The sequence below is a fragment of the Fundulus heteroclitus genome, chromosome 15, assembly GCF_011125445.2.
Source record: "Fundulus heteroclitus isolate FHET01 chromosome 15, MU-UCD_Fhet_4.1, whole genome shotgun sequence".
Taxonomy (NCBI): Eukaryota; Metazoa; Chordata; class Actinopteri; order Cyprinodontiformes; family Fundulidae; genus Fundulus; species Fundulus heteroclitus.
Genome location: NC_046375.1, coordinates 1,548,168 through 1,692,346, shown reverse-complemented (window position 1 = coordinate 1,692,346; position 144,179 = coordinate 1,548,168). Strand labels below are relative to the sequence as shown.

General features: G+C 39.1%; 3 protein-coding genes across 7 annotated transcripts in view; all 3 read left to right on the top strand.

Moving 5' to 3' along the window:
* fam184a (family with sequence similarity 184 member A) overlaps positions 1-53,338 on the top strand; it is a 210,500-nt gene extending 157,162 nt beyond the window's left edge. The window contains exons 15-22 of one of the 2 annotated variants that reach the window (XM_036147195.1): positions 9,044-9,197; positions 12,065-12,192; positions 22,081-22,265; positions 27,425-27,571; positions 35,466-35,583; positions 38,621-38,725; positions 41,744-42,000; positions 52,389-53,338. In XM_036147195.1, the coding sequence (XP_036003088.1) occupies positions 9,044-9,197; positions 12,065-12,192; positions 22,081-22,265; positions 27,425-27,571; positions 35,466-35,583; positions 38,621-38,725; positions 41,744-42,000; positions 52,389-52,470 (1,176 nt within the window). In that variant the 3' untranslated portion in view covers positions 52,471-53,338. The remainder of the gene's footprint in view (positions 1-9,043; positions 9,198-12,064; positions 12,193-22,080; positions 22,266-27,424; positions 27,572-35,465; positions 35,584-38,620; positions 38,726-41,743; positions 42,001-52,388) is intronic. The other variant, XM_036147196.1, reaches the window with a different exon arrangement.
* Positions 53,339-55,083: 1,745 nt separating this feature from the next.
* ptrhd1 (peptidyl-tRNA hydrolase domain containing 1) lies at positions 55,084-55,726 on the top strand. The gene is made up of 2 exons (XM_012877386.3): positions 55,084-55,329; positions 55,440-55,726. The coding sequence occupies exons 1-2, from the start codon at positions 55,120-55,122 to the stop codon at positions 55,608-55,610; spliced, it is 381 nt and encodes a 126-aa protein (XP_012732840.1). The 5' UTR covers positions 55,084-55,119; the 3' UTR covers positions 55,611-55,726.
* A 13,355-nt stretch (positions 55,727-69,081) lies between these two features.
* ncoa1 (nuclear receptor coactivator 1) lies at positions 69,082-139,445 on the top strand. 4 transcript variants are annotated; one of them, XM_036147194.1, is made up of 22 exons: positions 69,082-69,740; positions 89,976-90,185; positions 100,914-101,022; positions 109,977-110,143; positions 110,544-110,650; positions 110,734-110,911; positions 113,446-113,625; positions 114,272-114,349; positions 115,878-116,018; positions 117,876-118,023; positions 119,660-120,596; positions 120,672-120,857; positions 123,935-124,283; positions 126,414-126,590; positions 126,704-126,818; positions 129,459-129,627; positions 129,795-130,100; positions 130,527-130,628; positions 132,422-132,824; positions 134,617-134,779; positions 134,851-135,040; positions 137,086-139,445. In XM_036147194.1, the coding sequence occupies exons 3-22, from the start codon at positions 100,931-100,933 to the stop codon at positions 137,263-137,265; spliced, it is 4,368 nt and encodes a 1,455-aa protein (XP_036003087.1). In that variant the 5' UTR covers positions 69,082-69,740; positions 89,976-90,185; positions 100,914-100,930; the 3' UTR covers positions 137,266-139,445. The 4 variants fall into 4 exon arrangements, with proteins under 4 accessions (XP_036003087.1, XP_036003086.1, XP_036003085.1 ...); XM_036147193.1 differs by having other exon boundaries at positions 132,419-132,824; XM_036147192.1 differs by having other exon boundaries at positions 129,780-130,100.
* The last annotated feature ends 4,734 nt before the right edge of the window (positions 139,446-144,179 follow it).

Here is a 144,179-nt window from a genome sequence, read left to right as displayed (position 1 = left end):
TTGAATCTTCAACACTGGGTCACGTTACAACCACAAACCTCGGTGTAAGATTGTTTTAGTTTCTCACTACTAGTAATCTGAAAAGTGTGGCGTGCATTTAAGTTCTGAGTATAAATGGAGCTGATCGGTGGAGGCCTCAGAGGTTTGTTGGAGAACGTTGGAGAACAAACAGCATCATGAAGACCAAGGAACGCAGCGGAGAGAGAAAGTAGATCCAGAAACAAGTAGATCCTGACAAATAAAGCTGTCTAAAGTCTAAACAACGTCCCGGGGTTTGAACCTCCCACAGAGAAAGAGTCCAACACAACCTACCCAGGTCCGGACATCAGCTTAAACTGACAGGCCAGGCAAGGCGAGGAAGCAGTGAGGCACAAAATAGGCCCATGGTAACTCGGGAGGAGCTGCAGAGGTCAGCAGCTCATGTGGGACAATATGGCAAGTTAAAGAAAAGAGCCTTGAATGAAAGAAAGTCACAAGGGGCTTTGTTTGGAATTGGCTACAAATGGCGTAGGAACACCGCAAACATGTTTGGTTGCATCTCACCCAACCTGCTCTTGACCTACATGCACCATAAATCACCCTGAGCGGGCAATCCCCACACTGCAAAAAGGGAACTAAAAATAAGTAAAGACTTCTTGAAATGAGTATATTTTTCCTTGATTTGAGCAGGTAGATAAGACTATTTGCCAATAAAATGAGATTTTTGCACTTAAAACAGGAACAATTCATCTCTAAAATAACATAATTAGACATCCTGCACTTGAAATAAGATGATGGAGATGAATTGTTCCTATTTTAAGTGGAAAAATCTTATTCTATTGGCAAATAGTCTTATTTACCTGCTCTAATCAAGGACATTTACAATGATTTCAAGAAAATTTCACTTACTTTTAGTTCTGTTTTTGCAGTGCATGGGGATGCAATGTGGAGGCAGCAACTTTATTTGTCATTTTGTATGCACAGAGTGCGTACAGAACGAAAATTCGTTTGCATACAGCTTGAAAAATTACAGTAAATTGCAGTAAATTACAGGATAAGGTGCAGCTGTGATTTATGTAAACAATTGAAATGTAAACTATGCAGGGAAAATAGACAGTGTGCGATTCACAGTGCACAGGTGAGTATTATTAAAACCGTGTAATATACGAATGTGGTACAGAGTCCATTTGTGGGGGGATGATTGCCTTTAGCGTGGAAGCCGCCCAGAGCTGTTCAGGAGATGGAGCTAAACTCAGGAGAAAACCTGTGACCGGCTGCTGACATGAGTCCGGGGCTTCATCCTCCAGCAGGACACTCGCTCTAAAATTACATAAAATACATTTGATTTGGCAGAAAATGAATTGTCCTTTTGCTTTTTTATCACAATTCTGCACCGCTCCTAAGGGTATGAATACTTTATCAAGACGGCGTAAAGAGAGCAGTCAAAAGAACACTAGATGTAATCTTGACCCATGTGCTTGGCAAATGTTTGAAATTCTCTTACATGCAAATCTTTTCAAAACCACTGAGGCTACAGGAAGTTTGGTTTCTGTCTGGGTTTTTTATTTTTCTCTCTCTCTGGCAGTGAAGTAAGCTCTTCAGAGGAAGCCCTCCTTGACATTTTAATTCAATGAGGACTTGTCAGAGTCAAGGTTAGACTGGCACTGACGCATCGCCTCTGCCTGACAGCCTCCGTGCCGAGCAGCGACGGTGACAGCTCTGCCTCTCCTCTGCCTCCTGCGACAATAAGCGAGCACAAAAAAAAAACACACACAAAAATAAAAAAAATAAAAAACGCCGCTCTTCAATGTGTCGAACGAACCGTCTCCTCGCCGTTAATCCCTCCGTCTGTACCGGCTTTCGGTCCCCTTCTCGTCCCGGATGCTGTAATTGGCTGAACGCCTTGGGGAGAACGGGGGTCAGAGAGCAGCGTCCTCATGATCTGCTGCTGCCAGGTACTTCATAAATCTGAGGAGCGCTTGAGTCATGCAGCTCTGTCTAATAAACTCACAAACATCCTGCTTCTCCTTCTTCTTCTTCTGCGTCTCCTCCCGCACTTTCTTCTTCTGTCATGGCGCACACTCTCCTCGTGATGACAAAAATCATCTGGAGCGTTCTTTCTTCCACCCCAGTCTTAGTTAATAAGCAGTGAAACGGAGTGTTAAAAGCTTTACGGGGCCCATTTTTATGGCGAAGGGGGTGTTTATATTTCTGTGCGCAGCGCCGGGGAGAGAAAACTCAATTATCCTGAGTGGAGCCATTTGAAGGATGATTTGTGTATGTGTGTTTTTATGCCTGTTAGGGCGGATGGCGGCGCCTCGTTCATATTGCCTGGTGTTATCTCTTCACAGTTCACAGGAAGTTCTATCCAGGGAGTAATAAAGTAGCTCCAAATCCCTGCAACACAAGCACGCACACATTCACCTTAACCAGATTTTGGTTCCCGCACGGGCTGATACCAAACGCTACAAATAGAAGCAGCGAGAGCGGCTGACAGTTTATCTTCTTTTGTTTCCACTTCATTTTGCCTGCGCGTTGTATAAGGAGGGATTGTTTAACGGCGATAAGTCTACATTTCAGAGGGCAGGTTGATCTTATTACAAGCTAATATAGAAAGTTTCCGAATGAAAAATTGCGTCAGGCTTGGAAACTTTCCGGATGACATAAAGTACAATGTGCACTGGAGTTTTACCCCTTTGTTAGAACTGACTTTAGCTGTTGTAGAAATGTACATGCAGGACTTTAAAAAAATATTATTTTATCTGGTTGTTAAACATAATTTAACAACACATATTTGGCCGTTTTATTTAGCGACCTATGTTTAGATACAGAACACAAACACTGGACTCAAACTCAACCCTTTATTCAATCAACGTTTTACCAAAACTACAAGTTTTAAAAAAGAAAAAAAGAACGCGTGCTCTCTGAACTCTCTGAAGGGGGCGGAGATTGGTTCCTGGGTCTGCGTTGTGATTGGTTGGGAGGATGTAACGACTGTAGTATTAACCTACATAATTGGCTAGAATGCATAAAGAACTGTTCTTCTATTGAACTTTTTATTGAACCCCTTTTTTTCTATCATGGATATACGTCTATCAATCAATATATATTGTTATTGAATTATCGTCCAGCCCTAGGATCACCGTATTCTGGCAAAATACAGAATACGTTACCGTAATAAAGAGTAAATATACTCAATGTTTCAAACTGTATTTTGATCTCCGAATGTCTAAATGCTGATAGAAGTACAAAGTAGAATAGCAGATGTGGCCATTTTATACACATGAATATGTTTGAAATATCTTCTGTGTCATTTAATCCAGGGGTGTCAAACTCATTTTGATTAAGGGGACGCATACAGCTTAATCTGATCTCAAGAGGGCCACACGAGTAAACTCATTGCAAGATTAAATAGAACTAATAAATGTGGACTTGTTGTTGATTTTTATATTAAATTATTTTCACTTTTACACAATATATTATGAATAACCTCCTCATCATTTCAACAATACTTTTACTCAGTTAAACATTTACTTGTGCATTATGCATAAGAACTGACCACAGTGATTATACAGTGTTGAAAAACATTTATTCACATTTTTTGGAACTTAAAAACACTGTCCTGCATGACAAAATACATCAAACAGATAAAAATTAAGAAATTATTTAAATTTTTCCACACCTGAAGCTTAATCTGCTAATTAAAACACAGCGCCCCTCGTGGACAATATAGGAACTGCAGATTTTCAATTAAACAAAGTACATGTTTTTTTCAATAATTGTTTTATCATTCTCTTCCTTTTATCTCCTCTTTCTTTCACCTTTTCCCTTTTTCTTCTTGTTCTTCCTTTCCTCTCCTACTTTCCCATTGTAGTGTCCATATCATTTGAGATATTCCCTGCATGAATCATAATAAAACAATTCACATTCAAAATCAAGCGGAGCACTATGGCAAAAGCAGTACTGCTCCACTTGTGAAAGTCAAATCTGATGAGCTCTTTTTGGCATTAAGACAACAATTCTTATTGCCACATTGCCAGATAGGACACTGGGGGGAAAAAATCATTATTTTTTTTGTAACGATAATGCATTTATCCAAAGGGCCGCACTAAATTGTTTGGCGGGCCGGATCCGGCCCGCGGGCCGTATGTTTGACACCCCTGATTTAATCCCTCTGATGATCAGATCTCAGTCCAACAGTGAATAAAACGTTCCTTGTGTCGTTTGTTGATTTTTTATTTTTTTTGGCAGTCAGATCACATTAAAAAATAATAAGCCTTTATCTTCATGCGGTGCTCCACGTGTAATGTTCTCTGTTCCAGTTTCAGTTTGGACGAGGTGAAAATTATCACGCATACGCAGCTTGAGGGCAGACTAAGGCCTACAGAAGGGAGCTTGTTACACCTGCTTGTCCTTGTTTTGCCTTCAGCTTAGTTCAGGCATGAAGATCCGGCTTTCCGTCCGGCCCCTGGAAGCTATCGCACCGTCTCGCCTCAGTTCCTTCAGCTCTGCTGCAAAGTTGTCCCGGGGTCAGGATTAAGACCTGTGGTAAATCAGCTGCATCAGCCTGCCAGAGGACTCGCCGCTCATCTCTCTCTCTGTTTCTCTCACACTTGTTGATGAGCTGCTCCCCCCTCTGAGTTTAATATTCTCGGCCAACACACCACTAATAGACGAGAGATGAAAGAAGCAAGCAGCCCAACTCTCAGAGCAGAGCCGAGCAGAGGAGGAGGTGAATGTACCAACCTTCTAGTCAGATAGTAATTATGGGATTCACTGCGTTTAGTAGAGATTAATGCGCTCCCTTTAATTAAAGGAATAAAGCGGTGTGGTTTTTACTGGCCCGCACTCCAAAAGCACCAGTGATCTGTGGCAATGTGTAAGAGAGATTAGTGGCTTCTAAAAGTCGCTGCCTTGTGCCGCGGCGCTCCACAGCTGGTTGGTTTAGGACAATGAGGATTAGCGGGGAAAATGAAAGGTCCTCTCAGCCCCGACACGCGCGACGGTGGCACTTTAAAAGTCCAAAGGGACCTATAAAACATTTGTTACATGACGCTTTGCAACACGACACAGGAAGGTTTAGAATAAATCAAGAATAATCCTTACAGACACAAACGCACGCTCACAAACACCTACAGGTGCTTGGATCCCGCTACACTGCAAAAAGGGAACTAAAATTAAGTAAAATCTTCTCAGAAGTTAGTCTATTTTTCATTGATTTGAGCAGGTAAATAAGACTATTTGCCAATGGGATTAGTAGTTCTACCCTAAAATAAGATAATTAGATATTATGCACTTAAAAAATGATGATGGAGATGAGTTGTTCCTACTTTAAGTGCAAAAATCTTATGCCATTTGCAAATAATCTTATTTACCTGCTCAAATCAAGAAAAAATGCACTCATTTCGAGAAAAATTTACTTAATTTTAGTTCCCTTTTTGCAGTGTACTTACATATTCATCAGTTTTTATCTTCTGCTACCACTTTATACATTTCGTGTTGATAAATACTGTATATACTTCAGGGATGGTATCAAGGTGTTGCTGTATCGTATCTGTAATTCTATTGGTTGTGCTCTTCTTTTTACGTCTCTCTTTGCAGGTGATGAAGCAGACTGATGAAGTTTTGTCAATCTCTCTCTACTGTCTCCTCTTTCTTTCACCTTTTCTCCCTTTCTTTTTTTTCCTTCTCATTTCTCTCTCCTCTTCTGCTTTATTAATGTAGTGTCCACATAAACCTGAATTATTCCCTACATAATAAAACTATTTACATATATAAATCAAGCAGAGCACTATGGCGAAAGCGATAAGGCTCCACTTGCGAGAATAAAATCTGTTGGGCTCTTTCTGGCATTAAGACAAGAATTGTTATTGCGTCATTGCCAGACAGGACACACAAAAAAAATAAAATAAAAGTGCAAAGGGACCTATAAATTATTTGTTACATGACACTTTACAACATGACACAGGAAGGTTTAGAATAAATCTGCACCTAAGGCCAAGTTAATTAATAATGTATTAAATGTCAGTGAGGGTAGCCTCGGACAAATCGGTGTTAAAGCTCAAGTTTTAATACCCGACTTAAAATCAGTGGTGTACCAATACCAGCGTCAAGTACTCATACTCGTACTTGTAAAAGCAACCGGATACTCTGCACCGATACCAACGTTGAGCTTGATTTTCCTCCTGGGCAGCACTTCACTGCAACTCAACAGATCGTTTCGCTGATCCTCCAAAAAAGGGAAGAAGACATAAATTAGATAGAGGGATGGTGCTAAAATGTCCGTGGTTTGGAGATATTTCAAGTTAAACACAGAGGATACTAAAAAAGCAGACAGTGTGCTGTGAAGAGGGCCATTTTTTTTTTTAGATAAAGCATTTAAAGACTAAACGTGACGACCAAGTTTGCAGCAAGTACTCCAGGAACGGCAACAGGAGAGGCTGAAGCTCTGAAAATCAAAGTCCTGTTAACTGATCAACCAGAAGTTGCGACACATATATCGACATATATACGTCCATCACTGCTGCTGCATGTCTTCATCCATCTTAGACTCATTGATAAACTTTATTCCACCATCTAAATGTTGGGGATCACGCGTATCTGACAACTTTTATCCATTTTTCCCCGTGTTTTTTTTTTTTTTAACAAAATTCCTCTGTTGTCAGAGGTAAAGTGTCTACATCTCCTTTACACTGCAAAAACGGATCTAAAAATAAGTAAAATGTTCTTAAAGTTAGTGTATTTATCCTTGATTTGAGCAGGTAAATAATATTATCTGCCAATGGAATGAGTATTTTGACCCCTAAAATAAGATATTTAGACATCCTGCACTTGAAATAAGGTGATGAAGATGAATTGTTCCTATTTTAAGTGCAAACATCTTATTCTATTGGCAAATCATCTTATTTACCTGCTCAAATCAATGACAAATACATTCATTTTAAAGAATATTTTACTTATTTCTAGGTCCGTTTTTGCAGTGTAGGTAAAGGATCGCTACACTTTGGGACAAATTGTGATCGCTGATTGGTCCGTTGCTGATGAGCCTCCATGACTCATGTTTTTGGCGCCCTCTTCTTTACATGACTGTAAAAAGACAGAAGAACTAATTGTCGCTCAGATTAAAACTGATATTCAGAAAGCATTTTGTCAACAGCAGTAACATCCTGCTTCCTAAGCCCCCCTAATTGAAGCAGTGATTGAAATATTCTACTGGGAACCGGGACACCTGGTTTATGTTTTAATGCTTGTGATCGAAGTGCAAAATCTTACCAAACTGAATTCTACAGTGATTTTACTTTCATTTTCCTTTTTTTTTTTTTTTTTTTTTTTGCTTCTTCAGAAGAATTAAAAACGATATCAAACAAAAACAATTAAGATTAATCCAAAGCATGTTTTATAGTGGTTGTAAAATATTTTTATTTAAACATTACGCTGGCTCTTTTGCTGTTCCTTCTCGTCCTCATTAACAGTAATTAACAGTCGCACCAGACGTATTATACAGGAACACTTAAAAGTGGACATCATGGGGGTTATTGTGGCCTTAAAAATGTGTCAAACAACTAAATATTCACCTCTGTGACTTTATTCACTCCATTTACCCTTAAAAAAATATCCCAACCACCGCCTACAACCATACTGTAGGTGATGCTGTCGTTGTGAATTCATTTGTGAGATAATATACTGCTAACTTTAATCGTTCTGAACGTCTGTGTTTATATGTTAAAAAGCTGTGTATAGCCTGCTGGTCGCTGCCCAGTGCAGAAAAGGATGAAATCAGAATTTCAAGCAATTTTAGCCATGTCTAATCTTCTAAATGAAATGTAATTCCAGAAATATGTTGAAGTAAAGTCTGAAAGGTGTTGAATGTGACAAAACATATAAGTATATGCAACATTAATCTTGTTATACTTTTAAGCGTCAAGTTGTTTTTCTCCAAAAGTGAGCTGCAGTTGCTGCCTTCAAGGTCTTAGAAAAAAAAAACATTCTTTTGCTGTATTTTGTAATAAGTCTGGTTTAAAAAGCATTTCTTTTTTCTTTCTTAGCCGTTTATCTTTACACTGCAAAAAACAGAACTAAAAATAAGTAAAAATTTTCTTGAAATTAGTGCATTTGTCCCTGATTTGAGCAGGTATATAAGATTATCTGTCAATGAAAAGAGTATTTTTACCCCTAAAACAAGATAATTAGATATAATGCACTTGAAATAAGTTGATGGAGGTGACTTGTTCCTATTTTAAGTGCAAAAAGCTTATTCCATTGGCAAATGATCTTATTTACCTGCTCAAATAAAGTACAAATATACTAATTTCAAGAAAAGATTACTTATTTTTAGTTCTGTTTTTGCAGTGTAGGGATTTCATTTTAAACGTCGAGCTGAAACCTTTCCCTGGTTTATTAAACTAGTTGTCGTATCATTAAATTGGATTTACCTGCCTTGGTTTTTACCCAAACTCAATGAAAGCCTGATTATTGTGAAGTTTATCAGCTACTTGCTTGCTGTGCAGAGAGAACAGCTGTTTCTGGTCACAAGTTCCTGAAATGACGGCGACTGAATGTTTCCGAGGGAAACTTTGACGGATCAGATCTGATGACTGCTGACCTCTTTCAAAACAACCCTTTCAAGATGCATTCTGCTGTTTCTTTTGACACATTTCTTTCTTTTGACACACCGAAACGTTCAAACAAACAAGAGTGCAAATTCTGCAACGTCTTTCCTGACTTTCCTCTCATGTTCTCCCTGTGCACTGCAAAAATGGATCTAAAAATAAGTAAAATGTTCTTAAAGTTAGTGTATTTGTCCTTGATTTGAGCAGGTAAAAAAGATGATTTGCCAATGGAATGAGATTTTTGCACTTAAAATAGGAACAACTCATCTCTATCAGCTTATTTCAAGTGCAGGATGTCTAATTATCTTATTTTAGGGGTTAAAATACTCATTCCATTGGCAGATAATCTTATTTACCTGCTCAAATCTAGGACAAATACACCAACTTTAAGAACATTTTACTTATTTTAAGATCAGTTTTTGCAGTGTGGTTTTCCTCCTTCTCGCCTCCATCAGGAGCTGGAGGAGCGTCTGCGCCATCATCACCACGCAGAGCTGCAGTCTCTCAGAGAGGCGCACCGGCAGAGCATCGAGACGCTGAAGCAGCAGTCGGAGCAGGAGCTGCAGACTCTGCGCTTTGAGCTGGAGGACGAGGGCAAAGCCATGCTGGGTGAGAGCTGTGGAGTGAAGAAGATTACCCAGCCTATGAACTCTTTTAAGGTTATTTCCCTTCACACTGCAAAAAGGGAACTAAAAAGCAAGTAAAATTTCCTTGAAATTTGTGTATTTTTCCTTGATTTGAGCAGCTAGATAAGACTATTTGCCAATGGAATTATCATTTTTACCTCTGAAATAAGATAATTAGGAATTCTGCTCTTGAAATAAGATGATGGTGATGAATTATTCCTATTTTAAGAGGAAAAGTCTTATTGCGTTGGCAAATAGTCTAATTTAGCTGCTCAAATCAAGAAAAAATATACTAATTTCAAGACATTTTTGCTTATTTTTTGTTCGCTTTTTGCAGTGCAGTTATTTTAACCTGCCACACAGGTCCAAGAATATTTAATTAAGATAAGATAAGATAGTCTTTATTGATCTCACATTGGAGAAATTCACTTGTCACATCGGCTCAATAGTCAGTCAATAGTCAGGAGTAGGAAAGGGTGCATCAGTTATACACAGTGTATCTTCCTATATACAGTGGATCAAAAAGAAAATGAGAAAAAAAATAAGAATTAAAAAAATACAAAAGAAATCGGAGTAGGCAGATGATGTCATGTGTACTTCCCGGTTATATACACATATACACATATATACATATATATATGTATGTATGTATGTATGTATGCATATATGTATGTATGTATGTATGTATGTATGTATGTATGTATATATATATGTATGTATGTATGTATGTATGTGTATGTATATATATATATATATATATATATATATATATATATATATATATATATATATATATATATATATATATGCATTACAATTACAGGCGGAAATAGATTTCAGCGATAAGTGTTTTACCGTAAAGATTAACTTTAAACGCTTTCATGCTTGGTGGGAATGTGTGGAGTAGTAAGGAGCAGTCAGTGTCTTACTCATATTAAGCAGCAGTCAGCTGCATCTCAGATTGGAGGAAATCTACAAGCCAACTTGACACTTGTGTAAAACACTTTTTCCTATAGCAAAGATGGTCACTAATGGTTAAAATAGAAATTGAAAAGAAAAATAGAATAGAAATTATCAAATGAAAAACATCTAGGTATCTACCGCTGTAGGATTAGGAATCCAAGCCTGTACTGTTTGTCGTTAGACCTAAATTACATAAACAATTAACTCGTTAAGGCCTTTGGGCCCGCTCTCAGAATTGTGTCATAATTTATGGGTTTTCTCTTCATTTCATTGATTTAAGCTGTGCACAATGGGAAATGTTAATAAAACTCAACGTAAATCTTATCACTAAAGCTGCTGTCATGTGCAGAAGGAGTCCTACAGTGGAAATCAGCACTTTTATTTCACCTGCTTCCCTTTTTTATGGTGAAAAACACATCTGGCACAGTTTTTGGCATATTTGTATAAAGGTCCGCCTGACTGTCACACTGTCCACTAAATCCTTTGTGAAACAAATATGCTTCACCTGATTCAGTCCAGGTTTGCTGCAGCTATAGTCAAGACGTGGATCTATAAAGTCTGATGCTTCTCCTGTATTTTCAAAAGGGTTTTCATGTAGTTCTTCAGTGTTTATTTTAAAAATACATTCAGGTGAGGCTCAGAAAATTTGATTTTTCCTTGGTTTAATCAGACATAGTGACATATGCAATAGTGGTTATACTAAAACAATAATCTTTCAACACCTTAGTGTGACTAAAAGTTACATTTACACTTCATAACTTTGGAGCTGTACTTGATTTATCGCAGATATTTAATTTCAGGTGGAAATTGCTCCTGAAACCCTCTGGGCTTAAGGGGTTAATAATAGGCTGATATATTTGTTCTTTCTTTAACAAACGGCTCAAGCTGATTGATGCTGGATAGAGAAAATCCATTTTCACGTCTTGCCACAGATCCTTAATTTTAGGCCTGTTCTGACGAATTAAAATGGTTTGATTTAAAACAGCAAACAGGCTTAAATCAAACTCAGTTTTTCTGAAAACGCAAGGCAAGCTCACCATAAGGCTGTCAAATAATCTGGCACCGACCGACTGAATAACCGGAGTATATAAGGGCAGGTGAGCAGGTGAATGAAATCACCAGGATGACAGGTGCAGCAGATCGCACCAATTAGGAGAGGCAGTGAGTTAAACCACGGCTTTCCTCCTGATATTCCTCCATTCAGGTCAGATTTGCAGATTTCAGGAGTAACAGGTTTTCCTATCTGAGCTGAGCACCTCTGCAGCTCCTCCAGAGTTACCCCACGCCTCCTGGCTGCTTGTCTCATTAAGGCTGGCTTCTCGGTTTAGGCGTTCTCTAACGAAGGCGGTAAAGTTTTCTAAATAAAACAGGTTGGGCTCAGTGTTCAAATATTTCCAAGCTTAAAGGATAAATTAGATAAAAGTCAGAGGAGTTCGAGTTAGACTAAATATATCTAAGAGGCATTAATATCTGGGGACGGTTGAGTTTGTAGCGTGCCAGAATGTAATAAATGGTCCTCCATTAACCTTCATGTCGTGGTCCTGACACTGCAGAGCTGCTTCCATCCGTCTCCCTCTTCCTGCTTCGTGACACCCTTTTATTACTTTCCTTTTCTCATTATCACTTCCTCGACCAAATTTAATACTCTTCCCCAAATCACGTGTTTCAACTGTTATACAGTATAGAGAAAAAAACTTGCCATTCCCGGCTCTACGTCTTTATTCTGTTGTAAACTTTTGCACTGTTTGTAATGAAAGGATAGATTTTTTTTTTTTTGGGTGGACAGCCACAGGAAGCAGGTGCACAGAGTGAAACGGCGATGTTCAGCGTCCCTGAATGTGAAATCATGAGAGGTAACGCCTCTTCCATCACGTTTCGTTCCTTCAGCCTCCCTGCGGTCCGAGCTGAACCACATCCACGCGTCGGCCATCGAACACCTGCGGCAGACCCACCACCAGGAGTCGGCAGCTGCCAAGGCCGAGCTGGAGAAAGCCCTGGAGAACAACCGGACGCAGGTAGAGCTTCATTCATCATCCGTCTGCATCCATAATTGTTCTTAGTCACGCTTTCATTATCATATAATCATAAATCCCGGGCTTGACAGCTGCGGACTGAACTGTGTTTTAGCATTTAATTGTAATGATCAGTGTGACGTTAATGACTTTTTGCTGGAGCTGCGTGATGAATGGCTCTCCCGTCACGTCTGAATCCTCCCAAACACTCGAGCCTTTTTCCGTCTCGCCCATGGTTGTCGGGAAGATTGCGTGATTAAAGTGAGTCGGGACCGTGCGCACGTCTCAGGAAGCCTTCAGAAGAGCCGTCTGACACTATTAAACACCCAGTCACCGTCTGAAGAGAGAAAAGAAGAGGTCCAGGCATTGATTTAAGTTTCAAAGCTTCCGCATAGCTTCTAAAAGATCTGTTTACAAGTGAATCAAATTCATGAGAAGATGAATGAAATAAATGTTTTTCAATTAAATTTTATTTATATAGCGCCAATTCACAACACACGTCATCTCAAGGCACTTTATAAAGTCAAATTAAATCAGATTATTCAGGTCAGAAAGTTTCCTCTCTAAGGAAACCCAGCAGGTTGCATCAAGTGTCTCCAAGCAGCATTCACTCCTCCTGAAAGAGCGTAGAGCCACAGTGGACAGTCGTCTGCATTGTTGATGGCTTTGCAGCAATCCCTCATACTGAGCATGCATGAAGCGACAGTGGAGAGGAAAACTCCCCTTTAACAGGGAGGAGAACCTCCAGCAGAACCAGAACCAGGCTCAGTGTGAACGCTCATCTGCCTCCACCCACTGGGGCTTAGAGAAGACAGAGCAGAGACACAGAAAGCACAGAAGCTCACATTGATCCTAGGAGTACTTTCTATGTGAGAGAAAAGTAACAAGTTAATGGCAGTAACTGCTCCATAGATGGCTCATAATCTGGGTTTATTAGAACAACAAAAAATTAAAATAACAAATGTTTTGATGCCACTGAAGTACATCAGTAACCCCAGTAACAGGACCAGGGTCTCAGATAGACTTTTACTGACTGTCCAGGTCATTTCTGATTCCTTAGTTTAGTTCCTAATTTACTAATGATCTTATTTTGTATTAAAATCACACAGGACATTTATGGGTTGCTCTTTAACACGGGAACTTTACTCCACTGCTTCTTTTTTCCATCTTTTCTGGTTACAGCTGTAACTATAAACTAATCACAGTAAGTTTCTTGATTATGTACTGAACTATGGTTATTGTCTATTACTTCTCTGACTGCTTTTTAGTGAGATCAGGATTAAAGTATTAAAAACTTTTCTTCCAGTCTTCTAATTACACAGATTGACAGATATCCCCTGCACCTATGCTTGTAATGTAAGCATACATAAGTCCTAATATGCAATTAAACCAGGTTTTAGTGAATGCTTTAAGGTACTTTCCGCACAATCATTTAATAATAATTCAACCTGTCAGGTGTTTAACTCAGTTCCTAAGCAACAAAATATTTATAGTTTTCTTTTTTAATCATGGAAAACGAATGTCAGCTACATTAGCGAATTTCAGCTGAAATGCCAACGCATTATTTAGCTTAATTGATCTCTGTTTTACAAGATTAGGTATTCACAGAAAAACAAGTAATTAAAGTGAATAAAACATTTACTCAGTCCAGGAAATAAAGTTTCCCTCCATCATGTATTACTCACATTTATACTTTAAAATTCACTGCTTACCAGCATTTTTCTCTCATCTGAAGTCCCAGAAATGTGAGCGAGTGTAGAGAAATTATTAAATGATGAAGTGAGAGTGCACGCTGTAGGCTCACACACACACACACACACACACACACACACACACACACACACACACACACACACACACACACACACACACACCCTCCCCGCCCTGCAGGCAACCTTCCCACCGTTGCTTGTAAATCATCCTAATTACCCCCATACACCATGGCTTCCTCTTTCGTCACCTTGTGATTCAGATGTTCTACCAAAGATGCACAGCTGGTTGTCTTTAATTCCCCCCCCCCCCCACCCCCCAGCTTTAGCTGCTAAGGCGATGTGAAGTCAGTAAAGGTTAATATCCATGTGCTAGAGTCTGAACTGAACTGTCAGTCACACCATAAATCAGAGACAAACGCGCCGATAACCTGATTCTGACGCCACGCTTTAACATCCTCCATCCTTTTAAAGTAAATAAGGCCGGAGCTGCAGCTTTTTTATTTTTGCTGTAATGACGACTGCGGCTGGATGGAGCGCTTCAGGAGACAAATGAAGGGTAAAAACTAATTGAAAATGTCAATTTCACACATTCTCCTGCGGACATTATTGCGTCTGTTGACAGTTATGTCTGACACACCTCATAAACATTGGTTTATTAAATCTCAGCGAGCTCATAAAGCAGCTGTCATGCTGTCTCCTCAGAACAGCAACATGCTAACGCTCTGCAAACAATAACTAAACAGCAGTTTTTTTTATGTTTTATTTTCTTCTTTTTGCTGCAGCTGAAATACATATACCCTCAGAAGTGTGTAGAAACGAGGATTTTCTGCTCCGGCAGCTCAATACTCCATTTTCTTCAGGTTACTCTCCAGTAGATAAGCTTCATTGGTTTTTAGGGAGGTATATTAAACACGACTGAATGGATCTGGAAGGACAAATATAACTTTTTCTACCTTTATTTCTTTATATTTCATATTTTATTCTAATTTGCTTTCATGTTCAGTAATGAGATACATATCAACTGTGAAATATAACACTATATTTATTTATTTTTCATTCTTCAAATGTCTTCCTGAACTTGAATTTTTACAATAAGACAAAAATTGCCTTATATTGTCTTGGCTATTTGAGCCTTTCTTCACATTTCACGTTAGCTTCACGTTTTGTCACATTAGGCCATTTTCCATTACATGTGAAAGCCTGGACTTTAAAGGTATATAGCCACGTTTTATGCTTATAAAAAAAAAGACCAAAAACTGTTTGAACGTCATAAAATAAGGTTATCCATCCCAATATTGTGTTGATGTTGTGGATAAATATAGCCCCAGCACCGGGCGCGATGACCAGATATAAACAGACCTAACGCCATCTACTGGAAGCATCGCAGAACTATCATAATGCCGGTTTGCTTAATTTATAAATCAAAATTAAATATTAAATATGTCAGACTGACCCTCGCAGTAAAGCGGCAGCTCGGCATTATTGAAGACCAACTGTCATTAATTAAGTAAATTGATCTACAGCAACTTTAAGAGCCTCATATCAGAACATTTACATCTGAGCCTCAGCAGGTTTAGCGTCTGCGTAAGTGAGCACCAACGTTCAGACAGTATTCCCAGTGACGTTCCAGGCTTTTCCCTTCTGGGATCTTTTTTTTTTTATTATTCTTTGCGCAGGGTTTTTACTGGATATTGGAACGTTCTTCATTGTTTCGCTGGGAGATGCTAATAGTCGTTAGTCACTTCCTTGTTTTATCCCCTGCTGCACATGCTCAGTACATACTTCCTCTGCTATTAAAAATAAACACAAAAGGCTTTATTTACTAACAAACTCAGCAAAAACAAAGCGTAAAACGTCAAAATAACAACTAATATGCCAGCAGGTTGTGATTAATATAAATTTAATAAAACTTTGTATGCAACAAGGGTGAGCTACTGACGTATAAAAAAACATGGCTATGCACCTTTAACAAGCCTTGGGCTTTGTAGGTGGGGTTGTGTGCAGCAAGGCAAAACATCTGCCTTTGTGTGTTTGGCCTATGATGTCTTCTTGCTGCCACCTGCTGGCCTGGAGGAGTACTGCAGTTTTCACTACTTCCCTGTAGGTCATTGGGCTGATTTACATAAATGGTCTGTAGCAAATGGAAACGCATCAAACTTAAAAGCCCCAGGATTTGGTTTACCCTGGAAAAATTAAGCCTGGGGCTTTAAATCTTGGGAGTTGCAATAGAAAAGGCGCTATTATTACAATCACAAACTCCAATGTGCTTTACTGGGATTTTACGTGACAGCCCAACACAAAGTTGGAAGAAGATACGTGTTTTTTTTCTACTTTAAAAAGGGGAGTTAATTCTGCTGTCTTTATTCTGACACCCCTAAATAAAATCCATTGTAACCAACTAGCTTCAGAAATCCACCTGTGTGTAAATTGTTTCTAAGTTTAATTACAGCTGTTAAACTGTACAGCTAAAGGTCTCCAAGGTTTATTAGAGAACGTTAAAAATCCTGGGGGATCCTTTTCGTTAGCAGGCACACAGAAGCTGCTAAAAACAAGGTACATTACATTTTTCAGATATTTTAAAAGCTTGTAAACTATCAGTAGTAGTCCACTTCACAATAATGCACTGCTTTACGTTAGCATTTGACATCGAATCCAAATCAAACACCCTGAAAGTTGTAGCTATAATGAGGGAAAAGTTCCCTTATCATTCTGCCCTTTAATACACAGATCTAATGTGACAGGACTTGTTTCTTGAGTCTGGAAATGTTCCTCAGAGGAAACATTTTCTGGCTCCAGAGGAGATTGGGAATAAAAAAGTGTCGTCTGTGTTATGGGATGTCACACAGCAAGCAGTTCTGTTATCTCTCTGGAGCCAGAAGTCGCTCTTTGGTTGCCCCGGATTAAAACCTGCTCCATCCTTTCTGTCTCTCCACCTCCTGCTATTTTCAGTTCATCACTCTGTCGTGGAAATAAATGAAATCATTTTCCGGCGCAGAGTGCAACTCGCCAAGCTTTTATAAACAAGTTTTCTGAATGTCTAGCGCGTCGCATTAAACATGGGGTTTTTATATTTGCAGTACGGAAGCACAAATAAACTCCACTTCATGGTTGTCTGTGTACACATGGTCATGTTTTATTTTTATTTGTTCTGATCTGATATTTTATTTTCTATATGCTTTAATGTCTATCATATAATCTGTTTTATTTCTATCGTTTTCAGTGTTTAAGAGAACATTTTCTCTCCACTGCAAGAGCTGCTGTCTTCTTTCCTTCTCACTATCAAACTCATTCTGTCCTTGTTCTCATTGATTCATTAGTTTTAATTTATCGTAGTGATAAAAAGAAGGGACTCGCTTATTTTCAGCGTCAGAGATTTTTCTATCTGGACACAGTCAAAAAGATTTGGCCTGTGGAAAAGGAAAAGTGTGATAAAACCCTAATATTGAATCACCTTCAGCAGAAACAGCTGATTATCGTAGTTCATTTGGATCTGCAGGGTGTTGATGCTCAGCCCTCTTAAACTCCCACTACAGCGTATCCGTCAGATTGAGCTCTGGACTTTGGCTGTTTTGGTTCACTGTCCGGTTGATGACCCAGTTTGGACCAAGCTGCAGCCGTCGGCCAGATGGACTCACATTTTATTCCTGGACACTTTGACATATAGAAGAGTTCATGCACCCTCGGAGACAGTCAACTCCAGTCCTCGAGTGCCACTGTCCTGCTTCTTTTGGATGCATCTCTGCTCCAATACACCTGAATCAAAGTAGCGGTTAATGACCAGGCCTTTGCAAAACCTATAGACATCCCAAGGAGGTAATTCAGTATTTTTATACATGGTGTGTTAGGGATGCATCCAAAAGTTGTAGGACAGAGATGCTTGAGATGCATCCTGGCTCCAACAAACCTGAACAAAATGGCTGAAGCCTCTAACCACTGATTTCTATTTATATACTGAAGTGTGCATTGGCCGTATATAATGAACGTCACTGTAAAGCCACCAGCCGCCATGTTGGTACTCCCTATTTTCCTCCAGTAACGATGATTTTCTCATGTTCAGGGGGGGCTTAAGACTTTTAAAATGTCAAATGGCTTATACTTTTATGTTACGTGCTAAAACTATCAAGTACTAAGAAAGACATGTGGCGAAATATTTTCCAGTTTTATAATAGATACTATCTATACTATATAATATATATAGATATATATATATATATATATATATATTATAGATATATGTATATGTGTATATATATATATTATATATATATATATATATATCTATATATATATATGTATTACTTTATATATATATTTTGCATGTTATTTATATTATATATATATATATATATTTTGCTGTTATTTATATTATACTATATATAATATCTATATATATATATCATATTATATAATATATATATGTGTGTGTGTGTGTGTGTATATATGGTGTGTATATATATGTATATATTATGTGTGTGTGTGTGGTATTGTATATATATGTATAATATATAGTGTATATATATTATATATATGTATATATATATATATAATGTGTGTATAATATGTATAATGTAATATTTGTGTATACCTATATATATGTATATATATTAGTATAGTATATAATATTTATATATATATTCTATTTCCTAGTACTTAATAGTGTTAGTACATCCACTGACTGTAAAATTACCTGTGAAATATTTTCCCACAGCCAGAAAACTGCTTGTCGTTGCAACCAAATCTTATGGGGTTCTGTGAGAGTAGGGAGGAGCAAGATGGCGGCCAGTGACTTCAGTTTTTCTGGCAAATCAGCAATCCAGTGAATAAATAGAGATCAGTGCCTCTAACCAGCAGGTCATTCAGCTCTGCAGAGGCCCTGTAACGAGCCGTTTATGGGACTCAGCTGAGTTTCATGTAAAAGTTGCAGGATAGTACCTCTCCAGGACTGGATCACCCATGTTCTACGAGAAATAAAGACTTTTAAATCTTGATCTTTGCCATCTTTCCACAGTGTCTTTGTGCTGCAGGGATCATTAACATTAGATTAAGTTAGAAAGAGTTTAGTTTTTTTAAAGAGGAGTTGGATTGATAAAATTGTTTGTGAAACAATATTATGGCTTTTAGACAGTGAAACCAAATCTGTATAGATCTTCATAAATTCAAATTAAACTAAGTGTTTTCTTCTAAAGTGAGAGAGAATCATCAGTGGACAGTAACAATACTGAATCTAATTCTAATGATGTTAAGTGCTTCTCCTGATGCAAGTCATCAGATTAGATGTTCGCTCTTATTGAAGTCTCTAATTACGAAGACCAATTTGGCACGCAAGCCCCAGTTTGTCTCTAGCAGCAAACCTGGCAACGTCTGTGGGTTTTAGGTTTAAATGTTAGCTACATTTCTTTCTCAGTATATTACAAAACCAGAACAAAATAAACAACTTTTTAACTGCTGAAAAAAAGCAGTATATTTAAAGATAAGGTCATTTTAGTCCTAAATAAACCCTGACCGATAAAGTTTTTCCATCTACAATGACAATATAACATAAATATTTAAATTACTGCTTCTTTGTTCTGGGGGGGGGGAAAACGTTTTATCGTGATGAATAAACTACAATTAATTGTAAAAACAATTTTTTTTATTAAATTACCAGACTTCATTGATATCAAAAATAAATCACAAAATAAACACAATTTAGTTATTGTTGTTTTATTTCAGTTGTGTATTTTAAGGTGGAAATTACTTCTGAAACCCTCTGGGTTTAACAGGATATATAATACATCTACAGGTGGGCTTTTAGTTAAAGGAGCTATGAGTAATACTGACACCTTGTGGCTCAAATTGGTACAACAGCTTGCCAACCACAACAATCTAATATGTCATTTTTAAACGGTGTGTTGCTGTTGTAATTTTTACTTCCTCAGGACATGAATATGATGTTGTATTCTGATGTATTTCTGATTTGCTTCTCTCACTGGCTTCCATGTTTGCAGGCTGCTGCTCTTTATCCAATATAAATGAACAAATGCTGCGCTCTGTTTTGGGAACCCTGGGAACTCTCATGTGATTGGCTCAGGAACCAGGAAGTAAACACAGTCTGAAACGAAGTAGTTCTGGACCGTACCTCTAGGTTTGAAAGGATAAAAAAGTGACTAAGATGTTGTTGATGGAGAGAACTGATTGTTTATAGGGAATGAGAATGATTTAGGTTGATTTTACATTAAATATCTTACTTATAGCTCCTTTACCTAAGATGTTATAACTTAACCTATTAAAGGCACAGTAGTCTTAATTAACCTCTGACTGAAATAATTAAAAAAAATCTCATTATTCAATTACCACAGAAATATTTTGGTATTCTGAAACAGTTTAGTCAGATTTGACCTCAAGCGATAAAGAAAAAAAAACATGTATGTTTTAAATCTGGGGTCAACTGTATGTATCTTTAACAGCAGTAAACTAAACTCAGAGCCACATTAAAGACCAGAGGCGTTCTCACATGCAGATCTCCCAGTAAATGAAGTTTTGGATCCAGAATGCCTCCTTTTAAAAACAAAGTGGAAAACATGTTGAGGTTTCAAACGCCATGCGTCACTCGTTAAAGTGACGGCCCGATAATGGACTCATTGTGTCGCCTTCACGTGGGCGCATCGTTGAACCCACGCGCCGTTCGCTGCCTCCTCCACCAGCTGGGACAAATCGCTGCTCATACTCTCCGTTTCACGCCACAACAGAAACGTCTCGGGTCCCCGAGGAGCCGAGAAGTGGGAAAAAAAAAAAAAAAGGCGCTCAGCAGGCGACCATGAGTAATTTCACTCGCTGGTCATGTTTACATGGAGTCATCAGGCGGTTTGGAGCGCTGTTGTTCAGACGGAGCCAAAACTGTTTCGTGAAATCTTATTGTTGTATTTGTAAGTTGGGGGAATCTTATTTAACTGGATCTAACAAGCTTTGGAGAGTTGGGATTTTTTTTTCACAACCCAGAACCATGTTTCTCATTCGAATATACCATATTTTACGGACTATAAGTCGCTCCGGAGTACAAGTCGCACCAGCCATAAATTGCATAATAAAGAAGGAAAAAAACATATATAAGTCGCACTGGTGTATAAGTCGCAATTTTGGGGGAAATTTATTTGATAATATACAACATCAAGAACAGACGTGTCATCTTGAAAGGTAATTTTAAATAAAAATAAAACGGAGGCAACAACAGGCTGAATAATTGTACGGTTAGCTTACGCTACATGACACAACTGAGAACGTGCCTGGTATGTTAACGTAACATATTAAAAGCTATTCAGATAACTATAGCATAAATAACATGCAAAGAAGTTAACCAAAGCGCCCATGTCACTCCAAATAACTAAAATCCAGTGAAATCTTCATCCTCTGTGTCACTTTCAAATAACTCCGTTAACTCCGGAGGTAGAAGATGCGGCACTTCTGCTTCTACGTCGCTTACGTCTGATTCAACACAGGCCTAGAGCGCCCTCTTGCGGTTTGGTGTGAAAATAACAGGTGTAATGATATACCGGTAAAAATGTGTAATAATTTCACACATAAGTCGCTCCAGAGTATAAGTCGCACCCACGGCCAAACTATGAAACAAACTGCGACTTATATTCCGGAAAATACGGTAGTTGAGAGCTTTCGTGTTGAGATACATCAGGAGTCTAAGTACCACTGCCCGACTGGTGATGGAGCCCCTGGCGTGTCTCTCGCCTCCTTCCTGGGTTCTTCTTCTCCTCCATCGGTTTAGCCGAAAAAAACGGTTAATCCGGTACTCCAGCTCTCCCTTTGGGTTCAGCTCTGGATAAATCGTTGCGTTGAGTACGTTTTGTATTCAGCCTCCCTGCGGGAACACTGTAGGCCGACCCTTGCTGTGTTTTACGGTTCTGGGTTTTTTGGGGATGTCTCTACTAGCTTTTAGTTGCAGTTTTTGCCCATTCTTCTTTGCAAAATAGCTCAAGCTGGATCCGATTGGCTGGAGAGCATTCATATTCAGGTCTTGTCAGAGACTCTGAGTAGGATTTAAGTCAGAACTTTGACTGGGCCATTCTAAAACGGGAATATACTAATACCTAGCAGCGCCTGATTGCATAATTTCAGCCACTTTATTCAGGTGCGTTGAGGCAGGGACGAGTTGAAAACCCCTGACTCTTCCCCCTGTCCTGTCTCCCAGGAGCGGGAACTGCTCAGCCGGATCTCTGAGCTGCAGGAGGAGGTTTCCAGGCGGAAGAGCCACATCGCCCAGCTGGACCACCAGATCCACACGCTCAACGAGAACATCAGCACCCTGACGAAAGAGCTGGAGCTGAAGGGCAAGGAGGTGCTTAAGATCCGCAGCGAAGCCAACCAGCAGATCCGGTAAGAGTCCGACCTGCAAGACCATTTCAAGAGTTTAAAAGGTGTAGATTTTTAGTTTCACGTGCAATTTGTTGTCCAAAGAGGCCAAATTCACCGCCAGATCCTCTTTCATTTTGAGATACCTTGCTTTTAAGTTTGTAAATCAGGAAATATACGGTGTTTATATGATTTTAATCTTGTCAAAGGTTCAATGAGTTATAGCATCAGCTAAGAAAAGCTAGCCACTGTTTAATAAAGCCTAGAATAAAACTTAAATGAAATTATAAGACAGTAAATCTTGTTGAGAGGAAAGATTTTAAAGGACAGTGAGACTTTTGCCAGCCTGAGCGTATTTTCTGTTAAAATAGTCGGACTTTCCTGTTTCTTTGGTTCTGGGTGTTTGGACTTCCTCTTAACTCCTCCTGTCCCTGTGATTCTCTATAGCAACGTATTGGTTGAACATATGAAGCTTTTAAATGCCAAACTCACTGTTAATATACATTTTGCACAAAATTATTCACTAAGTGATTATCAAAAATCAAAATGAAACTCTTTTCCCAGTGTGTCTATGGGATTTGAACAGTTGAAGATGTTACATATAAATATAAACTGACCAATCAAAAGCGTGCAATCCCTGCAGAGATCTTCGCTCTTTTTAGTTGCAATTATAACAATCCTGCATCTGTTCTGCAGCATTTCAGCTCCATCAGTCCCAGGTTTGATTCTTAATGACTTCCCCTCCTCTCTGCCCTCTTCCCATCGGTTAACTGTGGAAAAAAAAAAAGAGCCCATGATGCCAGAAAACAAAAACCTTTACCAGCTGCTATAACCTGACAGCCCATCTTCAGATCTCTGGACTGAGGGATGACTGAACAAGGTGGCTGTTAGTTTTTAAACGAAAATTACGTTTTTCAACCTTTTTCTCAAAAATGAATCATAAATAAGCAACTATTTTTGTATTGCAATCTAATTCTAATCCTGCAGAGGGTTATATTGGGTTTTTCTACCTTTTATTTTAATGACCATCAATCGCCACAGCTTTACTAATATTCCCTTTACGTCCACTGACAGAACCACAATCATACATTTAAGCGAACTTCATCATGTTGAAAGCGGTTTCTCTTTAATAACCATAATTAAAAAGTATTTAAAACATATTTTATAGCCTTCCTGCCCTGATTAGTCATTATTTTTAGGATCAGAGGGGACATCAGACAGTATTTGTTAGAGCGTTTAACCTTTTTCTCCTTATCACACTGCAAAAACAGAACTAAAATAAGTTAAAATATTCCTGAAATTAGTGTATTTGTCCTTTATTTGAGTAGGTAAATAAGATAATCTGCCAATGGAATAAGATTTTTGCACTTAAAATAGGAAGAAGTCATCTCCATCAACTTATTTCAAGTGCATTATATCTAATTATCTTATTTTTGGGGTAAAATTACTCTTTCCATTGGCAGATAATTTTATTTACCTGCTCAAATCAAGGACAAATACACTAATTTCAAGAAAATTTTACTTATTTTTAGTTCTGTTTTTGCAGTGCATAATGTCATGTCCAGCTGCATAATAGAACGTGGTTGAAAGATCTGAAGGATTAAACAGAACCTTCTCCTGGTAGACCTTCAGACGAGGCTGGATTCGGCTATGGGGTATTTTGCTGACCAATTATCCGACTCGACAAAAGATCCTCGCACCGGGTACGGAGGGGTCGTCCTCTGGCAGAGGGAAAAACTGAAAAATAAGGCAGGAGCTAAATTGAAACACTGAAGAAGCTAATTTCTTCTGGGCAGAACCCATATCTCATCACCGCTGGTGAGAATCGGGACGTCGACAGACAATTATAGAGGTTCCAGTTGGAGGGATGGATCAGTCGGGTTTTTATTTCCTTTAAAAACCTCCCTGCGTCCTTTCTGCTTCCTCTGACTCCATCCTTAAACCGCTCACCGGGAAGTGGCTAATTCTGAGTAGTTTAGTAGTAAAGTCTGGTCAGTCTGAGGACTGGTAGGAAAAAGATTGGATCAAGCTCTGTTTTGGGTCACCGTCTGATTTCAAAAAAGAGTGGAGCAAAGACTCAATAAAGACAGTTCAGGATTTATTTTTTAACATCTCCCATCACCTCACACTGCAAAAACGGATGAAAAATAAGTAAAATGTTCTTAAAGTTAGTGTATTTATCGTTGATTTGAGTAGGTAAATAAGACAGCTTTTCAGTACTCTGCCTCCACAGCATGGAACAATCTTTAGAAAGACTGGAAGTTGAAGGATTTGACATTTTAAACGATTGCTCAAAAGTTTGGAAATGAGATCTATGGTTTGTAACTGTTTTATGAAATTGTAATTTAGATAGATGTTATTGTGAACTGTAATGTATTTTGTAATGTAATTTTTTGCCGCTATCTTGGCCAGGACTCCCTTGAAAAAGAGATTGTTAATCTCAATGGGACTTTTCCTGGTTAAATAAAGGAATAATAATAATTATCTGCCAATGGAATGAGTATTTTGACCCCTAAAATAAGATATTTAGACAACCTGCACTTGAAATAAGATTATGGAGACGAGTTGTTACTATTTTAAGTGGAAAAAATCTCATTCCATTGGTTAATCATCTTATTTACCTGCTCAAATCAGGGACAAATACCCTAATTTTAAGAACATTTTACGTATTTCTAGCTCCGTTTTTGCAGCGCAAAGCCTTCTGTAATCTACACAACTCATCTGTTGGTTTAGAATCAGAATCAGAATCAGAAATACTTTAATAATCCCAGAGGAAAATTGATGTTTCAGTAGCTGGTGTAAAAGATGAAGCTGAAACGGGACCCAGGAACCCAAACGGCGTAGCAGCGGTGGATCTGCCACCAACATGCGGAGCTAAATTTGGACTCCTCTGATTATATTTGGATGACGCTCGTTTCTGGTGTCTGTCTCCGATGGAAATAAACCAAATGAAAGCGCCGGAAAACAGACAAATCACTGCCTCTCTCCCACTCCCTCTCCCCGCTGATGTCAGGAGCTCATTGATTCGGAAATGTGAGAGTCATCTTTGGGTAAAAAGCAAAAAAAAAACGGGAGTTGCTCGTTAAAACGGCTCCGCCCACGTTTTAGGCGCCCAGAGGTTTTCGCTTGTTTCCCAGCCGGCCTCCTGTTGCTCCATCATCCGTGGTTAATTCGCCGTGGTGTCCGCCCCGCTCACAGGCCTCTCCTCCTGTTACGTAACTCCTCGTCTGGATTCTGGTCACGGAGATAAAAATAAACTGATAAATAAAGAAAGAGGAAGCAGCGAGAGATAAGATGTGCGCCCCTCGGGGAGAGTCGGCCTAGTCGGAGTGAGAGGCAGACAGACATCCTCACCTCCCCTCCATTATCCCTTCTCTCCCTCCGCTCGCTTTCATCATCAGCCTGCTTCTTCTCCTCGTTTCACCATCGTCGTCCTCTGTTCCCATTTTCCAGCATCCGAACGCGTCTCTCCATCTTCATCAGTTTTCAGCATAATTCATTTGGTGTAATAAATGATTTAAAACGTCACCGCTCACGTCTTAACCACGTTTACTCTTAATTTGGTGCAGTTTTTTTTTTTTTTTTTTCATTTTCCGTTCCTGGTATTCTCTCCGTCTTAATTACAGTCCTCGTTTGTTTGCGTGCAGTTTTGTTTTCTGAATTAATCCGGCGCTCTCCAATCTCACTCCCGCTTCCTCCGCAGAGCAATCAATTATGTTTTTGCCTCTCCTCGGAGAGACGTTCGCCGTCTGCGTGTCCTGATTAAGCCTTCAGGCAAAACATTGGCCATTTACAGATTAAAATGAAATCTGTTTTTTTTTTTTTTTTTTCCTGAGCCACTGCGAGCGTCACTGTGATTTAGAGCTGGACTTCCATGAAAAGGAAGATTTTTTTTCCCCTTCCTGCTTCGCCTGATGTGCCGTAAAATGATGCAACTCGACAGGATTTGTTTGATTCTTTTAATAAAATCCAGCCTTTGACGTGCCGAAGGCTTTTCCTTTGTACATTTGTTTTGTTTTATTATTACGTCTTATTTTAGTTCATTGAAGAATAAAAAAAAAGACCTATTTGGGGGATGGTGACCTGCACAAATATTAACACAAACTGATGTTAATCGTCCATCCAACGTCTTCTGCTTACCTTAGATTGGGTCGCGGGGGCAACAGGTCCAGGATTTTGCAGAAATACAAAATCATATTTAGCTAAATGGTTATCATTTATTTATCATAATTAAACTTGATTGCATGCAGAGCTGCTTTTACACGTCAATGCCTCTTCTAAACATGTCTGTAGGATTTGAACAGTTAAAGAGGTTATAATAAAGGAGAAAAACCCAGGGGTTTTCTCAGCATAGATGAAAGCTAAATAAGACTATTTGCACTTAAAATAAGAACAATTCATCTTATTTCAAGCGCAGGATTCCTAAATATCTTATTTTAGGGGTCAAAATACTCATTGCATTGGCCAATAGTCTTATTTAGCTGCTCAAATCAAGGACAAATACACAAATTTCAAGAAAATTTTTCTTACTTTTAGTTCCCCTTTTGCAGTGCACAAGTCCTTTGGTACACTGCAAAAACGGATCTAAAAATAAGTAAAATGTTCTTAAAGTTAGTGTATTTATCCTTGATTTGAGCAGGTAAATAAGATTATCTGCCAATGGAATGAGTATTTTGACCCCTAAAATAAGATATTTAGACATCCTGCACTTGAAATAAGGTGATGAAGATGAATTGTTCCTATTTTAAGTGCAAACATCTTATTCCATTGGCAAATCATCTTATTTACCTGCTCAAATCAAGGACAAATACATTAATTTTAAAGAATATTTTACTTATTTCTAGGTCCGTTTTTGCAGTGTAGTTTCACTGTCTAGTTTTGACACTTTGAGCAAATGTTTAGCATTTCATTTAACAGGAAACAGATATTTAATGATGAATTATTCCCCTATTTTTTTGCTAAATAAAATAAATACTTGTGATCATAACTGTGTGTATTTCTATTAAGTCTGAACGGAAGCTGTGTTCTGATGGTAATTTCTTTCCAAACCGGGTCGATTTTAACCAACCAGAGTTCTGCGTCTGAGGCTGTGAGCTACTCGCTGATCCGTGCCTGCCGCGGTTCTCGGATCGGCTGCATCGATCCTCTGAGACGCTCAGCTCTGCGCTCCTCTGTCTCCTCAGGGCCCACGAGCAGGAGCTGACGAAGAGGCACGAGAGGGAGCTGACCGAGCTGAGCGCGGCCCACAGCAGGGAGACCCAGAACATGCTGTCGGACTTCAACAAAGCCCAGGAGCTGCTCAAAGACAAGATCTCCGCCCTTCAGATTCTGTACGTATTGACGGCTGTTTGACAGTCCATGCCTGTGGGATGCTGCAGGTCTGGGAGCAGAAAGCAGCTTTTTATCGCCGTTTACTTACAGACCTTAAGCTGCTTCAAGGAAAGATGCGGAGAAACTGTTCAGTAATTTTCAGCTCGAGTTTAAAGCGTCTTTTCTCACTCTGAGGTGTCCCTGGTTGTCATGAAAGCTGCTGTTGCTCTGGTTTAAAAAAGAGAAAAGATGGTAGAAAATGATGGTGAATAAAACTTAAGCTTCCAGATTTCCTCAATGGTCTGGATGAGTCTGGAAAAGTGTTTGTTGAATATTCCCTCCATCCATCTATCTATCTCGTCATCTTTCTATTCTTCTGTCCAGCTTTTCTTCATTCCAGTCTGTAGTTTTTGCAAATTTACATATTTAAAACCTGACCTCTTTTGAAATGCATCATAAATTAACTTTTATATTTTTACTTACTCTAGAACAGGGGTGTCAAACATACGGCCCGCGGGCCGGATCCGGCCCGCCGAACAATTTAGTCCGGCCCTGTGGCTAAATACATTATCATTATATAAAAAAAAAAAATGAGAGGCAATAAGATGCCACAAAGAGCTCATCAGATTTGACTTTCATAAGTGGACAAGATAAAAGGAAGAGAATGATAAAACAATTATTGAAAAAAACATGTACTTCATTTAATTGAAAATATGCAGTTCCTATATTGTCTACAAGGGGCGCTGTGTTTTAATTAACAGATTAAGCTTCAGGTGTGGAAAAATTCAAATCATTTCTTAATTTTTATCTGTTTAATGTATTTTATCATGCAGGACAGTGTTTTTAAGTTCCAAAAAATGTGAATAAATGTTTTTTAACATTGTACAATCACTGTGATCAGTTCTTATGCATAATGCACAAGTAAATGTTTAACTGAGTAAAAGTATTGTTGAAATTGCACATACTTTTCTTAAAAACGCTGAGGATTATTCATAATATATTGTGTAAAAGTGAAATTAACTTAATATAAAAATCAACAAGTCCACTTTTATTAGTTCTATTTAATCTTGCAATGAGTTAACTCGTGTGGCCCTCTTGAGATCAGATTAAGCTGTATGCGGCCCCTAAACCAAAATGAGTTTGACACCCCTGCTCTAGAAGTTTCTACTGTGGTAAATATTTTGGCGCAGACCAGTTGGAATGAACGTCCACAGCTGAATGTCAAGCAGGGATGGAAACTAATGTGCAGATTTACATCAAATGTAAATCTTAGAGATTTTGTTGTAAAGTTTATATATATATATATATATATATATATATATATATATATATATATATATATATATATTCTTGATTATGCAAACGCTTACGGATACGCATTGGTTCCAGTAAGGAGACGTGTGTGAAGGTGAGGTCAGTCATTAGCCGAAGCCGGTTTTCTGCAGAAGATAAAAAGCTACAGGAGTGAAAACGATGGATGCTGAAAGACAAAAGGAGAGGAAGTGGAAGGTTGTCTGTTGCTGGTGGGAGGCGGCGATGTCAAAGCGTGAGGCGAACAGACCGAACCAAATTCATAAAGAGAGTCAGAGTGAAAGTCAGAGGGAAGATGGATGAAAACGGCAGAGTGAAATACAGAGAAGTCACAGAAACACAATGTGGTGTGCTCACAGGCAATCAACCTCCTCATCCCAGCTGACCTCCTTTTCAGTCTTTTTCTAGTGACAGCACAGCGCCACCTGCTGGTGTCCTGAAAAACCGGATTGTCTGCAATATATCGCCCTCCTAAAGAAAATATCCCATCTCACAGATTTACTCTTAAATTTTCTTGTTGTTTTCCCAGCTGTTTAATTTCTTCCTAATTTATTCTGATTTAGGGTTAAAGGCTCCAACTTTTCTTGAACGAAAGTATTTACAACATAGAAAAACTTACTAACAGAAACAGCTTGTTTTAATGATCTGCTGTTTTTATTCTTGATCTTTCTGACTTTAATTTAACTCTTAAAGATGCTTTTCTGTGTTTGTTTGCTTGTTTGGTTTTACTAATGTATTTAAGCACAGCAAAGATCTATCTTAATGGATTTAGTCCCTTCCTATCTGATCACTGTAATGACTTCAGCTCCTCCTTCTCTCCTCATTTCTCCTGACAAACGACCACTGAAGCTGCTGCACTGATCAGATTTCATGCATATTGGGATATTTTATCTTTCCTCTGGGTCCATTAAATGGATCCTGTGGGAGTTTGGCAAAATACCTGCAGGCTTCACTTTAGGTTGACCGTTAATCAACCCAAAAACACACTTTTAAGCATTTCTAGATAATCAAAGTTTGTCTGTTAAAAGACTGGTCTACATTTCCTAAATGCTGGAATCCAAGAATTGTTTGTATTTTTTATATTTTCAAGCTTCAAAATGATAAAAAATGTAAGGCAAAAGTGAGCCTGAGGCAACAGTTTGCAAGCCAAGCATCACTGCTTGTAAACATCTTGAAGCATCTGAGAATTAAGTTTCTTTATGCTCTTTGTTTAAGAAAACGGTTCTCCAGCCTTGGATCATCCTAAATGCACGTCTTTAATCTTCTCCACACAGATCTTGAGGATCTCTTGAAGATGTCCAGTTTTTTACAGAAGTCTTGCAGTTTTCTCCTGATTAATGAAAGCATCTTGAAAATGGTCTCTCGCGTCAAAACGGGTCCTCTTCTGAAGTCTTTTTTATCTTGTTAATTATTATTTTATGAAACATTGAGTACTTGGAAATTCAGCCACAACACAGGAGAAGCATTTAAAGAGAATAGGCGTACTGAACAGAGGTCTGGTCCAGGAACATCACTCGTAGCTCTGCAGAGAGAAAACAAAGGTTAGTAATCACATAATGGGAAGAGAGGGAACCAGTAAGGTCCATTAACCTGCTGATGATGAAAGCCACGGTAGAGTCAAAGAACTCACAAAACACCTAATCAGGAAAACAAAACAAAATTTTCCAATTTCAGCAAATAAAGGCCTCAATCTTCATTAGCGCAGACCAACATCTGCATGGAGTACCATGAGATTAAATCACAACAGAAACGTCTCCCCCCAGATGTAGCACTTCTTCATCTATACTCAAATTAACACTTAAGTTCTAAAATTTGACTTGTTCACAAAACAAAAAAAGAACCACAAAGTAAAATGCCAGGTTTGTAATTTAACACCATTATTTATTCTCCTTCATTAATATCTGCTGCATTCAGTTTCTTTACTAATTCCTTTTCAAATGTTGTCAGTTCCCCTTTCATAAATCATGTAACCTTTTCTAGAGGTAGAGATTAGAGAATTTGTTTCACCCAATGTATCCAGTTGTGCATGTTGGTCTTTTTCCAAAATATATAGCAATTATTTTTTTCAGCTTGCAGGAGAACCATAGACAAAATTGCTTATTTGTTATTTCGTTTGTACTGTATTAGTATTAGTTTTAGTTTATTAGTATTAGTTTATACTGTATGAACCTAAATTAGTTATTAGTTGATTTTGAATGAATTCTGGTACAGGCTGGTTCTCAGTCCTCTTATGACATGTTTGCTGTTAGATCCTCGTTCCACACATTAAGTTTTCAGGCGAGTTAGACAGTGACTGATGTTGCACCTTAACTTTGACTATTTCAGGAAACTGTTTCCTCAAATTTAGCTATTTCAGGTTTGGTTAGAGTATTATTCTGACTGGTTTTAAAGAAGCTTTTAAGCTTAAGGATAGTTTTTTTTATCTTTATCGTGTTTTCATATAATTTCCACCAAATACATCTAATGTCATCTTTAATCCTTTTGATTACAGATAATGACACAAATAATTTTCAGAGAAAATTTGAATATTACAGAAATCCAATTGAAAATATTTTGATACAAAAATGTGGGCTGGCTGAAAAGTGTGTCCATGTACTGTTACATGAATTACGGGATTTTTTTGGCATAGTATGGAGGCGATCAGCCTGTCAATCTGCAGAGGTGGTATGGAAGCCCAGGCTCCTTTAAAAGTGTCTTGTGTCTCCCATCTTCCTCTTGACAATACTCCATAAAGTCATGTAATCTTATAAAAAGTTAACCTATTTTCGGTCAAATACTGCATGCATACAGCAAAAGTTAAGTTATTACAACACAAGACCAGAAAGTTAAAAAGATAAAACACATCTTTCCTCTATAAATGATTCATTGGTTACAGTACCTTTAGGCTTTCAGCAGGTTCCAACACCTCAAATTAAATGTCACCTCGTTAAACGGCACACTTTCACAAAAAAGTGAACAACTTTCAGAAACCCCTCTTCAGCACCTTTCTTGGCTTCTTTGCTGAGTCGTTTTTGGGCAGGATTCCTTATCAGCGGACCCTTGCAGTGGGATTTCAGCCTGCAGGACGTGTTGAAGAATAGCAGGTTGATGGTCTGCATATATACCAAAGCTGAGACTAGAAAAAGTAGTAAATCCCACAGATTAAGCAGACTTCCTGCCCTTTTGTGACCGAGGCTCCCACTGGCTCCTCGGGCTCAGGAAGGTTTGCTTACATTATATCATTCATGTGCAAAATTGCTCCAGATTTGGCCTCAGTTTCATTTTGCCCATAGCAAATTCAGATGAAGTTCAAGCTGCTAGTAAAAACACATAAGCCTGAGTTCACTAAGATGTGCTTTCAGCAGTTTTCTCCCCATCACTCTTTGCTCTATCTCTGCACTCTATTCACACAGCAGATAGCTCTAATTACCTGCTGGTGTACACATCCCCGTCAAGTACTGCAGAGGTGAGCAATGTGTACTCTTTTCCTATCAAGCAAAAAAAAGTCATCCTTCCTTTTGAATCTAAGTATGACAGAGACTCCCAGGTTCTGACAATATTGAGGAAAAACAGCCTCTGTGTCAGAGAAGTGACATTCACACAGTGACCCGCAACAACATGATTTTAGAAACACTTCAGGCAATTTAGCTGCAGAACACAGTCATCCCTTCTGTGACTCTCCAGTCCTGTTTTTCTCTAGACATAAAGATTGGACATACTGTAGCAATGACTCCATTATATTACTCAATCTCTTGCCACTCTATGCAGATTTCTGTCTGCGCCGATGAAGATTGAGGCCCTTATTTGGTGAAATTGGAAAAGTTTAGTTGCATTTTTACTGTAGGTCTGGACCAAAACATTTTCTCTGAAAACGAGTTCTAGCATGGAATATTTCCGTTGTTGTGTAGACAAAAACAGAATCCGCCTGTATAGGGAAGCCCTAGCATATGTTGTAGAGCGACTGAGTGGTGGTGCCTTTTTAAGCAGGGAGTGTTTGTATGTATGTTTAAAAGAACATTCTGCTTACTAGTGAAATGGCAGGGTCATAACACCATTTTATTGCTTTTACTAGTCGTTTACACAGAAATCACAATTAAAATATAGTCTAGATGTGTTATCAGAAATGGAAAAACAGTCCCGTTTTTAAAGGAGGGTTGTGTTCTGCAAAGGCTCACCTCAGAATGCTGAATGCTTGAAGTTGTGTTAAGTTGGACCCGTTTCGGATTATTTCAACTAAGGAGATTCTAGTCTAACCTCATTTGTCAATCTGTCTATCTCCACAGTAAACAAAAAGGGGCTCAGAGCTGCATCCTTGATGCAGTTCCACTTCCCACTTGTCACACCTACAGCACACCTCGCCGCTGTCTTACTGCTCTCATACATGTCCTGCACCCCTCTAAAATACTCTGCTACTCCAGACTTCCTCATACAAACCAAAGCTCCTTTTTCAGCACCCTGCTTTCCCCAGGTCTGCAAAAACACAATGCAGCTCCCTCCCCATCAACATCCTCAGAGTAAATATAGCATCTGTGGTAAATTTTCTTGGCATGACCCAACACTGCTGCTGCTGCTGCTGCTGCTATGGCTGTAATTTACATAATTATGGGCATATTCTTCTGGAAGTGCAAACATAAAACCCGATTTAAATGGTGAAACTGCTTCAGGTCAGAGTAACACTGATGGTTTGCAGCATAATTTCAGGAGCAGGTTTTTAGTGAGGCCTGAGATAAAAATAAAAGATAATTAAATTTGTGGGCTTGCTGATATACTGTATACACAGAACATCACATTTTATAACAAATAAAGGGAAATCCAGGACGACCCACAGGTCTAAGTGGAAAGTGTCTGTTTTGGAGAACCGCTCCATGTGAAAAAACAACAGAAGAAGAAAATTTGTGTTTCATCTGATGGGTCAAAATTAATCTCTGATCAATCCTGGGCCATATAGGTCCTTTAAATGATAAAAAATAGGTTTTAATGTAGGTGATATTTGGTTCATTATGCTGAAACCTCTTCACAGACAATATCTCACCTTTATTGGTGTTGTTGATATTGTTGCTTCATGTCTTTTGAACGTGTTAAAGCCGACGTGTTTGCTTCTTTTTTCCAGCGTCAAAACGCACCGAAATGTTAACACTCTAAATTACCTGTGAAAGTCTGGGAATTTCTAGCACGCTACTGAATAAAAACAGGAACATTTTGGTGTCTTTTCAGACAATCGTCTGCCTTCATTGTACATTTGTTGTTGGGTTTTTTTTTTGTATATATTTTAACTTTTTATTTATTTCTCTTGATTTTAGGCGTATCGTATTTATATCTATTTAATATCTTTCCTAATTAATATTAGTCCTTTTGAATTTTTTTATCCTAACCTGGACGTCTGTTTCATTTATGTTGTGGGTTTGCTTGCTCAGCACTTTTATAACAATAATAATCTTTATTTCGTCATTGGAACATGCATCCAGTGAAATGTGTCCTCTGGATTTAACCCATAACTCAGGCTAAGTGGGGATTCGAACCAGGGATTTGTGCCCTGGTCTAACCACTAGACCACTACTTATGTTTGTAAGAAAACTGCATTAAACTGAAATGAAATACGATTATCCCACTGAATTAATTCTTAAAGACTTTAATTGATCCGTAAACATAAAATGTGCGTTTTATGTCTAGTAACTGAGCAGCGAGCCAATATCCTAACAGCTGTCATCTTTTAAATGCAGAAATAAAGCGTTGTTGTCATCCTTTATTGCATATTTGTAGCTGATGCACCAGAGTTATTAAATCTGACTGGTTGCAAGTGGGCTAGTTTGGGCGCGGCATCGATCCGAGAACCAGAGTTTGGACGTTTACAGCAAGCAGAGGGAGATTTGTTCTGGTTCTGAGCATCAAGGGCTGCTGGTCTGCATCAGCGGTTGAAATGGGTCGACAAACACGATAAAACGGAGATCCAGTCGAGCTCATAAGGAGTTTTGGGTTAAATGGAGCAGCAGATCAGTGTGTGTCTGGATCATTGGACTCCAGCGGAGTTCATCAGGACAGAAAAGCCTTCTTACTGCTCAGCATTTTCACGCTGTGGCATAAATGTCACAACCGTGCTTTTCGCTTTGTGGCTCATGTTGGATGCGATGCACTGTTGAAGTTTCTCTGACAGTTATGTTTAATGCTGCGAACCGGGTCAATCAAACCCCAGCGGTGGCTATGCTGGAATTACTCCTGTGCTGCAGATAAAGTAAGACAGATAAAGCCACCTTTTTTCCATGTTTACCGGAAGGTACATCTGGATGTTTGTTTGAAGAGGAAATGTCTCGCCTAATGTCAGCTTTTATCAAAGTGCTGCATCCAAAATGTCACCAAGCCGTATATGACGGATTTAATGTAATAGAAGACTTCTACAGAAATTCCGTTCCAACGTTATGTTGATTATGACCTGTAGAGTAATCGCCTAAAGGTGCTTTTGATGTGAAAATGCTGCCTTTTGATGTTTTTTTGTGATGAGGAGAGGAGAGAGATGGGAGAGAAAGAAATACCAGTTTTATTCATCAAAGGCTCTGGAAAGAGAAAGAAAATAACTCGTAGCATTACTTATTAGTTATTAGTGTTTTTATTTGTTTTGTTCTCTTGCAGTTTGGAAGGAACAGAGGAGAAGTTCAGAAACAGAGAGAGTCGACCTGAAGACCTGCAGGTCATCGCTGAGCTGAAGGAGATGGTCACAGAGAGAGAATCTCTGGTCAAAAAGCTGGTGGTAAGAAACCGATGAGCAGGTTAACGAAATGAAAACCGTCTCATATTTATTATTATTATTATTATTATTATTATTATTATTATTATCATTATTATTATTATTATGTTTATTCTTATTATTCTTATTATTATTATTATTATTATTGTTATTGTTATTATTATTATGAGCTCACTGTTTGGTTTCCAGGTTTATCGTTCAAACTTTACGGATTTATAGGTTTGATCAGTAAAGCTGGAAACTGATCAATGAACTTCAGATTTGCAATGTTTGCAAACCTGAAGTCCTGCTTACTGGAAGATGTACAGAGTGTCTCCGTTTTCTTGATATTTGTTTGAGCTCGATTAAAGCATAAGAATAAATCATTCTTCTTTAACATTGGGCCGGTACAAAGCGCTGCAAAACGTTTGTTCGCCTGATTCGCTGAAGACTAATAGAAAAAGAGTATATATATATATATATATATATATATATATATATATATATATATATATATATATATATATATATATATATATAGCTCAAAAAAATAAAGGGAACACTACAATAACAACATCCTAGATCAGAATGAATGAAACATTCTTATTAAATACTTTCTTCTTTACATTTTTGAAAGTGCTGACAACAAAATCACACAAAAATGATCAATAGAAATCAAATCTATTAACCCATGGAGGTCTGGATTTGGAGCCACACTCAAAATTAAAGTGTAAAAACAGACTACAGGATCCAGCTTTGACGTGATGTCCTTAAAACGAGTCAAAATGAGGCTCAGTAGCGTGTGTGGCCTCCATGTGTCTGTATGCATAACCCCCACCTGTGGACATGGGGCCTTCATACCTCCCTCCCTTTGTTTATTTAAGCAGTGTATATTCAAATGGTGCAAATCAAAATCAAACTGGACGAAAAAGAAACATTCAAATACCAAAATACCTGTTAAGATCTCTTGGAACAGATTTTGAAAGTTAGTTTTTCTTTATAAAAGGAACATTTTTACCATTTTTGAACAATACTGAAAGTATGCCAAAGTTTGGTGGCAAAATATGCAAATGTTACTATTTTACATTCTCCATGTTTCCTCTCTACGTCGTATGCTATAAATGCCGATCCGCCTTAATAATCCACAGAAACTCTTACAGTTTAAGTTTCATAACGGACTCCCAGAGATGTTAAAGTGTCATCTCTACAAAGCTGCTTAAATGTTTCCTTATTGGCTTTATTAAAAATTATCTGTTCTTTGAGATCTTAGCAACTAGGAGAACAAAACGGCTGCTGATGATCCAAGGTTAGGTTTTTAACACTAATTCTTGTCATGAATTACAAGTTAAATGTGGCTTCTGTACCGGAGCTTTTTTTAATGTATTGTGGCTTAAATCTGCTATGGTTCTTTCTGCTGTGTCCCTGCACCTTATTTACAAAGCAAATGGCTCTAATTATTTAACGATGCAAAAACACTATCAAGTCCAGCAGATCAGACAAATATTTTACTCCTTTTGTTTTAAAGTTAAAGGATTAAAGTATACATTTATTTTTTGTGAAGTAATATTTGCTAACCTTCGACAGAAGGAAAAAGAAACTCTTGTCCTTTCTTGGTAATCATTAGATCTGGTTATTTTGTCTTAATAAAAGGAAAGATTACCTGCAGGTTGTACGTTATCTTAACACATGGAAGGTCCGGTCCGTGCTCACTTCCATTTTACAAACTGTGGGAGCAATTTGTTTTTAAAATATAACAGAAATGTCTGGCACTCGTCACCAGAAAAAGGAATAAATTATACATTTTGTAAAATTGCATACAACACATTGTTTAACTTGTATTTCTGAATCAACACCTGCTTCCAGGAAACAGTAAATAATTCACAGTCTGCATGTTAAACACACCGCTGCTACTTACATAAATGTCTCATATTTATGTGGTGATTGTCTTTTAAATACGTGTATATTACCTCATTTAAGTGGACCAAACAGCTTTGGATTGAGACACGATTATTTTAGGAGCAGATCTTTCTTTTATGAGACATTGTGGATTAAATTAACCTTCAAAAACCTTTTAATTTGGGCAAAATGCCTGTGTGTGTTTTTCTAAAGCAACTTTGGTTGCGTGGTTTCTGACCTGAGCCCTAATGATGGTTCAGAGGGCGTCACATTTATTTCTGCCTGAAAGTCCCGCAAAGCCTGAAGTTCACTTTTTTAAGCAGTTTACACACAGCAATTTCAACTTTTTCCAGTAGTTACAAAAGTAATCAAATCACAAAGAGATTAAAGTTTCAAAAACAGGAAACTCTGCTAAATTCTATAACTTATGGCGCCCTTTCATGACACTCTTTCATTCTCTTCAGTCCCCTCTCCTAGATTAGGTGATGCACCCTAACCCACACCCACCCTGAATTTTAATTTTGTTTATTTACTTATTTTTATGCTATTTATTTATTTTACTTTATATTATTTCTTTCCACCCCCCCCCCCCTTTTTTTGTTTCTTTATTAAGTTTTGTACACATTGTATCCTGTTCAGTTTTGTAACGAAGGAAAAAAACCCACAGGAGCTAAGTTAAATTGTATGCCTTTTACTATTTTACTATTCATATATATGTATGTTCGATATGGCATTCCGTGTCAATTACAGTTTAAATTATGTTTGTAATCTCTCTCTTCCTCCTAATAAAAATATTAACACAAAAAAGAAAAAACAGGAAAGCGAAGTGCAGGTGGAATAAAAATGTAAGGTTTGTTACTAACTAGATGTCCTCGTTCCTCACAACTCTGTTCATTATTTACAGTCTGCGGTGCTGCTGCACACTTTTGTATCCGTTGCATTGTGCCGAAGCTCCAGAATGTGCAAAAGGTGAAAAGTTTAGACTGAAAGCGGCCGTTTGACGAGTCTGCAGATTTTTTTTACGAATGCAGGAAAAACTGCCGAGCCAAGTTTGAGTCTTACTTCTAAAACTCTGCCTTACACCAGTCGCTAATGTCTGCTCAGCCTCCTATGAGTCCTCTGCAGCGCAGTCGTCTGTCAGCTAACGGTCGTCTCTCTCTTCCAGGACGATAAGAAGTTCTACCAGCTGGAACTCGTCAACAGGGAGACCAACTTCAACAAAGTGTTCAACGCCAGTCCTAACGTAGGAGTCATCAACCCACTCATCAAGGTAGGCCCTGTCATCCTGTAAAACCGAACCAATTAGCCTGTCAGTCTCTGCCTGCAAACTAAAGAGGATTTATGTGCAGGTCAGGGAGCACATTCAGTGCCAGGGGGGGGGGGTTTATATTCAGCTTTCTTTTGCAATTCTCTGTTGCTTGACTTTTTCCACGTTTTTTTTTTTAATTATTATTCACATCACAGCCACAAATTTCAGTGCTTTTATTTTAAAAACGCTGTGGCATGCATTTGGATTCAGCATTTTTACTTTGCTGCATCTGTGTGGCCCTTTCGGAAGCAGTCAGGGTTGATCGTGAGCTTGATGGAGGTTAAAACGGGGCAACACATGTTGGCGGCTGCAGAAAAAAATTGAGACTGGAGTGGAGGTTCACCTTCCAGCAGGACAAAGACCCTAAAGATGCTGCAATGAAATGGGTTAGATCAATACACTAGGCCATGTGTTTTGATCCAAACACATGGCTTAGTGGTTTGGATCAAAACAGCATGCAGACTGCCACTGTTGGTCCCTGAGCAAGACCTTTAACCCCAGATTGCTCCCCAGGTGCTGTGATAGCTGCCTAAGCAATGGGTTAAATGAAGAAGCCAAATTTAATTGTAATGTACTATTGCAATGACAAATAAAGACTTCTTCTTCTTAAAATGGCCCAGTTAAAGTTCAGACCTGAATCCAATCGATCTTCTACTCGAGCTGATTAACTTCAAGCTACGTACTTTGCAAAGAAGAGTGGAAAAAAATGTTTCAGGGTTTACAAAGCCAGCAGATACCGATCCCAAAGGACCTGCAGCAGTAAACGCAACAAGATGTAGTTCTAGTATTGAATCAGGGGGGCTGAATAGAAATACACTTTACACCTTTTCGATTTTTTTCTCAAGAAAATTTACAACATGTTTATGAAAATGACATCAAAACCTTTTTTGTTATAGTAACTAAAGTTTTCATGATGAGCACATGCAGCAAAATCAGTTTTTACCTTTTTGTTTTTGCTACGTGAGGCAATTGTCCTCTACCTTTCAATAGACGTGTGACAAAAAAACGTCAAAAACATGTCAGAAAACAATATTTCTTCCATTTTGAATTATTTATTTTCATTTTCTTGTTGTCAAGAGAGAAAATCAAGAGAGCGTACATGGTTAGGTATGGCAAAATGTTCAACAATGGTTCTGTCTAGCACAAGCGATGCAGCTACACACAGAAGCAATGTGTCAGGAGTGCTTTCTATGGAAGTAAATGCAAATAGAGTAAACATGGTTATGGAGGCAACTGCTCCGTCAGCTGAACACAGAACCCCTGGACAAGGAGTACCGTCTGTGGTAGTGGTGTCCAAAGTCAGTTCTCAAGGGCCAGTGTCCTGAATGTTTACCATGTTCCCCTGCTTCAGGCCAGAATCCAGTGAATGGGTCGTTAAGTTAAATCAGCTGCGTTAGAACAGGAGCACTTTTTAAACGGCCGCGACACTGAGCTTTCAAGACTGGAGTCGGACACCCATGTTTTTTGAGGAAAAAACAAAGAGAATACAGAGAGATAATGGCAGACACACAACTAAGCACAGCAGCATGAGCCAGGAGTACTTTCTATGGAAAGCAAAAATAAGACAAAGATACAGCTAGACATAAAAGAACTGAGACAAGTATACTTTCTATTGACATTAAAAACAGAGTACTCTTGTTTGATGGTTGCAATTGATCTATTAGGGGTGTTGTTAAATAAATAAACAGCTAAACATAAAAGAACTGAGCCAGGTATACTTTCTATTGACATTAAAAACAGAGTACACATGTTTGATGGTTGCAATTGTTCCATTAGGGGTGTTGTTAAAGAAAGATGCAGCTAAACATAAAATAATTGAGCCAGGTATACTTTCTATTGACCTTAAAAAACAGAGTACTAGTGTTTAATGGTTGCAACTGATCCATTAGGGGTGTTGTTAAAGAAAGATACAGCTAAACATAAAAGAATTGAGCCAGGTATACTTTCTATTGACATTAAAAACAGAGTACTCGTGTTTGATGGTTGAAATTGATCCATTAGGGGTGTTGTTAAAGAAAGATACAGCTAAACATAAAATAACTGAGCCAGGTATACTTTCTATTGACATTAAAAACAGAGTACTCGTGTTTGATGGTTGCAATTGATCTATTAGGGGTGTTGTTAAAGAAAGAAACAGCTAAACATAAAATAACTGAGCCAGGTATACTTTCTATTGACATTAAAAACAGAGTACTCTTGTTTGATGGTTGCAATTGATCCATTAGGGGTGTTGTTAAAGAAAGATACAGCTAAACATAAAATAACTGAGCCAGGTATACTTTCTATTGACATAAAAAAACAGAGTACTCGTGTTTGATGGTTGCAATTGATCCATTAGGGGTGTTGTTAAAGAAAGATACAGCTAAATACAGAAGGTCTGAGCTAAAGAAAGAGAAAGTGGCCTGGGTACTCACCTGGGTAACTCTGTGTTTAAAAACTCCCACCTTCACTTTCAGACGCCAACAGCAGCACAAGTTTTATAACTTCCAGTGTTTGTTTTTGTTGTTGCGTGTATTTTCTCTACACATTGCTATACGTGTTTCGTCTCTTTTTGTTGGTTTTGTTCCGTTTCTCTGTGTGCGTGAATCCTCCACCCAGTCTCGATTGGTCCTCCTAACCTTTTTATTCCAGCTTTCCTTTGCTTTCCAAGCCATTTTGTGGGAGTGAGATGTTTCCTGCTTTGACACGTCCTGACTGTCATTCTGCTCAGAGCGACTGCTGCTTTTAACACTGTCAGTCTCCAAGACTGATCCATTCTATCTGCTTCAATCAGTATTTATTAGGCTCAAGTTAGCCCGCTGCTCTTTCCTGTCACTCATCGGCTGGATTTCTACCACCTCTAGAGCTCTCCCTGTGCTCCATTTGCCCTCCTACCCTCCCCCCTCCTCTTCATTTTACTATTATTTTTGCTTTAAAGTTCCCTTTTGCTCCCTTTTTGACCCCAGTGCCCCTCCTTTTTCTTGTTTTGTTTCTGTGTAGCAAAAGAAAAAGAATGAGAAAGCAGCAGCCAGCAGATTCAGCAGCTCTCCTAATCTCAGGGCTCTGGAGGCAGCAGGTATGGGTTTGGGTGTGGTGGGCATGGGGACTGGGCAGCCGCCGCAGACCCCGCCCCCTCCCCCAGCCCCGCCCAGCCGCCTAGATCCCATCCCCAACTCCCCCCTCCACCACCTAGAGCTCAACTCCAACAAACCTCTTGCCCCGCCGACCCCTCCCACCGAACCCAAGAAGTTCATGAGGTGAGACCGTTTCTGCTGACAGGCAGCAGCTCGTCAACCATAACTCATCCAACAGCAACTTTTGGTGCCGGTTAAAGCACGTTTTGAGCTGAAGCTCAGTTAAACCTTGAATGTTTAATTCAACTCTTGGTTCCTGGTTTTGAAATAAAGTATTTTGAATATTTTTAAACTTTGTGCACTCACGTGGAGCTCTTTTTAAAGTTACCTTAACTAAGAGCCTAAATGTTGCTGTTTTTAAAGTTTGCTGGTCTCCTTGTTTGAAGCTATATTTTTCATCCTTTTTTGGTGGATTTTACAGCAATTTTGACAGATTTGCAGACTTAATGTTCCTTATTTAATCTTCTTCTGTAGTTCTGTAAGACAATAAAAGAGAAACTGTCTCATTTTCATATTTTGTTAACTTAATAGACACGTTTCTAACAGAGTTTGTTGGGCATTGTTAGCCCCCCAATATAATTAACATTATTGGCTAAAACACCTTTTTATTATCCAGAACTGGTCTGCTGGGTTTCATAAAGCCTTCTTGTGGCACCGTTTGCTACATAAATACATTTAACAGCTTATTAAATGTCCCTAATTAGTATAACACCACAGGAGTAATTCTCTACTTATTAAAAGGTGGTTAAAGATAAAATGGTTTAGCTTTGTTCAGACAGATGCACTGCGCTGGAGATACTGTTCTTTAAATAATCTGTCATGTTTTACCCAGAATTCACTGGTTCCTTTTATTTTATTGTTACTTTGAACTTTGCTTTTCCAGTCATTATTTTGATAAAAAATAATAATAATAAATAAATAAATAATAATAAATAAAATAAATAAAATAAACTGGTTAGAGTATGAGGTTTAACACAAAAAACAGGATTGCTTTGAAACATTCATATTTATTCTTGCAATTTCATTAAATTACTGATACACTTGCAAGAAAAAGAGAAAGCTCCAGTTTTTACCATAATCATTAAGTCATAATAAAACACAATCTTTTATTCTGAATGTACAGCTACGTCCACTTTCTCCCTCAACTTCTATCACTTTATTCTCCTGAGATATTTTTTAATGTTATATAAAAGATAGTACTTTTTTATTTCCCAAATGTTTGCGGATTGCTCCGTGATCCTGTAACTTTATCAGCTGAATGTGTTTAAATTTTGTTTTGATAGATAAATAAATTAAATGACTAGTCATCGCAGTTTTGCCATTCAACAAGCTTAATTACTACAACTTAATGATTAATTTTTAAAAATTATGTTACATAAAAATGTTTAATGTTTTAATACATTACTCTTACATTATTGAAACAAAAAGTTACAGATTATTTACAGAAAATATGATTTTATTACTGCTTAACTCAACAGCCACAAGGGTTTGTTTGCCTTTTGTCTGACGTAGCTTAGTAGCATTCAGCACAGGCTAACAAATACTAAATTAGTGCACAATACAAATAACACTGTTGATTTCATTTTACATATGATAACCCTCTACTGTTAGAGAGTACACATTACTCTTCTTCTTAAAAATAACCTTGAATATACAATATGCGTGCCCTCATGCTAATACTTGCGTGCTAATGAACTTTATTAAGTTTGATTTAGCGCTGTAGCATGCAGAACAGGCTAACACATATACAAATACCAAACTAGTGCAGAACATGAGCACGGCTGTTGATTTGTTGTATTTATTCATTTACATAAGTTAGTGCCACTAGCTAGTAGACCTTTTTAACTGCTCTTGGCCTTAAAAAAATAACCTCACGTTATGTTAGCCCTGCTTTGCTAATATTAGCATGTTGATGCTGATATTTTAGCATCATATCGGTCAACCACAGTAAAATGTATCTGTTTTTTATCAGTGTTTTTATCAGTTTAATATTTATATTGCTTGTGTTAATAATACAAACTTAATTAGCATTTAAAAAAAACAGTTATTGCAAATATGTTGCTCTGCACCCACAAGTTTTGGCTTATTGTTTGATGTAGCTCAAGAGAATGAAACACAGACAAGCTAACACAGGTACAAAGACTGAAGCTGTGTCAAATATCCAGAAGGCTTTGGTTTTTCTACATTTGTTAACACAAGGAAACTAGTGTAGCTTTATACTGCCTTTGGCTTTAAAATGAACCCTAGGGTTACTAATCTTAGCCTACCATGCTAATACTAACATGCTAATGCATGCATACTGGACTTCCCTGAACATCAAAAACAAGAAAACTTTTTTCATATATTTTAATATATGATTGCTGCCAATTCTAATTACACAAACCTAAGTTTAATTGAGTCATACAATTTGATAATTATTTTGCTGGACGGCCACTAGTGTTAGGTTTTTGTCTGGTGTGTCACATTAGCATGAAGAACAGACTAGCACATTTTTTAGCCTTAAAAAATGCTAATGCATTTGATTCTAGCATTTTATGTAACCCTACCTAACACATATTTGTGTTGTTATGTTTTAGCAGTAAAATGGACAAAAACAACAAAATGCCATTCATATCTATCTATCTATCTATCGATCTATCTATCGATCGATCGATAGCTAGATAAATAAACTCCTATCCAAAATTTCATAAGCTGATGCCGTTATTTATGTGTGTTTAACTTGATTTTAGGATTTTTGTTTAGCATGGCAAATATTGGCTTTTTGGCTGTATTGTCCTCCATAACAGGTGTTGATTTCATTATATACCAAAGTCTAGAAGAAAACCAGAAATTCATTAATAAAGTTAACTACAAATCATCATTTACAACATATCAGGAGTAGCACATAAAAGTTTAGTGATTGCAAAACAGGAATATATTTAAGAAGAAAAACTGTGATGTCTTACATTTGAATGGTTGGTGCTTATTGTTTTGTATAATATCTTAAACATTTTGTTTGTTTTTACCATCCTGTAAAAATCTTTCAAAAAGCAAATTTGTTTTTTTAAAACAAATACAAAGTAATAGCATCTCAATGCTAAACATTTAAAAAAAACATGTATATTTTGGGACAGTATAATGGAACAAATATGGTACCGGTAATATATTAACAGTTTAATATTTAATTTATACAAAAGTATATTATTATTTAAATGTAATAATGAAATAACTATACTTTGGTTCATTGTAAATATGACATGAGACCCGCATGGTTGTATAAAGTTAATTTAGTTGTAGTTTATTTACAGTGGGCAAAATCCACATCTTTGAAACGAAGGATTTGGGTTCGATTCCCAGTTGCATCAGGAAGGCCATCCTGTGTAAAAACTTCTATCAAGTTAATGACTCTGCAGCAACCTCTGACACAGGGAGCAGCCAAATGGACTCACTCACATTTTATTCAGAGCTGGTTTGACCACTTATCCTCTGTGTTTGACACGGTTTGAACTCTTCAGCAAGGAGGTTCAGCAAACAATCAATGGGAAACAAAACTGGAGATTATTTTCTGCCTCCTAACGAGGCCTGAACAGCTGATCCACCGATGACTGCTTTCTGCTGCAGCACATTTGAACTTGCATCGTCGCTCCTTAAATAGACTAAAGATATTTAAGGAGCAAAAATACAAGCTGGACATGAACACGAGTCCCACGTGTGACTGAGGCGTCAAAGAATGGCATTGGAATGCAAAAGGGGCATGTTGTTTTTCCCTTCCTTTAAGTCTTTTTTCCTCAGTCGTGTCCATCAGCGTGTAAATGTGCGCATGCTAGTTGTTTTTTCTTTTTCTCTGCAGGAAGTTATAACACTTGTCGGCACTCGTTGTGGTTTTTATGTTGTTGCATTGTGTCTTTTTGTGATCCTTCATCCTCACCCAATGCTCAGCATGTCACTCTTTCCTCCCCGGCTCCAAAACACGTTGACCGCTCTCATAAACGACGTTTTATTTTGTTGAGTTACGATGAAGCAGATGCTGCGCTGTGCAGTTATGGACTGTTGCCTCTGTGACCTCTGATCTAGAAACGGCTCAACTCCGCAGTCCGACAAACGGCTCCTTTGTGTCATGACATCTAGGTGATAAATTATGCAACGAGCTTCACACACGAACACATGTAGTGTATCTTTTTTGCATGGCAGGTGGTGTACTCTGATGGAAGTGTTTAGGTGTGTAGCATGTGTGCTGCATGCTGTCCTGCAGTTCGAAACAAGATGGCTGCATTGCAAAAGCTTGGAACAATCCTTTCACACGCACTCAATTCAATTCAATTCAATTTTATTTATATAACGCCAAATTATGAAACATGTCATCTCAAGGCACTTTACAAAGTCAAGTTTAATCAGATTATACAGATTGGGTCAGATTATACAGATTGGTCAAAAATGTCCTATATAAGGAAACCCGTTGATTGCATCAAAGTCCCGACAAGCAGCATTCACTCCTGGAGAAGCGTAGCGCCACAGGAAGAGTCGTCTGCATTGTACATGGCTTTGCTGCAATCCCTCATACTGAGCAAGCAGGAAGCGACAGTGGGAAGAAAAACTCCCCATTAACGGGAAGGAAAACCTCCGGCAGAACCAGGCTCAGTATGAACGGTCATCTGCCTCGACCGACTGGGGGTTAGAGAAGACAGAACAGAGACACAACAAGACAGACAAAAAAGCACAGAAGCACACATTGATCCAGTAATCTGTTCTACATTAGATGGTAGTAGCGGGTGAGCCGTCTTCTCTGGATGATGTCACAGTTAACAGAACGCCAGACCAGGTGTACCTACTATGAAGAAAAAAGAGAGAGAACAGAAAGTTAAAGCAGAAATGACAACACATAATGCATAATTGAAGAACAGTAGAACTCTATAGAGTGAGGAAATTAAATCCTGATATCCTCCAGTAGCCTAAGCCTATAGCAGTAAAACTATAAAGGTAGCTCAGAGTAACATGAGCCACTCTAGTTATAAGTACACACACACAAATGATTTCAACTGGAAAAGAAAACAGGTTGGATGGACCCTACCAGCAATACAGCAACACATTCACACTCTGCAGCCTTAACTAGTGACTGTCTGAGGGCTTGTAGCTTAGATATCAACAGATATGTTTACATTTTCAGCGGTTATCATGCCGATATGTCGCTAAAGAGGCTTTTACTGGACCCAGTAAGTTGTTGAAAGGTGTCTCTCCTCTTTGTGCTTTAGTCAAAATATAATTAATCAAGCTTAACTCAGCTATATTGTTAGGCTAATGATGTTGCAAACCTTTACATTTGCAGTGCAATAAACCAAAGATCTACATCTGCTCTGTATTAATGCAACAAAAACATACATTTAAGTATTGTGACTAATTCTCCTTCTCCCCAGGCCAAGAGTGCACCACAATATTAAGAGTCCTCCCAAACACGGATGGTTTTTGTAGGGTCTTGAAGCCGTCCTCTGGGTTGCGTCTACGTTACAGCAATGCTCCTCTTTACGTGTGATGGAGCAGGACTGTTTTAGCGTGCACCAAACCTTAGGTTCACAGGTAGTAGGGATTTATTATCAGAGTGGCATGGTATCGGGTCCTGGGTGGGGTGAGGAGAAGCCTGGTACCAGCAGTGGCAGCATATCCCTGAGGTGTGACCCCGCATACATTTGTCATAAATAGCAGGACACACTGTAAAAAGGGAACTAAAAGTAGGTAAAATCCTCTTGAAATTAGTGTATTTTTCATTGATTTGAGCTGGTAAACCAGACTATTTGCCAATTGAATAAGATTTTTGTACTTAAAATAGGAACAACTCATCTTCATCATCTTATTTCAAGTGCAGGATATCCAATTATCTTATTTTATGGGTAGAAATTCTCATTCCATTGACAAATAGTTTTATTTAGGTGCTCAAATCAAGGAAAAGTAAACAAATATTAAGGGAATTTTGCTTACTTTTAGTTCCCTTTTTGCAGTGCAGGTCCACATGGAGGAGCTACAAACTTAGACTCCTCTGCTGAAGAACAAAAATCTAAGTTAATTTAAAGTTTGGTAATCATTTGGACAAGCAAATAAAATACTATGAGAGTATAGTCTTGCAGTCAATTGTCAGATGAGTCCAAAATGTATCTATTGAATGTCACTACACACACCATGATTGTAGGACAAATGGCATTGCATTAATATTTAGATCTGAGAATACACTGCAAAAAGGGAACTAAAAGTAAGTAACATTTTCTTGAAAGTAATGTATTTTTCCTTGTTTTGAGCAGGTAAATAAGACTATTTGCCAATGGAATAAGATTTTGCACTTAAAATAGGAAAAATTGATCTCCACCATCTTATTTCAAGTGCAGTTTATCTAATTATCTTATTTTAGGCATCAAAATACTCATTCCATTGGCAAATAATCTTATTTACCTGCCCAAATCAAGGACAAATACACTAATTTCAAGAAACTTTTACTTACTTTTAGTTCCACTTTTGCAGTGTATATTGTTGTGGGATTATCTTTCAGCATATTATACAGTCAAATTTAATTTAATTTATGAGTAATTTAAAACATAAAGGAAGAAATATTTTTTTCAGGAAAAGAAAATTATCCCAAGCAGTTGGGTTCAGAAACAGACTGGCTTACGGTAAATTTTTCCCCTGTTGTTGGCTCTCCCATCCTGCCTCTTACTGCTACAGGTACAACCACAAGGAACTCAGAAAGCATCTGAAAGAAACAATCAGTATCTTCTCTCTAAGAAATACGTGTCATCCTCAGACCCCTTATACATAGTGATGGGTATGCTCCTAGCTGAGGAGTAACACACACACCTCCAAATTGTGCATACGGGCCAGTTCCTGGATGACCAAGAAACTAGTACTTGTTTCTCTCTGACTGCATTTGTCGATGTATGAGAACAGAGTAAAAAGATTTTACGCCCAGCAGCGTGCAGTGATTCCTAAACTAAACCCATCCTCTTCCAATCTCCCATGGTACTTATAAGCAAGCCTGAAACTGATGGTTGTGGTGCAGAAACCTCCTTCATAGACCCGGGGAATTTCCCCACATGTGAAGCGATATTCAAGGGCCGATGTAATGCCTGTGGCAGTAGCGTTATGGTGCGGATTCTCAGGACAGAACCAGTTTGGCAAATTTTTGATTACAGGAACGTCAATTGTGCCTTAAAACTGAAATGAGGTTTACCTCATTAGCCACAATCCAGCAACGTGGAGGTCCTAAAGACCAGAGGGCAGTCGTAATCTGGTGAAAAATTATGCAAGTGTATGTTTACTGAACATTTAAACGTTTTTGCACATTAATTCACCTGATTTAAAACCATAGAAAGAGTTGTAGGTTCTGGATAACATTTGTACTCCTGAAGACTGAAGCAACGTATTTCATCTTGTTCTCAGCTCTCATTAGCTATGTTTCTATGGACAAAAGTAATCGGAATAAAGGGCCGATCGGAATAAAAATGTGTCATATAAACACGCCAATCGGAATATTGTGATCAGATTAAACTCAATTGGAATGAAATTGTAATCCGAATGAGGGAGGGGGGTTAATGCCAATTGATAATCCAGTTGACATGCATGTAAACGTTTGTCGGGATCAAGATGTTCCAAACGTGACAAACAGACCCGAGTGCGCATGTGCGCCCGACGTAAACTTGACATATTTCCGCGTTGTTGAGTGGAAGAAATACTGTTGGGGCTCCTGATGCAACCTTTGTATTTGAAACATTAAAAGAGACCAAAATTGGTATTTATTCTGTAACGACTCAAGCATAATTATAACCTGGTTCAAGTCCAACCTGGACGGCTGGGAGACAAACAAACTCGTACAATCCTGCTTTGTTTGCTATTTTTCATTGTTCAGCATAGACGGAAGTAATTCTTCTTCTGTGGTTTAATTTATGGAAATTTGATAACTGCGCACGTCGAAGTGATTATAGTCTGAATAAAGCCAGGTGCATATAAACGCGCATTATGATTAATTCACTGTATTCCGATATAAACGATACAATCAGATTTTTATTTTTATTTTTTTCGTTTTTTAATCTGAATACCTTTGCTTTAACAGTATCCATTCCTTGGTAATCTTTTCATATTTCCGATTTTGAGTTTTTAGCTAAAAGTAATAAAATGTTGTAATGCTGCCTGGTGTGCAATCAAAACTACAGATGAACACCAGGGACATTGTGACGTTTGCAGCGTCCGTCGATGCAGATGGCTGCAGACTTTAAGGGATATTTCATTCAAGCTCGTTGTAACTGAGTTCATCCCAACTGAGCCACGGAGGAAGATTTGTGTTTCTCGCTCTTCTGAGGTGGGATGAAGCTCATTTCCGGGATTAATGGCATCAATTATGTTTGCATTGTTCGAAACTTAACGAACCGCGAGTTTCCAAAGAAAGCGAAAGGTTTGGGGCTCTTCATTTAAAACTCAAGCCAGGGTTGCATTAGATAAGATTTGGGATAACAGGAATTTCTGCAGTATTTCTGGCAGCAGTTGATCTAAAAAAAGGTCACCTTGTCATCTCTGTAAGACTTCTGACTCTCTCTTCTCTTCCAGCTTCATTTATCATCTCGTCCTCTAATATCTTTTTCGTGCCTTTTCCATCTTACTCCCCCTGTTCCTCCTCCTCTCCTTTCCTTTTTATCACACTTCTGCTCTCCAAACCTAGCCTTTGTTGTCTTGCTAACAGGAATCTGCGATACTAATTTATTGTAATGCTATGTGTGCGGTTTAAATTAATGTTTTCTTGATAAGTGACCCTCTAGAGTTTCAGATTGATTCGTTATGCTGAAGTCAGCGGGGAAGAAATCGACTTCTCTGAACATGAAAAATAGCAAAAAACCTTTATGTCACTAAGGGGTTCTGGGAGTGTTTGTTTTAGAAGTAGCCAATTAGGGAAGCAGGAACGCCTAAAGTAGGTGTTTGTTTTTAGCACTTAGCCTAATTAGATCCAACCTTGGGGAACATGTTTTCACCCCAAAGACACGAGGCAGATTGGAACTGCAGCTTCTTGCCGCCATATAGATAAAAACAGCATCGAGCGTCACCATTTTTTCTGTTAGAAAACATGTCCTGAATAAAGAAAGATGAAGGAAAATACATGTATTTCTAATGCTGAGAAGATTTGGTGATACTACAGTACTGACAGTTACAGACCATGGACAATGCTGGGAAATAGTATTTACCCCTTTAGAGATTTCTTTTGTTTTTGCTTTGTGACAAAGGTATAACAGGATTTAAGATAAAAATCAGTTTTTAAATGATTTCAAGCCCTCAACCATGACTAAACGACTACATCACCCGCTGGTGTAAACCCAACAAAGCATTTCCTGCAGTCAAACACGGTGGTGGTAGTGTAATGATCTGGGGCTGCTGTGCTGATGGAGCCATGAATCCTGCTCTCTAACCAAAAACCCTGAAGAAAAAACATCCAACCATCAGTCTGAGACTTTAGGCTCAGGCACCCTTGGGTTACGAAGCTAGACGTTGGACCCAAAGCGCTCCACAAAGTCAACATTAAAAACTGAACGGACAGTAAAAGAACAAACAAAGTTAGGGTGGTGACCTAAGCCAACCTTGCATTGTTAAACCCAGTTAGGATGACCTTAAAGTGGCCATTTGTGTGTGAAAAGCCTCCAATATGGCTGAATCAATTCTGCAAAGAAGAGTGGGTCAAATATTAAAGTTAGCTTGATGCTAAGTGTGACAAAGAAAGCACAAACAGAATAAAACGGTGATGATTTCACAGATATAACACCTCTTTATTGTCTCTACCTGCTTATATGGCTGCGGGGGGGGGGTTATGGTGTGCCTTTGTCCAGCGGTCATTTGGTGAGACACGGGGTCCACCGGGGACGGGTCGTCAGTCCAAACACAGCGAGACACTGGACAGACAACCACGCACACACTCACACCAATTAAGAGAGACCAATTAATCCAACAGGACTGTGGGAGGAAGCTGGAGTACCCGGAGAGAACCCACGCATGCACAGGGAGAACATGCAAACTCCATACTGGGATTTGAACTACAGCCCATGGACAACATAAATGCAGTCATGCTTCCCCCTTGTGGATTTAGTTGTGCACTACACCGTCTTCAGCCTGTCAGCTGGTTAATGCGTCTCTGTGCTGAAACACGTCCTGAACCTCACAGCTTTGTCCAGGAAACAATGTTCTGTGTAGCTGCATATAATCCAGGTGGACAGAAACACATAAAATTAATAATAACATGTCAGAACATTCCTGGATTAATATCCCTACAGAAACCTCCTAGATTAGAAGTATTTATAACAGTAGTTTGTTGTTATTATAAACCAGACCTGCTTGGGATCTCTCCAAGTGTTCTTGATCAGTCGTTCTCCAGACTTCATTAAAGGTTTTTCACATTTTTTTTTTGCTGTTGTCAGAAGCAGAAGAACTTTGTTGAACTTTCCCTGGCTGACTGTAATTTAACCCTGACTTCCTCTCTAACCCTCACCCTGTCGGCGCCCCCCCTCCTCCTCCTCAAGCCCTCCTGAGACGAAGGACTCTGCCATCGACCAGGCCGACGCCCAGCGCCAGGAGTGGTTCGCCCAGTACTTTTCCTTTTGATTGACCAGAACTTCTAAAAGGATTCAGCATGTCGACCAAACTTAAAGAAAAAAAAATAAAGCATCAGAAGAAAAAAAAAAAATCTGGGGAAGAAAAAAAAAATGGAAAAAAATGTTGAAACTATTTGTTATTTATTGTCATTTTACGGTCGTGGGGGTCAGTTCACTCCAGATCCGGTCAGCCGCCGTCTGAGAACGGACTCTCATCGACCCGTCGGTGAACAACAGAACCTGATGTCACTAACTAACACCTTGGACTGAGACGTGGAGACGACCGGGCGGAAAGTGAGCTGAACCCGACCGGACGTCATCACTCTGATCTGATTTGATTGTTTCACTGTGGACGAGTTTCTCTCTTAGTACAGTGGCAATAATCATCCGTATGTTCGATGTTTATTTGATTTCATTTCTTTCCGACTTCTGTTGCAGTTTCTTTGAGCTAGGAAACACCAAGTGGTGCGTTATCATGCTGCTAAATGCCATAGTTGGACTACAGTGAGAATTAAATATATATAAAGAAATAAATGGTAGATTATTGTGCTTTCTCTCTCTCTGTATGTGGGTCTACTGCACACAGCATCTTAGGCTAGGAGGGCTGATCCAAGACCAGTTTCCCCTCCTCCTTTCTGGTGACATTCACCTGATCCCAGATCAGTTACGCGTCTCCATGAATACGGGCTCGGACTTTAGGACGGTTTGTTACAGCTGCGTAGACGTTTCAGCGGATTTTGTTAGAATATTAAAACCTGTTTGTATGGTTGTCTGTCTCAACACAGATATAATGATGTCTCACCGATTTTAAAAACAAAAATAGCATTTTATATTTATAATATAACGTGTATGCTTAATAAAGATTATTGTGACATTTAGCTGGACTGGTCTGCTCTTTTATGAGATTTGGATGAAATGGCAGTTTTTAAATTAGTTTTAATTATATACTTTTGACAAAAGGATCTCCATTTAAAGCGACATTATTAACAAGAAATGGCAAAAACATTTTCAATGCAACAAACCTTGTTAATTAAGCTGACACAATACAAAGATATAATCTTCTGCTTCCTTTTCCTGATCATCTTTATACTTTAATGAAGGCATAAGTAACAGATCAGGCTAATTCCTCAGTATAATAGACAATAAAACATCAATATTTTTATGGGCTTTTTTGTGCATGAGCAATTATTTTATTATAAAATTCTTTATATTTCTCAATATAACAATATAAGTAGCAATTATTAATATTTTAGAATATTGTGATTAATTATTTATCTGGACAGGCAAAAGTGTCATTTACACGAGCTTCCAAATTTTGGAAGCTCGTCTTAAATATTAAGGTTTTAAATTCTCCAATATAACAGATGTGAGAAATAAAATGTTTTATATTATTAGTATTAGTACAGAAGAAAAATGTGATTTGAGATTGCAAAACTCAAATAGTTATTTTTTTATGTATTTAATCAACATTTTTATTAGACTTAGACAACTTTATTTGTCATTGTGTATGCACAGAGTGCGTTCAGAACGAAATTTCGTTGCATACAGCTTGTTAATTGCAGTAAAAAAAATCTAATTACAGCATAAGGTGCAGCAGTGATTTAAAAGTAAACAATTTAAATGTAGACAATGCAGGAGAAGTCAAAGTGTACAGGTGAGTATTCAGGCTATAGTGAATAAATATTAAACAATAATATTTAAAAAAATCTATTTGATATGGAAAGCTTACTTTGCAAGGTTCTAAATTACTCAGTATGACAAACAATAAAACAATATTATCCATTATTATTTTAATGTAGTTTTTAACAGTGTTGTATAGTAACAAAGTATAAACACTTCACTACTGTACTTAAGTATATTTTAGAGTACTTTATACTTTCCTTGAGTATAATTTTTTTTTGATAACTTTCACTTTTACTTCACTATATTTTCGAACTTAATTGCATACTTTTACGCCAATACATTTTCAATGTTTGGTTTAGTTACTCGTTACTACAAAAAAAAGAAAAAAAAAGAGAAAGAGAGAGAGAGAGAGAGAGAGAGAGAGAGAGAGAGAGAGAGAGAGAGAGAGAGAGAGAGAGAGAGAGAGAGAGAGAGAGAGAGAGAGAGAGAGAGAAAATTTGTATAGCACTGACCTTACTTGAAGAAGAAAAACTGAAATCTTACAAAAAGGTTGTATTTTCTGTCTAAACTTGGTCTAAATGTCTCCTGCACTTGGTTTATATTATTTTAAGTGAATTTGACCTTCAAAGTTTACCAAAATGTAAAAAATGTCATTCAAACTGCATTTGCTTTGTTTTACTTTTTACTTATACTTTTCATTACATTACTTGAGTACATCTATTTTTACAGTAATTTTCATACTTAAGTACAGGACATTTCAGATACTTTAAGACTTTAACTCAAGTAACATTTCAGTCAGTGACTTGGACTTTTACCAAAGTCGTATTTTGGAGAGGTACCTATACTTTTACTTGACTCTGAGATTTCAGTACTTTATACAACACTGGTTTTTAATTCCTCAGCTGTAAAGGAGGAAAGTGCATCTTTCTGACCGCAGCTGTATAAAACCCAACCACCAGGGGCGCTGTTGCGGTTTGCTTTTTTTTCTGCTTTGGACCCGGAACATAAACAAACCGGAATCCGGTCCAGCTTGAAGATGGCAGCACCCGGTGCCGGCGCTCCTGGCCGGCTGGTCCAGTACGTGGTGGTCCGCTCGGATCTGGTCCACCAGCTTTCGTGGCCCCTGGGGGCCGTGATCACCCAGGCCTGCCACGCCGCCACCGCCGCGATCCACCTGCACTACGGGGACCCGGACACGCAGCGGTACCTGGAGGAGCTGGACTCCATGCACAAAGTGGTGCTGGGGGTGAGCATGCGCATGCGCAGTGGTCAGTCGGTCGCTTCAGATGTGAAGCTGGAAACGGATGCGGGCTGGAAGCTGAAGGCCGGTGTGTTGTTGTGTTTTCTGCCCCGCAGGCTCCGGATGAGGCCGCTCTCTCCGGGCTCTCCGACACCCTGACCCAGGCGGGAGTCTCCCACAAACTGTGGATCGAGCAGCCGGAGAACATCCCCACCTGTCTGGCTCTGAAGCCTTACCCCAAAGACGCCGTGCAGCCGCTGATGAAAAAGTTCAAGCTGTTTAAGTGACTCTTCGTTGAAGTGGCAACAAGCGTCCACTGGGGGGCGCCAGAAACAAGCTGTAAATAATCTCAGCTGGTTCAATGTTTACGTGAATAAATTCTGGTTCAAGAGGAACATGTCAGACTAAACTAAGAGTGCTGTGATTTCTTTCTTTTTATAGGCTGTTTTACATATTTTTGATGTATGTGTCATACTTTTTCTTAAACTTAACAACATTTGAAATGTGCCTTTTCTCTAATCTAATTTCCTCTGCTTGTTCTGCTGAACAGCGGCAGAAATATCAAACTCACTAGGCAAGGCAAGTTTATTCATGTAGCACATTTCAGTAACAAGATGACTTAAAGTGTTGTATGTGAATATAAAAACATTACAGAGTAAAATATTGCATAGGAAAAGAAAAACAAAACATTAGCAGAGGAATAAATTAAGTAAGACCTTGACTAGACTTCTTTAGTTTCACTGGGGCAAGCTTCATCATTAACATTCAAAGCTTAATTGTTTTTATTCATAAATTGACAAACATACAGCAAGCATCAAATCATTTACTACTTAAATGTTTCTAATAAGAAGAAATAAAATAGGTAAATACTTGGGTGTTTCTGATCTAAAGTAATTTTATCCGATTTCATTCACCACAGCAGTATTTTATTTTCATCTCAAACGTGGAGGCTTGTGTTTTTGAATCAGAAATACTTTATTGCCATGTACAGTAAAAAAAAAAAAAAAAAAAGGAAAATATTTTACCGGTACAGGACATTTCTGTGGGGAACACTACAAAAGCACAAAGAAGTGGTAGTTTTATTTATTTATTTATATATAGACTTAGACTTAGACAACTTTATTTGCCATTTTGTATGTACAGAGTGCGTACAGAACAAAATTTTGTTTGCATACATACATACATATATATATATATATATATATATATATATATATATATATATATATATATATATATATATATATATATATATATATATATAGATAGATATAGATATATAGATATAGATATATATATATATATATATATATATATATATATGTACACAAATAGATAAGTTATGGGGTGATGGAGTCAGGGTGTGAGCTGGGGAAGGGTGTTTAGCGTTTTGTGTAATTATTACAGCACAATTTAATTAAGTCCCATGACCAATTTTCTTCTTTTTTGTAAATAATATTACGTTATATTTAAAAGCGCCTTTCGTCACACTGAAGGATACCGTACAAGAAAAGTTAGAGCCACAAACAAAAGACAATAAAGCAACAGCAGCAGCAGCTTAACCTACATGAAACACATCACAGAGAATATGCAGATTTACAAAAGGTGAGTTTTCAGAATCAGAAATAGTTTAATAATCCCAGAGGAAAAATTATTTTCGTTACATGCTCCAGATATACAAACAACATAATTATATATATATACAACATTCACCACAAAAGAAATATAGATAAAGAGCATTGTGTTTGTGTCCAACAGGTTCTGGGTTCAACTCCTGCAGACGGCTGCTCTGGGTCCCTGGGCAAGACCCTTAACCCCATTGAAATGTAAAAGGAAAACAGTGAAGGACTGTTAATTTTATTAACACATTGTAAATGACTTTCCATTTAACCTATGATGTAACTTAGAAGAAAAAAATTAAACATTCTGGTCCTTTAAAGCAAAAATCACAGTTGATGCTTAAATAATGTTATCTTTAAGGAACCTTTATATCAAAACTCTTTGAAAATGACCAATAGGTCCTGAAAAGGCGTTGATGTGGAAGGAGGCGCAGACTTTGTTCTACCTGTTCAGGTGGGCTGCGTCACATTTTGGCATCGCACCTCAGCTTTAATCCTTTCATGTGTTGCAACTTTAGGATAAATTGATCAGATGAAGTAAACGTTTTTAAAGAAAGTGAGTTTTTCTGCAGCTTCTCTGGGAAAAAAACTGTTTGTAACAATGCGGGGGGGATTTATTAAAAGATGTGACCAGCTGCTCTTCCTCAGACATTTATCTCACGCTAAGAGATGAAGCGTTTCTTTGCTGACCTGGTTTTGTCGGCTAAACGTCTGCTCTGAACCAGCAGCCAGGCCATGAACCTGTATGGTTGTCACCTCCATGAATCCTTGTGATCTTGTTAAAAAAAAATAAAAAGATCAGAGGAAATTTATCTGAATATTCCTCAGTTTTTTTAAAGTTTCTGTCTGGTCAAAGGAAAAAAAAAAACAGCAGAGATGAACCACTCGCCTGCCTTGACCTCTCTGATAATGGGGTTGCGTGTTAAATGTAAAAGTGTCCCTGTAACAGCTCGGCTGTTTCTGCAGCTCCGGCTTTACGGTACAAACAAAGTTCAGGATTCACTCTGAAAAGCAGTTTAGTGCAGGAGCAACAACAAAAACAACATTGCTTGACTTATAATCGGCTACAGCTGTAGGATATTTACAGGATAAATACAGAAAGCCCCTATTATTATCTTCAGCTGCCACTTTATACATGTCGTATTAATTAATACTGTATATTCTTCAGTGATGGTATCAAGGCGTCACTTTATTGTAGCTTTAATACTTTATCCATTGGTTATGCTGTTCTTTTTACATCTCTCTTCAGAATCAGAATCAGACATACTTTAATAATTGTATATATATTTACAACATTCCACACAAGGTAAGATGATATATACATATATATGTCAGCAGTGTGTATATATATATATATATATATATATATATATATATATATATATATATATATATATATATATATATATATATACATACCTATAAATCCAGGTAAAGTGAATAGGGACTTGTGCAAGAACAGTACTTCTTCACTCCTTGCAGGTGAAGAGGCAGACTGGTGTTGTTTTATCTTTCTCTCCCTTTTATCTCCTCTTTCTTTTGCCTTTTCTTCTTTTTTTTCTCTTCTACTTTCTTATTGTAGTATTCATATAACATGAAATATTCCCTGCATAAATTACAATAAAGTTGTTTACATGTATAAATCAAGCGGAGCACTATGGTGAAAGCAGTAAGGCTCCACTTGTGAAAGTAAAATCTGTGGGGCTGTTTTTGGCATTAAGACAATAATTCTTAATGCTACATTACCAGACAGGATACTATAAAAAAAAAAAGGATGCCTAAAAGGTGCAGTAAAAAGACTGAAACAGTGGAGAAGGAGTTTTATTGGAAACATTGAAGTAATGGAATGATTTGATACTGATTAGTATTCCCTGCACTTTTTTTATTAGAGTTCTTATTAAAAATATGACTTTATTCTCGTAATTTTATAACTTTATTCTAACAATTTCCGGAAAAAATAGAAGGAACCCCTTATCAAAAGTGGGTCACCAGTTACTGGTGCTTTTATTTTGGGTCAGAGGCTGAAAAGTTTGGGAACTCCTGCTCTAGAGCAGCGGCCCTCAAACTGGGGTCCCCTGTCCACCGGGGGTCCACGAACCACGGGTTTGGGGTCCGTGAAACGCCTGAGGAGGCATTGCTGAGGATGGTCGGTGTTGAACTAAATAACACAACGGACAAATATTTAACTCCGTCCACGTCATCAAGTTAGGTAAAAGCCAAACTAGCTAAAATTAAGAAGTATGACAACGGTTACATTGAGTTTGGTTTTATCGAGAATGACGATCTAATCTCCACTAAATCTTTAATATTAGGTGTGTGTGTATGTATGTATATATATATATATATATATATATATATATATATATATATATATATATATATATATATATATATATATATATATATATATATATTTTTTTTTATTATAATTCCTAATACATTTACCAGTACAAAAGGCTGTTTAAAAATATTGCCAGCATGAGGAATCTTGGGCTGCACAGTGGAGCAGTGGGTAGTGCTGTTGCGTTGCAAAAACCTTTCTGCTTCAAAGAGCATCGTATAGAAAAGAGACAAATGCTAAATTTCTCTTAATATTATATTATTATTATTATTGATTCATTTATTCCATAATTTCATATTTACTTAATACATTTTTAAATGCTGTAAGTGACCTTGTTTCTTTAATTTCTTTGTTGAAGTAATTCCATAACTGTATAACTGTAACGCTCCGTTCTTTTACAGTGGTTCTAAATCTAGACTTCTGTTCCTTTCAAGTTATAGTTAAACTATAAAAAATACTATAAAAAAAACTGTAAAACTACTTGCTCTCTTTTCAAACATATAATATTTTTGTTTACTTGATACATTATTTGTAGCATTTTTTTTAAATCAACTAATTGGAAGGATCTCTAAAATGACTGTTGCTAACAATTTTTAGAGCTATGATGATAAATGACACATGAATGGCAAAATAGCTTGAATCTTACTCTGCAAAACTAAATTACAGATATGTTGAATAAGAGCTTTTGACCAGGAAAAATAACGTTGCAGTTATCAGTAATTAATATCAAGCATTGTGATTAAATGTTAATGGTATTGCCATAGCACTGACATCGTGGAGGACAGCGTTCGGCCGCTCATAGAGGAGAAGTCGGATCACACTGGTTGCAAATTTTCATCTCCTTTATCTCAGGTCAGAAGAACTTTAATAATCCCCTAAAAAGGCAATTTGTTCACAGCCACCAGGTCCAGGTACGGCCTGCTGGGGGACGGACATCCATAAACACTTCTTACACGTCTCACATCCTCCACTCAACAATATATTTTCCTATAAGCCTGCAGAGGGAAATAAACAGGTTTTTACAAAGAATTATTTATATATAAAAAAAAAACAGCATTTTTACAATAAAGGAAAAATGCACCAGACTCCACTTGCTGTACTTTTCATTGTAAGTTTAATTTACCTAAAATCAAAGCCACAGAGGGTGCTCCATGATCAGCTCTCCCTGTTTCTGCTTCTGGTTGCGTGTTTTCGTTTAAGCCAGGGGTGTCAAACATAGGGCCCGTGGGCCGGTTCCAGCCCGCCGAACAATTTAGTCCGGCCCGGTAGCTAAATGCATTATCATTATTCAAAAAAAATAAAATAAAAATGTATATATATATATATATAATTTTTTTTTCAGTGTCCTTTCTGGCAATGTGGCAATAAGAATTGTTGTCCTAATTCCAAAAAGAGCTCATCAGATTTGACTTTCACAAGTGGAGCAGTACTGCTTTTGCCACAGTGCTCCGCTTGATTTATAAATGTGAATAGTTTTATTATGATTCATGCGGGGAATATCTCAAATGATATGGACACTACAATGGGAAAGTAGGAGAGGAAAGGAAGAACAAGAAGAAAAAGGGAAAAGGTGAAATAAAGAGGAGATAAAAGGAAGAGAATGATAATACAATTATTGAAAAAAACATGTACTTCGTTTAATTGAAAACCTGCAGTTCCTATATTGTCCACGAGGGGCGCTGTGTTTTAATCAGCAGATTAAGCTTCAGGTGTGGAAAATTGATTTTAAATCATTTCTTAATTTTTATCTGTTTGATGTATTTTGTAATGCAGGACAGTGTTTTTAAGATCCAAAAAATATGAATAAATGTTTTTCAACATTGTACAATCACTGTGATCAGTTCTTATGCATAATGCACAAGTAAATGTTTAACAGAGTAAAAGTATTGTTGAAATTGAAAATTGAAAATACTTTTCTTAAAAACGCTGAGGTTATTCATAATATATTGTGTAAAAGTGAAATTCATTTAATATAAAAATCAACAACAAGTCCACATTTATTAGTTCTATTTAATCTTGCAATGAGTTTACTCATGTGGCCCTCTTGAGATCAGATTAAGCTGAATGCCGCCCCTAAACCAAAATGAGTTTGACACCCCTGCTTTAAGCCGTCCACGCGTCTCTCCTTTCGCTTTTAGAAGACAGCTCGCCGACTCTTTCCAGCTCTGGGAGGTTTTGTGTGTCTCTGACCTGCTCAAACAGTCCGCAGTCACTGACTGATGGGTTTTCCCTTCGTATTTCTACGCAGAGTTGGAAAATTATTGTAACCCGAGCAACGTTTACTGGAGTGTGCAGAAATATCGACTTGAAAGGAGGAGCTTTTCAGGGGGAAAATGGTTAATTTCTGCTGTTAGCGCGTCTTCAGAGCTCAGCTTTTAACAGCGGATGCAGAAGCGCCCTCAGCAATCTCCCTGTGACCTCTGCCGTTGCTTCAACAGGACCAGATCTTTGGTTCTGCGTGTTTTAAACATCTGACAGGTGGAGAATAAAACAGGATAAATGCAGCCGTCGCCTCCTTGACTCGCTGTTCCTGAGTTTTATCAGGAAAATGAGGGCAAAGCCAATTTTAAAAAGTGTGTAAAGTGTGTGTCTGCTTAAAAAAGAGACACAAAGCGCTCGCCTGCCTTGACCCACCAGATAATTGTGTCCTCATCCACGTTATTAAATCCAGCAGCATGCAGGGTTTTTTTATTTTCTGGTTGATGTGTTCCTGGGGAAAAAAAAAAAGCTCTTCTGGTTGTCATCAAGTCGCCATTTTTCTCTGTTAAAGGCATTTAGATGTAGAAGCGAGCTTCTCTAATCGGCTGTTAAGTTTCACGTAATGAAGAGCGAAATTTAAGAGAAGTATGTCAAATTGCTTGTTTTTATCCACCTCAAAGCCGTAGATAATTTGTTAATTGTTTGAAAACAGTAAGAAATTTTATTATAATGGGACTACTTTAGCTATTTTCATTCTATCTGGGAAAATTCCTGTTGACAAAGACAGATTACAAATATAAGCGAATGGCTCAATAATAGATTCTATTATACTTTTTACAGTCATCATGTCTAAATCTTCATAGCCTGTTGAGCTTTTGTTTACACATTTATTTACAATATTTTTTATTTCCTCTGTTTCTACTCTGTCAAGGAAAATATATTTGACCGTATTTACTAGTGTATTCAGTTTATCCTCTATTATTGGTTTATTCCCTACCAGACTTAACCCCACGTTTAAAAAAAATTGCAACTTCCTTTATGTCATATATGTCTTTATTTTTCTTGACAAAATAATAAGGAAAAGTTGATTTTACTCCCTCACTTTTAATCACATTATTTGATATTCCCCATGTTGCTTTAGTATTATCTTTACATTTATTTAATTGTTTATTAAATAAATAAATGACTGTAGTAATTTTATCCTGGTTGTGTGGTTATTTCCTCCTTTTTAAACACACAGGGTTTCAGGAAGGTTTCAGCCGCAGCGTACGTCAGGCATAGAGTGTGTCGGTATTTTAAAAAGCAGCTTATTAATTGGACTTTCAGGTTTTTGTTATAGCTTCAGATGAACGGTGTCTTGCTGTGTGTTTTGAGTTGTTTTTGTTGCCCACCTTCCTGAGTGACTCCAGCCACAAACCCTTATTATATATATAAATATATTATCATACTATACTATATTATCTCTTGCTGTCGTTCACATGTGAAGTTATTCAGGATTTTGCTGGGTCATCTGACGTGCGTCGCTCTGATTGTTGCGTTGCTGTGGTTAATCACTCAGATTTCTCCCTTTCAGGGCATCGTGGAGCACATGAACAGCGCTGGCTGGAATAACCAGGGCTTTAAGTGTGTGTGTGATATTATATAATTGATTCTATCATTAATTAATCTATTTTTCCTGAGAAAGGTGTTTGATAAATAAACTTACTTTCATGCATCAGTGCATTTGCTGGATCGAGCGACTTGACTTGTTGAACTTGCTTGAAAACCTAATTAAGTGTTTTGTTTTTCAAAAAGTAACTTTTGCTCGTTTAATGAGTGATAAGTAAAAAGCTGAGGCCTGATTTGTTTAGCGTCCATTGCTTTTCTCCCACAAATTAAGTAATTAAAATAAGTCTCGCTCTTTCCACCAGCTAGTCTAGAATCTGCTCTACTAGTTAAACATGTCTGCAGGGAAGTTAAAACAAAAAGCTGTGTTGGATACCGTGAATAGTACACTGTCTATTTCCCATTCATTGTTTTACAGTTCAATTGTTTACATAAATCACTGCTGCATCTTTATCCTGAAAATTTGCGCAATCTACTGTGATTTTTCAAGCTGTATGCAAACGAAATTCTCATTCTGTACGCACTTTGTGCACACAAAATGACAATAAAGCTATCTATCTATCTATCTATCTATCTATCTATCTATCTATCTATCTATCTATCTATCTATCTATCTATCTATCTATCTATCTATCTATCTATCTATATGTGTGAAGAGCTTTACATATAGTTTACATATAGTAGATATAACAACATGCCTGTTTTCTTTTGGTTTTGAGGTTTCAGGCAACAATGTATCATAAAAATCACAACTTCCGTGCTAAATATGCTTCTATTTATATAGATTTAACTGCAATCATCTAAAGCTGTTTACTTTATTTAAATCAATACTTTGTGACATGAAACACCCTGATGATTGCGCAGCTGTGATTTTATAGTTCTAGTTCAGAAACAAGTTGAAAAGTTGACATTTTCTTGCAAACCACAACCTTAAAATGCGACACCGCCGCCTCATGCACCAAAGTGGACCTTTTGTGGTTCTGAAATTTCACGTTAATAATTCAGTCTCTTTCTCTGACTGCATGAATTAGGGAGGAATTTCTTGGGCGATCCTACGAACACATCAGAACGTCACCGTGTTCTTTCACCTCGAACGTGATGAAGATGGATGTTTTAAAAAACATGTCCACATTCAGGAATCGCCACGTACGCAAAAATGTTAAAACCCGGACAAACCGGTACTTTAGCAGAACAGCTCAGGTGTAGTTTTTATGAGGGATACCTGAGCAAAACAGCCCCTGCAGCAAAGACTGGCTGGAAATATGTCTCAAAGAATGGAAACACAAAGTCAGAAAGCATGTGCAGCCGTTCGGTCTGACATGTTCAAATACAGAGTTATTTCTGCACCAAGCTCATTCTGCAGGATCTGTGGACCTTTAGGGTTTTAATTTATACCAGGTACGCAAATATTAAAAACTCCAGTCTTATAAATGTTAACAGTGCAATGAAAAAGGTTTTGCTTTCACAGGTTTCTTCTAGTTTTGCAGTTTCAGATCAAAAACCTTTGAATATCAATAATAAACTGAGTTAATAAAGCTGTTTTTTTAACCCAAACAAACTTGGCTCCATGTTATTAGTTATTGTAATAGTAATTATGTAATTATTGATAGATCAATATTTGTTTTTGTTTTTTGTTTTTTTTTTAGGGGGGGGGGGCTGATTATTGCCTGACTTGTGAAATCAGTTCAACAGAACCTGACTGACAACATGAAGCAGGCCAAAAGGAGCACGTCATGCTGCGGTCTAAAGGAACTCAAGAACAGATCAAAAGTTTACATCTATCAGTCTGGAGATGTTTACAAAAACATTTCTAGAGTTACTGGACTCCAGAGAACCACATGTAGAACCAATATCCACCTACAAACAGAGAAAACATGCGGAGAACTTTCCCAGGAGTGACCAAAGTTACTCCAAGGCACTGACTGCTCATCCAGAAGGTAATGCTTGAGGTCAGCTGTCATGGTTCAATAATAATAATAATAATAATAATAATAATGACTCTTTACTAGCAGACTTTACATCTTATTCGGCTGGTTTCACCCTGTTAAGTTGGAGTTTTTTCTCTCCACTGTCACTACATGCATGCTAGGTATGAGGGATTGCTGCAAAGTCAAGTCTTCATTCATAAACTGAACTTGACAGCATTGTTTAAAAACATAAATCTCAAAGTATGATAGTGTTGAATTTACGTTATTATCATTATTTTGTTTTTTGTAAAATGCTTTGAGACATTTGTTGTGAATTTACTATATAAACGGGAATCTGTAAGCAACCGGTTCTGCCGGAGGTTTCTCCCTGTTAAGTTGGAGTTTTTCCTCTCCACTGTCGCTACATGCATGCTGGGTATGAGAGATTGCTCCAAAGTCAACTGTCCAGGAGCGAATGCTGCAAGTCAATGATTGGATGCAATCTGCTGGGCTTCCTTGGATGGAAAACGTTTTCAATCATAAACTGAACTTGACTGCATTGTAAAAAAAATGAATCTGAAAGCATGATAGGGTTGAATTTACGTTATTATTAAAATTTTATTTTTGTAAAATGCTTCGAGAGATTTGTTGTGAATTTACTAATTAAACGTGAATCTGTAAGCACCTGGTTCTGCCGGAGGTGTCCCCCTGTTAAGTTGGAGTTTTTCCTCTCCACTGTCACTACATGCATGCTGGGTATGAGGGATTGCTGCAAAGTCAACTCTTCAGTCAGAAACTGAACTTGACGGCATTATTTGAAAACCTGAATCTTACAGTATGATAGGGTTGATTTTACGTTATTACTATTATTATTATTATTATTATATTTTTTTGTAAAATGCTTTGAGACATTTGTTGTGAATTTACTATAGAAACGTGAATCTGTAAGCACCTGGTTCTGCTGGAGGTTTCTCCCTGTTAAGTTGGAGTTTTTCTCTCCACTGTCGCTACATGCATGCTGGGTATGAGAGATTGCTGCAAAGTCAACTCTTCAGTCATAAAGTGAACTTGACTGAATCTTACAGTATGATAGGGTTGATTTTACGTTATTACTATTATTGTTATATATATATTTTTGTAAAATGCTTTGAGACATTTGTTGTGAATTTACTAAATAAAAGTGAATCTGTACCTGGTTCTGCAGGAGATTTCTTCCTGTTAAGTTGGAGTTTTTCCTCTCCACTGTCGCTACATGCATGCTGGGTATGAGGGATTGCTGCAAAGTCAAGTCTTCAGTCAGAAACTGAACTTGGCGGCATTTTTAAAAAACCTGAATCTTACAGTATGATAGGGTTGATTTTACGTTATTACTATTATTATTATTATATTTTTTTTGTAAAATGCTTTGAGACATTTGTTGTGAATTTACTATATAATCGTGAATCTGTAAGCACCTGGTTCTGCCGGAGGTTTCTCCCTGTTAAGTTGGAGTTTTTCTCACCACTGTCACTGCATGCATGCTGGGTATGAGAGATTGCTGCAAAATCAAGTCTTCAGTCATAAATTGAACTTGACTGAATCTTACAGTATGATAGGGTTGATTTTACGTTATTACTATTATTATTATTATTATTATATTTTTTTGTAAAATGCTTTGAGACATTTGTTGTGAATTTACTATAGAAACGTGAATCTGTAAGCACCTGGTTCTGCTGGAGGTTTCTCCCTGTTAAGTTGGAGTTTTTCTCTCCACTGTCGCTACATGCATGCTGGGTATGAGAGATTGCTGCAAAGTCAACTCTTCAGTCATAAAGTGAACTTGACTGAATCTTACAGTATGATAGGGTTGATTTTACGTTATTACTATTATTGTTATATATATATTTTTGTAAAATGCTTTGAGACATTTGTTGTGAATTTACTAAATAAAAGTGAATCTGTACCTGGTTCTGCAGGAGATTTCTTCCTGTTAAGTTGGAGTTTTTCCTCTCCACTGTCGCTACATGCATGCTGGGTATGAGGGATTGCTGCAAAGTCAAGTCTTCAGTCAGAAACTGAACTTGGCGGCATTTTTAAAAAACCTGAATCTTACAGTATGATAGGGTTGATTTTACGTTATTACTATTATTATTATTATATTTTTTTTGTAAAATGCTTTGAGACATTTGTTGTGAATTTACTATATAATCGTGAATCTGTAAGCACCTGGTTCTGCCGGAGGTGTCTCCCTGTTAAGTTGGAGTTTTTCTCTCCACTGTCGCTACATGCATGCTGGGTATGAGAGATTGCTGCAAAGTCAAGTCTTAAGTCATAAATTGAACTTGACTGAATCTGAAAGTATGACAGGGTTGAATTTATGTTATTACTATTATTATTATTATTATTATATTTTATTTTTGTAAAATGCTTTGAGAGATTTGTTGTGAATTTACTATATAAACGTGAATCTGTAAGCACCTGGTTCTGCCGGAGGTTTCTCCCTGTTAAGTTGGAGTTTTTCTCACCACTGTCACTGCATGCATGCTGGGTATGAGAGATTGCTGCAAAATCAAGTCTTCAGTCATAAATTGAACTTGACTGAATCTGAAAATATGACAGTTTGAATTTACGTTATTACTATTATTATTATTATTATTATATTTTTGTAAAATGCTTTGAGACATTTGTTGTGAATTTACTAAATAAAAGTGAATCTGTAAGCACCTGGGTCTGCTGGAGGTTTCTCCCTGTTAGGTTGGAGTATTTCTCTCCACTGTCACTGCATGCATGCTGGGTATGAGAGATTGCTGCAAAATCAAGTCTTCAGTCATAAATTGAACTTGATTGAATCTGAAAATATGACAGTTTGAATTTACGTTATTACTATTATTATTATTATTATATTTTTGTAAAATGCTTTGAGACATTTGTTGTGAATATACTAAATAAAAGTGAATCTGTAAGCACCTGGTTCTGCTGGAGGTTTCTCCCTGTTAAGTTGGAGTTTTTTCTCTCCACTGTCACTACATGCATGCTGGGTATGAGAGATTGCTGCAAAGTCAAGTCTTAAGTCATAAATTGAACTTGACTGAATCTGAAAGTATGACAGGGTTGAATTTATGTTATTACTATTATTATTATTATTATTATATTTTATTTTTGTAAAATGCTTTGAGAGATTTGTTGTGAATTTACTATATAAACGTGAATCTGTAAGCACCTGGTTCTGCCGGAGGTTTCTCCCTGTTAAGTTGGAGTTTTTCTCACCACTGTCACTGCATGCATGCTGGGTATGAGAGATTGCTGCAAAATCAAGTCTTCAGTCATAAATTGAACTTGACTGAATCTGAAAATATGACAGTTTGAATTTACGTTATTACTATTATTATTATTATATTTTTGTAAAATGCTTTGAGACATTTGTTGTGAATTTACTAAATAAAAGTGAATCTGTAAGCACCTGGGTCTGCTGGAGGTTTCTCCCTGTTAGGTTGGAGTATTTCTCTCCACTGTCACTGCATGCATGCTGGGTATGAGAGATTGCTGCAAAATCAAGTCTTCAGTCATAAATTGAACTTGATTGAATCTGAAAATATGACAGTTTGAATTTACGTTATTACTATTATTATTATTATTATATTTTTGTAAAATGCTTTGAGACATTTGTTGTGAATATACTAAATAAAAGTGAATCTGTAAGCACCTGGTTCTGCTGGAGGTTTCTCCCTGTTAAGTTGGAGTTTTTTCTCTCCACTGTCACTACATGCATGCTGGGTATGAGGGATTGCTGCAAAGTCAACTCTTCGGTCATAAATTGAACTTGACTGAATCTGAAAGTATGACAGAGTTGAATTTACGTTATTACTATTATTATTATGATTTTTTAATGCTTTGAGACAATTGTTGTGAATTTACTATATAAACTGACAAGGCTCAGCAATTTCTTAGTGCTGCTGTATCGTATGAAATCCCAATAAGATACGCTGAACGCTGTGATTCCGCTATCTAAAAACAATCTCCGCTGGTTCACCGGTACCGAACCGGCGGGTCCATCATCAGCGCAGAACCTTCTGCCCGCTGGCCGCCTCGTGAGCGCGCCGCCCGTGCACGAGCAGCCCTGTTTGTTTGTGTTGAGAGGTTGGAAATGGCGGAGAGCAGAGAGCGCAGCGACAACTTGGCTTAGCAAAAGGCGACTGCACCGCCACCGACGCGCGGAAACCCACCGGCGCGACCCACGGAGCTCCCCGCAACGCGCTGCCACCGACCAGACGGGCGACCCACCCTCCCTCCCCACGCAGGAGGCGTGAAAACCCCGATATCGTGGAGCGACGTGTTGTTGCGAGGTTTAGCGAGCGGGCTAGCCTTGCGAGCTAGCCGCCAGCTAGCATCCTGGCTAACTTCACCACCACGCAGGCTTGTTTGTCAACAAAAGCTGACGTTAAATTGACAGCGAGCCAGCTCACACACAACTTGTGGAAAGTTTCCCGGATGACCCACGCGTGTTTATAACGTGGTGGCGACGCTTGGCCGCGGGATCATCAACGCAAAGTAGGATTTGATTTAAAAAAAAAAAAAAAAACAGAAGAAGAAGAAGAAGGAGGTGGGAAAAAAGGAAAAAGTGAGACATCTGAGTATCAAGTTAAGCTGGTTAGCGCAAGTTAGCCGAGTTGGCTCGGGTTGACCTGCTGACCGGGTTGAGCTAACCAGCGCTACGGGAGTCCCGACCGGACGGAGCTGCGGACACAAGCTGCCCGGGACGGCGGACAGGTAGGAGAGGCTGCACGCATGGGATCGATGCCCGGATGGCTCATGTTTTCAGCGGCCGCCGCAGAGCAGGCTGCGTCCTGCAGGCCTCGGCTCATTGTTGAGCCCCCCTCCTCTTCCTCCTCCTCCTCCTCCTCCTCCTCTCCCCTCCAATCATCATAACTGCTCTACGTTTTTCTCCCAGCGTCTCCTGCCGAGGCTCAGGCGTGCATGGCTCCGGAGGGGCGGTTTTGCTTCAGAGCAGGCGGTCATTATGTAACCTGGTGGGGGGGGGGGGGGTGAAGGTGTCGCAGCTCTGTAACCTGAACGCGAAAACTGAGAGAACACCTTGACCCCTTGACTCGTGGCATCTGAGTCCCTTTTTTAAAATAAACCACACTAGTAGCTCATGTTCACTGGGAAAGTGCTTCAAAAAAACATGCAGCTGGAACCGGTTAAAGGATGGCTTTAATTCAGTTAAATTTGATTTATATATAGCGCCCAATTCACCTCAAGACACTTTATATCACAGGTGTCAAACTCAAGGCCCGCGGGCCAAATCCGGCCCGTCAAGGTAGATTATCCGGCACTCAAGAGCCAAAAAAAAAGGCATATCATGTCATAAAGTAGAGGCATATATCCCTTTAAAGTGTATAAAGTGGCTAAAACGGTGCGTCCTGTAAGTGTAACTCACCCCAATATCAACTTTTTTTTTGCAGATAAACTGTATAAACTGGGCCTAAGGTTGCTACTTTCATGTTACTGTGCATGTTTTATACTTCTATGTGAACTGGAATGAAATTATGAAATGAAAAGTATCGTCTATCTACATGCAACCGGCCCTTTTAATGACTTCATGACGCCAAAGTGGAGCAATATAGAAATGAGTTTTACACCTCCGCTTTATATAGTCAAATTCTATCAGATTATACAGATTGGGTCAGAAAGTTTCCTATCTAAGGAAACCCAGCAGGTTGCATCAAGTCTCTCCAAGCAGCATTCACTCCTCCTGAAAGAGCGTAGAGCCACAGGGGACAGTCGTCTGCATTGTTGATGGCTTTGCAGCAATCCCTCATACTGAGCATGCATGAAGCGACAGTGGAGAGGAAAACCTCCAGCAGAACCAGGCTCAGTGTGAACGCTCATCTGCCTCGACCCACTGGGAGTTAGAGAATACAGGGCAGAGACAGCTACCAATAACTTGTATAATAGGGATAAATTCGCCGTATTTGACTTCATTTTGTGGGTTTCTTTGTAGATGTGTTTGTTTTTGTTTTTATCACAAACCCATTGAGATGTATCTAAATGAAAATAGGGTGATATGTTTGCAAATTATGAGCTGTACGCCAAAAAAACAATGAAATACTCTGTTAACATTAAGAAGCAAAGATGCACCGATATGAAAATTTAGGCCGATATTAATATAGTCGTAATGGCTGATTAACTGATATTCACAGATATATTTTGATGAACTTTCAGCTTGTTTGCTGTGGAGATAGACAGGTGGACAGATGAGGTTTTGGATTATGATGTTTGCAGATGATGTTGTGATCAGCGGCGAAAACGGTGGAGGAAAATCTAGAGAGAAAGACAGAATATATGTGTGAATGAGAGGGACCCGAGTGGAGCTGTGAGGTCACAGGGAGCAGAGATAAACAAGGTGCAGGATTTAAAGGCGCTAAAAGTAAGATATTTACGGTAAAATCAATCTAAATCATTCTCATTTATAACCCAGGATGAAAGTAACATTCCCTATAAACAGTCGGTCCTCTCCATCAACAATGTCTGAGTCAAGTTTTTCTCCTTTCAAACCTAGAGGTACGGTCCGGAAAAGTGTAGCCCGTGTTTACTTCCTGGTTCCTGAGCCAATCACATGAGAGTTCCCTGGGTTCCCAACACAGAGCATTTCGTATTTTATCTTGGCAAAAGAGCCGCAGCCTGGAAAACATGGACGACAGTAAGAGAAGCAGACCAAAAATATAGAGCAGAATATAACATTATATTCATGTCCTGTGTTAGTAAAAATTCACAACAGCAACACACCGTTGAAAAACGGCACATTGGATTGTGATTGGTACGCTGTTGTACCAATTTGTGCCACAAGGTGTCAGTATTACTTATATCACCTGTAAGTACTTTGGTGGTTTGGACAGAGGACGGATAGTGAGGACATTGGTAGAAAAATGTTGAGGCTGGAAATGTCCGGCAGGAGGAAGACCAGAGAGGAGATTTATGGATGGAGTTAAAGGAGGACAGGAGGAAGCTGGAGTGAGAGAAGAAGACGCAGAAGATGGAGTTAGATGGAGATGGTTGACTGGCTGTGGTGACCCCTGAAAGGGAAAAGCCAAAAGATTTCCCCCCCCTTTTGACAGTGAAAACACAAATACCACAAGACAAACCACCACCATAACATCACACAAACACACACCCAGTTTTATAAATGATACCGATATATAAAATGATATATTAAATACATCAGCTGATATCGATCTTGATGCAGATGTATCAAGTATCGTGTATATTAATCATGTCTGTTGTGATTAACCCACATTTTCTTCACGCTTCCCCATTTTTTTTTATCCCATCATGATTTCCATACAGTTTACTGTGAACATCATAATTTTATTTGTTTAAATCTATGAGTAGCTGTAAAAGTTGTCCGGTGGGCCACAGATACCACCTGCAAACCTAGAGCTATTGCATATCTCTTGAAATATTATTGCGGTCCAAATATTGCATCCAAGCAGTTCTTTATAAGTGTGAGACTGCACACATTGATGACGCAACAATCACTGCGATTCGATGTAGAAAAGTTGACACAAATTATACAAAAAAATTGCTTTTTATCTATTTTTTCCCTAGATATTGCCTTGAAACATTCAACAATTTGCATTTTAGTGCTTAGAATAAATGTCAGATGACTTTAATTATAGCCAAAAGGACACAATCTGTACACAAAATGACATTTTTTTTATAATTAAAAACAGCAAAAGCAGCTGACATTGTTTTTCATACCAAACATTTTGATAAAATCCTCAAATTAAAATCCTCAAATTAAGCTAAAAACTATTTCCAGTTTTAAATAAGATCCGTACCATCTGTTTAAATTGGTGTTTAGTTAAAAATAAGCAGATCACAGACGCATTTAATAAATCGAATATTAATAAAAAACATTTCAGTAACTCAGGTGAAACACATTATATAGATTAATTACACTCAAACTGATGTTTTCAAGCTTTATTTGTGTTTAATTATAATGATTTCCTGCTTATAGCTGAAGACATAACCTTTTAAGATAACAATGTTAAATCAGACCAATAAGGAAAAATATTTTTAATACAGAAATTGTTTATTACATGCAGGATAAAGGATCCGTTTGATTGGACCATCGAGCCTCATTGGAAAGATTTTTCTAATTTATTGAATATTACTGTATTTGGTTGGTTGTACAGAAATCGATGTTTCCTGCTGAAAAAGCGAGGGATTTTATAGCTGTATTGGCTATATTGTTAAGAGAAATGGGGGGAAAAAATGGATAACATCGTGTTTTTACGCTTTTTGCATTATTGGAAATTCTGCAACCTTGATTAACTGATTTAAACAACATTGATCCCTTTGATTAATGCATTGAAGCTCAAGACTCCCACTTTTCTTTTGGCCTGTGAATGCATCAGCAAATAACACGCATGTTCGCTGGTCTGTACTGATCTTCAGCGTTCTGCAGCTTTAGGGGCATTTTGGGACTATTTCATGCTACACCGGTTGGTTTAAACTTTGTTTTGCGTGTTGGTAAATAACTTTAATCAACTAAAAAACACATCCTGTCTGAGGCAGGTACAGAAATCAGTCACAACGTTCATTTCAGGAGCTGCTACCTGCACGTCTCTGATGTCTAACTAGACTCTTCAAAAAAAAAAAACATTCAGTTCAAGATGTTTATCTCTAGATATTTTGGTTAGTGTCACTGTGTTAACCCTCAGGCTAAGCGTCTTATAAGATTTATTGTTTCGGCAGAAAGGCAGAACGTGGTTGAACTGAATTCTGTCTTTATAACTCTTTTTCTTTCTTTTTTTTAACAAAATTAGAAGATATTAAAGATGTTTTGTAGACGCTGTACTGAAACAAGTCATTCATAGTTTCCTTACTGCTTATAATACTGTATTTTAGGGCTGCACAATATGTTATAAATGTACCGTTATCATCACTGTGTGTAAAATAGTACATTTTAATTAACTATTTCATTACCTTGCATTCAGGGTGGCATATATTTAGGGACATTTATTTAATGCGAAGTAAAATATAAAATGTTTAGAAGTTAATGAGGTCATAAGGTGTCCTGACATTAAGCTGCTATGTTTTTTTTTTTTTTTTTGTTTTGTTTTTTTTTTAAAGCAAAACTAAGCCGTCGACCTGAAGCAACTTTCTTTTTTGGAAAACTGGTGGTGTTGAGATGTAAATACTAAGTTTTTATGTTATGTTTTCCCAGTCTCTGGCTACACTACTCGTCATCTGGGCTCTATGTTCAGACACACATGAATACTTTTCAATTATTTTGTATTTATTCCATGTTTTTAATGCAACATGCAACAATTTTGCAACCCATGAAGCTTCAGCCGGGTCATTACGAGGTAGATTTTTGATGTACATCGTTTTCTGACTTTGTTTCCACTCAGAACTGGTTGAGGGTTTTCTTAGCTTCCGTAAGGTTCCCGTTCTGATTAACCTTTTGGTATCTTTGTTCAAAGTTTGTTTCAGTCTTTACTGGAGCCTAACGCTGCTACAGTTTTTAAAGGTGCATCTTAGGCAGCTTCTTCATGGCAGCTGGCAAACAATTTCATTCATAAAGCTGCTTATTCTGGGATGCACAGTACTTTATAGACCCGCCTGCAGAGTACATCAGATCACAATAATGCAATATTGCAACCAAAAAGGATTACGTTAAGCGCCACGCGTTTACTGTTGACGTTTCCGACCACACATTCGGCCGTCTGGATGAATCCTCATGGATACCGATGGCCACAGCGGTTTTATTGACCAGGATGTACCGAGGGGTGGGGACATTGCCGTGACTGAAAACTAATATTTGCATTGCAATAATTACCAAAAAAAATCTTATTTTCCTGTTTTCAAATTCTTAAATTTTCCTTAACTTCTCTAATTTTTTTTTTTTTAGAATTTTTCTAAATTCCCTGTTTTTTCCACCAAGAAAGGGGCCCATCATTTGGCTCATGTGTCGAAATTAGGGCTGGGCAACGATTAAAATATTTAATCGCAATTAATCGCATAATTTGCCTGATTAATCATGATTAGTCGCATTGTATTTACAAACTCCAAGAATGAATTCAAAAGTAGTGTAAAGAGCACTTTTATTTTAATGTTCTGCTGCCATATGAACAAAAGTGTTGTAACATTTGTAGCACTTATCAGTAACATGTTTAGTGTAAAGTTCAACTTAAACATGTAAAACAAAAAATAGCAATATTAAATTAAAGCTTATTGCCACTGACAGGGAATTCTCTTTATGGGGAAAAAAATCTACCAAAAACAGGCAATTTCTGAGGTAACAGCAGGGAGCAGCATTACCATTTTATGTTCAATACCAAAGTTTAACTTGGCAGTGGTTACAACTAACTTGTTTCTGTCATATTTGTTGCTGGAAAAACTTTAAACTGAAATGCTTGCTAACTCAATATGCTTGCATGTTTATTTGATGTTAACACGCGTTTTTTTTGTTGTTGTTGCTTTCTCACGTGCATATAGTGAATGGCAGGGAAAAACAGGCAAAAACACATGGATACTTTGAAGCGAGAAGCGACTTCACCGACGGCGTCTAAGCAGACCCCCCACACCCCTCCCCCCGCTCGGCTCCGCACAAAACTTGTTCCGGCCGCCAACTCACCGCCTCGCCTAAGCAAATTCCTGCGGGAAACACCGCCTTCCGCATGTCGGCTTTGTTTTTTTCCGGCCAGCACCTTTCTTCCTCTTTGAATCCGAGGTTTGGCTGACAGCGAGGTTATTGGCGCATTATCGCCACCTACTGTTCTGATTCAAACCCCTACACCGCAGCAACAGACCTTCACAAAATAAAAGCATGTGAGCAACATGCGTTAACGCGCGTTAAAGTAAATATCGCCGTTAAAAGTCTGAGTTAACGCGAAATTAACGCGTTAACTTGCCCAGCCCTAGTCGAAATATAAAGATTTTTTGCCAAACATTTTTAAAATAAGTAATTGGTAATGTTTCAGTTTGACCAAACTATTTTTTTGTACATTTTGGAGCTTAAAACATACCTGTTGCTAATTTTAAAATATTTTGATTACATAACAAAGCTCACATTTAGGGATGCACGGTATATCGGCCGTATTTTATTTAGTTTTTTCATTTTTTTTAAACATATCAGTAGCGGCCCGACAAGTCAATATGTTAATATTAACAACCAATGTTTATTTCCATCTAGTTCCCTTTTGTGCCTGTGCTTCAGGAGGGGGAGGGATAGGGTTGGCCATGCGGTTTGTTTGTTTTTTTTGGCCATGAGACGGTGACAGCGATGCATCATAGCCAGAAATGTGAGCTTTTTAAATGAAGCTCGTCGTTTTTCACATCAAAAGAAGACATGAAAAGCAGCGTGTAAGGCTAGACCATAACCCACATTAAAAAACTCCATTTGCATAGTTTTTAGTCAGTATTGATCATCATTTGATCATCGCAGAAACATAAATGTCTGTGTACATCAGTTAATATCGGTTATCGGACATAACCGAAATATTAATATCGGATATCGGTATCGGCCTAAATTTTTATATCAGTGCGCCCCAACCCGGTCTTTACTCTCCCGACCGCCAGGCTAAGCGTATTTTATTTATTTGAAATGCCTCGATGTTTGAGAGCGACATTAAAGTTCCCGCCTGGGACAAAACCTCCTGGTGTAAATAAGCTAACGTGCTAGCTGTTATTAGCTCGACGCTCACGCTGCGCTCCTCCTTCGGACAACGCTCCTGAAACTTCCCTGTTCCGCTGGTGTGGACATAATTTAGAGACGGGTGTCTCCTGCTTTGTAAACGTAGAGCTTTGCTCTGGGGTTTGTAATTTTGAATGATCATCTAGTCGCACTGTAGGTTGTGCTAATGCAGGGTTTTCTCAGTGTTGCCCGTGCCATGCTAATGCTACGAGCTAACGTTACAACAAAGTATAATTTTTGTAATTATTTATATTTTTTGATCTTAACCAAAATAGTTCTGTGCTTCTTAGAATTAAAATGGCGTTGAGTTAATTACTTAACTAAAATGCATTTTGACAACCCTAATAGAAACAAAATAATACAGCAATACAAAGTTTTAACTCTTTACATCAGCGCATTCCTCCTTTGCACCATTAAATGGTTTTCCTTTAACAGACACTGAATCAGAAACCTATTATTTTCCATGTTTCCTGCACCAAAACATACTGTTCATATCTAAGGTTGGCCAATATATCGAGATTTTAAAAATATCGAGATTTATTTTAAAAGACATAAGTTCAGACTGTGTTGCTATGTTTCGTTATAAATATACTTTTATGTATTCCAGTATGTTATTTTTAAGCCATTCGATTGATTGAAGCCGTTTATAGTTATTTTATGAAAAGAAAAACATATAGAGATAAATATCATATATCATCATTCAGCCTAAAAATATTGAGATATTATTTCCGGTCCATATCGGCAACCCCTAGCAGTACACCGATTTTATTGTTCTTTTGGGAATGCAGGTCAGTTTGGCGCCGCGAACAGATAGGTAACATTTTAAAAGTAATGTAAACAACAACAAAAAAAGGTATTTTAGAAAAAAATCTTAATCTAGAAACACAAAAGAAAGACCAAAGAGAAGATTGTGGTAGCAATCCATTTCATCAGCTCTTTGATTAGATTTAGGTCTTTTACAGATTTATTTTTATTTTTCACACGTGCCTCATCAAAAAGATAAATGAGGTGTAAATGTAAAGTACAGTTTTTTTTCACTTATCTTTCAAAGTTTAAACGTTAGAGTAATTTGTCATCGAAGTAATTTTTTTTCCGGCAAAGTATATTTATTGAGCTTTTTTTTAACAGAAACATGACAGCAAACGCTCAAAAACAGGAAATACCACAAGAAGGAAAACAAAATAAAACTAATTATTATCCGGGTTACAAGGCAATAACATACTCATAGTCACACAAAGCAAAATAAAAGAGAAACAGTAGTTATCCGAAAGACATTCAAGAAGAAAATAAATCAAAATGCAGAGTTGGGTTGTTCTACACGGGAGATAAATGGACGCCATGTCAAATCAAACGTAGTCGCTGATCCATTCAGTGTGCATCTAATTTTTTTAAATTAAAATAAATAAATCACACATCCATCTTCCAAACAAAGGCGGGCCGTCATTTTTCCAATTTAAAAGAATAAGGAGTGGGCCATGTCATCAAAGTAATTAATAAGACACGTCAGAACAGATTTCGATATGAAGTTAATTCGTAGGGTTTGATTGTAGCGCTTCCTTTTTACCTTCTTCTGTGTGTTTGTGTGCACTGCAAAGACGGAACTGGAAATAAGTAAAATTTACTTAAAATAAGTGTATTTGTCGTTGATTTGAGCAGGTAAAAAAGACTATTTGCCAATGGAATAAGATTTTTGCACTTAGAATAGGAACAACTCATCTCCATCATCTTATTTCAAGCGCAGGATGTCTAATTATCTTATTTTAGGGGTCAAAAAACTCAGTCCATTGGCAGATAATCTTATTTACCTGCCCAAATCAAGGATAAATACACTAACTTTAAGAACATTTTACTTATTTTAAGTTCCGTTTTTGCAGTGTGTGTGTGTACGGCTGGTAATCAGTTTGTGTAGTGTGCGTAGTATTTTGGCCCAAACGTCATCGCTGGGCCTCGCTGAGCTGAGATGAAGCCCAGATAAGCAGCAGGTTATGGAGTTCAGCTATTTGGTCCAAAGTTTGTAATAACCGGGGGCTGCTGAGCTCAAAGTGGGTTTGTAAACAGCAAAACAAAGAGTTGTAAAAAGGGTCGCCAGAGGGCTGAGGAGGGCGCAGGGCGCTCTTTATTTTTGCTTTTCTGTCATTTTATATGCAGAAAAATCAGGTAGTGTGCGTGTTATCATGAATTGAGCAGTTTCCATAGTTTTAACGATGCAGTCTGAGGAGCCTAGATGAAGGCAAATGGGAATTCTTTAATAAACCTGGAATATTTTTCTGACTACAGATGTCCCTACGTTTCTTGGCAGGTGGAATAAAACAACACGGGAGCGTATTTCTTATTTATTAAATGTAAACACGAGGTGTGAAGCACACTGGAGACAAACTGTTGGTAGTGGGAGCCTTCCTCCTCCTCCTCCTCCTGTGTCTGTGTGGAGACTGAGCAGCCATTTTAGCACTCGGCAGCGCTGCAGCCGCTCTGCCGCTCTCGCTGCTTTCTTCTGCAGGAGCTGCTTTAGGTGTTTGGGCTTTAAAGCTCCCAGGATGTCAGCAGACCCTCCTCACTTTCATTTAGGTCCAGGCCAGAACTTTATTGTGCAGGAGTTTTCATTTCTTTATATGATTTATAGTGATGAAGGTCATTGGCTGTTTTCAGTCATGCTTTTTGAAATTCTTTAAAAGATTGTTAAATAATTCTCTCCATTTCACCTATTTTATGGTCCCATCTTTCTGTATAAACATTTAAAAGAAGGTTTGTTCCCTCAAATTATTGTTGTTTCTGCACATTTCTGTAATATAAAAAAACAAACGGTGACGGACCGACATCGTTTATTATTTTTTTCTTACATAAACTGAAAAACAGAAGATAAACTGAATTTTTGCAACAAATTCAGCCATGTAAATAACAGTTTTAGCAAAAAGGCATTTTATTTCTTTAAAAAAAAACTTCCAGGAGACAATATTTTTATATAAATTTGACAAATTATCCAGTTTTCCCTAAGACGACGCCATAAATACACAGATAAAGCAAAGAATAAATGTTAGCTATTTATTTAGGTACCATGAATTTGAGGTTCTCTATATCAAAAAATAAGTTTGCCTTTGCAGCATAAAAATGTGATTAAGATAAATAGGTGTGACGGTGTCAATAATGACCAAAGCATCGCAGTTCCACTTTATATAGGCCACAGCTGATTGATTTAAATGTGAAACTTAAAAGCGTGATATATCCTTTATTATAGCTTTTGTCTGTAGTTATTCTGTTTGGATTTTGTAAATAGGTATTGCGTAATGTAAATGTAGCTTATGCATAGAGTTATTGTGTGCAGACAGTGTGGTTATTTACATTTGATGTTGTATTGATAATTTATTAAGATTATTATTATTATTATTATTATTATTATTATTATTATTAATATTAAGTCATTCATTTAGAGGATTTTTATTCCAGAGTTTTTGTATTTGCCGTTTAAGTGTTTAAATTGGATGGCATGTTATTTGTAAATGAAAAATGAGTAAAAACAATACTATTGGATTTCTTTTGTAAGTGTAAATTGATGATTTATCACACATCCTGCCCCCTTGTTTTAGCAGAAGAAAACGACGGGGCTGCAGATGTAAATGTCCGTGGGTGATGCAGACGTCACTGATGCAGTTTCCTTCTTTACTTTTACAACTTTACATGTTCTGTAAAGCTTCCGAGCTTCTTTGCAGCGTATAGCCAATGGAGACGAATAAACGTGCCCTAAAACCAGGAAACTGCTATTTATTTAGATTTTAGGTCGCTTTCCTTCCACTCAACTTTCTATGAATATGCTTGGATAGAGCGCTCTGAACAACCAGCGTCTTTAGCGATGACCGTTGGTGGTTTTTCGTCCATGGGGACGGTGTCAGTGCCTTGCTCCTGGACATCTGAACCACATTTGGTTCAGGTGCGTTGGACTCGGGACGCATCTAAAAGCTGCAGGACACCGGACCTCGAGGGCCAGAACTAAAGACCCTTGGTTTGAAATAAATGCGTGGATGTTTGAGATCGACGTAAAACGGACATTTAAGTTCTGGTCCGATACAAAACCTCCACGTCTAAATAGCTAACAGCTAACATGCTAGCTGTTATTAGCTCGCATGTTAGCCAAGTATTGCTTATTTTTGACTCTGTGTAATGAATCCTTTTGAAATAATGAACTTTTTATTGATCATTTGCACCTATATATGCTCCATTCATCTGATTTTTACTCCATATAAAAAGCGCCTTGCTGTCTACTGTTGTTTCTACAGACATATTTTTTTTTTTACGTTATTCAGTAATCTGAAAAAAGTGAAATATTTCAGTGTTTAACCTGCTGATCAGCAGTCAGGACGGATCAATACTCGCCGATTAGAGAGGCTGCATCACTGCTACGCTAAAGTATGTTAAGATAAAACTTGGTACGTACATGTAGATTATAATTATCCTCCATAAACCAGGATATAAACTTTTTTTTTTTTTTCATTGAAATAAACCTATGCATTTTTGCAAGTAAATAACATTGTTTTTCATTGATTTCTGACCACATTGCCTGACCTTAAACTTTGTCCTCGCCGGTTACTGTACACAAGCTTCACATATGCAGAACGCAAACAGTGGCTTGGCCTTTGCTCTTTATTTTCCTCCATGTTTTCAGAATATGTACTGCTCGAAAACAATTAAAGGGACACGTTGAAAATGCGTCAGACCTCACCAGGGGAGAAAAAAAAAATATCCATCCTGATATGGAATAGGTAAAATGTTAAGAACAAAAGAAGCCACATAATATGATGGAAGTCATAAACCCACAGAGGACTTAATCTGAGATCACAGAGAAAATGAAACTGATGCAGCAGGCTGGTCCGATTCATTAAAATGTCATTGCAGCAACTCTAAATGGTCCTCCATAATTTGTATGCTCATAAAGATCACCGTGATCAACAAGTTGCACTGTAAAAAGGGAACTAAAATTCTTGAAATGATGGTGATGATTTTTCCTTGATTTGAGCAGCTAAATAATGCCAATGGCATTATTGTTTTTACCATTAAACTCGGATGATTAGATATCCCACACTTGAAATAAGATGATGGAGATGAATTGTTCTTATTTTAAGTGCAAAAATCTTATTCCGTTGGCAAATAGTCTTATTCACCTGCTCAAATCCAGGTAAAATACACAAATTTCAAGAGAACTTTACTTACTTTTAGTTCCCTTTTGCAGTGTGTTAACAATTCCTGAAGAGACATAACTCTTGCTCCTTTGGTTGTTAATTTTATTACCACCAGAACAGCAGACACAGATTAACAACCCCCTCTACTGCTGATATGACTATATTGGTATGACAAACGTTTAACTGACTTGATATTAAACGTGTCCCTTCAGGTTATTATTTTTTTTTAGCAGTGTGTTGACAGATAAATGGAAATGTGTTACTGTGTCAAACATAGCGATCTGTCTCAATTAAAATCTCAATTGCTTCCCAGCAGTTGTGTAGTAGCTGCTCATAATTGTCCTCTTACATTTTTACATAAACTGCTGGATAAATAAAGTGTCTCGCTTCTCTACGTTTTTCTGTGGTGCACGTGGCGCACCTGTATGAAATGCTTCTGAATTCATGGCTTTATTGGCGGCTATTTTGTATTACAATAGAGTAAAGTTGACTGTAAATATGGAAGTCTATGTAAGTGGGATTATTTTAATACTTCGCTAAAATAAATACACATTTAAATGTTTTTCTTGATTATTTAAATACCAAAGAATCCTGGATTAAAGTTATATAGCCACATTATATGCTTAAAAAAAAGACCAAAAACAGTTTCATCATGATAAAATAATGTTATATAGACCAAGCCTCCATCCTGATGATGTTTTGATCCTTTTTGTGGATAAAAACAGCCCCTGCAACGGGCGCAATGCTGTGGCGCCATCTAGTGGCAGTATCGCAGAACTATCATGATACAGGTTTACTGATTAATAAATCAAAATTAAATAATGCCGGACCGAGCCTGACTCTCTGCAATAACTCGCAGTGAAGCGGCAGCTCGGCGTGATGAAGATCAACCGTTTTTAATGAAATAAAACGATTTACAGCAACTTTAAGAGCCTCCATATCAGAACATTCACTCAACTCTGCGTCACTTCTGAGCCTTGGCAGGTTTAGCGTCCGCCTCGGTGAACACCAACGTTCAGACTGTATTCCCAGCGACGTTCCAGGCTTTTCCCTGTTGGAATCATATTTTTATTTGCATTTTTTTCTCCACTGGATCTTGGACCATTTTGCATTGTTTCACTGGGAGATGCTAATAGCCGTTAGCCGCTTCCTTGTTTTAACCCCTGCTGCGCATACACAGTACAGACTTCCATTAAAAATAAATAAACACAAAAGGTTTTGTTTTCTAACAAACTGAGCAAAAACAAAGCATAAAACACCAAAGTAACAACTAATCCGCCAACAGGACGTGATGATCTTAAATAAAAACTTTGTATGCAACCAGAGTGAGCTACTGACATATAAATAAAAAAGTCCAATAAAGTGGCTATGCACCTTTTTTAAAATGTAAAAACCATAAAAACCAAAGCGTTCTTACAAGGATTCAGTTTCACCAACTCTCAGTGTGAAGCTTCTTGCTTGTTGACAAAATATGCAGCGTAAATGATCTTTCTGCAGTGCCTTCGTATCTGTTTCTTGTCCAGTATACAGATAAAACAAAGCGGCTGTTTGCTAAGGAGCGCTTTGGTTTGTGCAGCGCTGCAACCATTAGCCCGCTGTGTTTTTCCTTTACGTCTGGTCGATGCGCGATGTGGTTCTTTCCTCGACTCTGGAGCCCAGAGTCCGCGTCAGGCAGCGAGGCGCGCGCTCAAACGAAGATACTCGCTGACTGTCTGCAGTTTTAGAGACGGGATGCGGGACGATGCCCTCCTGCATTCTGATCGGTGGCCTACATTCTTGGCTGCAAAGAAGAAAAAAAACGTGCTTGGTTTAGTGAGATGACTGCAAAATTGTGGTGGAAATGGAGAGGGAGAAAAAAAAAAGTTAAAGGAGCAAATCACGTATACAGGAAGTAATTAGTAGTTCAAGAACAGTGGAAGAGGGTTTTGTTGCATGTTAAAACTTCTAATCTGATAATTTATTTATTTTGCAACCAGGATGTTTCAAACGATCTTTTCCCAGCCTGTCAACATGCATGGCTTGAATCTCTCCTTTCCACTCAGAGTTGACTTCAGCTCCAGCTTTGATTCTGTCCTCTTCTTCCCGCTGTTTTTGTGTCATCACATTGAGAGGTGCTGGATTTTTATTTTATTCTACCTCCAAGAAATGTTCTCTTTGATTTGCATTTGATTCGTATGGAAGCCCAACAGTGTAACGCCACGTAAAGACTAAAGATGGATTTTTATTTAAAAAAAAAAAGATATTTAGCAATCCTGAACTCAGCATTTATCAAATAGTTAATTTAATTTAGAGATCTGATAACGGCATTATACGCATGAGCTCTTCAGCACAAACATCCTTTTAGAAAATTTTTTTTAAAGTTAAAACACTAAAAGGGTGAATCTTTTTATTTTATTTTACCTTGTTCTCTTGGAGTTGCATTAGAATAGTATGGAAGCCCATTTATGCCACTCTGATTAACAAAAAAAGAGTTTTGTCATAATTATGACTTAGCTATCTAAGGAGATAGTATCTCATAGTTATGAGATACTATCTCTTTTTTTTTCATCAGAGTGGTGGAAATGGCCTTCCATAGTTTGGACTTGTATAAAAGGTTTATTGTGATTTGGAAAGAACCTGAGGGAGGGTCCCGTTCTAGCATGCTTAAATGAAATTAGCAACAGTTTAACGCCACGTAAAGAGTAAAGATGGATTTTTACAAAAAAGATATGTAGCAATCATGAAATCAGCATGTAACAAATGGTTAATTTAATTTAATAATTAAATAATACTAATAATGGGCTTTATATATATATATATATATATATATATATATATATATAATATATATATATATATATATATATATATATATATATATATAGTGTATCCATGTAAAGTGTATAGTGTATCCATGTAAAGATGGATTTTTACAACAAAGATAGGTAGCAATCCTGAAATCAGCATGTAACAAATGGTTAATTTAATTTAAAGGCCTAATAACAGTGTTATAAGGATGAGCAGTTCAGCACAAACTTACTGTAAATTAATTTAATGTAAATCACTAAAAGGGTGGATTTCTAAGATAAGTTATCTCAAATCTGTAGATTTCTGTTCTAAGGTGAAAGTATTGAGGAGTGGGGATGATTGTAGGCAGTGTGAACCATTGTCTTTTATCTTCTGAGAGAGATCTCTGTGTGAATGAAGGCACTGTTTAGATGTAGAAACAACAGCCAGACTGATCGCGTTTCACAAAGATCTCGTCAACCTAGTGAGGTCTAGACTGCCGTTTGGAGGGGAAACGAAGAAGTAATGAATTAAAATAGTTTCCGGTTCAGTTCACTGGCTTCAACCTCTAATTTTTTAATTTTTTTTTTAGTGGTTGAGAAATGCCATCGATCAGCAGTAGATAACCCACCTTTTACAAGTTTTAGGACATTTTGTGCAGTCTGGTGAAAACTGAAAGCCACATGTTGTTTGTTTGTTCGTGTAAACGGTGATCGTGATGCAGCGCATGCCTCAACAAATTCCACATGGCCGAACCCAAAAAACCAGATAAAGAAACTGTAACAAGATGGAAATAAACAGTTTGTTGATCTTGGCCCAGTTATGATGTTAAAACCGATTATATTGTGCTTCCCTAGTCTGAGCGAAACATGACAGAGGTTGCCTTCCCCAGCACGTGCCTGGGATAAGAGTCCACTGGACCTGAGTCCTCGCCTAAATCAATTATTGCCGTCATTGATCTATTCATTGTGATCTATTCACTGGAATGTGCATGACTAGATCTTATGATTATATTATGAATGGTGGTGTCATTTGCGCTGAATGCAGCTGCACAATGTTCACACTATACAGTTTTAACCAGTTTATCTCCTCGCATCTGCATAATAAAGACCTTTTTCCTCACGACAAGCACCAGCAGACAAGGCATAGAAATGTTAAAAAAAACATGGTGAAGGAGAGACGAGTTGCGTTTCCATTACGAATGTGCACAAAATCTTGTTGATTTTCATCTAACGTTGAAAAAAAAAAACAGAATTTTGCAATTGCTGTGTTTCCATTAAATAAGAAATGCAATTCAAATCACACATAAGTTTGTTCAAGTGCTAGCAAACTGCAAAAATATGGCAGCATCGGATGTAAACGGAGCAACATGTCACAATACCTCAGAAATCTGAAATTATCAAAATTACAGATGGCTCCAATAAAGTTTTTGATGGCCAGTGCTGATTTTTGGTTTTCTTTGAGGTCTGACCAGCTGATTCGGTCAGATTTCACTTTTCTCTTTAAAGACTTTTGCAAACTCTTCTGTATAACAAGTTCGGTGCAACAAACACTGACCATGAAAAGGAAAATGGGGTTCCTTCACAGGATTAGTAGTTTTGAATCCTACAAAAAGTAGAAATCTTAAGTATTATAAGATAGAGATGTATTATTGTACATATTGCTATAAGTGTTGATATTCTTTAAGGACGTATGTACTTTTGAATCTGTCATGCAGTTAATCTACTTTATTAAAATAACTAGTAGTCCTCTGTGAACAGTTTCTGTCTTTTGGGTAATTTTGCACCATATTTACTTAAGTGATCAAAAGCAGCAGCTAAAATCAAATCACTTTATTTATATAGTGGCAATTCACAACAGACGTTATCTCAAGACGCTTTAAAGAATCAATTCAATCAAATAATACAGAATGGTAAAACGTTTCCTATCTAAGAAAACCCAGCAGATTGCATCAAGTCATTGATTTGCAGCGTTCACTCCTCCAGAAAGAGCCCCGATTCAAAGCCACGTGTTCTTTTTCTGAGTTTAGACACACCCCTCAATGGGGGTGGTGTCCTCCCGTTGATATCTGCAGAATGCGTCGTTATCTGTTTTACAGCATGGGTTACTTTGACGGTGTCTTAAGCTGGCTAAGTGTCTGCACGCATCTACATCACCGGGAGAGCTTTTTCTATTAAGAACTCCACACAGCCTATATCTAATTAGACTAGCTTTAACTTTTAGCAAAGATTACACTATTTAAACAAAACATAACTAAACCTCCATCTATGGTTTCTTAATGTTTTTCTGCTCTGTGAGCTTCCATTTTGCGCCTACATTACCAGAGTTGTTATTAGTGTTCAATAGCTTTACAACAAAACAGAGAGGGAATTGTTTGTTTGATATATTTGTTAGCGGACTGAGCCTTCAGCTGATTAATTATTGTCTGCGTTGATTCGTATCATCATAAATGGAGCGTCATGTGATCTGACCAGCAGTACCCCGTTGCAGATACAACAGTTTTAATGAGCTTTTAAAGTTGCCCTTAAATTACAGTGTCGTAGCGTTAGCTTGTAGCATTAGCATTACTGCCTTAAGGCCCATTCATACCCTACGTTTGGCCTACACGTCCGTATTTCTGTCCGTACGTTCTATCCGTTGACTCCTTCATACCTCCGTCCGTTGAGGTGCGCAATAACCAATATTTCCTCTAGGTGGCAGTGCTGGGTGCCAATAATTCGTCATTGATCAAACATGGCGACGGTCCAAAACGTGATTTTGTTGCATTTGCTCCGTAAGTAAACTTACCTCGACACGACTCAACATATATGTGTGGGTAGCTGCGGACAAGCTCCGCGAGTCGTTCCTCGAATCCCGCCATTGTTTAAAGCCCAGAATTATAACCTTCTTTGTGATTTTGTTGACATTTTGTACTACAAACTCAATAGCACCCCCACCTTTTCCGGTAGTATTGCTCCGTATTGATCCGTTTCGTCCGTAATCGTAAGCTCCCAATTTTCGGGTCAAAATACGGACGAAATCGACGGTTAGAACGTATGAAACACTCCACTCGTATCCGTATCCGTCTTTTATGTGAGGTATGAATGGGCCTTTACTGGCTTTACTAAAGATGTTGGCAGAGTTTAAAACGTCCAGGATCAGATTGATGTTTTGGTCCGTAGAGCCGCTGGGTAGGGTTGGGTTCCTCTGATATTGTGACGTCGCTCCTAAAACAAGTGTAGTAATTAGCGTAAATGAGAAATTGGTCAGTTTATTTCGATGTTGAAGCAAATGAGTATGTTTGAAGAAGTTATACATTTAGCATCGATAATATCAAGGTGTCCATTTCAACAACCCAGGTTTAATAATCATGGGTGAACTGTCTGTATTTTCAGTATTTGCAGACCCAAACAGGTCAAGGAAAATGTGATCATTGCTCGACAACATTATTGCATTACTATGAAAAATAAAGACATGCACTAATGTGAGTTATATCTGGCTGTAATAGATGTGCTTAAAACCTGTTAAGTGGTGACCTGCATCATTGAAGTTGTTTAATTGCACTATGTGGCTCCTTTTCTCCAGTTAGCAGCCGTTGTTAGTAACAAAATTAATGGCTGCAGTGGGTAGACTGTGTAAACTTACTCGTGCCTCTGATTGTTGAATATCAGGCTGTGGAAGTCGAATAAATGTTTGGATCGCTCTGTTTCTGTCTGATTTTACTTGCATGTGTAACCCTCTTTTTTTGTTTTTTGTTCGTTTGACATTACGACAGATATATTCTGGCTCTCTGTGTTTATTCTAACAAGAGACAATTAAACAAGTTGGTGTGTAGCAGCTACAGCAGCTTCTGCCCCTACACATTAAATAAGATACAATAAATAACTCTAAACAAACTGCTGCAGAGTAATGGCTTCAAATGAACAGCTGACAAAAAACAGTTAACAGTTGCAACATTTTACCACGGCTGAAATGGAGATCATTAATTGCAATAACAGTTTAAAACATTAAAAAAATTAAACGTGAAACAACATGTCTAAAATATATGTTAAAAGATAATATTTGTAAAGAAAACAGAGCCGATCCTAATACATACGACAGTAACAGAAAAAGGGGGAAGAGCTGACTGTTACCGGTTGCTATGGTAACCACCAACTGACGAGAGTAGCGGAAAAAAACAAACTTGTGTGGCGATGAAAGTCAGGAAAAAGTTACTTTTTGACTGAATAGAATGAATTCAAAGAATAAATAAACCAGTTTTGACAAACTTTACATCTATATTAATGTTAAAATAAAACCCTTTTATTGATGTTGATGATCATTTTTAGACATTAGCATTGAAGTAAACCTAGCATTGAGCTAACTATTTTCAGTATGTTTAACTTAGGGCTGGACGATAATTCAATAACGATAAATATTCATCAATAGACGTATATTGATTATAGAAAAAAAGGGTCAATAACAAGTTCAATAAAATAACAGTTTTCCTTCCTTTTGCTTTCTAGCCATTTAGGTTAATATTACTGTCATCAATCCTCCCAACCAATCACAACGCAGACCCAGGAATGCTGAGTCACCAAGCTCCGCCCCCTTCAGAGAGTTCAGAGAGCACGCGTTCTTAGGGCTGGACGATATAGAAAAAAGCGTATCGATAAAATAGAAATCATATTGATCGATATCGATAATTATCAACAAATTGAATACATATATTTTAAGTGCAGCCCTGACCATTTTTTGCTGTTGCTTAGTGACCTATTTTTAGATACAGAACACACAAACACTGAATTCAAACAGAACCTTTCATTGAACCAACTTTTTACCAAAACTGCAAGTTTTAAAAAAAAAGTCAAACAAACACCTGCTCTCTGAACTCTTTGAAGGGGGCGGAGCTTGATGACAGTGCGTTCCTGGGTCTGCGTTGTGATTGGTTGGGAGGATTAATGTAATATTAACCTACATGGCTAGAATACAAAAGGAAGGAAAACTGTTCTTCTATTGAACTTTTATTGACCCTGTTTTTCTATCATCGATATATATATATTGTTATTGAATTATCGTCCAGCCCTACGCGTTCTTTTTTTTTTTTTCCTTTTTTAAAAACTTGAATTCTGAATTTGAATTCTGTGTTTGCGAGTTCTGTATGTAAAAATATGTCTCCAAGCAACAGCATAAAATAGTCAGGGCTACACTTAAAATATGTGTTTTTGAATGTGTTGATAATATCGATCATATTATTCCTATTTTATCAATATGCTTTTTTTTTTCTATATCGTCCAGCCCTATGTTTAACTGTGATTAAAGAGGTATAGAAAAGACTTCTTGAAGTTTACTGTTTGGGGAATTCGTCCCAGGTTTTCACGCCGTGTTTTCTCTGTTCTCCTGTTCTAGCCAGAGGCCAGCTGGCTTCTCCCTGCACCTGGGATGGTGCCATGTGACCGTACGGCTGCAGAGCCGTGACCTCACCATCTTGACTCTAAGCTGCTCGCCCACCAGCGACCCCGCCCGCAGCGTCCCCTCCATCCCTTTCGACTGTGGCCAGAGTCCAGGAGAAGGCCCCCAAAGCCGCCACATGACTCATTCACTGGAGCCCAAGACCAAGTAAGTGCTTTATCTCTTAACTTTTCCCCTCTTCTCTGTTGATCCTGAAATGCAGCGCTGTGCAGAAGTTTGCTTCTCCTGAAGGTCTTTAACGGTTTGTCTTTAGACTTGGGCTACTGTTAAATAATTGCTATAGTGGTGTTTCTATTGTAGACTTCTGTAGTAATGAAAAGACCGTAACTATATTTTGCCATATTTAATTAAAAAGACAGAGGGATGTTTACAGCTGCAGTACTAGTCTCTCATAAGCAATCTGTTGATCATCTTCTGGATTGATCGAGACCCATTAAACAAAGTTTGGCTGTTGTTGGCTTGTTTGCCTTAAGGTTATTGTGAAGTTCTCATTGAGCCACAATTGTTCCTACTAGATTATATCAGCTTGCCTGACGTCCAGTGGTTGTGTGAAGCAAAGTGATGAACTAAACTTACTAATGATGTTTTTTGGCAGGTAAATTCCACTATACAAGACAAATATGATTTATTTTGTTTGAACAACACAACCATTTTGCTTTTTTCTGCTTTTTGTGTGGTTTCAGTTTAATCATAATGCTTTTTTGTATATATTTTTTTCTTATTTAGAAAACACAGTTCATTGATTTTTGTTGTTTTTTTGGTGCAAAAAGCCCACAAAAAATAAATAAAACTGGATCTGGGTGATTTTCAGGGTAAATAGTGCGTCCTTTTTTCTATTATTTATTTTTAGATGTGCCCACTACTGCTGTGCTTGTTAAAGTGACGGCTGCATTTCACAGTTGTTTTGTTGGTAGGCAAGTATTTGCTAAGTAGGTCTAACCTGGTCATATTTCCATGCAATATGCAGCAGAGAAGCGCCATAATGTTGACAGGGTAACGTAAAGGCGGGGGGTTTGACTCTTCTGCGTGTTTACGTGCTGTGATGGTGGGACTTATGTTGTGTCTGTGCAGCAGTGTGTTGCCTGAGATTTGTTCTCACCGACGGTAAACATCCTGGTTCTGGCTGTACACAGATGGTTGGAAACAATGGACTAGAACTGAACGGTTGAGAAACAGGAGCTGTTTATGCTATTGATGCAGATCTTGACCTCATGGCTTTCATCAATAACCCAAAGTTACTTTTATAAGAACAAATTCCTTTAAATTAACTAAATATCAGCTCATTATGAACTGCTGTTCATAAATTCAAGCTCCATGCATAAAGACCCTGGGCTGGGACTTGAACCGAGGACCTTCTTGCTGAAAGGCAACCAACAATGCAATATTTAATTATGATAAAATATATATTTCTACTATTTCCATTGTATTAACTCCTGTAAAGGCTTTCAAATTGGACAAATAATAAAATAAATATTAGAGATATCTTTTAAACTTAGACATTTTTAACTGTTTTAAAGCCAAAATAAAACCCTGCAAATGCTGTTTTTTTCCTTCACTATATATGGTTGAACTTGAATTATCACTAGTAATATTATATAGAGTAAAACTGTATTTTTTTAATGTGCTTTTGAGGGGCGCTGCCATCTTGGCATCCTCACCGTCTCAAATCACGGGAGAATATTTGTAATTGTGAAGACATTAATTTAAAATGAATAAACTAAAGTCGCTGGGTTGTTGTTGTTACCATGTTTCACGTTAAATGTGCTTTGCTGCGAATAAAACCAGACCCTGCAGATCTGGGGACAAAAGCTGTAAGTTGGCAGCGGGTTTAAAACTCTGATAACCCTTTAACAACTCTGATGAAATACGTTTAGTGAGTGCAAAAGAGACGGGAAAGCTTATTTAGCAGAAAAATAAGCCTAACATTTTAGCCTTATTTCTGCTAAATCAATAGAAATTGACTCAACGGGAGTAGAAAGGCTTCCTGTTTGTCATGTCAGTAAATTGTTGTGCATTTCCTTTGGTGAAATGCAAAGCAAGAGTAAGTGAATTAATTTTCTCCTACATAAATAAGGTTTTTTGTGCCGTCGTTCCCTGAGAACCGATAATTAGTCATTTAACTACGTCTTTCAGGCGTAAAATCCACCTGATTGAAGAGTGAGTGAAGCCTTATGCTCTGCCTCATGTGAAAGCCACGTGCCGCTGCTCACAGCTAACACTCACTGCAGCAAACCTGCACATCAACAACAGACAGACGAAACAAGCTGCTGCTGATTTCACCTGTCCACGCCACGGACGGTCAGCTTCTGGCGGCGTGATGGACGGAGGAGTCAGAGGTCTGAGCGCGGCTGTTTACTCTCCGCTTTATGCCTCTAACGTTGAAGAGGGTGGGCCTTAGCAACAGTGACTGAGCAGCTTCTCCGGAGGCCGTACCATCTCGCTCCGGCAGAGAGGGGGGCTCACGTTTTACACAAGAGCTAGGTACTAACCTTGATTATTACAAACATAATATCATTTATTGAAATGTCACTCAAAAGTCTTCAATTAAATTGCAGAACTAACCCCCACAGCTTATGCAATTTGTCTGTTTTCTACAATTTGCTGTTTGTCTTTATGTTTAAAACTGGTAAAAGTCATTAAATACACGAATTAGGAAGTGAAGACGCTATCTGGAGGCTGCCAGGCTCTTTATGGGATAGAGATGGACGCCCTAACATCACCGGATCAATCTTTTCCTCACGCCTCACACGATGATGCGCCAAACTGGGACGATTTCTAACAGCAATAAATTTCCAGTGGCATTTCTTCCCTCCTTTTGCCTCCCTCTCCTCCCACGATTTCTCTGGTAATCCTCCATCCCTCGCTGCCCACTCTCCACCTGGTGGTCTCTCCCTCGCTCCTCGTGCAGTCCATGCGTTTGCACGCTTCTCAGTGCCTTCCCCCCGTGATGGCAGCTCGCGGGATGGGAGAACGACGGAGGGAAAAGCCTTGAGGGAGAAGACCCTGAGGGGGAGACGACGGGCTGGCGTTTGTAATGGGGAGGCTGTGGATTTTATATCTCAGGATGCTCTGCTGCTGGCGCTGCCGTTTCTTCTTCTTCTTCTTCCTCTGACGGCTCAATCCTCCTCCGTACGTCACCTACAGAGAGGTCAGAAGCTGCAGGAAGCTGACCTCCTCTACAGGTGCGTGTTTGTTGGGTGATTTAGAGCGGCAGATGTTTTGCACACTGCAAAAACAGATTTAAGAATAAGTAAAATGTTCTTAAAATTTGTGTTTTTTGTCCTAGATTTGAGCAGGTAAATAAGATTATCTGCCAATGGAATGAGTATCTTGACCCCTAAAATAAGATAATTAGATATATTGCTCTTGAAAAAAGATGACGGAGATGAATTGTTCCTATTTTAAGTGCAAAAGTCTTATTCTATTGGCAGGACCTGCTCAAATCAAGGAAAAATACACAAATTTTAAGAACATTTTTCTTATTTTTAGTTCTGTTTTTGCAGTGCATCTGTGTGTTTTTTCCGCGAAGGCTGAAATGTTGAATGGACTCACCCCGCGACTGTAACTAACGGTGGTCACTCCGGTCACATGGCTTGAAAGTTCAAACCCGGAAAAGCCCCGCTGCGTTGAGGGGCGTTTTTAAATGTTAGTCCAGTTCGTCAGGGAAGAAAAAACGGATTCCTTGTTTTGCTTTTGGAAAGCAGGAACGTTTGTTGCATGTAGTGTTTTACACTGGCAACATATCTAAAGCCAGAATGCAGTGAGCTGAGTCTAGGCCAGCCTGTTGAATTAAAATGATCTTTACTATTGTGGCAGTCCTCCGGCTGCAGCAGCAACTCGGTTTTTTCTGTTTCTGCTCAACCAAGTTGTTGCCGATGGGGTTATTTTTTAGATTTGCTGCTCTAATAAACACGTCAACAATGTAGCCATTATGACCGGGTCTTTGAGACGTCGACGTCTTGTAGAATAGCGAAGGTTCATGGGTCTAATGGTACACATGTTTGCATCGAACAAGTCTGCTGCTTTCAGCGAGGTGAAGAAAACTCTAGTCACTGGCTTTTATTACTCTAGTAGAGAAGAGGACGCACACTTGCTTTTTTTGTTGGTTTTATTAGAATTTCCAACAGAAAATAGAAGGTGTTGAATATAGTATCTAAAGGTCTTCCACACCAAAGGAGTGCAATTATCTGCAGTGTTAAAAATTATCTGCAAATGTCTTCCTGCACAACCTCAAAAAGTCTAATTAAGGACAAAAACTTAAGACTTTATTTCTTATTCCTTTAGATAAAAAGATAAAAGGTACTTTATGGAAAATAAAGACTACTTAACAAGGATTTTCCAAAATGAAAATAAATGTTTTTATTTCGCGTACAACCTTCTGAACACAAACTAGTTAAACAACAACAAAAAAAGGGCCCTTTTCACTGTATCTTATAACTCTTCCAATGGGAAATTTGCAGGAACCCGAGGAAAGCAGCTGAGAGAGATTGGTGCAAGTGTAAAAAGTCATAAGCCTAGTTATGATCTACAGCACAGGTGTCAAACTCAAGGCCCGCGGGCCAAATCCGGCCCGTCAAGGTAGATTATCCGGCCCTCAAGAGCCAAAAAAAAGGCATATCATGTCATAAAGTAGAGGCATATATCCTTTTAAAGTGTATAAAGTGGCTAAAACGGTGCCTCCTGTAAGTGTAACTCACCCCAATATCAACTTTTTTTTGCAGATAAACTGTATAAACTGGGCCTAAGGTTGCTAATTTCATGTTACTGTGCATGTTTTATACTTCTATGTGAACTGGAATGAAATTATGAAATGAAAAGTATCGTCTATACACATGCAACCTGCCCTTTTAATGACTTCATGACGCCAAAGTGGCCCCATATAGAAATGAGTTTTACACCCCTGATCTACAGTATAAATATAACACAGTGCATTTAATAACGACTAGCAGACCTCAATAAGTCTCACCCAGTGTATAAATATGTTAGTAGTCTGTCCTTTAAACACTTGTGTCACTGTTTAGTTTAATAATATTGGAAGTGAACCAGGATTTTGTCTCGGACAGGCAGGAGGTAAGGGAAGAGGGTCAGAGTAAAGAACTTGGCTCACATTAAAGATAGAGCTGGCTGTAATCCACATAACAGTGAAAATAGATGTTGAATTTCTGGAAAATTCTGCTGATAGGAAGAATGTAAATAACAAAAAGTATGGCTCCCAGGACAGAGCCTTGGGGCATGCCGATTGTGACCGGCATGGATGGGAACTGAAAGACTTAAGTTGAACGAGCTGAGACACCAGCTGAATGTTTTTTGTTCTCAACGTTTATGTTAGAAACAGAAGAACTGGGCAACCGTAAGCATTTTAGCGAGTTTACCTCTACTTTACTAAATGTAACCAATACTGTTTACGGGACTGCCCCATATACACCAAATAATAAAATCTCAGAACTACTCAGTGTTTGGACCTTTGGATCACGTCACTGGACTTACATGATTAGAGGATGGTTCTATGGAGGTCGATTGTTATTTGTTTATGTTGTACACCAGGGGTGTCAAACATACGAGCAGTAGTGCTTTTGCCATAGTGCTCCGCTTGATTTATGAATGTGAATAGTTTTATTATGATTCATGCGGGGAATATCTCAAATGATATGGACACTACAATGGGAAAGTAGGAGAGGAAAGGAAGAACAAGAAGAAAAAAACAAAAGGTGAAAGAAAGAGGAGATAAAAGGAAGAGAATGATAAAACAATTATTGAAAAAAAAACATGTACTTCGTTTAATTGAAAATATGCAGTTCCTATATTGTCCACGAGGGGCGCTGTGTTTTAATTAGCAGATTAAGCTTCAGGTGTGGAAAAATTTTAATCATTTCTTAATTTTTATCTGTTTGATATATTTTGTCATGCAGGACAGTGTTTTTAAGTTCCAAAAAATGTGAATAAATGTTTTTCAACATTGTACAATCACTGTGATCAGTTCTTATGCATAATGCACAAATAAATGTTTAACTGAGTAAAAGTATTGTTGAAATTGCACATACTTTTCTTAAAAACGCTGAGGTTATTCATAATATATTGTGTAGAAGTAAAATCAATTTAATATTAAAATCAACAACAAGTCCACATTTATTAGTTCTATTTAATCTTGCAATGAGTTTACTCGTGTGGCCCTCTTGAGATCAGATTAAGCTGAATGCGGCCCCTAAACCAAAATGAGTTTGACACCCCTGTTGTCCACCTTCAGACCGAGCATGTGTACATCCCAGTACTTCTCAAATAGTGGGGTGTGATGCCAAGGGGAACGTGTTTTTTACTTTCTATATCTTTGCCATACTAGCATAAAGTGTAATTGCACATCCACTACAGTAGGTGGCAATGCGGCGCTCTCATTGTCAGAGTGTGCGCAGGGAATATTCACTCTATGGTGTTTAGTGTATTTTTATTTTATTTTGTTTAACATGGATGAAAATGAGAGTCCCCCAAAACTTAGGACCAGGAAATATGATGTAGTGCATGTAATGATTGGCTTCACTGTGACTGCGGTGGGAAACCAGGAAAGTCCGCTAACAATCTTTAAGAACTGCTGGTTGAGAATCTCAGACAAACGTTTTGCCTTACAATTTAAAAAACAAAAACAAAGAATTTATTGCTTATGTACGTTGTGATATGACAAACTCCCTGTGTGAAGATCAACTTTTTTGTAAATATTTCAGTATGAACATATTTTCAAGCATGAAGTCAGAGGAATTTAGTTTATTTTTGTAATTTTACAAATTGCAAACACTGATACTCTAAATTTCTCTTTTAGATACTAAAAAACTATGTTAATAAAGTTATTCTTTGTTGTAAGAATTTCCATATTTTTTTCTTTTTTCGTTTTCTTTCAATTGTAATATGCAGAGATGTAGCCTACTTGCATTATAAGCATACCTAACACAATTCTTATAAGTCTTATGAGAATCTTATGGACAAATCGTACTATTTACAGTCGTAGCGGACAGGGAGGGATGGTTTGGGACGTGACAGAAAATAACTGAGAAGCACTGATATATCCCAAAGTAGGCGTGATGGATAAATTACGACACACGGAGCATTTTGCTGTGGTCAGATCTACACAAGCGTACTACAGTAGTAGTACGCTTGTGCATTGGGAAACAACATTGGGAAACAATTGGGAAACAACTGTTGTAGTCGGACACTTCAACAACCAATTTTCTACCAGTGTTTGTCTGGTGGGACACCGCCTTTGTTTATCGACCTATTTACGCCTGTGTACGCTGCACATGTGGGCTGCTGTATTCACACACCACCGGATCACCATGCGATAAATGAATATTGATCCTTTCTTTAATGTATGTGTCGGGCTTTGTGGAAAAGGTTACAATGTTTACCTTTACCTTGTTTATTATCCTGACATCATGACTGACTGAGTGTACGTTATTAATGACAAATGCAAGACAATGCTTTAGTTAACCACAAACCAATAAGCTATTGAGCGTATTTAACTGTAAAGCGTCTAATACCACGCTATTACACCTGTTGTTTTTGACAGCATCTGCATGTTCTACAGAAACCTCCTGAGTGCAGCTTTAGATTAGAGATGCACAATTTATTATCAGTTTTTAATCACAATATCAGTTCGTGTGAGAGTCTTTTTGGCTCCTCCTTTATTCAGGGGCCGCCAGAAGTGACAATTTTAACAGTTCTTTGATGAAAAGAAGAAATGTGAGCTCTGAAACTATCAAAGTCCTGCATGCCAATGCAGAAGCTTAAAAAGTAGCATCTTAATTTAGCTTTAAGTGTTTACATCTAGCTACCAGTAATAAATACTAGCAGATTACATTATTACATTGATTTTGGAGAAATCTCCTCTAACGCCTGAAACATTTCTAAAGTCAACACAAGTTTGGTCCAGTATAAAGCCTCCCACACACAAAGCTAATATCCGTGTCATGCGCTGAGGCTTCTAATGTTCCCACTTTTGTGGACGGATCGTTTTAAGCTCTGAACTGAGGAGGAAATGTGATAATTTGAGGTAAAAATAAATTAATTAACGTCACGTCAGGAAGAGTTATTTTCCTATAGGCGGCTTGGTCTCCTGTCATGCTTAATTCCTGTGTAACAGTGATGGTGTCTTATTCTCTCCCCATGGATTTAGAGAGCTGATCAAATGTTTTAGATTTATATAAAGTGATTTTATAAATATTCACACTTAAGATCGTGTTTTGAATTTAAACTAATTCCTACCTTTGTTAATTTTCTGTGCGTTGAAGCTTTTGTGGCTGTATTTTCTTTTAAACTCTGATGGGTTCTGATGATAAACATGGAGCTACATGTTTATTAGAACCTCTGCACGAATATTAAGGCTAATTTGGGATGGCAGCAAAAGCTTTTTAATTTCTAAAACAACTTTGCTTCAATAGATCCTTCAGAAACCTTGTTAACTTGTTATTTTGGAATTTTTATTGCCATGCCAACACCGTCTGATGATATGCTGTGGAAATGTTGCTGCTCAGATATTTTTTTTCAGATGAGGAAGACAACAAACGTACCGAGGAGGCTTGTTTGTCAGTTGTGTCTGTTGCGGATATGTTGTAGCCCTGAACCTGTAAAACGTGGAAACATTATGGATTTTGACGCTTTTCGCAGAATTTCTGGAAAACTTTGGAATAAGAGAGAAAAATATTTGCATCCAGACTTTACCACTCAGGTGATCAGGTTGTCCTCATTCAGGGAGAGTCAGCAGTGGGATGGAAGAATGGAAATACTTACATTTCAAAGTAAAAGCTTGCAAATTAAACCAGATAAAACACAAACATGCAACTACTACGTAAGTTTAACCCTGTGGCTTTAAAGACTGATCACTGTGGAGATGTCCGTCATAAATGCAAAGATTATTTCTGAATTAATGCTTCCAAAATGGGCTAAGGAGGACTGAGAGCTCAGGAAAGGTTTTGATAAGAAGGTTGTGTAGAAACACTGCTAACATAAACTTCATTTTAATTATAATCCAGCTGTTTGTTCGTCCCAGTGAGGCTTTAGATTAGAAACACATTGGACACTTTAACACCAAAACAGGCTAAAAAAAAACAACAACACCAAAGACATTTGCTCTGTGAATCTGGTAATGCATTATATTGTGAAAGTGTAGCTTCTCCTGCAGAGATGAAGATGACAAATGAGGAGAAACTGGGCGACATCTCCATTTAGTGTGTGATTCCTGTTGGCGGTCTTCCCCGCACTAATTGGCCGCGCAGAATAACAAATTTAATTAATCATTTCTCCCTCTTCCTTTGAGTGAGCGCCCAGATCGAGCGTGACACTTGTGGTGACAGGTTATATAAGGACGTGTTTACTTTTTCCTCCACCAGCCAATCAGAAGGCACGCTTCCACTTTAGGAATCTCTCGGTTGAAGAGTTCCCGCCTTTTTGCCTCAGCAAACGTGAAACATGGCACCGTGAAGCCGTATAAAAGGAGTCTAAACTTTTGCTGTTTTCTCTTTGTGTGTTTGTTTAATCAATGAGGATCTGCAGCAGTTGTACTGTGTCTAAAAATGTTTGTTAGCGGAGAACTTGAAGCCAAATAAATTAAGGCGTCACCTAAAGACATTACAACCCAATAACGCTGATAAGACGCTTGGGTTTTTCAGCGATAATGTGCTGAATATAGCCAACATTCATCCCACTTTGTGAATAGTACTTCAGTAAACCAGCGAGCAGTGTTGGCATCATATAAGGTGGCGTAACAAAAAAAACAAAAGAAAACACAGTAGCAGAGGAGTTGATACTGACTGCAGCGTTAAACTTGGTTTCTGTATTTCTGGATGATACCAGTGGCCCAAAGATAAAAACTCTCCCTCTGTCCAATGACATTGCTAACAATCTTCAAGAACAGCTGGTTGAGAATCTCAAAGACAATTTGAAAAAGCAGCTGACAGCAACAAAGAATCTCTTAGCTGACGACTTAGCTTCCCTTTTCCATGGTGGCTTCCCTTTTTCCCGCCTTTTGCTCAGGCAAAAGGCGGGAAAAAGGAAAGCCACCATGGAAGAATCATTGGTTGTCATTTTATTGAGAAAAATCCTTTAATATTTTTGAATGGTGACTTTTTCACGCAGTCCCACTCACTAACGCAGCTTTTATGGGAAAAGTGGATTAAAAACACCTTAATACAACTTTTTCTTGACCTGAGCGGTAACTTTATTCTGCAAAGATAAACCCTCAGCTTGTTAACTTTTTTTTGCATTTCATTGAAGCTTACTTTGTGTGTTGTCTCATTAAAGTGCATGCATATATTTTTGTTATTTTTTTGACATGTTGATTACAGATTTCACTGCTACATCTTTCCCAGTTGTATAATTACCCTGTTGTGTCAAACACAGCAGTTCTGTGCTGTATAAATAAGGTTGAACACGCCATCAGCTTCATATCAGGATTGCCTTGCCGTTAGCAGAGCGAATGGATGGACTCCATATTGTGATTTATGTCGTTTGTAATCTTAGATGGTGTATAATTAGCTCCATCTTGTAAACCTTCCTCACCTCCTTGACCCACATTTGATCAACTTTGAAGGTTGGCTTTATGTAAGATTGTGTTGTACGACTTTATTGCTTAATTGCAGCTATTGGTGGTATTTGTTGAGGAACATGTTTGTCTCGTCATTAAGAGAGTCAGTATTGCTTCTCTTGGATGTATAGGGGGGATTTAGTGGAGAGTGTGGGTGCATACGTACTGGAAACATACTTAATTAAAGCATGTTTGAAATAGGATTAAATGTATTTTACATTACACCTTCTAGCATTTGGCTTTTTTTTTTACTCAAGCCTTATAATTTTTTGAATATTAACTTCTGTCTCTGTCATTTCTCCTCCCTTTAGGCCAGTCTAAGCTGAAAATGAGCGCCGTAGGGGAAGCCCCCCTGGACCCTGCCACCACGCCGGAGTCACGCAAGCGGAAGGGCTCGCCATGCGACACATCGGGGCAAAGGTAAACATCCGGCGCTGCCAAACATTACGTCAGTGGAGCTGGAGATGGTGTAGACGGCAAACCTCACGGCGGTGCTCGAAAACACGAACCTCACCACAGGAAAACAACAGATCTTCACGCTGTAGCCTGTAGTCAGTCAGCTGACTTTGCCGACTGATGTAAGGAGCCTGAAGTTGCTCGGTGGGTTTCCACGTAGCCTTCAGGAAATTTAAAACGGGCCGAGATGCTGAGGAGAAGGCTGCTGGGAAATCATGGTTGCTCTTTTGATTGACTGTCATAAGCAGACGTGCACATCTGTTGCTCAATAATATCTAAAAAAAAAAAAGGATGGTGAACCTCCTTAGGTGGTCTACACATATTTGTCTTTAATTGAAAAGTTTCACTTTCTGGTTGTTTAGAGGCTATAAACAATATAGTTGCTCATTCCTCCGTCCGTATGTTTAGTTATTTAAAAACACATCCTGTTGTTCATACATCCATATGTACTTGGATCCGTTCCTCCATCTATTTGTCGTTTAACCCGTTCATTCATCCATCAGTCTGTCTGTCGCTCCGTTTCTCATTTCCGTATTTGAAACCTGGCCTCAGTAGAAATATCTGGCAAAACTTTATGGTGAATTTCTATTTCAAAGACAAGAACGCTTTAAGTTTCTGCCTAGATTCCGACATAGAAACGTGTCGTTCCCCTTTTTTAAATGTAAAGTTAAACTAATCTAGGGTTACACTGCAAAAACAGAACTAAAAGTAAGTGAAATTTTCTTGAAATCATTGTATTTTTCCTTGATTAGAGCAGGTAAATAAGACTATTTGCCAATGGAATAAGATTTTTGCACTTAAAATAGGAACAATTCATCTCCATCGTCTTATTTCAAGTGCAGGATGTCTAATTATCTTATTTTAGAGATGAATTGTTCCTGTTTTAGGTGCAAAAATCTCATTCTATTGACAAATAGTCTATATCTACCTGCTCTAATCAAGGAAAAATACACTAATTTCAGGACAATTTTACTTATTTTTAGTTCCCTTTTAGCAGCGTAGAAAAGGGACGGGTGGATCAGAAAAGCCTGCCTCCTTCCTCGCTCGTCAGATTTGGAGAAATCCACATTTATATACAAACATGTTTAGACTCCCTTTACATCCGTTTACTTTAGTGAGAGTTTTACTGAAAAAGCTGTGAGCCATACACATCTTGTCAGGACAAAACGTGAGATCAAATCACAGCGCAGCAGTTGTCTTTCAACATAAATTGCAATTAAACTAATTATGAAGTAATTAGTTTATCATGTCTAGCTTCATGGCTGCTGTAGTGATGCTAAACATTTCCACTTTACCAAGGAAGGCTCTATACCTGTAAATCCTCCCTTGACGCCCAGCTCTCGTTGATTTATTTTATTGCTGGGATAACAAGGACAGAGAAAGAGAGACAAAGAGAACATAAAGACAATAAAATAGCAGAACTTGACAACCAGCTGCTATGAGGCAGAGAACACCTGCAAAGAGACTAAACTACTCCAGGATGTTGTCCTCCTGAAGGAAGCCTCTGAAACGCTGAGATGGGAGCGTAAACATGGCGGTCTGGGTGAAAGCCTGATCATCTCTGAGCCGCTCCTGGTTGTTTATACTGGTGGAGTAGAAACGCCACATTATTATTAACGAGGTTCATCAATTTTACATGATTACACGTGAAAACAGAGTAGAAGAGACAGGAGGAGACGTTTTTTTTTATTCTTCCCTCCCCCAGATGAGGTAAATACGGAAGAGGATTAGGGCCGCTCAAAAAAAAAAAAAAGTCTACTAAATTCTGACTTTTTTCTCAAAATTCTGAGATTAAAGTCAGAATTCTGACTTTCTTTCTCAGAATTCTGACTTTTTTTCTCAGAATTCTAAGAAAGTCAGAATTCTGACTTTCTTTCTCAGAATTCTAAGAAAGTCAGAATTCTGACTTTCTTTCTCAGAATTCTGAGAAAAAAGTCAGAATTCTGACTTTTCTCAGAATTCTGACTTTCTTTCTCAGAATTCTGACTTTTTTCTCAGAATTCTGACTTTCTTTCTCAGAATTCTGAGAAAGTCAGAATTCTGACTTTCTTTCTCAGAATTCTAAGAAAGTCAGAATTCTGACTTTTTTCTCAGAATTCTGACTTTCTTTCTCAGAATTCTGAGAAAAAAGTCAGAATTCTGACTTTCTTTCTCAGAATTCTGACTTTTTTTCTCAGAATTCTAAGAAAGTCAGAATTCTGACTTTCTTTCTCAGAATTCTAAGAAAGTCAGAATTCTGAATTTCTTTCTCATAATTCTGACTTTTCTCAGAATTCTGACTTTTCTCAGAATTCTGACTTTCTTTCTCAGAATTCTGACTTTTTTCTCAGAATTCTGACTTTCTTTCTCAGAATTCTGAGAAAGTCAGAATTCTGACTTTCTTTCTCAGAATTCTAAGAAAGTCAGAATTCTGACTTTTTTCTCAGAATTCTGACTTTCTTTCTCAGAATTCTGAGAAAAAAGTCAGAATTCTGACTTTCTTTCTCAGAATTCTGACTTTTTTCTCAGAATTCTAAGAAAGTCAGAATTCTGACTTTCTTTCTCAGAATTCTAAGAAAGTCAGAATTCTGACTTTCTTTCTCAGAATTCTGAGAAAAAAGTCAGAATTCTGACTTTTCTCAGAATTCTGACTTTCTTTCTCAGAATTCTGACTTTTTTCTCAGAATTCTGACTCTTTCTCAGAATTCTGACTTTCTTTCTCAGAATTCTGACTTTTTTCTCAGAATTCTGAGAAAGTCAGAATTCTGACTTTCTTTCTCAGAATTCTGAGAAAAAAGTCAGAATTCTGACTTTCTTTCTCAGAATTCTGACTTTTTTCTCAGAATTCTAAGAAAAAAAGTCAGAATTGAGTAGACTTTTTTTTTTTTTTTTTTAAGTGGCCCTAATCCTCTTCCGTAGGTAAAGGTGCCTTAAGGGTGATTCACGGCGGTTAATTGACACAAAAAGGCATTACTAATATGATTTTGTTTCAGCAGAACTAAAGAAATGGATCTGATTTTGAAAATTGTAAAAACTACGCCTGCAGCTGTGCTGAGATCTGCTCAAGTAGGAGCACAGAAGCATCGGTAGTGCACAGAGCGTGAGTCTGAGAAGGCCAAAAGTTGGCAGACGCTGACGTAGCGGCCCAGTTCTCCCGCCACCGACCCGCTGTTTCCTCTCAGCGGCGTCCTCCTCCTCTTCCTCCTCCTCCTCCTCCTCCTCCGCCAGCCGTGGCCACGCCCGTGTGATCAAGCAGGCCACTGCAGTGACCCGCTCTTGTTGTTGTTGTCGTCGTTTGCACGTAGGCCGACATGCTCCCCGCATACCTCTCTGTTACTCATCAGCCTGAATGTATGTTGTTGGAACTGAAGTCCAAGAATGTGGAAAGTCTTCTGCAGGGGTTAAAGTTGAGTTTTCAGTCTAAACATATCAGCGCGGGGAGGATTTAAGCTTCCGTATTATGGAAATGTGGATGAAAAGCGTTTTTTAACGCTGGGTATTACGCGGGCTTCAAACCGCCTGCTGATTAGCAACGCAGAAATGTGCTTTTTCCACCTTAAAAAGATTGAAGTCAAACATTAGAGCTAAACTGTTTTTTTTAAAGATGGATAAAAATTATTTGATTATTTCCCAACAAAAAAGTCACATTTATCACATTTTAGCTAAACAGACAAATAATATATATTAACAAAGTGCCCTTGTATCTCCTTAAAACAATATATAAAAGTGATCCTGCCAAATAGGTGGAATCAATGATGTTTGGAATTTCTGCTTAGAAATTCCCTTTCAATTATTTCTCTTCAGACTGCTAATTGATTAATTGACTCGCCGTGTCGGTTCTGGCAAACATCCATCTTCTTCTGTCCAGTGTTTCTTCCCCCCTCAGCGGTTTGCTGTCAGTTCTCTGTGTTTCTCTCAGCAGGATGGTGAATTATTAAGGATATTCTTCTCTGAGCACATCCTCCTGCTCTCTCGCCACCTGCCCATTTTTTTTTTTTTTTGCGTTTCTTCCTCCCCGTTCCCATCGTCCGCAGACTGCGCTTTGAAAGCTTCATTATTGAGTAATTAGGGCGTGTTTTGCCTGCAGGGACAGTCAATGTTCGAAGCTGACGCCTTTTTCCCCGCTTTTAGTGTTTGAACCAACATCCAAGCAAATCATTAGAAAGAGATTAAAACTATTTAAAATCTACTCTGCTGTCGTGTTCTTGGATTTTTCCAGATATTTAATTTGATTTGGCCTTTTTCTTCCTCATGAAGCCATTAAAAAAATCAGGCTTAACGAGCTTGCAGATTGGCATACCTAACCCAAACCTTTTCCTTTTTGAATTATTTAAATTATTTCACCATGAGGAATATTATTCACAAACAGACCAGCGGTCTCCAGAGCTACATGTGGCTCTTTTAAAATAATGGTGTCCAATATCCGGTCCGGGGGCCATTTGAGGCCACTGGATTAGTTTTGTGCGGCCCCCGACCGGAGTTCAAGAATACCACAAATTTGGTCTTTTTATTTTTCATTTAGGCAACATTGTTACTAATAAAACATTATTGCCTTACAAAAGAAAATCACACTTTTATGTGTTTTCCTCAGTTTAATAAAGAATATGATCACAGTTTTCCAGTAATGGTGACTTGCAACCGTCTCTGATTATTAGTTTATGAAGCAACAATGTTTTCAAAGAAAGACTGAGCCAAACTGTGTTCTTACTGATTGGAATAGACTAAATTCATTTAATTTATCAAATGCCATTTTTCCAAAGGGTCTAATGTGTAAAACAATTTTTAAATTCTGAATATACAGTAATTTATACATCACTTTCCTGCAGAAAATCTGATATTTTTTCTTTGTTTAGTTTATCATTGATAAGGTAAAAAGAAAATAAATCACAATAATTTTTTTTTTGTCATTTTAGTTTTTGAAAAGTTTTTTTTTAACCCCCCTGAGTACTTTTGACTTTTCGCCCACGTTACATAAAGTTTGTACACCCCTGCTGTAGACCCTCCACTGTGGCTTTTAATAACTTGGGCCAAAAATGCTAAACAGTGGATTGTTTTAAAATGTAAAAGTAATTAACAGCATGCATTTAGTCATGCAATATATATTATAAATTTCCACAAAGAATGACACTAATAGTGTAAGCATTGGATTGTACTTTTTAAATGTATTTCTTTGGTCTACTGGTTGCGAACGACTTGTTCTTTCATCATTTTTACATTATTTGGTATAAAAATCCAATGTGCCTTTGAAGAATGTGTTTTTTTAACCTGAAAATAAAAGAGCTGCTCTTTCAATCAAAAATCTCAAATAAATGCCCTAGAGTAATTACTATAAAAACAAGCTATTTTATTTCGATGAGTCCTGTAACCTTTGTGGCCCTAAAAAAATGTTGTTTAGCTGGACTGAAGTAAATGTTCCTGACTTTTTCTAGAATGTATTCAAAAAAACAAAAACAAAAAAAAAACCTTCTTTCATTTCTCGACTGACATTTTGGGCTCTAATGAAAGAAAAGATCTAATTTTTACTACGTTGTTAAAATATTTAATGAAGCCAAAATGGAAAATCTCCTTTTTTTTTTTTAAACTGAGTGCTGTATTTTTCAAACTGTAAGTGGCATTTATTTAGAAATGTATTTAACGCAATGCAAGGCTAAAAACTGACATTTAATCTGGTAAGGAAAGTCTTTCATTTACACAGCAGCATCCATAATTAGCAGAATAACATGGAACATACCTGGGAGGTTGAATGGGGTAAATTAGCACAACAAGCCACCAACTCCAACCTGAAAGTTCTCATCAGCGCATTTCAGGTTAACGACCTGTTACGCTGAAAGTTGTCAAAATTACGCTGAAATTACACCGTGAGAGTAACGGTGCTACATGCTAAGCTAACAGTACGACACGGATGTTTGAGAGCAACATAAAGCTCACGTGCATCAGTGAAGTTGTAAAAACGCTCCGACAACAGAGCTGTGAGCTAGCGCTAGCTGGTATTAGCTTCACGGACAACCCAATAACGAGGTTCTGTCGCGGTCTGGGCACGTCGAGTTGCATCACGCAACGCTCCGCTGTGTGAATGCAGACTGAAACAGAGCAACAACATACAAACATGTGTTCAGTCTTTGTTGTCTAAAAAATAATGTTTCAATACATTTTTAAACGGTACAAGAGCAGCATATAGTTTTTACAACCCTAGAGCGCCCTCTTGCGGCTATAGACATTAATGTTCTTGGTTCTTATTAGTCGCACCTGACTATAAGTCGCAATATCGGCCAAACTGTGAAAAATAGAGCGACTTATAGTCCGAAAAATATGGTACATCCATGTTGCCTCAGGTGAATTTAAGTGCTAATCAATCACACTCCATTAATTAACCATCATCAGTGTGCCAGCCTCTATAAAGGAAGGAGTTTGTGCTGTTTGCTAATCTGTAGCACCAATGACCCTAGAGAAGCAACTGTTGCTCTACCCTAAAATGCGAAGGAATTTTATGGCAATCAGTTTGAATTATTTCCATTATTTCCCCATGAGAAATATTATTCATAAACAGAAAAAATTTAAGAGAGTTGCCAGCAATGCTCAAACAAATTGCTAAAAAAAAAAAAAAGAGCCAAGACGTCTGCCTCAGGCTCCTCGGGCGCTAGTTAGCATGCTACAGGTTAAAGTTAACGGCAAGAAATAGACCCCTTGCAACCACGTGACTCCGTTACCCAGAACCCCTTGCGTGGCGGCCATATTGGTTGGCACGCCATTTGACGAAATGACGAGTTCTCCAGGTATTTTTCTTCTTTAGATAACGTATCACAAGATCGTTTTAAGAGTAAGTTGATGGTTGATGGTATCAGATTGCCAGATCCACACAGCAAAAGCCTGAAGGGACGGAGCGAGTCTGTGAAATGCTGGCCAAGGGTTTCGTACCGCGACAAAGCTGCTTTATAAACACGCAGGCCAGTACGGACAAGAGAGCACGAAAGCCCCTGAAACCACTGGACGGCTGCAATTATTTTATATCAGGAAAAAGGCTCCAGCAACGCCCGCAACGCCATGAGGGATTAAGCGGTCAGAAAATGGATGGATGGATGTTCAGACATGTTTGTGCAACAGCACAAAGCAGAGAGGAAGACCCGCCCGGTAGGTTAAAAAAACATCACTCACTACGGATTATTTAGGTGTTTTTGTCTTGTTAAAATGGGTGGGGGTGTCGGCGACATTGCAGCGTAAACACAGAAGTACTAGCGCCTGTGAACGGGCGGAGGGGAGGTGGCGATCGTTACACGGGCCGGAGAGCCGCCGCTGTCTGGAGCAGCAGGAAGCGGGTGCTGCTCCAGACAGCGGCGGAGACAGCAGACAGCGGCGGCTCTCCGGCCCGTGTAACGATCGCTACACGGGCCGGAGAGCCGCCTCCGCCGCCGCGGCTGCTGTCTCCGCCGCCGGAGAGCCGCCTGTGTAGCTTCAGACAGCGGCGGCTGTCTGAAGCTACACGGGCGGCTCTCCGGCCCGTGTAGCGATCGTTACACGGGCCGGAGAGCCGCCGCTGTCTGGAGCTGCACCCGCTTCCTGCTGCTACAGACAGCGGCGGCTCTCCGGCCCGTGTAACGATCGCTACACGGGCCGGAGAGCCGCCGCTGTCTGAAGCAGCAACAGCGGCTGCTGCCTCCGCCGCCGCTGTCTCCGCCGCCGGAGAGCTGTCTGAAGCTACACGGGCGGAGATCGCTACACGGGCCGGAGAGCCGCCGCTGTCTGAAGCAGCAACAGCTACACGGGCCGGAGAAGCCGCTGTTGCTGCTTCAGACAGCGGCGGAGGGGAGGTAGCTATCGCTACACGGGCCGCTTCTCCGGCCTGTGTAGCGATCGCTACCTCCCATCCGCCGCTATTTAAGTAGAACAATGACTAGAGCCGAATTAAGTTGTATTTACCGGAGATGAAGTGTAGACTGCAAATTCTCTCGTAGTATGTTGGCTCCCCCAGTCCATTGTGAGGGTCTGCCTGCGCTCTTTTCATTGAAAATATCCAATTCTTTCTTCTTTCCTCATCCTTCGGTAAACGACAGAAACGTACATCCAACGAATTGGAATGCCTCTGTGTGCAACCGGGAGCACAACAAGTCGTAGGCACTGTTTAGATTCCAAAAATAAACTAACTAAAAGTACGCTCTAAATCACCCGTTTTGTCATGTAGTAGACGGGCTGTCAGGCTAGCCTGCCCACCAAGATGGAGGCGCGCACCCCCGATCACGTGACCGTGACGTCAGATGCAAGGGGTCTATTAGAGAACGGGCTCAGCGGGTATGGCTTGAACTTCATGACAGCTGTCAGGCATTGTGGCGGTGAATCACGGATGAGTTGGGCTGGTTTTCCTGCTTCAGTTTCTGCACATCTTGCAGTTATGGAGTTGACCATGAACTCTTCTGTGCACTGAAATGTGAGGTTGTCTGTTTTGAAAGCTAAATCTATGCCCAGACAGGTTCACCGACAGGACAATGATCTTCAATCCAATCAATCCAATCCACTTTATTTATATAGCATATTTTAACAACAGAAAAAGTTTCCAATGTGCTGTACATAACAAAAAATAAAACAAATATAATCTATTTAAATAAAATAAATAAATTAATAGGACACTTACGCGTAGTAGCAAATTAATTAACAAAAAATGGATCCAGACCTTTCAGTGGCCTTCTCAAAGTTTGGACCTCTGCCTGATTGGTGAAAGCTGTGCAAAATTTAATATCTGCATAGCTCTAATGGAGTTTTAGTCTTTTAGTTAATTATTAGGTCACAGGAAACTATCTAATGGATATTTATGTAAGTAATTGCAGCTTATCCCTGATCAAGTCAGCAGCCGGCAATGGAAAAGTCCCACTAGCGCATTGTTTGGATCACCGCACCTTTCTGAAGAATGCAAATTACTTTTTGTATATATTTTTTTTTTTTTGCCACAGTGTGGAGAAGCGGAGGCGGGAGCTGGAGTGTCGCTACATCGAGGAGCTGGCTGAGCTGGTGTCATCCAACATAGGCGACATCGCCAGTCTGAGCTCCAAACCTGACAAGTGCCACATCCTCAAGAGCACCGTGGACCAAATCCAGCAGATCAGACGGCGTGAGCAGGGTGAGGGGACGCCTACACCCATACACTGCAAAAACAGAACTTAAAATAAGTAAAATGTTCTTAAAATTAATGCATTTGTCCTTGATTTGAGCAGGTAAATAAGGTAATTTGCCAATGGAATAAGATTTTTGCACTTAAAATAGGAACAACTCATCCCCATCATCTTATTTCAAGTGCAGGATGTCTAATTATCTTATATTAGGGGTCAAAATGCTCATTCCATTGGCAAATAATCTTATTTACCTGCTCAAATCAAGTACAAATACACTAACTTTAAGAACATTTTACTTATTTTTAGATCTGTTTTTGCAGTGTACCACACACAACCAGCTGAAGAGGTTGTGTTTTTTTTTTTCTTCATCTTTTTGAGGATAAAATGTATATTTTTTCCACCCGTCAGAGAAAGCGGCTCTTCTGTCTCCTGATGACGACGTGCAGAAGAGCGACGTCTCCTCCAGCAGTCAGGGGCTGGTGGAGAAAGAGGCGCTGGGACCCATGCTGCTCGAGGTAATTCACAAACGCACACTTCCCTCAGCTGTGTGGACGTTCCCAGTTTTCTCATCCTTCTTCCATCGCTCCTGCTCGCCAAGGCCCTGGATGGATTCTTCTTTGTGGTCAACCGCGAGGGGCGCATCGTCTTCGTCTCTGAGAACGTGATGGGTTACCTTGGATACACCCAGGAAGAGCTGATAAACTCAAGTGTCTACACCATCCTCCATGTGGGAGACCACAATGAATTTGTCCGCAATCTGCTGCCTAAAAGCCTCGGTGAGTGATCTCCGCAGAAGGTTTGGAGGTTGTGATCTTTGAAACGTTGAGGCAGCAATGAATGTTTTGACTGCAGCTTTTTGGTTTCCTGGATAGGGATAATTAGTCTGCTTTAGTAACAAAAAATCATGAAGCTCTGTGGAGCTCTGAAGGCAGAAAAGCTGAGCAAAAATTAAATAAAGTTCGTTTTTTTGTGGCAAAAATTCACCAGCAATTCGTTTTGTGCTCCGCTCAGAGCTGCCAATTAAATTTTGGGAGTAAACTGTTGCAGAGGAAGAGCATGCAAGGGCGGGCGTGATGAGAAACAATACCTTCATTCAGTGCACTAAAGTTATTTCAATGTTTAGTTCTGCGGAGCAACCTTGAGAAGAGATTATAATGAAAATGGAGATAGCTGGGTGCAGCGCACGGCAAGGTCTCACAGCTTTGTTATTATTCAAATACAGCTGCAGCCATTAAAGCACTTCTTCTTTTACTTATTTCCTCTCAAAAACCCGAGATGATAAACTGTTTTTTAGGTCTTTAAGTTTGGCCCAGGGTTTTGACAGCCTTAAGAATTGTTAGAGCTTATCCTTCTACTGGTTATACCAGTTTGTCTTTGTAGATTTACCTGTAAATGTTTATTTCTGCTGAGATACAAAGCAGAAAAGGATGGATGGATGGATGACCAATGATGATGGATGGATGGATGGACCAATGATGATGGATGGATGGATGGATGAACCAATGACGATGGATGGATGGATGGATGGACCAATGATGATGGATGGATGGATGGATGAACCAATGACGATGGATGGATGGATGGATGAACCAATGATAATGGATGGATGGATAAACCAATGATGATGGATGGATGGATGAACCAATGATGATGGATGGATGGATGGATGAACAAATGACGATGGATGGATGGATGGACCAATGATGATGGATGGATGGATGGATGGATGAACCAATGATGATGGATGGATGGATGGATGAACCAATGACGATGGATGGATGGATGGATGAACCAATGATAATGGATGGATGGATAAACCAATGACGATGGATAGATGGATGGACCAATGATGATGGATGGATGGATGGATGGATGAACCAATGATGATGGATGGATGGATGGATGAACCAATGACGATGGATGGATGGATGGATGAACCAATGATGATGCATGGATGAACCAATGACGATGGATGGATGGATGGATGGATGGATGGATGGATGGATGAACCAATGATGATGGATGGATAGATGAGCCAATAATGATGGATGGATGAACCAATGATGATGGATGGATGGATGGATGAACCAATGACGATTGATGGATGGATGGATGGATGAACCAATGATGATGGATGGATGGATGGATGAACCAATGACGATGGATGGATGGATGGATGAACCAATGATAATGGATGGATGGATAAACCAATGACGATGGATGGATGGATGGACCAATGATGATGGATGGATGGATGGATGGATGAACCAATGATGATGGATGGATGGATGGATGAACCAATGACGATGGATGGATGGATGGATGAACCAATGATGATGCATGGATGAACCAATGACGATGGATGGATGGATGGATGGATGGATGGATGGATGGATGGATGAACCAATGATGATGGATGGATAGATGAGCCAATAATGATGGATGGATGGATGAACCAATGATGATGGATGGATGGATGGATGAACCAATGACGATGCATGGATGAACCAATGACAATGGATGGATAGATGGATGGATGGATGGATGGATGGATGACCAATGATAATGGATGGATGGATGAACCAATGATGATGCATGGATGGATGAACCAATGATGATGGATGGATGGATGGATGAACCAATGATGATGCATGGATGGATGGATGAACCAATGATGATGCATGGATGGATGGATGAACCAATGATGATGCATGGATGAACCAATGACGATGGATGGATGGATGGATGGATGGATGGATGGATGAACCAATGATGATGGATGGATAGATGAGCCAATAATGATGGATGGATGGATGGATGAACCAATGATGATTGATGGATGGATGGATGAACCAATGATGATGGATGGATGGATGGATGAACCAATGACGATGGATGGATGGATGGATGGATGGATGGATGGATAGATGGAACAATGATGATGGATGGATGGATGAACCAATGACGATGGATGGATGGATGGATAGATGGAACAATAATGACGATGGATGGATGAACCAATGATGATGGATGGATGGATGGATGGATGACCAATGATGATGGATGGATGGATGAACCAATGATGATGGATGGTTGGATGGATAGATGGATGACCAATGATAATGGATGGATGGATGGATAGATGGATGACCAATGATAATGGATGGATGGATGGATGGATGGATAGATGGATGACCAATGATAATGGATGAATGAATCATGACCATGGATGGATGGATGGATGGATGGAGTGATGGAGTGATGTATTTTCTGTCGTCTGTCTTCACCCCTGGGCTCGCTGTGTGCTCAGTGAACGGCGTGCCGTGGCCGCAGGAAGCCGGTCGCAGGAGCAGCCACACCTTCAGCTGCCGCATGCTGAAGAGGCCGCCGGACGAGGCGGACTCCGAGAACCAGGAGGCGCGGCAGCAGTACGAGATCATGCAGTGTTTCACCATCTCACAGCCGCGGCCCGTGCAGGAGGAAGGAGAAGGTACGTCCCTCAGCTCAGCTATGGCATCTTTTTATTTCCTGCTGTCAAACTGTTTTGTAGTTCCTGTAATGCCAAACATTTGTAGTTTTAAATCTGCCGTATGCTGGAACAGTAAGAATTTGAACACTGAATTTCCAGGAACATTCAGGACGCACATTATATAACTCTTATGTATTTTTTTTTTTTTTCTGTGTACTGATAATGTTGGCTATCTCAGGAATGAATCCAATTTAAGAAAATAATTGGTTTGGAACAAAAATGGATAAATTGTTGATGGATAAATACTTGTCCCGTAGTTTATTTTTCTCTTGGATGATAGTTTGAAATTTTTATCAAAGCTTTTTATTGTCCTGACGGATTGGGATATCAATAGATTGTCGAATATTTTACCCTCCACTGGTGCAGCGGCCTTGATAAATAGTGTTATGCGGTTTCAGCTGTGGGTCTTTACTCATTTTGATAAGAACTGGCCTTGGAGGTTGTCTAACTCTTCCTGTCTACATCTCCAGGATTATAACCCCTCACTTGGTTTCTGCGTATGTGGGGGAAAAAAATTGTTTTTAAACGTAATTAATCTCTTAGAGTGTGTTTTTAGTCCGCAGCACTAAACACACCAAACAGTCAATTATGCTCTCTGTTTGTTCAGACCTGCAAAGCTGCCTGATCTGCATTGCCTGTCGGATACCGCGCACAGAGTCTTTCATCACGAAGCAGGACCCGACAGGTAAAGCTCTGACAGCTCGTATCTACGGAGTGAAGTTTGTGCCATTGTTTACAAGTTTTGTAAAAAAAAAAATATATACATTTTATAAATGGAAATTTGGAAAAAATGCAATCAAAAAATTTAACTTTGAAAAACTTCTTAATCAAAAAACTTTTTTGAGAGTAAGTTTGGTGTTTTCTTATATTGTATTTAAAAACAAGACATTTTCACATGGAATTTTTTCAAATAAAAAATTGTTTTTACAGATTTTATATTTTCATTTTTTTTTTTTTATTTTATATTCCAGATACGAATTGCATTCTTTTTAAATTGCGTTTTACAGGTGTTTTCTTATATTGTTTTTAAAAACAAGACATTTTCACATGGAATTTTTTCAAATAAAAAATTGTTTTTACAGATTTTATATTTTCATTTTTTTTATTTTATATTCCAGATACGAATTGCATTCTTTTTAAATTGTGTTTTACAGATCAGACAATTTAAATATCAAATCATATTTTAATTTGCAGTAACTGGGGGTTTTCCTCATGCGATCATGGTTTTAGGTCCTTCCTCCAATAAACAACAAGACTACAATAATAATAAAAAAAACTTTAAATTGTGCTTAATATCGACGCAAACATTGACCAATAAAATTTTGTCGCTAACGTCCCCACAGACCAATAGAAATTATTTTCTCCTCACTCGAGAGGAAAGCCTCGCCCCCAACAGTGAAGAGAACTTGATCTGTGAAACGCAATTTTTAAGTTTTCTTTTGTTCTTTTTCAAGAGAAATAAGAATCAGCCAAAACCTGAGCGCAAAAATTGGCCACAAATTGATATTTGTTGTAGTCTCTACACAAAAGCACTCTTACCGCCCAGCACTGGGACAGAAAATATCGAATTAAACCCATTTTTACCATTAAATTATAAAAGCAATTGGTTTCTGATTGGTTGCAGGTCAGTTCCTGTATTTCTAATCAAATCTGCCAACATTTTATTTTGGCTGTATACAGAGAAGCGAGTATAACAGGCGTTGCACACAGTTTAATATGCCATGTTTTTAGTAACATCTTTTTTAAAAGGTTGTGATGACCATTAAAAAACTTTACATGCACGTGCAAAGTAGCCAAACGGACCAAAAAATGTCATCACATTTCATTAAATTAATATATTTAGATCCATCTACTCATTATCAGTTCAGTTCAGTTCTGCACATACAAATGGTTTTAAAAATACTCTTTCTCCTGCATTGTTTACATTTCAATTGTTTACTTTTAAGTCACTGCTGCATCTTATACTGAAATATACTGTAATTTACTGTAATTTACAACCTGAATGCAACGAAATTTCGTGTGCATACAAAATGACAAATAAAGTTGTCTAAGTCTAAAGCTGCTGCAAAAAAAAAAAAAAAAAAAACAAACAAACAAAGCGAGAGTGACAGACTTTTCCTTGAATTTTTCATGAGGTTGTCAGTGTGAAGCCAGCGTCTGTGGAGGCTCAAACTGATCTTTACTGTGTTTCTCTGTGTGACACTCTGATCCAGGGAAGATCATCTCAATAGAAACGAGCGCTTTGCGGGCGACTGGCCGGCCTGGCTGGGAGGACCTGGTCAGGAAGTGCATTTACGCGTTTTTTCAGCCGCAGGGCAAAGAGCCCTCCCATGCCAAGAAGCTGCTGCATGAGGGTGAGCAGCCACAACTGGACCCTACGATATCTTAACCACACTCTAACGAAAGCTTTTTCTAGGTTTGCCAACAATATATGACAAAATATTCACCTGAAATAGGTTTCCATCTGCAGATTACAACAAAAAGGTAGAAGCTGAAAAGATTTGGCTGAAATGTTTCTAGTCAGAATCTCTTCAACAGAGGATGGAAATAACAATAAACCCCTTCAACAGCCTGTAGGATGTTATTTTTTTCTTTTTTCGGTTTAATTAGCGGTAAAACAAGAAAGGAATACAGCAATAGTTCAGATTTTATTTTTTTTTTTCAGGAGCTGAAATCCTTCACATGTTGTAGATACTTGATTAGTGCCTAAATATTTATTCACAGCCTCGGCTTTCAAACAATTAGGTCAAATGAAACGTTATTATAAATGATCAAATTAATCTAATTAATCTAGTACTATAGGGTTTAGTGTTTCAGGAAGTGGCAATACTGTAGAGAAGGTTAAATTCCTAGAAAGTTGAGTGGAAGGAAAACATGTGGTAGAAAAAGTCGAAACAGATATAATTCTTAAATGGAAAAATCCATTTAAGAATTTGGGAAGCGTTAATAAGTCAGCACACAGATAAATCCTACACATGGGCTACAGATGTTGCATTCTTCCTGCCAGTTAGTTTTTTATTTATCTTTTGTGTTATTTTAATTTTCTGGCACACTACATCTTTGCTGCTATACTTTTTTCCTTCCACTCAACTTTCAATGAAAATGCTGGAACTTTACCCACAATATTCTACTTTTTCAAAGACTCCCAAATTTTGGGTTTTCATTATCTGTGAGCCATAAAAATCAAAATTACAAAAAAAAAATAGTATTGAAATGTTTCTCCATGTCTTGTGAACATAAAGAATATTAGTTGTAGTTTCTGAGAACAACTTTGTCCATGATACTCGAAGTCCTAGAGAGAGAGATTAATTATTTATGCAAGGTTCCTATGCTGTGTGAAAAGGTATAAGATTGTGTTTTAATTTTTTTCATAATTGTTTACAGTGAGTCTGCAGGGTCTGACATAAGTAAGTAAATTATTTTTAGTTTGGTCTTAAGTTTGTACATTGGTTCTTACACAGCTGCTGCCTTGGGATCTGTTTTGGCATTTGTTCGTTCACTGAGGGAGTTAGTTATTGTTACGCTTTAATAAAACCACAGAGCCTCCAGTTTGAAGGATGTCAAGGAAGGAATTTGTGTCATTGACTTTGCAGCAATCCCTCATGCCGAGCATGCATGTAGCGACAGTGGAGAGGAAAAACTCTCCTTTAACAGGAAGAAACCTTCAGCAGAATCAGGCTCAGTGTGAACGGGCGACTGTGGGTTTTACAAGACAACATAAACACAAAAAAGAGTGCAGAAGCACTGATCCAAGTGTTCTTTCTATGTTAGAGAAAGACAAAAGGGTATAAAGTAGCTCCTTTAGTGGCCTCGTTTAGGAAAGAAACACAGCTAAGCAGATAAACTCTGAGTCAGTGTTCAAGTTTACAGGATGAAAGGGAGCACAAGTCGTAGTAAAAGGAGAGAAACGGAGTCTAACACTGAAAGTCAGGGCCAGGCCAGCATCTATAGGAGAACTCCAGGACGTTAACGGCAAGCCAGATGTAGCTACTATGAAGAGGTGGAAAAAACAGAGAACATGAAGCTAAAAATTGAGATAACCGTGAATAATGCAAAACTGGAGAGTAGTAGGAGAATGTAGCAGGGTGAGGGAAGCCGGTTATTATGTCTTCCAGTAGCCTGAGCCTGTAGCAGCATAACTTCAGCATTAACCCTGCTAGCTTAACCTCTCTGTTTCCTTCTTTCCTCTCCGTTTGTGTCGTCTCCATCAGTGATGGCGCACGGCACCGCCGTCAGCCCCTTGTACCGTTTCACATTAAGCGACGGCACGCCGCTCAGCGCTCAGACACGCTGCAAGTTCTGCTGCCCACCAAAACCCGACGTACAGCCCTTCATCATGGGCATTCACACTATTGACAGGTACTGTGCCTGACAGACACACATAAATGTTACTGGGCAGGATATCTGTGATGATTTGATTTTTTTTTTTTTTTTAAAGCGTGAACTTCACTGTATTTCTTGACGTTTTGTGTAATTTTCCGATACAAGATGCATACATGTGAACCTGAAGGAGAATGACACTAGGATTTTTATTTCATTATTATTTAATTGGGCATTTGTGATCAGCCTCTTTAATCTGGTACCCTTAAATAAAACTCAATGGATTACTGAAGTAACCTAATTAGTAGATAGTGTGTAATTATGTGTCTGTATGAAAGAAGCTGTCCTGTGAAGGCAGTGGCGGTTCTTAACAGTTTTCCTTCCTTATGCATTCCAGCCATTCATTTTGGTTATTATTGCATCATTATATCCTTCCAACCAATCACAACGCAGACCCATCAAGCTCCGCCCCCTTCAGAGAGTTCATAGAGCACGCGTTCTTTTTTTTATAAAAACTTGCGGTTTTGGTAAAACGTTGGTTGAATAAAGGGTTGAGTTTGAATTCAATGTTTGTGTGTCTTTTTAAAAAAAATAGGTTGCTAAGCAACAGCATAAAATGGCCAGAGCTGCACTTATAGGTATACTATGCAACCGGGGTTGATTTTCCAGCGAGGCTACCCCCAGAGGGCGAAAGTAAAAGTGCACTGTCATAAAGATGCTCAGCTGTTCTGGTTTCTCCGTCAAGCCAGGCGCTTTGGTTGTTTTGAGCTTAGCAGACAGGCGAACGCAACGAAAAGTGGAAAAAACGGCAGTACAAACAATGACTAACACAGTGAAAGTATGAAGATCAAGCTTCCCGCAGCGCTATCTTGGCGAGGCGGCCGCCTCGCCAAACTCACGCTACCGCCTCGCCAACATTCATAAATAAATAAATAATAATAATAATTAAAAAAAAACTTGATATGCTTGCATGTTTATTTGAGGTTAACACGCCGTTCTTTGTTGCTTTTGCGCGTGCATATAGTGAATGGCAGGACAAAAACACATGGAGTTCTCGCCGACTCTCGCGGTCTTGCACGAGACTTCTGAGCCTGTGGGTGCGGGCCGAGGGCTCTTGTAATTGCAAGTGCGGTATTTCCCCCACAGACCACCAGGGCGGCCGAGAAAACCTTTGTTCGACCTGAAATTACTCATTTAATCATCCAAAACGGTATGGAACACATTAATTAACTGAAAAATGTTGCATAGTATGCCTTTAAAATATACGTTTTGAATTTGTTGATAATTATCGATATAGATCAATATGACTACTATTTTATCGATACGCCTTTTTTTATATATATATATATCTAATATATATCTGTCACATAAAATCCCAATAAATCCCCAAAAACCAAAAAAAAGTTTATTTCAACAATCGTTAAAAAAGTGTGTGAATAGTTTAGTGAGGCGCTGTAGTTCATGAAAATCTCAAACTCTTGTGTATAAAAAACCCAATTTTCCTTCAGATCCGTTCCGGATTTGAACGTTTATGAGTTCACTGTCTTGTGCTTGGCGATGTGGCGTTTTTAATTGGGGTCTAACGTCATTCTCTCTCTCTCTCTCTCTCTCTCTCTCTCTCTCTCTCTCTCTCTCTCTCTCTCTCTCTCTCTCTCTCTCTCTCTCTCTCTCTCAGGGAACACATCACTGCTAGCTCTCAGGAAAACACTAACCCCAGCCTTCCACTGACCCCCAGCAGTATTGCTCACACCCCGTCCCGCTCCCCCTCCCTCCCCCCCGGCAGCAACTCAAACCAAGGCTCTGCCCTCCTCCACGCCAACAACGGCTCCTCCCTCGGACACAACCCCCCCGCACCAACAGGCTACCTGACGCCCAACCGGACGAACTGCCCCCAGGAGGTCAGCAGCCCCTCTGCTCTCAGCAGCCCTCACACAGCCACCTCTACCTCGTTTATGTCCACCAGGATGCCACGTGCCAGTCCTGGGTCAGGGGGAAGCCCCCGGGTACCGGGGAACCCCTTCTCTCCCTCCACACCGGGCCTCCAGTCCCCCTCGGGGGCTCTGAGCAGCGGCGGCGGCCTCGGCAGGCAGCATTCTGGCGGCAATAGCAACAGCGGTGTAAACGGTGGGTCGGCAGGGCCTTTCCCCCTCCAGAGACAAGCCAGTTTGCCAACGGGCTCCTCAACCCGGCCGCCGTCGGCGAAGCCCCAAAGGGGAGGTGGGGAAGGGGGAGAGGACTCTAAAGCTCCCCATCCGTCTGCCTCTCAGCCGGGGAACCCCAGAATCAACCAGCTCCCGGACGGCAGCGTCGCCGGAGAGGAATCCAACAGCAGCAGCAGCAACTCATCACCTCATCCTCCTCCCTTCTCCCTGGCTCCTCAGTGCCCCGCTTCCCACAGCAGTCTGACGGAGCGGCACAAGATCCTGCACAGGTTGCTCCAGGACAGCAGTCCCAACGACGCCTCCGCCTCCGCCGCGGAGGAAGGAGGCAACAGAAAGGAGGTGGAGATCAAGCGGGAGCCGCCTGCCAGTCCGGCGCTGAGTGCCAAGTCCAACTCCAGAGAGCCGCAGGACCACCAGCTGCTGCGATTCCTTCTGGATACCGACGAGAAGGTGGCTGTTATTATCCCGGATTACGATTGTATTTAAACCCCTTTCACTCTAACCAAATGTTTTGTTTTTTTTAAGGACTTGGGCGACCTTCCGCCTCCATCAGCCCTGAGCCTCCAGACGGTTCGGGTGAAGGTGGAGAAGAGAGCCAGCAGCGACGGACTGGCCTGTTCGGGGACGTCCAAACCAACCGCAGTCCCCGGCGGCTCGGCCTGCGTCAGCCCCAAATCCAGTCCTCTGGGAGAGAACCGCAGAGACTCAACGGTACGCGTCGGCTTCTTTACATTTATAACACATTTATCACTCATTTATAGGTGAAGATTTCAATATTATTTTGGTCCAAATGTCAGTTTCCACATATTTTTGTCCCACCCTTTCAGCTTTTCAGCTTATAGAAAGTAGGGCTGGGTATTAGGGCTGAACAATTAATCGCATTTTCAATATAATCGCGATTTAAAAAAACGCAATTTCCAAATCGCAGAGGTCTGCAATTTTTGGCTATGTAACAATTAGGGAATTAGACACGTCCATTAGGTGTCAGTAAAATGTTTAAAGTGGGTTTGCCTCCACATGGAAGGGAAGATAGCTGCAGCAGTGAGATAATCTAACTTTATTACTTGTTTTAGAGTTTATATAATCATACAAAGCATTAAGTACAGGTCAATCACTTTAATACATAGACTTACTTGTTGGTTGGACTTTATGTTCAACAAGGATTGATGTCCAAATCAACTAAAAGCTGTTCTCTTGAACAATATTCTGATTTATAAAAACATTATACGTTCTTGTTTTAAATAGTCCTTGTTTACAAACATCTTTATCTAGAGGTCATTTGAACAGACAACAATTGTTGCCTGTGGTTAATGCAGAAAAAAAGTCAAAATTGCAATTTTGGTTAAAATATATTTTCAACCAAACGCAGAACGCAATCATTTCTGCTCCGAGTTTAGATGCTGTGGGTCTTTTAGTAACTAATCCGCACGGAGAGGAAACAAATTGATTTGTTGTTTTGTATGTTTAAAAAGACATGATAAATTAAACTGGGGGGAAAAAATCGCATTAAATAACAATATTAAGATAAAAAATCCCAATTAGATTATTTTCCAAAATCGTTCAGCCCTACGTATCATCTAGGATGAGCCGATCTGATTTGATTCGACTCCAATATCGATATTTATTACTTTCAAATTAATGCTCAAAGTCATTCAATCAACAAAACCAGCAAAATATTATATTTATATTCAGTTTATTGAACACTGACATATTAACAGGAAAATAAAACATTTGGTTCAATGCATTTAAAGTATCACAGAAACCAAAAATGTGCCCAAACGTCTGATTTTAGGGACAAAGTCGCTTCTAAAATCCCGTCGGTTCGCAAATTCGTCTCACTTGCTCTTTCTCACTGTGAACAGTACTAACGCCCCCTAGAGTTTGGGAGGTATATCGATATTGAAAGCCAGAATATCGATATTAAATCGTTTTTAAAAACATCGATATTATTCTTTGTATCAATTTTTATGCACAGCCCTGAAATAGAGATTGTCGTCCTCTTCTGGTGCAGTTCCAGTTTAATTTAATTTAACAGGCCAGAAAAGTTTGGAACTTGATTTAAATGTTTAGATTTTATCCATTTCTATGCACTTTATTTATCTATGCACCCGGTTGGGGCTCCTTTTGCTTGAGTTACTGCATCAGTGCGGCGTTGCACGGAGGAGCTCACCTGTAGTTCTGCTGAGGTGTTCAGAGAGCCCAGGTACCGTCGATGGCGGCCTCCGAGTCGTCTACATTGTTGGTTCTGGTGTGGCCCGTCTTCCTCTTGGTAATACTCCACAGATTCTCCATGGGGTTCTGGTCTGACCTGTTTGCTGGCCAATCAACCACAGTACCGCCATGGTCATTGGACTAGCTTTTAGTAAAGTTTGTCAGCAGCAGGAAAGATGAAGCGCTCTAAAATGTCCTGGTGGATGGCTGCATAAACTGTAATCGTCAGAAAACCCAGGGAACCAGAACCAGCAAATGACATAGCGCCTTAAATCATCTCACTGCACTGCAAAAAGGGACTAAAAGTAAGTAAGATGTACTTGAAATTAGTTTTTTGTCCTTAATTTCCTTGATGGAATGAGTATTTTTACCCCTAAGATTAAATAACTAGATATAATGCACTAAGCAATCTTATTCCACTGGCAAATAATCTTATTTATCTGCTCAAATCAAGGACAAATACATTTGTTTCATGTAAAATGTACTTACTTTTAGTCCTTTTTTGCAGTGTGAACTTAAAAAAAAAAGTGCATTCAATTCTTCTCCACTCTTCCGGCACACTGAAATAAAATGCAGAATTTACTTTCATCTGAAAAAGATGACTTTGGATCCAATTAAAGTCTTCCTGGCGTTGACTGGCCCTCGATGCTCTGACTCCAGCTACTCGTGTCATCCCTGTTGCTGGAGCACCTTTTCCTACCGCATGTTTTCCTTCCACTCAACTTTCTATACTATTCAAATTTTCTGAAGCACTGATTTGTGTTTTCATCACTGCAAAAACAGAACTAAAAGTAAGTGAAATTTTCTTGAAATCATTGTATTTTTCCTTGATTTGAGCAGCTAGATAAGACTATTTGCCAATAGAATGAGATTTTTGCACTTAAAATAGGAACAATTCATCTCCATCGTCTTATCTCAAGTGCAGGATATCTAATTATGTTATTTTAGAGATGAATTGTTCCTGTTTTAAGTGCAAAAATCTAATTTTATTGGCAAATAGTCTTATTTACCTGCTCAAATCAAGGAAAAATACAATGATTTCAAGACATTTTTACTTATGTTTAGTTCCCTTTTTGCAGTGTTTTAGCCACAGCCATCAAAACTACCAGAAATACAACCTGGACACGATTCACTTTATTTCAGAACAAATCTATACAAACATCAGCGTCACTTTTTTACCAAAAATATAGAACCTTTTACAATATTAATACGTTTTTTTTTTTTGCACTTTACTTGTGTATTACTGTTTATATGTCCTGTGTCCGGTGAGCGATCAGTGCGGAGCAGCAGTTTAATGGTTTTAATCAGCAGCCAGTAAAACTGAAGTGTCTGACTGGGTCTGGTTTGCTGGAACAACTTGTCGGCGTTGTGATGAGTCAGTTTAACGAGTTTACAGAAGACGGCGGCAGGCAGAAACATTTCCTTCGGGGAACGACGGTCGTAAACTAAGCTGAATGTTTATTTTCTTGGACTTTGTCTTCAGTGCCGGTTGGTCACGCAGCCAAACCTTTAAACTTACCGACCTCTTCTGCTCCCTGTTTACCACATTTTTACAGTATTGCTCTGTTCTGTCTTAGGTATCTATTGGACCTGCTGATAAGGACCCTCTTAACCAGCTCCTGCCCGGCCTCAGAGGTCCGCTCGGGGCCAAACAGGGCAGCGACGAGTCGGTAATTCCTGGAGGGGGCCCCCAACTACATTCTCCAACCACGCAGCTTCCAGCTCCGCTCCAGTCCCCAGTACCTCGCCTCCAGTCCCCCCTGTCCCAGCCTCAGTCGGTTCCCCAGCTGCAGTCCCCGTCGCCTCAGCTCCACTCCCCTTCCCACCAGCTCAAACTTCAGTCGCCCACTCATCTCCAGCCCGGCGAGGCCTGCACTCCCCGCAACGTAAATGTGAAGAGAGAACCTCCAGGGACTCCCAACAAAGGTACAATTCAGCTCTTTAAGTTGGTAAAAAATATCCTGACAACTGAATCTTGTGTTTTGGGAGTTAGCTTTAGCTTTGTGGAGTTGTGGTCTGAGCAGAGACAGGACGCCTTCCCTCCTCACGATTCGGCAGATCCAGCGCTGAAACTTTGGATAAACAGAAACTTAAAGGTTTGCACAGTCTGGAGCTCTTTCCAGTGAGTGCTGCATCCCAGATGGCCAAAGGAGCGCTTCCGCAGGTCCTTCCTCCCAGCTGCCGTTAGACGTCATAATCTCTGCCGCTCACAACAGACTCAATAAATGCTTGCACACATCTTAGCTAGTTCAGGATGCTCCTCTACTGTTGTCAATATTGCAAATAATCTTATATTGTTCTGTAAATAGGCTGGAGTTTTGTTTCCACTGCTTTTCTGCTGTTAACTTCAATATTTCTTGAATATTTCCATTGAAAGCCCCAGGATTTAAAGCTCCAGGCTTTGTATTACACCGCTAAACGAAAGTTTCCATTTATGTAAAACGGCCAAATGACGTGTGGGGGCGTAGTGATGAAAAACTGCAGTACCACCCCAGTCCAGTGGGTGGCAGCAAGGAGACAGCGGTCAAATAGACAAACGCAGAGATCCTTTCATCCAGACTCCAGAGAAACGGGAGGACGACGCGCAACAGCTGCCGTTACGTCTCCTCAGCGCCTTTTAGTCCGCCCCCCCAACCCTATTTCTCACCGCCGGGCTCCACTCTGTTCTACTCCTGCAAATAAAAAATAACGCACAGAGACTAGACTCATGTTTAGAGCTTCATGAGTGTCATTTTTCCTCAGCCATGCCTGGAACTATTGAGGGCGGTTTTTAAGTACAGTACAGTATCGCAGACTTTTGATCACAGCAAAATAATTTTTATATAGCTTAAACCAGGGGTGTCAAACTCATTTTGGTTTAGGGGCCGCATTCAGCTTAATCTGATCTCAAGAGGGCCACACGAGTAAACTCATTGCAAGATTAAATAGAACTAATAAAAGTGGACTTTTTGTTGATTTTTATATTAAATGAATTTCACTTTTACACAATATATTATGAATAACCTCAGCGTTTTTAAGAAAAGTATGTGCAATTTCAACAATACTTTTACTCAGTTAAACATTTACTTGTGCATTATGCATAAGAACTGATCACAGTGATTGTACAATGTTGAAAAACATTTATTCACATTTTTCGGAACTTATAAACACTGTCCTGCATGACAAAATACATCAAACAGATAAAAATTAAGAAATTATTTAATTTTCCACATCTGAAGCTCAGTGCTACCATCTGCTGATTAAAACACAGCGCCCCTCGTGGACAATATAGGAACTGCAGATTTTCAATTGAAAGAAGTACATGTTTTTTTCAATAGTTGTTTTATAATTCTCTTCCATTTATCTCCTCTTTCTTTCACATTTTCTTTTTTTCTTCTTGTTCTTCCTTTCCTCTCCTACTTTCCCATTGTAGTGTCCATATAATTTGAGACATTCCCCGCATGAATCATAATAAAACTATTCACATTCATAAATTAAGCGGAGCACTATGGCAAAAGCAGTACTGCTCCACTTGTGAAAGTCAAATCTGATGAGCTCTTTTTGGCATTTGGCCAAACAATTTATAATTAACTCAAACGGCAAAAACATTCCAGCCAAGAGTTACCTACCACAAGTAGTCACCAACAGTTGTAGGGCATCATCTGCACCCTAATAAGACATTATAAAACAATATTCACCTTATGAGTCCAGCCTACATGTATTCAATTCAATTTCATTTATTTCAATTTTATTTATATAGCGCCAATTCATGAAACATGTCATCTCGAGGCACTTTACAAAGTCAAGTTCAATCATATTATACAGATTGGGTCAGATTATACAGATTGGTCAAAAATTTCCTATATAATGGAACCAGTTGATTGCATCAAAGTCCCGACAAGCAGCATTCACTCCTGGGGAACCGTAGAGCCACAGGGAGAGTCGTCTGCATTGTACATGGCTTTGCTGCAATCCCTCATACTGAGCAAGCATGAAGCGACAGTGGGAAGAAAAACTCCCCATTAATTTTGTGTAATATTACAGAAATGCTGCTTTATTTTTGTTTTCCGGCTGCAGGACTTGGTGACGGCGGCCCGACTTCGGGCTCCAGCCTCCAGAAGCAGTCGTCGTTTGATTTCTGCAACCCTGCCACTCCAAGCCAGCAGCAGGGCCAGGGAGACATCCTGCAGACCCCGAAGGACAGCAGCCCTTTTCCAGAGACGGAAGTCATCAACCCTTTTGCTCCGAGCACTGGTACTCCAGATAGAGCCGCGTGAACGCTCCTACATCAGTTCAAGCTTTGTTAGCTTGAACTGATGTTCTGTTATCTGATGTCATCTGATGAAAGTTAATAAACTCTTCTGCAGGGCTCACAAAGATGGATGTGGGAGATTCCCAGTTCCAGCCTCTGGCTCTGTCTGACACTTTGTCTTTTGATGGACTTGGAACTCCTTTACAGGCCTCCTTATCGTCGCCGCAAGAGTAAGTATCGACACTGTTGATCACTGTAATTTGATTAACAGGCTCCGGGACGCGGTCCGTTTTTATCAGGTGGGGATCTAGAGTAAATTTACTCCCTGTCTGGCAGAGCTTTAAGCGTTTGAACAAAGCCAGAGTGTGTCGGATTCCAATAGTCTGCAATGTGAGGTGCCGCAGGGCTCAGTCTTGGGTCTTGACTTCTTTTTTTTTTAGATATATTTTCCCACTAAGTCAGATAATCAGTCAGTTCTCTGATGTGTTTTATCTCTTCTATGCCGATGATATTCAGCTTTACTGGTCCTTTAAGCCAACTGAATATTTAAACTTGTCCTCCTTTAAAATAATGCTTTACCAGTATCAAACTGCGGCTCCGTGACTCCTGGTGAACTCTGATGAGACAAAAACCTAATTACTGAGAGCCGATTAGCTCAAATCAAGCAACGCCTTTGTATATTAGCGCTCCTTTGTCCAATCAAATCTCAGAAATCTTTTTATCATTGTTCTTTGAGTCCGTTGAACTCATTTATTAATCAGAACGTTGTTGTTTTTTCCAGCTAAAGAAAATATTTCTGCACTTGAAACTCTAGTGTCAAAAGCTGATAACTCATTGTTTTATCTCACCTCGTCCTGATTGTTGTAACGGTCTTTTAATTTGTGTGGAATATTAAGGATCTTTACTGCCTCCAGTCAGTTCAAATGCTTCTTTAAAGCTTTTAACCAACACCACACTGCAAAAACGTATCTAAAAATAAGGTAAATGTTCTTAAAGTTAGTGTATTTGTCCTGATTTGAGCAGGTAAATAAGATTATTTGCCAATGGAATGAGTATTTTGACCCCTAAAATAAGATAATTAGACATCATCCTGCACTTGAAATAAGATGATGGAGATGAATTGTTCCTATTTTAAGTGCAAAAATCTTATTCCATTGGCAAATCATTTTATTTACCAGCTCAAATAAAGGACAAATGCACTCATTTCAAAAAGATTTTAGTTATTTTTAGTTCCACTTTTGCAGTGTGGTCAGGCTCAAGTCTAGATTTCATCTTCTAGAGTCCTACAGCTCTTCTCACAGACTTTTTCAGATTTTCCAGTCAGAGGTTGTTAATGGGTTTTCAGACCAGAAGGGATAAATCCTTTAGAGCGTCTTTGCCCAGTCTTGATTCTGGAAACAGATGAAAGCTGCCAAAATAAAATAAGTATTGTTGGACTTTAGCAGATTGAAGGTTCACCATCTCCCTGTCTCCACGCTGGGCCAGGAAACCGAAGCAGTGCGCACCCATAAACACCTGGGGACCCTGAATGAATAAAAAAATGTGACTGGTCCCCAGCCAGGATACGGACGCCTGCTTAAGGGAAGGCTTCAGATGTTTGGGTCCTTTACCGTACGTCAGGAAATGCCGCATATGTCATATCACAGCAGTGGCCAGCGCCCTCTTCTGTTTGCAGAGGAGGCGGTAAAAGGGACGAGAAGAGCAGGCGACTGGATAAACAAGTGAAAACAATGTTTTATAAAGCCCAATAACACATTTGTAGTTCGGTATTTTTAAATCATCTTTTTTTTCTTGTGCTTTTAAATACCATTTTATTCAATTCAATTTAAATTCAATTTTATTTATATAGCGCCAAATCATGAAACATGTCATCTCAAGGCACTTTACAAAGTCATGTTCAATCATATTATACAGATTGGTCAAAAATTTCCTATATAAGGAAACCAGTTGATTGCATCAAAGTCCCGACAAGCAGCATTCACTCCTGGAGAAGCGTAGAGCTACAGGGAGAGTCGTCTGCATTGTTGATGGCTTTGCAGCAATCCCTTATACTGAGCATGCATGAAGCGACAGTGGGAAGAAAAACCACCCATTAGCGGGAAGGAAAAACCTCCGGCAGAACCGGGCTCAGTATGAACGGTCATCTGCCTCGACCGACTGGGGTTACAGAAGACAGAGCAGAGACACAACAAGAGAGACAAAAAAGCACAGAAGCACACATTGATCTAGTAATCTGTTCTACATTAGATGGTAGTAGCGGGTGAGCCGTCTTCTCTGGATGATGTCACAGTTAACAGAACGCCAGACCAGGTGTACCTACTATGAAGAGAAAAGAGAGAGAACAGAAAGTTAAAGCAGAAATGACAACACATAATACATAATTGAAGAACAGTAGAACTCTATAGAGTGAGAAAATTAGATCCTGATATCCTCCAGTAGCCTAAGCCTAAAGCAGCATAACTATAGAGATAGCTCAGGGTAACATGAGCCACTCTGACTATAAGCTTCGTCAAAAAGGACATTTTAATCCTAGTCTTAAAAGTAGACGGGGTGTCTGCCTCACGGAGGAAAACTGGGAGTTTGTTCCACAGGAGAGGAGCCTGATAGCTAAAGGATCTGCCTCCCATTCTACTTTTAGAGACTCTAGGAACCACCAGCAGACCTGCAGTCTGAGAGCGAAGTGCTCTGTTAGGAATATATAATTTATTGATGTCTGTGGATATAGTTGTGTGGGCTGCTACTGCATCACCAGGCTCCCTTTAGGCCGTATGCTGTAAAAGCAATAATGTGCTGATCGGTCAGCGTCTGTAGATGCAATGGTTTTTTGTTGTTGCCCACAGCTGTGAGTCTGATTCTCTTTCCCCGAGCAGACAGTGTGTGCCTTGCACGCTGGATGAAGACCTGGGCCCCCCGACCACGCCTGAAGCGCGGAACGACGAGAAGGCTCTGATCGAGCAGCTCGTCTCCTTCCTGAGCGGGACGGACGAGAGCGAGCTGGCCGAACTAGACAAAGCCCTGGGTATCGACAAACTGGTACAGGTAAGCCACTAAAGGTGCATAGCCACGTTTTATGCTCATAAAGAAAGACCAATGATCATTTTTTTTTCAACTTCTTCCAGCTTGAAGGAGTTATTTTAATCGTTTTTGATGTGGCAGTGAAGAGTTTTCACTAATTAAACCATTGATGCCAGCTTCCTTCTCCGCAGGGCGGCTGCTTCGACCCTTTTCCTCAAAACTTCCCACCCCAGCAACCCACTGCCACGCCCGTCTCCCTGGACCCCAAGCCGCCCGCCTTTACCTTCCAGTTCCCACCGGCTTCGCAGGCTTCGTTCCCTCCAGAGCTGGCCGCCGTGGGCCAGCAGGGCGTGGCGTTCGGAGCCGCCTGCGGGGCTTTCCCCGGCGGGGGGCTGAGGCCGGGCGTGACCAGACCCCAGGGGATGGGCCCCCAGCTCAGGCTGCCGCCCAACCAACTGCGGCTGCAGCTGCAGCAGAGACTGCAGGGCCCGCAGCAGGTGGGATTATCGTTGCTGCTTACGATGCGTCGTCTGCTATCGATTCGGTGCTTTTACTGCCTGGAGTCGCTGCGCCGCCTGATGCATAGAAACATTAAGGGTGTAATTTATTTAGGGCTGTTAACAGAAGGACAAAGTGTTATAAATAACGAGTGAGAGACAAAAACACTCGTACCTCTTTAGGAGGTATTGATTTGCTGCCCTTTGCACGCGTCTGTATCGCGCTTCATCGTGATGAGTGTTTTTATTTTCTTTATATGGATTAAGAAGCTCGGATAAGAACGCTCTCCTGCTCCCTCGCTGATATTCATCCCATCGCTCTTCCTCTCGGACTCTTATTTGATTGATTATAATTGACGAATTCCTTCTTTATCTGCTTTTCCTTTTACTCTCTTTGCATGTATTTAAACTGTTTTTTTTTTTCAGCTCCAGAACCGGCTGGCGGCCATGAATTCATTCCCAGGAGGACCCCAGCAAGTGAACCTGGGGGTCCGACAGGGGGTCCAACAACCCCAGATGCCCTCACAGGTCAGCCAGAGCGCCTGCTCTTACATTTTTACAGTGCTGCCCATATGTAGAGTGTAGAAAGCATTAAAATGTGTTTAAGTAGCTTTTATTGAGTCTGGGAAGAAAATCCTGATTGAAATCCATCCACTGCTTTTCTGAGATCGGGTCGAGAAGCAGGAGGCAACAGGTCCACATCACACGTGACAAACTTGTGGCTTGTGGACCCAAATCCGGCCCGTCAAGGCAATTAATCCGGCCCTCAAGAGCCAAACAAGGCATATCATGTCATAAAGTAGAGGCATATATTATTTTAAAGTGTATAAAGTGGCTAAAACTGTTCCTCCTGTAGCAAATGTTGATTTTGTTTTTATCTGTGTAGTAACAGCATCCTGCCACTAGATGTCAGTTTTTCCACAACACATTAAAACAACCCAGAAATGTTCAAAAAGAAAAAAAATAATGCAGAATGATGAGTTTAAAGTGTAACTCACCCCAATATTTTTGCAGATAAATTGTATAAACTAGCCCAAGGTGCTACTTTTATGTTACTGTACATTTGTTTACATTTTTATGTGAACTGAAATGAAATTATGAAATCAAAAGTATCATCTATACAGGTGCTACCGGCCCTTTTAATGACTTCATGATACCAAAGTGGCCCCATATAGAAATGAGTCTGACAGCGCTGGTCTACGTCCTCCACTTCATTCTGGAGGACCTCAGGCCAGACGAGATATACTGTGAGAAAAAAGTGAAAATGGATCGATTCCAGGTTTCTGGCTGGACAACGATCTTCTTTTGACAGAAAGTGTGCGGAAAATACATTAGGGGTTCTAATACTCTTTTAATTCACAGGAAACATTGAGAAAAAACTTGTTCAGGGGATGTTTCTAGAACATAAAGGCAACATAAACTCAAACTAGGATTAACTATTGTACGTGCTGACATATTGAATTTTGAATTTGAATTGAATTGATATATTTATTTCGAACATGCAGGAGAAGGTATATACAAATAAAGCCAAAAAAAAAAACAATAACACAACATTTAAAATCATTGGAAAGAAAACAATAAACAAGGTACCCTTCTTTCCTGAGTTAATATACCTCTATTACATGTGCGAAAAGGAGTAGGAAGAAGTAAAACTTATGTACTCCTAGCCCTTTATTTCTTTTATTTTATATATATATATATATATATATATATATATATATATATATATATATATATATATATATATATATATATATATACACCTATACCTTCATACATATATACAAATAACAAAACAAAAACAAGACTTTCTACCATACTTATCTATACCTTCTGAAAATAATTTCCTTGTACTTTTTTTTTTTTTTAAAGGAATATGTTTGGGCATTGCTTTAGGTTCTCATTTAGTTTGTTCCACAATTTAACTCCGCAAATTGATAAACATAATCTTTTCCTTGTGGTTCTACATCTATTAGTCTTAAAATTTCCCCTTCCCCTTAAATCGTACCCTCCCTCCCTTTCAGAGAACATCTTTTGTATATTCCCAGGCAATAGGCTATATCTTACTTTGAACATGAATACTGCAGTTTGGTATTGAATTAAATCATAATATTTTAGTAATTTAAATTTTAGAAATAATGAGTTTGTATGATCCCGAAATCCGGCGTTGTGAATGATTCTTATATACATACAATTATTTCAGTAATTGTCCTGTAATTGGCTTTAAAAAGCTGAATAAGCTCGTCTCAGATTAGCCACTTTAGTCTGGTGTGTCTGTTTTTATGTTTCCTGGTGTCCGAACGTTTTCTCCTCCTTTTCAGCCTCCGCTGAACGCCCAGATGCTGGCGCAGCGTCAGAGGGAGCTCTACAGCATCCACCACCGGCAGCAGCAGCAGCAGCTCCTCCAGCACAAGGTCCGGCTCATGAGACAGAACGTGGCAGGAGCTGCGCCCGGGGGCCCCGGGACCATCAGGGTACCCAAAGGCCCCCCCGCCACGTCTCAGCAGCAGTTCAGCTTCCCGCCGGGGTTCAACCCGATGGCGGGGAACACCCCTACCTCACCGAGTCACTTCAGCGCCGTGTCGGGCGCCCCTTTGGACACCAAGCTGTCCGTCAGGGTCCCCCCGAGCAACCAGACGCTGCTGGGTGGCTTACAGGGCCAGTTTGACGGCACCGTGAACTCCTCGATGCAACAGGGACTCTTTCAGCAGTTTGGAGGCTCTGGTGAGTTCAAGGAGGCTGGATTCAGAGAACAAATGAAGGATTTTAGGGTTCATTCGCAGTCTGGAAAGTCTGGACACCGAAATAGCCAGGAAAAAATGTCATTTCCAGACTTTATTTCCTGTTTCATCCATTTCATCCATACACCCTATTTCTATCTTTCATGCATTAATCTTTGGTTATCACTAGGGATGGGAATCGAAAACCGGTTCCTGTTCAGAACCGGTTCCGTGTTTTTCAATTCCGTGGCACCGTTTGGCAGCTCGCTTAACGATTCTCTTTTCGATTCCGTTGTGCTGCGGCTCTGAGCAAGTTACGCACACGGCATTCAGTAAGCAAGCACGACGTGACCAGGCGAAAAACCAAACAAAAAAAAATGCCGCCCCATCGGGGGAAGCGGTCGAATGTTTGGTTTCATTTTAAGGAAGAGAAAGATGGCAACGAGGCGCTTTGCAATCATTGCAAAATGGCGTATACATCCGCGGGAGGAAATAGATCCAACAGGCAGAAACACCTGCGCACACAAACAATTTAATGAATGCCGTGTTTTTGATTCTAAAGTTACGACCAGCATGGAAGGCAACTCTGGTGGTAAGTAGCTAGTTTTACATCACTGGCTGGTTCCTAGTAAATCATGGCATTCCTGGAAATAAACCAATTTCCTACCTCTCTCTTGGGTTATTAAGGGAGTGTGCCTTTCTCGTTAATCCAGCCCTTCATTGGTAGCATGTTTAATTAGAACTACTGGTAGCTGGAATTATTACATGATTCTAGCTATTGCAGTGGATGTAACGAAACATGCTACGAAGTTGCTCCGCAGTTCAGGGAGCGAGAGAAAGGTGACGCTCGTTTATATAAATCAGGGGGAGATTAGTTTATTTCCCAAAATTGTACAGTAATGCTTTTTCATTAAATTGATGGCTTCTCTGTTAGATTTAGATGACTAAGGTTATCTAAAGAGCAGGGTTTCCCGCAGCGCTATCTTGGCGTGGCGGCTGCCACGCCAAACTGACGTTACCGCCACGCCAACATTCCAAACCCCCCCCCCCCCCCCCCCCGCGAGTCGGTCCGCCTCGCATAAGCAAATTCCTGCGGGAAACACTGTAAAGAGAGATTAATACGCAACTGTCACAACAAACTTACATTTTCTTAAATTCTAAGCAACTCATCTACTGTATTTAAGATTGTTCTTATATTCCTTTTTTTATTTAAACAAATATAAATGTTACTCCAGTTGCACATTTGCTGTGGACATCTTGACCTTGTTAGTTTGTAAGGTCGTGTGATAGTTAAGTAAACAAAGTTGATGCTCATCATCAAACTGTTTGTTGTCCTTTTTCCCCCAAATTGGAATCGAAAAGAGAATCGAATCGTTTCATAGAATCGATAAGGGAATCGGAATCGTGAAAATCTTTTCAATTCCCAACCCTATTTATCCCTCCGTACATCGTTAATCGGTCAGTCCGTCTCTCCATCCATTCCTCTGTTTATCCATGCATATTTTGTTTGCATGTTTTATTTACTTCTCTCTCTCCTCTGTTTATCAGCTTTAAAATGTCTCTTGAATTCACAGGGAAATGTTGTAGCCATACTTTCAAAGTTGGCCCAAAAACGCGACTCCGGCGAGAAGTTTGGTTTGAAAAAATGCTTAGAAACATCCGTTACTCTCAGACAAGAGAAATATACCTTTTTATTAAGTGACGTTTTAGATATAAACTTGTTAAAAATAAACGTAATTTTAAAGAACCTGGGTTGCATTGTTTTGTTTTTAATGAAACTTTTATCTTTGCCACAGCTGTGGTCCAACAAGACCCACCGTTTCCTCCTGAGATGAGCCCCACCAGCCCATTGTTATCACCTCAAAGCTCCACCTCCCAGAGTCCCCTGCTTCAGCAGGCGCCACCTCCAGGCTATCAGTCACCAGACATGAAGAGCTGGCAGCAGACGGGCCTGGGCGGGTAAGGACTCCCTTCTTCCGCTGAGGTCCCAGCATGTTTTAGCGCGTCTGACTTCCCTCTCTGCCCCGCAGCCTGTTCGGTCAGTCAGGACAGAGTGCAGGGCCGGCGTTTGGCCAGCAGGGGGCGTACAACAACATGAGCATCACCGTCTCCATGGCCGGAGGCAGCGGGGCCGTCAGCTCTCTGCCTCCGATGGGACAGGCCGTTGGAATGAGCAACAGTAACCTCAGCAGCGTCAGCTCAGTGTGCAGCGACCAGCAGGTTGGTGAAACCTACAGTCCGCCGGCACCGAAGGTTAAACCGCAAACCAGCGAAGCAGGATTTCAAAACCTTTTTTTACGAGCAGCAATCTGAAAATCTGGATGTGACGTGCGTTGGTCTGATACCCTTAAATAGCTCCAGCGCCAGCCGCGACTAGCAGATATAAACAGACGTGGCGCCATCTAGTGGCAGTATTGCAGAACTGTCGTAACGCCGGTTTGCTTAATTTATAAATCAAAATTAAATAATGCCAGACTGAGCCTGACCCTCGCAACGCCTCACAGTAAAGCGGCAGCTCACCATGATCAAAAACCAACGTTATTAATTAAATAAAACGATCTACAGCAACTTTAAGAGCCTCATATCAGAACATTTACTCACGTCAGTCAACTCTGCATCACATCCGCTTCAGTGAACACCAACGTTCAGACTGTATTCCCAGAGACATTCCAGGATTTTCGTAACCTGACTCTAGCCAGATTGATGTCGCTCCGCCTAGCTTCACTCACATCCATCTGGTACATCTCCCATAGAGAGTGATTTCTCCAACCAATTTTATTGTCTAGCCAATCAGGACGCAGGGCTGGAGTTTCATAGATGTGACGGAGTGGAGAAGCGACTGTGAGACTGTTTTGATTTAAACAACAATGGCGGCTCGCATCTAGGAAGCAAGCGTTAACATTGATGCTGCTATTTCTTCCGTGTTGTCCAATCTACCTAATATTGTTTCATTAAAAGAACATCAGAGAACGCCTCTGAAGGCTTTTGTTGGTGGAAACCATGTTTTCGCCCTTCTCCCGACCGGATTTGTTTTGTTTTCCGGGGCTGCAGACGCGGAAGCGCCCCGGAGCGGTTAGCCGCTAACCGTTAGCGGTTAGCGGCTAACCATATTAGGAGGCCTTTAGTCCTCAACGCGGTCGGCAGGGATCGACTCCGACCCGCGGCGCTTTGCCGCCTGTCTTCCCCCCTCTTCCTGTCAGCTCACTGTCAATAAAACGCGTGCCACTAGAGCCGCAAACACATTAAAAAAAAAGTAAAATTTTTTTCCCTGAGTCGCTCTCATCAGCGTCACGGGTTAGCTTCGGTGTGAGTGGTTGAAATAGCACGTCGATAAAGATGACAGACAAGTGGCTTATCCAATCATATGCAAGGATTTTTGATAAGGCCCAGCCTTCTGAAACGCCATTCCTATGGATCTGTTCCAGATGGATGAGTGGAGCTAGGCGAAGCGAAATCCATGTGGCGAGAGTCAGGTTAGGCTTTTCCCTCTTGGAATCATATTTTTGTGTTTCTCCCTCCGGATCTTGGACCTTTATTCATTGTTTTGCTGGGAGATGCTAACAGCCGTTAGCCGCTTCCTTGTTTTATCCCCTGCAGCACATGCATGGTGACGTACTTCCTCTGTTATTAAAAATAAACACGAAAGGCTTTATTTACTAACAAAGCGTAAAACACCAAAATAACAACTAATAAGCCAGCAGGACGTGATAAAAACGTTCATAAAAACTTAGTATGCAACCAGGGTGAGCTGCTGACATATAAATAAAAAAAGTCAAATAACATGGCTGTGCACCTTTAACCAACTTCAGCGCTTTGGGTGGTCAGCATGACTGGAAAAACGCTATATAAGTTCAGCCCATTTACCATTTAACTGAAGCTGCAATTACAGAGAAACGGGGGGGTTAAATGTGGCTTAACACCACACTTAGTATTTCTTTGTTTGTTCAATCATAAAACCGAAGCGTGATACTTTGTGTTGATCAATCACACATAAAATCGTGTAATGATGGCCGTTTCTATCCTGAACTCTAGCAGATTTTACTTTATCCAGACAAAAACCACCGCAAAGAAATAAAGACGACGGCTCGTTCCTCTGCTCATCAGAAAAGCATTTCCACCATGGCTAGCTCAACTACAGCGGCGTTTGCTAAACTGGATGCGTTACAAGCCCGTACAATAAATCCGAATAAAATCCGCAAACATTTGTGGTTAAAATGTGACTAAATGAGGAAAAGCTGCTTTATTATTATTATTTTTTGTTGCAGGTGCAGCAGGTCCAGGTCTTTGCCGACGTCCAGTGCACGGTGAACCTCGTCGGCAGCGACTCCTACCTGAACCAGGGCTCCATGGGGGCCGCGGCGTCCCAGAAGGGCCCCGGGCCCCAGGCCTCGCAGAGCAGCCAGGCCCAGCAGAAGAGCCTCCTCCAGCAGCTCCTCACCGAGTGACACCCCCCCTCCTCCCCCTCCACCCCACCCCGCCCCATCCTGTCAGCTCTCCTGCTCCCCCCTCACTGATTTATCGCCTCCTCCTGCTCCTCGGAGGTCGGCGCACCAGACCCATGCTGTCTCTGTCTCACCTTACGGACGGACGGATCGACGGACGGATGGAGTGAGCAGGTGGAGAGGTGAGGGAGGGGGGGTGGCGTTTCAGGCCTGGTTACCTCACCGGGCCGGTACTTTTTGAGAACGTCAAAAAGGAGCCGCGGTGTTATTTAAACCTGCCTGTCGAATCTGTCTGACAACCTGTCTGTCTGCCTCAGCCTATTAAAGGCAGTGTTGTCTTGCTGCTCATTTTTTCTCGGCGACCTACTTCCTGCTCCCTGACCCAGGAGAAAACAACTGCGACGTCATTGTAGATTTGCCAATTATTATTATTATTATTTTTTATTTTTTTTCGTCACTGTCGAATCAGGGCCGACCTCCTCTGTTTTTTGTTTTTTATTTTTATTTTTTTTTCGTTCTCCTGCCTCGTTTTGTGCTTCGATGACGGGTTGGCCGGCGTGGCACCTCTGGCTTTTTACTGTTCTTTAATTGTTTCGTTAGCGTCGTTCTCTACCCGTCTCTCTCTCTCTCTGTCTCTCTCTCTCTCTCTGTCTCTCTCTCAGCGATGTGGGAATGTTAAGGTTTCAGACCTCAGCGGCATTGTGAGATAGAAGCTCAGTATCAGCTGGTTCTGGGACTGTTCCTCTCTATCTGCTGCAGTGCCTGGTGGAAGTGCGAGTTTGTCCCAAGCTCTTGCTTCTTCTTCTTCTTCTTCTTCTTCTTCTTCTCCTCAATTTTTTTTTATTCTGTATTTTATGTTTTGGGTTGGATTGTTTAAAAAAAAAAAAAAAATCTTCTGCTCTCTCCGTCATTATCATCATCATCATCGTCATCATCACGACCTCCAGAACAAGCTTTGACACCAACCGGGACGGACGGATGGATTGATGGGAGTCAGAGGGGATGCTGCTCAGTTTTTGAACTTAGATGTCTTTTATTTTTTGTTTCTGTCAGAGTATAAAAAACAGACTGTTATGATTATTTAACTGTCTTGTCCGTCATATTTTAGCCTCACCTCAGCAGATGTGAATACGGAGGCCCCGGCAGGGTTCTTCCTCTCCTCCTCCTCCTCCTCCTCTCCTTCTCTCTCTTGTGTCTTCACGGTTTCTCTCAGCCTATCAGTGTTGTTTGCCACGTGCACCATATGCAGGCGGGTAGTATTTGTACATTACAGAAGGACAAAGACTTTATTTTTTTGGGGAGGGTGAGCTAACCTGTTCTCTTGTAACTGCTTTCCTTTGAAAGAAAAAAAAACAAAAAAAACAAAAAAAAAAACAAAGTGTAATTAATTGAATACTCAGAAGAGGCAAACCTATGTATAATGTGATTCGATCCATTTATTTTGTTTGTTTTTATTAGTTTTAAACCAGTTCTAATAATGTCTACTCATTTTTGTTTTTTTGTTGAGATTATTATTATTATTATTTTCTTTGGCATATTGTGACACACCGACATGTTGCAGTGGAGGAAGAAGTTATTCCAGCTTCGACAAATGTGAAAATTTAAGCCAATTTGACTTTTAAAAAGAAAAAAAATTAGTTAGAAGCGGCTCCCCCTTTTTTCTTTTTTTTTTCTCCAAACATAAATAGTTTGTTGTTTTTGTTTTCCAGGGAGCTAGTTAGCCATTATCCCTATTTTGATTGTTTTTTTTTGCTTTCTCCTATTTTTTTTTGTATTAAAAAAAACAGCACCTCTGTTTGTAACCATTGTATAAAAATTATAATTATAGCTCAAGTCGCACCGTTTGCTGCTCATAGCTGCAACGAATGATGCGCTTTCCCTTTTATTGTCCCCATATATAATGAAATTTAAATAGAGGCTTTAGCTTTTAGAACTTCCTAACAAAGATGTGATTTGGTGATTAATTAAAAGATGTCAGGAATCTGAATTGAGCTTTGATTAAACAAAAAAATAATAATAATTTTGCTCCAGTTCAAACCGTGTTTATCCAATCGGTAATTCGTCTCCTTTCCGCCTCTGAAGTCGTCACTCCGCCGCCGGCTGCTCACCTGTACAGCTTCCTGTTGACTACTGTTGATCGGTCATACACTGTCTCTCTCGACGTCATAACAGACATGAGGATTAAAAAAAAATTGTTTTTATGCACAAATTTATAAAACTCCCAGATGAGATTTTGCCTCTAAATATGCTTTACATGGCTAAGTTGTTTCATTAGCAAATCCAGAGTATATTTCTGAATTAGTTGCACGCCCGAAGGTTTCAGCTTCCATCAGGATGGATTTTTATTTAGGAAGCAGCGAGAAATCTGCTGGATAACGACTGATTTTCATGAATTATGGTTAATTTCTCTCCCTGTCTGCCCTGACGGATTGGATGAGAGAGGCGTCACACTCGCTGCAGACCCCACATTCAGACCTTTTTTTTCCCCCAGGACTTTTCTTTTTTGTGTCTTCAACCACTCAATAGAAATTTAACAGTTAATCCAATCCCAACTAATTTCGTATGCTAATGTGGCGAATTAAGGCTTTCAGCCCAGATTTTTATGTAAAGTCGACATTCCTGCTGCTAGCTTCTCCGGCGATGCTGTGTGATGTGGGAACCGCTTTGTGCAGCTCTCTCGACGTAGCCGATTCGTACCTCAGCTTCGTAGCTAGCCGTTAGCATTTCGTCCTGACCTCCTCCTATTTTGTACCGAGAAAAAATTTTGTTTTCCTCATGGACACGATTCAGTTTTGATTTTAAATCTTCACACACACACAAGACCAAAAATAAAACCTCTCAAACCGCTGTAGTAACTTTATCGCTGCCACGGGAATAAAATGCTAACAGACAAGGTTAGCGGTAGCGCTAACGACATCGTCGTTCTCATAAAGATGCAGATTCAAGAGTCTGGTCCTTAAAAGTATTGTTTCAGGATTCCTGAATCTTTGAAGCACTAGACTTTTGCATATTTGTTATACAGTTATATTTGGCATTTATAGCTGGTGTTTTACGTCAAAAACGCTGCAATACCAGCACTCCACCAGTAGGTGGGGTCAACATAAAAATCCCAAATATCCTGAGCACGGCTAAAGCGTTGCAAGGCTTATGCTCCTCCCAGTCCTGCTTTCTTTGACCCTTTCCTCTGATAACTGTTTTATAGAAACCAAATCAGGTCGAGGCAAATCGTAATTTTTAATAATCTCTTACCATCATTTCCACGCTGGTCAGAACAAAAAAAACATTTTTCTCACCAAAAACTCTGCTGGCATAAACCGGCCGGCAGACAGGAAGAGTCGCTATTATTGCAGTTATCACTCATGATCCGTTGAGGTGGGCTTTTAATTTGCTTACATTTTTTAAAAAAAATCTTTAAAGCATCTGAGGTTTGCTTCATGAGCTAAACGCATGATGAAAATAATCCTGATGGTTCAGTAGGACTAAAATGAGATTCAGCAAAACAACTGGAAGGTCCTGTCTGTCAACAGCCCCACCAAATAGATCTTATATCCATAATAAACTAAATAATCAACTGAACAACCAAAACTTGACTCTCCTGGTCAGAATTCAATTCTATAGTTGGGAAATTGCATCTTTCCCTGCAGAGTCCGAATGAAATTATCTGAAGATTTAAGGATATGCAAAAAATATTTAGGTTAATTGCATGTAAGATTTTTTTTAAGCAGCTTACATAAAAAATGCATTTACTTCAGCATCAATAAGAAAAAAAATAAAAAATAAATAAAAGACAGTTAAGTCAGATGATCCTCTAATTGTTGGCAAATTATTTTTACATTTTAAATGAATTGACTGCATGTGATTCCCACTTAAACACAATGATGACTTTTTTTCTTATCTAACAGAAAAGATAGGAATTTCTTCTTGACCAATCTCTATAATCTCATTGAATTTGACTTTGGAAAGTGCCTTGAGATGACATGTTTCATGAATTGGAGCTATATAAATAAAATTGAATTGAATTGAAAAGGAACTAGGAAGTGGCACAAATTCGCCACATTTTACCCCATTTAAAATCCAAAGAAGAGCCACAAGCTGCACAAAGTAGCAGCCAACTCTCAGATTCCCTCAGGAGTTATATTTTATATTTTCTGAACACAAACATAGATTTCCAGGCAAGAATTCAAAAAGTCAGCCCTCATTTACGAACATTTAAATTCAAGTAGTCGCTACTGAGTCAATCAAGAAGGCCGATTTTACTTGCAAAAGTTTAATTAAGTTACTTTTATTAACGTTTTCCCCACACACAGCATTGCTCCTCTTCCTCTTTGGTCTTTCCTGCGTGGAAAAGGAATCCCTCTACAACCTGGACTATTGACGGAGAAGCTCAGCGGCTTGCCCTGCAGCAAAAACATGCCAAATACACCCAGAAACGCTCAGATGTTGGTTTATGCAACAGCCCTTCAGTGCAGAAAGCAGTCCCTCCCTTCCCTCACTGCAGATGGCAGGTACCAGGTTTCATTAAGTTTGTTTGTCTCATGATGTTAATGTATAAAACGGAAATGTGAATGCATTATTTGTTCAGATTCAACAGGAAAAAAAAAAAAAAAGAAAGAAAAAGAAACTAGCTCCGAGTTTGTGGTAAATAACTACTCGCCTTTGTCATGTTTTTATTTTTCTACCTTTTTTGTTTTAAAGGTGATGTATGTTTGTACATGAAGTGTGTGCGTGTGTAAGCGATTAATACTGTATATCTGGTGTTCTCTGAGATGGAAACAGACGAAGATGTCCTGTTCGGTTCCTCTTTTTGACAATTTCAGACCCTTTTTGCGCAGTTTCCTGTGGGTGTTTTAATTCAGATAAACTATGCCAGAGAATGGTTTGTTTTTATTTTTTTAAAGCGACTGCTGAATGTGATTTTACTGAGAGAAAAAGACAGAGAGAGAGAGAAGTGGTGTGGACTGGCTTTTTTTTTTTTTTTTTGTACGGGTTAATTTAAAAGAGACACAAAACAAAAGAAAAAAAAAGGCCATATTATTTAATTTTCTCTGTTGACAGAAGGTTTAAGAAGAGCTGGGAGAGTGGAGCCTTGGTTTTTCAGGAGAAGCATCGCCCGGTTGTTGAGTTCATGGCTGATTGTTTTATTTTTATTTTTTTATCATTTTCTGCATCCTTTAGTCGTAAAAATGACCAAAGCTTCAACGTTTTTTGACGGATCTCAAATGCAAACCTCGTCGTCACTGGACAACACACAATGTAGCGGCTCCTCTTCGCTCCTTTCTCGCCCTTCCTTCCTTTTATCTTGTCTCCTCGCCGGTCTTAAAGCCCGTCTTTTTCAGAGTGGCCTCTCCAGCATTGAAACCCTGTGATGTCCCAAAGTTCGCTCAGTTTTAGACCCTGCCGCCGATGCCGCGTCGTCTAGCCTGAAGGGCTACCACGTGTTTACAGGAGAGAAAAAAAAACAAACAAACATTGCAACCATTAGCTATGCACCTTACTCAGACATCTCATTTGTAATGTAGAAGCAACACTGGAGCAACATTAAGCCATTCATTTAAAGCTATATATAAAAAAAAAAGCCCATGCTTGGTGACCTATCTCATTCTTCACCTGAATACTTTATACCAAACTTGAGGTGCCTCGTGTAAATATCTGCTGTTTAACAACAACCTTGTTAACCAGGGTTTTTTTTTTTTTTTTTTTAAATAAGGAGAAAAACAAAACAAATTTTTACTGTATAAATGACTTTTTTTACACATGTAGATTAATCAGAATATCCCAGGAACTTGCAAATACAATCTAATTCTGCACTTTATATATATATCCGGATCCGCTCGGGGTGAAAAAAGGGGCCGTTAAATCAGATTAGCATTCAGAGATGAGTTGAAAAAAATAAAATAAAAAGTGTACGAAGCTCGGTTGAAACGCCAGGCTGGTGTGATGCAAGATGATGACAACATGATAAAATCATTTCATCACTTATGTTGGTTTTTTATCCTTTTACATTAATCTGAAAAGTAAACAAATCTGGTTTAAAAAATAAATCTGCACACCCTTAAGGATGGTTTATGCTTGCCGTACGTACGTTCCGCGCATAAATGAGACGTGCGGACACAATGTCTGCAGCATTTATGCTTCATGCAGCTTTTCCTCCGAAATAGCACTTTCCTCCTACACTCTAGAGGGCAGCGTTGCGCTCCTACACCAAGAATACTACACCCCAATACACGTGGACGTAGAAAACGGTTGTTTACACCATTTTAAAGACTCGCTTTCTTCCTAGAGTGACGCCGATTTCTGTCCAGGAATCGTTAACAATTTGATCTTTTTGCGCCAAATCATAAAGATGTCTAAATTTACAAGCCTCCGGCAGAAGGAGCATTTGTTCGTCGGCCATGTTTTTTTCCCCGCACGGGACCTGACATGACCTCGCGGATGCGTCAAGCATAAACCAGGCTTTAAACTGCATTTAAAAATCACCTTTTGATCTAATTTGTTTGTTGCCGTATTGGTTTTCACCTTGACCACAACCCCCACCAGCTCAAGGTTTATATGTCCCGCCCCTGGCATATAAAGGACACAGGAAATTTAAGTAGCCTTACTCTGACTGGTACCTTCGTGTGACGAGATTTTTCCCTCTAATCTCTGCAAATTGTGGCTTTAGCTCCAGCTAAAGGTTTCTTTCTGGTTAATTAGATTTGTTGATGTTAAGAAGAGGGCTTCATTTTCTTTTACGTTTCCTCTCCCCAAAACAAATCCATCCCACCGGTATGCTGCCCCCCTCTGGTTTGGAGGTCAGGTGCAGCCAGCATTCTCACCGGGCTTCGTAGACTTTTTTTGAGCCGTCGTGTGTTCCCTAAAAATTCAGGTTCTTTTTTTGGAGAACTGGAGCCATCATGAGGATTAAAGGACAAAGTTTA

What these genes read in the sequence shown, in the direction of transcription:
- ncoa1 (XM_036147191.1), top strand. Translation starts at nt 100,931, where the DNA reads ATGAGCGCCGTAGGGGAAGCCCCCCTGGACCCTGCCACCACGCCGGAG. An exon ending in TGCGACACATCGGGGCAAAG is followed by an intron (nt 101,023 to 109,976) that starts GTAAACATCCGG and finishes TTTTTGCCACAG; the next exon opens with TGTGGAGAAGCGGAGGCGGG. An exon ending in TCTGCTGCCTAAAAGCCTCG is followed by an intron (nt 110,912 to 113,445) that starts GTGAGTGATCTC and finishes CTGTGTGCTCAG; the next exon opens with TGAACGGCGTGCCGTGGCCG.
- ptrhd1 (XM_012877386.3), top strand. Translation starts at nt 55,120, where the DNA reads ATGGCAGCACCCGGTGCCGGCGCTCCTGGCCGGCTGGTCCAGTACGTG. An exon ending in TGCACAAAGTGGTGCTGGGG is followed by an intron (nt 55,330 to 55,439) that starts GTGAGCATGCGC and finishes TCTGCCCCGCAG; the next exon opens with GCTCCGGATGAGGCCGCTCT.